Source organism: Panthera tigris, chromosome C1, assembly GCF_018350195.1.
Source record: "Panthera tigris isolate Pti1 chromosome C1, P.tigris_Pti1_mat1.1, whole genome shotgun sequence".
Classification (NCBI taxonomy): domain Eukaryota; kingdom Metazoa; phylum Chordata; class Mammalia; order Carnivora; family Felidae; genus Panthera; species Panthera tigris.
The window spans coordinates 200,590,139-200,729,705 of NC_056667.1; the positions used below are offsets into that span (position 1 = coordinate 200,590,139).

At 49.0% G+C, this 139,567-nt stretch overlaps 6 protein-coding genes across 9 annotated transcripts; 4 read left to right on the plus strand and 2 right to left on the minus strand.

Moving 5' to 3' along the window:
• Positions 1–32,297: 32,297 nt before the first annotated feature.
• Positions 32,298–61,333, plus strand: ARPC2 (actin related protein 2/3 complex subunit 2). Of its 2 annotated transcripts, XM_042995312.1 has the most exons (11): positions 32,298–32,402; positions 32,619–32,700; positions 40,420–40,454; positions 42,466–42,578; positions 46,444–46,489; positions 49,478–49,664; positions 50,564–50,657; positions 56,039–56,165; positions 57,654–57,754; positions 58,206–58,306; positions 60,873–61,333. In XM_042995312.1, the coding sequence occupies exons 2-11, from the start codon at positions 32,627–32,629 to the stop codon at positions 60,895–60,897; spliced, it is 903 nt and encodes a 300-aa protein (XP_042851246.1). In that variant the 5' UTR covers positions 32,298–32,402; positions 32,619–32,626; the 3' UTR covers positions 60,898–61,333. The 2 variants fall into 2 exon arrangements, with proteins under 2 accessions (XP_042851246.1, XP_042851247.1); XM_042995313.1 differs by lacking the exons at positions 32,298–32,402; positions 32,619–32,700 and adding an exon at positions 37,873–37,904.
• Positions 61,334–65,067: 3,734 nt separating this feature from the next.
• GPBAR1 (G protein-coupled bile acid receptor 1) lies at positions 65,068–68,502 on the plus strand. Its single transcript, XM_042995317.1, has 2 exons — positions 65,068–65,528; positions 67,204–68,502. The coding sequence occupies exon 2, from the start codon at positions 67,249–67,251 to the stop codon at positions 68,239–68,241; it is 993 nt and encodes a 330-aa protein (XP_042851251.1). The 5' UTR covers positions 65,068–65,528; positions 67,204–67,248; the 3' UTR covers positions 68,242–68,502.
• A 121-nt stretch (positions 68,503–68,623) lies between these two features.
• Positions 68,624–74,038, minus strand: LOC102954561 (angio associated migratory cell protein). Of its 2 annotated transcripts, none has more exons than XM_042995314.1 (11): positions 73,826–74,038; positions 73,209–73,367; positions 72,421–72,540; positions 71,526–71,665; positions 71,128–71,272; positions 70,771–70,854; positions 70,320–70,435; positions 70,068–70,171; positions 69,826–69,916; positions 69,541–69,695; positions 68,624–69,088 (listed from the first exon to the last, which is right to left on the minus strand). In XM_042995314.1, the coding sequence occupies exons 1-11, from the start codon at positions 73,944–73,946 to the stop codon at positions 69,013–69,015; spliced, it is 1,311 nt and encodes a 436-aa protein (XP_042851248.1). In that variant the 5' UTR covers positions 73,947–74,038; the 3' UTR covers positions 68,624–69,012. The 2 variants fall into 2 exon arrangements, with proteins under 2 accessions (XP_042851248.1, XP_007086273.2); XM_007086211.2 differs by having other exon boundaries at positions 73,209–73,364; positions 73,826–74,036.
• Positions 74,039–74,359: 321 nt separating this feature from the next.
• PNKD (PNKD metallo-beta-lactamase domain containing) lies at positions 74,360–76,860 on the plus strand. The gene is made up of 3 exons (XM_042995320.1): positions 74,360–74,460; positions 75,195–75,363; positions 76,469–76,860. The coding sequence occupies exons 1-3, from the start codon at positions 74,394–74,396 to the stop codon at positions 76,659–76,661; spliced, it is 429 nt and encodes a 142-aa protein (XP_042851254.1). The 5' UTR covers positions 74,360–74,393; the 3' UTR covers positions 76,662–76,860.
• Positions 76,861–77,593: 733 nt separating this feature from the next.
• Positions 77,594–94,245, minus strand: TMBIM1 (transmembrane BAX inhibitor motif containing 1). Of its 2 annotated transcripts, none has more exons than XM_042995318.1 (12): positions 94,144–94,245; positions 85,136–85,360; positions 83,779–83,879; positions 82,893–82,957; positions 82,636–82,689; positions 82,066–82,116; positions 81,509–81,548; positions 81,209–81,246; positions 80,936–81,023; positions 80,519–80,614; positions 79,463–79,516; positions 77,594–79,054 (listed from the first exon to the last, which is right to left on the minus strand). In XM_042995318.1, exons 2-12 carry the CDS (start codon positions 85,335–85,337, stop codon positions 78,908–78,910), a joined length of 936 nt encoding a protein of 311 aa, XP_042851252.1. In that variant the 5' UTR covers positions 85,338–85,360; positions 94,144–94,245; the 3' UTR covers positions 77,594–78,907. The 2 variants fall into 2 exon arrangements, with proteins under 2 accessions (XP_042851252.1, XP_042851253.1); XM_042995319.1 differs by lacking the exon at positions 94,144–94,245 and adding an exon at positions 88,813–89,023.
• A 19,885-nt stretch (positions 94,246–114,130) lies between these two features.
• LOC102954840 (PNKD metallo-beta-lactamase domain containing) lies at positions 114,131–133,419 on the plus strand. Its single transcript, XM_042995316.1, has 9 exons — positions 114,131–114,315; positions 128,309–128,424; positions 128,562–128,674; positions 129,295–129,353; positions 130,077–130,169; positions 130,513–130,676; positions 131,398–131,484; positions 132,425–132,540; positions 132,778–133,419. The coding sequence occupies exons 1-9, from the start codon at positions 114,155–114,157 to the stop codon at positions 132,949–132,951; spliced, it is 1,083 nt and encodes a 360-aa protein (XP_042851250.1). The 5' UTR covers positions 114,131–114,154; the 3' UTR covers positions 132,952–133,419.
• Positions 133,420–139,567: the final 6,148 nt, after the last annotated feature.

Genomic DNA, 139,567 nt, shown 5'->3' on the forward strand with positions numbered 1-139,567 from the left:
AGAGGAAGACAGAACTGAGAGAATCAGAGCCAGAGTCCTGAACAAACCACACCCAGAGGCAATCTTCCCTTGGTACTTTTCCGTTCCGTGAGCCAATAAATTCTCTTTATTGTTCAGACCAGCTCAGGCTGAGTTTTCCGTTGCTTGCAACCAAAACGATGACCAACTGAAAGAGTTCTGGAAAAGAAAAGTGATCTGGAATGAAAGGAGAGGGGAGGGATGTCAGCGAATCACAGGGTACAGGCTGTGACAGTCAGGGTAACAGAGGACTTAACAGAGGTATGACCTGGGCAGGTGCAGACCTCCTAGCCCTGCCTGCCAAACTCTGGCAGAAGTCAAAGAGGAACCTTAAAAAGTAAGCACATAAGAACCCATCTGAGAACACACTCTGGAATGAATTCAAAAATCCTCACGAACGACCCAGAAAGCTCTGCTTTGGAGTCAGACAGACCATCATTCAAATACTGGCCTTCCTTGGGGCACCCGGGTGGCTCAGTCAGTTAAGCGTCTGACTCTTGATTTCAGCTCAGGTCATGATCTCACAGTTCCTGAGTCTGAGCCCTGTGTCGGGCTCTGTGCTGACAGCTCAGAGCCTGGAGCCTGCTTCCGAGTCTGTGTCTCCCTCTCTCTCTGACCCCCCTCCACTCACATTCTATCTCTCTCTGTCTCTCAAAAATGAAAAAATGTTAACAGTGGTTATCTTTGGGTGGTGGGATTACAGATAGCTGCTTTCTTGTTTATATCTTTTGAAGTTGCCCCATTTCTACGATGAGCCTTACTTTTGCAATGAAGAAATATGTATTTAGCCATTTTCACTAAAAAAGAATATATAACACTCTAATGGTCATATCCCCTTCTCCTCACCTAGCTGGTCCAGCTAGGTTTGTGAGCAGACGTCCAGGACTCTGAGCCTCCTGTCCATTGAACTCCCAACTCCTCAAGCCCTAGGGGCACCTGAGTGGCTCAGTCGGTTAAGCATCCAACCTCAGCTCAGGCCACGATCTCACGACTCATGGGTTCGAGCCCCACATCGGGCTCTGTGCTGACAGTGCAGAGCCTGCTTGGGATTCTCTCTCTCTCCCTCTCTTTCCACCCCTCCGCCACTTGTTCTTTCTATCTAAAAAACAAACAAACAAAAACTTAAGTGCCAACTCCTCGAGCCCTAAATGCCCTGCATCCTCCTGCCCCTCCCCTTGGGGCTCCTGTGTCACCCGCCCAGGTCCTCCACTGTTGTAGTTTTCAGACTGTATTACTGTATCATTCTTAGGAGCCTGTCCCTCCCACTGGGCTGTGAACCGGCAAGGCTCTGGCACAAAGTAGGGATTCATGAAGCATCCCTTCTTTCCTGGCTCCTCCTTAAAGGCAGGAACTAGAAAGGATTCCGTTTTGCATTCTTGGTGCCCCGCAAAGTGTGTGACACATACTAGCAGATGCCAGACAGGAAGTCGGTGTATGACCCGTGCAGCCACAGGAAGCCCCGTGCTCAGAAGAACCCCGAGCTTGGGGCCTGATGCCCTGCAGTCACTGCCTTGAAATTCTTAATAACTTTATCTTGGAATCCGTGCCTTCGCATGAAGTCCGGCAGGACAGTGGAGCACACGCTGGAGCTTGGCGCTCAGCTCATGTGCAGTCCTGCCTCTTACTGCCTCCTTGGGCTCAGCCACCCACTCTCCCAGCCCACAAGCACCCCATGCTTCAGGGAGCACAGCATCAAATAGCAAATAAAAAACACGGAGTCCAGTTCAGAGAAAGATTGCAAAAGAAACAAACAAGCTTTTCTCTTGCTTTTGGAACAAGGAGCCCCACATTTTCCTTTCGACTGGGTCCTGCAGCCAGCCCTGCCACCAAATAAATATTGGTTAAATGGACGCAGTAGTGGAGAGGAGCGAAATGGCAGATTGGAATCTTTATCTTAGCTCGGTCAGTGGCAACTCCGTCCTTCCAGCAGCTCGGGCTGCCATCTGTAGACTCTTCATTGACACCTCTTTATCTCTTACACCTGACATGCGACGCTTGATCTACCAGAATATTCTGCTGACTTGACCAAAATTGATTCTAACTCCTATTTTTTCACCCCCTCTCCTGTTGGTGCCCTGACCCCTGCCACCTTCCCTTCTCACCTGGATCACCGAAGCGACAACCCAGTCCCCCTTGTGTTGCCCCTGCTCTTCTAGTCTGTTCTCATCACGCCAGCCAGGTCCTTTGAGATTCTAAGTCAGACCACAGTCATACTTTCTTACTGCCCTACAATGGCTGCAAAGAATGAATTTCACTGCTTTAATTTTTTTTATTTTTTTAGGTTTATTTTCCAGAGAGACAGACAGTGAGCAGGGGAGGGGCAAAGAGAGAGGGCAACACAGAATCCAAAGCAGGCTCCAGGCTCTGAGCTGTCAGCACAGAGCCCGACGCGGGGTTCCAACTCACAAACCGCAAGATCATGACCTGAGCCGAAGTCAGATGCTTAACCACCGACTGAGCCACCCAAGCGCCCTTCACTGCTTTGATTTTTGTAAATGCATTTTAAGCAACTTCACAATGGAGGAACCTGGAGAACACTACCTTACCCAGGTAAGGAAGGCTGGTATCACCAGGGATGCCGTGTGGGCTCCTGCATGCCCAATAGGATGTGATGAGAAGGGCATCCACATCTGTAGTGTTCTCTCCAAAAACCCATAACCCCCATCTAATCGGGAGGAAAATATCAGACAGACCCAGACTGGGGAGGCCTTCTATACCTGGTTAATACTCCTCATGACTATCAAGGTCACGAAAAACAAGGAATGACTGAGTGAAACTGCCATAGGTCACAGGAGATTGGGGAGACATGACAACCAGAGGCAATGTGACCCCTGGACTGGATCCTGCTACAGAAAACAGTGATAATGGAAAAACTGGCAAAATCCAAATAAAAGCTAGAGTTCAGTTCATAATTGTGTTTAAAGTCATCGCCTATGTGATGTTATTGACTTCATTTTTTTGTCTTAACACTGATTTTTGTTATTGAAAGATTCATTTCAATCTTATTTATGAATACAATTCCATTCTTCTATTTTTGAAAATGCTTTCTGCATACAGGTCTAGATGATTTTAATGACTTTTTAAAATTTTTCATTCCAGTGTAGTTAACACACAGCGTTATACTGAGTTTTATTTTTTAAATCAGGACTAGGTGTTGAATCTTGTCAAAGGCCTACGTAGATAGTCCTATGACTTTTTTTTTTCCTTCTTAGATATATTAGCAAGTGAATTATATTAATGGTTTTCATTTAGTTTGCATGGGGGGGGGATATATCCCACTTAATCATGAAAAAAAATGAATTTGAATAAAGCCAGAGTCCTTTAAGGCCTTCCTCCATCATTCCATGCCCCGCACCCCCCCCATCCCCATCCCTCCTCATCATCCCTGTGCCTTAGGTGTGCTAGGACCGCCACAGCAAAGTAGCACAGACCGGTGGCTTAAACAGCAGAAATGTATTGTCTTCCAGTTCTGGAGGCCGGACCTCCAGGATAAGGGCGCCCGCAGGGCTGCTTCCTCCTGAGGGAGGGTCTGCAAGGGAGAATCCGTTGCAGGCCTCTCTCATAGGGCCTGCTGGTGTGCTAGCCACCTCTGGCATTCCTTGGCTTGTAGATGCATCGCCTTGATCTCTGCCTTCATCATCACATGGTGCTCTCCTCATGGGCAGGTGTCTGTGTTCAAATGTCCCCCTTTTAAAAAAAAGATATGTATTTATTTGGGGGGGGTGGGCGGCTCAAGCAGGGGAGGGGCAAAGAGAGGGAGACCGAGGATCTGAAGCGAGCTCGAGCTCACGAGCTGAGAGATCATGACCTGAGCCCAACGGACTGAGCCACCCAGGCAGGTGTCCCCAAATTTCCCCTTTTCTTGTAAGGACACCAGTCATGTTGGATTAGGGCGCCCTCTCATGGCCTTGTCTTAACTAATTACATCTGCAACAGCCCTATTTCCAAACAGGGTCCCATTCTGACATACTTCTGGTTAGAACTCCAACACATATGAATTTGGGGAGAGGAGGACATAATTCACCGGCAGACCTCCCTCAGGGGAAACTCCCCCACCTGCTCTGAGACTTTGCTCAAATGCTCGAGGCCCGCCCTGTCCACCTATTCACAATTGCCCCTCCCCTAGCATTTCTGATGTCCCTGGCTATGCTGTATTCTAAACATTTTTCTTCTCTCACAGCACTTACCACTTCCTAACATATTGTATATCTGCTTGTTTATTACATATACCGTTGTTTATTCTCTCTCCTCTCTAAACTGTAAGCTTCAGGAAGGTAGAAATCCTTATCTATCTTGATCACCGTATCCCAAGTGCCTAAGAGACAGCTTAGTGATTAGGATGTGATAAAAAGTGGTTGAAGAAGGGGGCGCCTGGGTGGCTCCGTCGGTTAAGTGTCCAACTTTGGCTCAGGTCACGATCTCACAGTCCATGGGTTCCAGCCCACGTGGGGCTCTGTGCTGCCAGCTCAGAGCCTGGAGCCTGCTTCAGATTCTGTGTCTCCCTCGCTCTCTGACCCTCCCCCACTCGCACTCTGTCTCTCTCAAAAATAAATAAACGTTTAAAAAAAACAAAAATGGTTGAAGAAGGAAAAGAAGAAAAAAAAAAGAGAGATGGGTTTTGTTTCTGGAGACTGGGAGACCCAGAAGTAATTTGCCTCCTGTTTATCTCACCTCCAGCCTCTGGGATATAGCACTGAAGGGACAGCGGACTTCACCATGGCTGTAAGACATGACTTAGCAAAGCCTGAGACCCCTAGCTATACAGACAACAACTGAGATCAAGCAAACGACTGGGCGGGGGGCCGGGGGCGTGGGTGGGGTTCGCCCTGGGTGGCCAGGGGCTGTAGTTGCAATATCAGTCCAGCAGAGGGCAGCATTATCTTCAAATCCAAACAAACGGGGTGGGGAGGGAAAATGAAATCATCCCAGTGAAAATAACTCGGTACCCCATAGAAGTTGGGTCAGGCAGCCAGCCTCTAGAACCTAATGCCACTCTTGAAGGTTCGCAAATCCTTTCGCATGCATTCATTCTCCCCTCAAAGTCCTCCCCGAGGAGAATTTAGCACTTGCCAGAGTGTGAGCACAGCTTGGGAGGGGCCGGGAAGTTAATCACCTGTGTGCTCGTGTGCCATCCAATTATCTGTCTCCGGCTTCAAGCACGCAAGAGTCGTGTCTCTGTGGTCGTCCCTTTCGTCCAGACCAGTGGTTCTCAGTCTCTCGTGCCCTTTCAAATACAGCACAGTGGGACGCTCTCGGCAAGACAATTGAAAGGTATCTTTCAAAGCACCGAAAATCTTTTCACTGTTTTCTCAGAGCTCACTTGTTGGTCCCTGAACAGCGTCATGGGCAGCTCGGGCTGCCATCATAAAACAGCGTGGACTCGGTGGGGCCAGCCCGGTCGGGTTCTCCCTTGCTGGCTTGCAGACAGCTGCCTTCTCGCGGGGTCCGCACACGGGGGCGACAGAGAAAGAACTCTGGTCTCTTCCTCCTCTCCTAAGGACCCCGAGCCCGTCCCAGAGGCCTCACCCCCATAACTTCATCCAAACCTAATTGCCTCCCAAAGGCCCCACCTCCAAATACCATGACATGCAGGGTTAGGACTTCAACATATGAATCTTGAGGAGACACAATTGAGTCCATAGCAAGCACCCTGTCACACTGTAGGGAGAATGATTGATGTCCCGTCCTGATGGTGCTCTCTTACCTATTCGTGAGGCAAGGTTCTAGCAAGTTCTAGCAAATTTCTGTCTGGCTTTAAAGCAGCCTTCCTTATTTTCTCTTACATGCAGCCAACTGCACCAAGCTCTACCCTATGCGGCCCAACCAGCGTACTCGACATTCTGTCTGGCAGCCGTGGCTGCCAAAATAGTGTCCTTGGTGGCGGTAAAAATAAATTGCACAAATGGTTACCTGGGGGTGGAGGGGTTGAAGATGGGAACTGGGCAGATGGGAGACAGGTGGGGAAAAGACTTCTCATTAATCATTTTTAGTGTTTTTTTTTTGAAACATGGGAAGTGGTTCTTGTTACAAATTTTAATTGTAAAATGTAACCTTGAAATGGTAAAAACTAGGAACTTTAACTTGAGGGTAACAGGTAAGTGGTGCTGCTGCGAACCATCCTTGAAGCTCTGGCATCTGAGGTTGTATGTCTCGTGAATGCTATGTCTCAACCTCCACCGAGAGAGCCAAGAGGCCTCCAGCCAATTCCAGGAGGCGCCTTTCTGGGCCTGGGCTTAGAAAACTGTGCCTTCTTAGTTACCTCCACTCCAGATCCTTGACTCGGAATCAGCTCACCCTGGACTCTCTTGGTCCTCGTCTGTCTCCCTCACTGATCTGTCTAGATGCCTACGCTCTCAGTCCCCACCCCCGCTGCAACCCAGGGTATCTGTGGCCTCTCCTCATCTCCCACCCGGCCCTCTCTGCCTGTATTGTTTCTAGATACAATTCCAAATCTCTCCACAGATGGACTCCCCAGTCTCCTGGGCGCCAAAGAAACCTCAGGCCGGGGGTTTTTTATCTCACCCTGGCAGTGAATTCTCATTAACTTGCACTGACTATGGAAATCAACCTGCCTGCCCTCGGGCCATTCCCGTTTTCTTCCACTTAAAATAAGGCCTTTGATTTATAGTGAATGTATGTATATCCAGCTTCCTGTTGAAATTACCTCCCCCTAGTCCCACGGCCACAGACCCCATGAGTTTCTTGGGCTGCACGGAATCAGTTTCTTCCTTTGTTTGTGCATTGAAACTAGAACTGGTGTTCAACGTTTAAAAATTTAGACTCGTTGGGGCTCCCGGGTGGCTCAGTCGGTTGAGCATCCGGCTCAGGTCATGATCTCACGATTTGTGAGTTCGAGCCCCGCTTTGGGCTCTCTGCTGACAGCTCAGAGCCTGGAGCCTGTTTCAGATTCTGTGTCTCCCTCTCTCTCTCTGCTCCTCCCCCGCTCGTGCTCTGTCTCTCTCTCTCTCTCTCTCAAAAATAAATAATACATTAAAAAAATTAGACTCATTTACATTAAAAACAATCTGAGTTTCAGGGGCGCCTGGGTGGCTCAGTCGGTTAAGCGGCCGACTTCGGCTCAGGTCATGTTCTCACGGTCCGTCCGTGATGAGCCCCGCGTCGGGCTCTGTGCTGACAGCTCAGATCCTGGAGCCTGTTTCGGATTCTGTGTCTCCCTCTCTCTCTGCCCCTCCCCCGTTCATGCTCTGTCTCTCTCTGTCTCAAAAATAAGAATAAAAAAACGTTAAAAAAAAATTAAAAAAAAAAAAACAACAATCTGAGTTTCTAAGCTGTCCTCTAAAATTTGGGGGTCCGGCAATACTGAGCCCATGGCACAAATCAGCTGAAGCTGGTACAAGAAAGAGACCCTAGAAACAGAACCACACTCATACCATCGTTTGATTTTCAACGGAAATGCCAAAGCAGTCGAATGGGGAAAGGACAGTTTTATCAATAAGATGATGTTGGGATACTGAGGTATGGGGAAAATGCAAGCCTTTACTCCTGCATCGTACACAAACAGTATTTTGAGATGAATCACAGGCCTAAATGTGAAAGCTAAAACTGTACAGCTTCTAGAAGAAAATGTGGATGAATACCTCCATGACTCCATAAGCAAAAAGTTTCTCAGACAAGTCAAAGAATAGAATAACCATTAAAAAATGTTTTTGCTAAGTTAGGAGCGCCTGGGTGGTTTCGTGGGTTGAATGTCTGACTCTTGGTTTCAGCTCAGGTCATGATCTCACAGTTCGTGGGTTCGAGCCCCACATCGGGCTCCACGCTGACAGTGCACAGCCTGCTTGGGATTCTGTCTCTCTCCCTCTCTCTCTCTCTCCCTTTCTTTCAAAATAAATAAAATTTTTTTTAAATTATCTTAAAAATGTTTTTGCTAAGTTATACTTCATCAAAATCAAAATTTTCTGCTTATCAAAAAGATATCATTAAGAAAAGGGATAGGGGTGCCTGGGTGGCTCAGTTGGTTAAGCATCCGACTCTTGATTTGGGCTCAGGTAATGATCTCATGGCTCATGAGATCAAGCCCTGTGTCAGGCTCTGAGCTGACAGTGTGGAGCCTGCTTGGGATTCTCTCTCTGCTCCTCCCGCACTCTCTCTCTCTCTCTCCCAAAATAAATAAATAAAGTTTAAAAACTTATAAAAAATAAATAAACTTTTTAAAACAGGACTTTAGGGGTGCCTGGGTGGTTCAGTTGGTTAAGCACCTGACTCTTGGCTTCAGCTCAGCTCACGATCTTGTGGTTTTGTGGGTTCAAGCCCTGCGTTGGGCTCCACACCGATGGTATGGAGCCTGCTTGGGAGTCTCTCTCCCTCTCTCTCTGCTCCTCCCCCATTTGAGCTGCCTACGCCCCCACCCCTCTCTCTGCCTCTCAAAATTATTAAATAAACTTAAAGAAAACTTTTTTTAATGACTTTTCTGGAGAAGGGGAAGCCCAGGTACGCAAAATTAAGCATTGGTGTGAAGAGAAGTGAAATGCTATGCCTGACCCTGTAACACCATAAGGGCTGTTGTGACCAGCCACACGATTCTGTTTATAACTGTTAATATTAGGCAAACAGAGACAAATGCAGCGACAAATCAGTTATTTTGGCGGAATATTGTCCTCCTTGCTGGCACAGGTGAAGTACAGATTCCAAACTTGAGGCTGGGTTTCTTCCAGTCTGATCAAAAGCTCCTTTTCTCTTTGCTCTGAACAAAACTGAACCAGGGGTTTTTATAGAAGGTACTATTTTGGGCTTTCCCTCTTTTTGGAAAGCGATTTCTGCCTAGTTTGTTGTCTAGATTTTTTTTTTTTTTAAGTTTTAAAAAGTCGGCATTGTAAATAAAACAAGTTACAAAAAGTTTTTTGAAGTAGGAAAAAAAGAAGAAGAAGAAGAAGAAACTAATCGGGACAGCAGCTACCTTGGGGGGACGGAAGCAGAGACAAACTGGGAGGGACATGAGGGGATTTTGGGGGGGATAATGGCAATGTTTTCCATATTGATGGAGGTTGGGATGATAGAGGAGCACATATTTATCAAAACTTAGTGAATGGACACTATAGACTTATGCATTTAACTACATATAAATTTTACATCAAAAGAAAAACTCTAGGGGCACCTGGGTAGGCTCAATGGGTTAAGCGTCGGACTTTGGTTCAGGTCATGATCTCATGGCTCGTGAGTTCGATCCCTGCATCAGGCTCTGTGCTGACAGCTCAGAGCCTAGAGCCTGCTTCGGACTCTGTGTCTTCCTCTCTCTCTGCCCCTCCCCTGCTCTGTCTCAAAAATAAATAAAAGTGTCCCCATTAATCATCTGTCTCTCTGTCAAAAATAAATAAACATGAACTAATAATAATAAAAGAAAAACTATAAATATTCATCTGTAGTTAATGCTATACGGCCTAAAGTATTTAGGGAGAAGTGTCCTGCCATCTGCAATTTACTTTGAAACATATCCAAAAGGACTGGATATATAAGGATGGCTAGATGCACAGACACAGGATAAGGCCAGTCAAATATTAATGGGAGAATCTAGGTGGTAGGTATACAGGCATATACTGTAAAATTCTCTCAACATTGCTATATGTTTGAAATTTTTCACAATAAAATGTTGGGGAGGGGCCTCAGTCAGCACTCAGTCTTGGCAGGCTCTTTTAAATGGGGTGTATGTCCTCCAGTCGGCCACACTCCCTACCCTATCTTATTGCCCAAAGCCCACACCGCTTCACTCACTTATACTTCCTGCGCCCCCTGGTACAGGGATGTTTGTCCTAGACATATACTGAAGATCCTAATGGTTGTTAGAGAAATCTCTGGGAGAGGTAGAATTAGCATAGCGTCAATCTCACCACTTACCAGTTTTGTGATCTTAGGCAAATTAACTCACCTCTGAGCCTCACTTTTCCCATCTGTAAGATGGGGTAAAACGGTGAATGCAAAGTTTCTAGCACACAGTGGGCACCAGATACATGTTGACTACTACTGACTATTATTGACTATTAAACTATTAGTACGCCGACTTTGTAAATGTAAATGGATAGTGTTTTATTTTCACAGTAAGAAACTCGATAGAGTTTACGCTCGTGGGAAAGAATGGGAGCATTTTTTCCTGGAAACTGCCTTATGTGCTTTCCCTAAATTTCATCTCACGTGGGAAAAGTACCCTGTGCGCTAAACATAGTCTCTTCAATAGAGAAGTCAGTGAGACAACTACAATAATAAACATACACTTGAGTCCCAGGGATGGCAAGGAAAGCTTCAGGGAAGAAGGAACACTTGAGTGGGGTCTTGCAGGATGGATAGGAATTTTCCAGGTAGTTGTGGGGATGGAGGGCTGTCCAGGCAGAAAGAAAGGCACATGCAGAGGCATTGAGCAATGAAAAAGCAATGGGGTCCTCAGATCTGACCAACGGTTTTTGCTGTTAGAGCCCAGGGAAGGCAGGAGGTAAGACCAGAGAGGGAGGTAGTGAGGAAATCACACCCTGTTTGTTATGCTGCAGGGTTGGGTTTTGTGCCACAGACAAAGAGCTATGGGCCCATTTTAGGAGGATGGTTCTATAGCAGAGGAGGGCTAGAGTGGCAGCAGAGAGCCCTGAGGCCAGGAAACCGGCTCAGAAGAATGGATTGGGATCATTGTTAAGCACAGGGATCCCAGGGCTCCACCCCAGGCCTATTGAATCGAGTCTAGGAGAAGGGCCTGAGAATCTAGATGATTAACGAGCAGGGCACGTTTCTAACAAGCTTAGAAAACAATGAGTCCGGGAGATGATGTCCACTATCTTCCAAAAGGAGATTAAGGCCGGAACTGAGGCATTGAGGTAAGAGGAGAGGAGGCATATTAAAGTGGGATTAATCTTAAATAACATGGCAAGCACGCGGGGGTGATGACTTCCGGGCATGGCTGTGTACCACGGCTGTGCCATTTACCGAGATAGGGAATGCAGGAGAAAGGTCAAGTTTAGGGAGAGGAGATAATGACTTCTGCTTGACCAGGATGAATCACCATCTTGATAGCCGGCACTGTCTGGGGGCAGTAGAGGCTCTGGCCGGCTAAGGTCACCCAAGGAGAGACAGTGGCGTGAGAAGGGGAGCGCGATAGCTCCCAGATGTGGTTCTTTTTTCTTGTGCTTCTCATACAAATCTGTAACTTGAATAACTCACATCTTCCAACCATGTTAAACTGTGTAATCAGGACAGTAAATTACATGCGTGAAGTTTGAAAATAGACAAGCAGAAAATAAACATTCCCTGGGTTTCCAAAACCCAGACGCATGACAAGCTGCCTCCTGCCTTTTGACTTAAGCCAGGGACAGAGCTGATGGGTGACCCTGACAGGCCCCAGATGAAACTCCATCTCTCATATATTTGTCCCTCTGTGCCCTTGATGCTATTTACGGAATAAACACTCCCCCTGTAAATGATCCTTCTAAAACTACATTGATGGCATAAAGAATATATTCGTTGTCAGAAAACCTGGGCCACAGTCGCATGAAAGTGGGCAACCTCACCTCTCAGAGCCTCTTGTTCCTCTGGTGTCAAATAAGGACAATAGCAACCGCTGTAAGGAACAAATGAGGAAGCACCTAGAAAGATGTGTCACAAACTCTGCTCAGGGCTACAAGGAATAGAAACTCACTCCCACCAGCTCAAGTCAGAAGGACAGTTTTTGGAAATGATACAACGGGCAATCTCGCCAACTCACAAGAGCAGGAAATGAAGTAGAGTTTGTCACTTAGAGATTGGGGCTGAAAGCCCAACGTTATTCCTTGCTGGGCCATTCTCTCTGGGGCCATGTGGCCTCCCATCTCTGCTTCTGTCTGCAGGTCCAACCAAGCATTCCCACCTGACAGACACAGCACTTGTCCTCCCTTCCTCACTATCAGGACCCCACCTTAATGAGGATGGTTAAAGCCAATGACGGCAGTCTGTTGTCCACGTTCCCAGCCTCCTTTACACCTAGCAGTGGCCAAGTATGTGGTTCTGGCAAATGACGCTTGAGGAAAAGACTGCTGAAAACTCCAGGAAAGCTCTTACTTTTCCTGACAAAAAAGGAAAGATGCTGCTTGGTACCACGTCTTCCTTTTCTTCCTTTTGGTTGTGATAGCTAGAGCTCTAACAGCCATCAGGGGACCATGAAGAAAGGTCAGAAGAATCACGAAGAGGTGGTTCCCCCTTGGACACCATCGAACCCCTGACTCAACATTAACGGACATGATGCGTAAAATCACAAACAAAAATACCACGACGTGTTTTAGCTATTATGAGTCAGGTTCTTGTTTCTTGCAGCGGAGGGCACTCTTGACTGACTGAGAGTGATTAGATTATCATCTAATTTGGGATTTTCCAAACCTCAATCACCCTCAAACCGTCTGCAGCCGTGTGTCATGTTTACTCAAGGGCCATATTCTTCTTTAAATTGATTCACACTTGGGGTGCCTGGGTGACTCAGTCATTCGGGCGTCCAACTTCGGCTCAGGTCATGATCTCACAGCTCGTGAGTTCAAGCCCCGCGTCAGGCTCTGTGCTGACAGCTCAGAGCCTGGAGCCTGCTTCGGATGCTGTGTCTCCCTCTCTCCGACCCTCCCTGCTCGTGCTCTGTCTCTCTCTTTCTCTCTGTCAAAAATAAGTAAACATTAAAAAAATAAATTGATCCACTTTTATCAAAGTAACTTAAATACCTATGTTAGCCTTGTGACTCTCACGTGTGAGTTTTATTTTTTTCCAATACCTTTACAATAAACATGTACCAGTTGAAACGAAAACAGGTTTCCAAATTGGTAAACACATCCACCCACCACAAGGGTGGTGCACCCCAACCCCACGGAGAAGTTCCTGCCCTCAGGACCCTTCCAGACCTTGCCTGTTCACCTGGCTGTTCATTTGCATCCTTTATAATAAACTGGTAAGGGGATGCCTGGTGGCTCAGATGGTTAAGTGTCTGACTCCAGCTCAGGTCATAATCTCATGGTTCACAAGTTCCAGCCCTGCTTCGGGCCCTGTGCTGACGGCTCAGAGCCTGGAGACTACTTCAGATTCTGTGTCTCCCTCTCTCTCTGCCCCTACTGTGCTTACATCTCTGTCTCTCTCTCTCTCTCAAAAAAATAAACATTTAAAAAATAATAATAATAAACTGGTAAATGTAAGGAAAAATGATAATAATTTTAAAAGATTCTTTTTTTTAACATTTATTTATTTTTGTGAGAGAGACAGACTGCAAGTGTTAGAGGGACAGAGAGAGAGGGGGACACAGAATCCGAAGCAGGCTCCAGGCTCCAGGCTCTGAGCTGTCAGCACAGAGCCCCACGCAGGACTCGAACTCACAAACCGTGAGATCATGACCTGAGCCAAAGTCGGAGGCTTAACGACTTGAGCCACCCAGGCGTCCCGAAAATGATAATAATTTTAAATTTTTAATTAAACTAAATGAAAACGATTCACCACAGGCCACCCCAAATCACCTCATTTTTACCAGGGGAGCACTTTGCAAAAGCAAAACCAGCTTTGTGTCTGTCTCTGATACTCCTGTTCCAGATTCCCAGGAGGGAGTGGTAGGGTCTTCTCCTGGGCCACATGGCACATAAGGCCATACACACCTCAAGGAATTCAGGGAAGATGGAGATAATAGGCAGGTCTATGACAGCCTTGTAAAGGCTGATGATGATGAAGAAGGAGGAGGAAGAGGGGGAGTAGGACAAGAGGAGGAGGAGGATAAAGGAGAAAATTTTTATGAAAAAACTACAAAGAAATAGAGAAACAATAGGAGAAATTTTTTAGAATTTTGATGTGATAATCAGCTTTCTTAGGACTGTGTCAATAAAATGAAATGAAATGAAATGAAATGAAATGAAATGAAATGAAATGAAAAGAAATGAAATGAAATGAGGCAGGGGGGTCATCTGTCTAGCTCAGTCAGTAGAGCATGTGACTTTTGATCTTAGGGTTGGAAGTTCAAGCCCCACATTGGATGCGGAGCCTACTTTAAATAAAAATAAAGTAAAATGACAAAAAACAGAAAGGGAAAGATTGAGAAATTTGACATGAAAATGTAAAATCTCTATATCACAAAGCAAACCAATGGCATAACAAAATGAAAAAAATATTTGCAACATGATAGAGAAAACTATGGATGATGATGATGTAGAAATAAATAAGAGCATTACAAGCCTAATAGAAAATGAATGAAAGGCACTAAGAAACACTCCATAAGGGCACCTGAGCCTCGGTGGCTCAGTCAGTTAAGCGTCCAACTTCAGCTCAGGTCATGATCTCATGGTTTGTGGGTTCAAGCCCTGTGTCAGGCTCTGTGCTGACAGCTCAGAGCCTGGAGCCTGCTTCGGACTCTGTGTCTCCTTCTCTCTCTGTCCCTCCCCCACTCGTTCTCACTCTCTCTCTCAAAAATAAATAAACGTTAAAAAAAAGAAGCACTCCATAAAAGAAGACATGAACAGCACAGATCCCACTTGGGAGTCTCTCTCTTCCCCTCTTCCTCTCCCCATGTATGTGCACTCTCTCAAAATAAAGAAACATTTTTTAAAAAAAAAGAAAACAGGCAAATGGCCAAAACTCATGTTCAAGATGTTCTACGTCACTAATAATTACAGATGAGCAAAATAATTACAGATGAGTGAAAAATGGGACGTCATGTTTCACTTAGAATGACAAGGTTACAAAGAGTTGTAATAGCCAGCTGTTGGTGAGAGTGTGGAGAAACAGGCAGCCTTCGATTCTGCTAATGAAAGCCCAAGTTGGCATAGCCTTCGGGAGGGCAATTTAGAGATAAGTACCAACGTTTCAAATGCGCACATGTGTTTTTCTCTTATAGAAATTTATTTTAATGAAACAATGGTGCAGGTGTGCAAAGTGCTGTGGGCAAGAATGATCCTTGTATCGAAGAATCAGAAATAACCTAAATGCTTATCAAAGGGTCCTCGTTGAATAAATGTATGAGAATCAGAGGTGTTGTGGAGACCAGGCAGGTGTAATGAAAGACAAGGACGATCTTTACATATTGACACAAAGGATATAATGTTAAAGTGAGAAAAACAGCTCGCACAGTTCCACGTATTGTCTTCTGTTTAATATGTAACCCACCGGCAAGGTAGACACTCACCATTAACAATGGTTATCTTTGTGGGGTAGAGCTTCAAGGGAAATTTTCTATATTATTTAAATTTTTTACAAGGAACCTGTGTTACATGCATGATAACTAAAGTCAATAAGGATTTCATCTTGAAAAAGTAAGGAAAAAAATCACTATGTATGCTGTCTTTTAGAGGGTTTCTGCGTGTGTTCTTTCATTCAACAAGTTCTATCAGTTTATTATGTGAAAGACGGTTGTCTCGGGGACTGAGATGGACATAAAAGATAATCGGACCTGAGTTCTGGGAACCGCCCCCTACTTCCTAACACCAGATCAATACATCGCTGGGCCCACGCCTCGCCTTCCTCCTTTACTTCCGCCTTTCCTCCGCCATGGCGGAGTCGCTATGTGATCACCCCAAAGCCAATCTTGTGCCCTAGAACTCATCTCCCAGCCACTTTCTCAGAAGCCTCCCACCATTAATTATCTTTTTTGCTCTCTTTATCTTCAATCGCTCCTCCTTTCTTGCAGCCTACTTGGCAACAATGAGAACTGCTCAAGTCTCTTCCATACTAATGAAAGGAAGAAAAGAAAGCATGAGGGAGGAAGAGAGGAAGGAGGGAAGGAAGGAAGGAAGGAAGGAAGGAAGGAAGGAAGGAAGGAAGGAAGGAAGGAAGAAGGGGGAAAAATTCTGGACAGAAGTATTTGGGATGAGGGAGAAGGAAGGAAACAGGAGGAGACAAGGGGAGAGAAGAGAGGCTCTTTGAGCATATTTTCCAATCTCAAAGAACGATGGTGACCTGACCATAATAGAAACATGATAGAGAAAGCAGTATAAAAGCAAGAACGTGGGACAGGCCAAAAAGGTGCTCTGACCAAGAGCACCACCCACCTGCATGCCCTAGCCCCTGCCTTGAGGGTCCCTCTCTTGATGTTAGAACGTGGATGGTCCCAGCAGTGGATGATTCATCTCCTTCCAGTTGTTCGATCTCTCCTCCCCTACAGCCAGACTTCTAGAAAGAACTGTCTGCTTGCCCTCCCTTTCCTCACCTCCTGAACACTCCTCAGCCCATGGAGTTGGCTGCTGAGCCCCATCACTCCACCAAAACCAGCTCTCCCCAAGGACACCTCAGCCCTGTCTCAACTTCTCAGCAGCATTCAGTCCGACACTCTCGTGTCTATCTTGTCTTGGTAGCCTTTGCCAGTGTTTCCTCTCCAGCCTGACTCTTCAGTTTTGGGGCCTCTGGCACTCAGTCTTGAGATCCTTGCTCTCCCTCTATCCTCCTTCCTAGACGATTCCATCCAAGGCAGTGTGTTAATCACTGTACAAACACCAGTGACCTCCAGGAGATATTGGCCTCATCCCTGTCTCCACTAGGGTGCCTCACAGATTTCATTCATTCATTCATTCATTCATTCACTCACTCATTCTATCAAGCACCTACTCTGTGTCAGGAACTACCCTAGGTACCAGATAAAGAGGGAAGAACAAAAGGGTCATGGCTCATACCCTTGAGCAGTTTGACCTGACACATCCACAACTGAACTCAAGATCTCCCCTCAACCAACGTGCTCCCCCCATGTTCTCTATCTCTGTAAACGGCAACATCTCCACCCACCTGCTCAAGCCAGAAATCTTAACTTTATAGCAGGCACTTTGCTTTCCTTTATCCTACCTGTGAGAGACACACTCTAAGGGGATCCACCCCCCACCTCCAATGAGTCATGCTTTTATATAATTCCTTCCCCTTGAGGCAGAACCTGTGACTTGCTTCTAATCGGTAGAATATGGCCAAGGTGATGGATGTCAGCCCCTTGTTTAGGTTGTGTTCTATTGCAAGGATGACAGGATGTCACGCCCATGATTATGTTACATAAGACTCCATCTTGCAGGCTGAAGCGAGAGAGACTCCGTCGATAGCTTTAAAGAAGAAAGATGTCATGCTTGTCAAGGAACTGGGGGGGATCCCCTGACAGCCAGAGCGAAAACAGAGATCTCAGTGCTACGACTGCAAGGAGATGAATTCTGCCAACCACCTGAGGGAGTTTGGAGGTGAATCTTTTCCCAGTTGATCCTCTGGTGAGAACACAGCCCCAGTCAGCACCTGACTGAAGCCTGATAAGGGCCTGAGCAGAAGACCCAGCCAAGCTGAGTGTGGACTCCTGACCCATGGAAACCACGAAATCATAAGTGAGTGTTGTTTAGGTTGCTGAGTTTGTGGTAATTTGTTGCTCAATATAGAAAAATATTGAGCGTCTCTCCAATCCACCAGAACTTCTTGATTTCTTCACTGAAATAATTCTCGAAAACATTCAATTCTTTCCATCTCTACTACTCCACCCAGAGCAAACTGTCACCAGCTCCTATGCAGACAAATAGAAAAGCCTCCTGATCTCCCCTGTCACTTCTGCCCCCCTCATCTCCGCACTGGGCCAAGGCATGAGAACATCCCCGGCAAGCAAATAATTTGGCATTCCTTCAGCTCAGCGTTTATTCAGCAGATACGAGGAGAAATTGTCTATTAATAAAAGTGGTATGCCTCTCTTCTTATGCCAAAATGGGACATTCGATACATGTGATTTTCCAAAGCAGATTAACTCTTCAGGAGGAACATTAAACCACATAAAATTTGAATAAGATAAATCACTAATTTCCTGTAAATAGCACAACCCATTGCATTATTCATATTCAAACTTTCAACTGATTATACTTAATGACAGTTCTTGGCTGACTCATGTGAGGTTTGGAGGTTCAGTTTGTATGCGTCTACCACAAGTTTTTAATTTTTTAAAATTGTTTTTATTTATTATTTTTGAGAGAGACAAAGCACATGAACAGGGAAGGGGGAGAGAGAGAGAAATGGAGAGAGAGAGGGAGAGAGGATCTGAAGTGGGCTCTGTGCTGACAGCAGAGAGCCTGATGTGGGGTTTGAACTCATGAGCCGTGAGATCATGACCTGGGCCGAAGCCAGATGCTTAACCAGCTAAGCCACCCAGGTGCCCCCTACAAGTTTTTATTTTTTTTTTAATTTTTTTTTAATGTTTATTTATTTTTGAGACAGAGACACAGCATGAATGGGGGAGGGGCAGAGAGAGAGGGAGACACAGAATCAGAAGCAAGCTCCAGGCTCTGAGCCATCAGCCCAGAGCCTGACGCGGGGCTCGAACTCACGAACCGTGAGATCGTGACCTGAGCTGAAGTCGGACGCTTAACCGACTGAGCCACCCAGGCGCCCCCCCCTACAAGTTTTTAATTTTGAGGAACAGTTTACCAGTTTTTCCTTTTGTTACTTATGTTTTTAGTGGCAGGTCCAAGAATCCATTTTCAAATCCGAGGTAATGAAGATTTTGCCCCTAGGTTTTTTTCTTCTAATACATTTACAGTTTAAGCATTTATATTTGGGTTGTTGATCCATATTGAATTAATTTTTGTATCTGGAATGAGGTAAGGGTATAACTTCATTCTTTTCCATGCGGTTAATGAATTGTTCCAGCACAATTTGTTTAAAAGACACTCTTCTGGGGTGCCTGGGTGGCTCAGTCAGTTGAGTGTCTGACTCTTGATTTCAGCTCAGGTCATGATCTCACAGTTCATGTGTTTGAGCCCTGCATTGGGCTCTGTGCTGGCAGCTCAGAGCCTGGAACCTGCTTCGGATTCTGTGTCTCCCTCTCTCTCTGCCCCTTGCCCTCTCTCTCTCTCTCTCTCTCTCTCAAATAAATTAAAAATACACTAAAAACTATCAACTGGCCATAAATGCTGGGTTTATTGCTTGGACTCTCAATTCTATTCCATTGGTCTCCAAATGTCTGTCTTTATGCTAGTACCACACTAGTTTTATTGCTGTTGTTTTGTAGTAAGTTTGGAAATCAGGAAGGGTGAGTCCTCCGATTTTGCTTTTCTTTCTTTAAAAGTTGTTTTGGCTGTCTGGGGCCCCTTGTGTTTCCCTATAAACTTGAAGACTGGCTTTTCCATTTATAAAAAAAAAAAAAAAAAAAAAAAAGCCCACTGGAATTGTAATAGGGAGTGCACTGAAGCTGTAGATTACTTGGGGGGGGGGGGCAGGGTGGGAATACTACCATCTTAACAATATTCAGTCAAAAAAAAAAAACAACAATATCCAGTCTTCCAATTCGTAACCATGGAATCTTTCCACTGATTTGTCTTCAATTTCTTTTAACTATGTTCTGTAGTTTTTAGAGTACAAGTCTTCTATCTCCTTGGTTATACTTATTCCTAGGTGATTTATTATTTTACTTTTTTAATGTTTATTTATTTTGAGAGAGAGTGTGTGGGGCGGGGGGAGGGGCAGAGAGTGAGGGGAAAGAGGTTCCAAAGCGGGCTCTTAGAGAGCCCAATGTGAGGCTTGAACTCACAAACCTCAAGATCTTGACCCGAGCCAAAGTCAGACACTTAACCGACGAAGCCACCCAGGCACCTCCGTAATTCATTATTTTAGAGGCTACTGTAAATGGAATTGTTTTCTTCATTTCCTTTTTGGGTTTTTTGTCTGTTTTTGGCATGGGGAGGGGTAGTTGTTTTGAAAGTTTTTTGTTGTTTTTTTTTTAAGTAATCCCCACACCCATCGTGGGGCTTGAACTCACAACACCAAGATCAAGAGTCGCACGTTCCACCAACTGAACCAGACAGGTGCCCCTCTTCATTTCCTTTTTGGATTGTTCATTGCTGGTGTATAGAAACACAACTGATTTTTGTGAATTGATGTTATACCCTAAAACTTTGCTGAATTCATTTATTAGCCCTACATTTTTTTGTGTGGATTGTATGCAATTTTCATTACATGGACTCATGTTCTGCATATAGAAATAGTCTAATTCTTGATTTCCAATTTCGATGTCTTTTATTTATTTCTATTGCTTAATTGCATGGCTATGGCTTCCAGACAATGTTAAATAGCAATAATGAGAGAGATGTCTTTGTCTTGTTCCCAATCTGAAAAGGAAAGCTTTCAGTCTTTCACCATCAAGGATATTGTGGTTGTGGGTTTTTTCATAAATGTCCATTATCATGCTAGAAGTCCCTTCTATCCCTAGTATTCTGAGTATTGTTATCATGAAAGGGTGCTGAATTTTGTCAAATGCCTTTTCTGCATCTACGAGATGTTCTTTTTTCTTTTTCTTCACTCTGTTAATGTGGTTATTACATTGATTGATCTTCCTATGATGAACCATTGTCATATTTCTGGGATAAATGTCACTTGGTCATGGTATATAACCTTTTCAGTGTGCTGTTGGATTTGGTTTGCTAGTATTTTATTGAGGATCATTGTATCTATATTCATAAAAGATATCACTCTGTAGTTTGCTTTTCTTGTGGTATCTCTGTCAGGGTGATGCTGGCTTCATAGAATCTGCTAGGAAGTTTTCCTTCCTCTTCTGTTTCTTGGAAGAGTTCGAATAGAATTGGTATCAATTCTTCTTTAAATTTTTTCTGTTAGGGGCGCCTGGGGGGCTCAATTGGCTAAACATCCGACTTTGGCTCAGGCTCTCACAGTTCATTTGTGAGTTCGAACCCCACGATGGGCTCTGCAACGACAGTGCAAAGCCTGCTTCAGATTCAGTCTCCCTCTCTCTCTCTGCCCCTCCCCCTGCTTGCATGTGCATATGTGCTCCCTCTTGCTCGCTCTCTCTCTCTCTCAAAAATAAATAAATAAACATTTAAAAAATTAGCAAATTTTTCTGGTCTTTCAGAGGGGAGCTGGGCTGGGGGTGGCTGAAATAGATAAAGGACATTAAGAAGTACAAACTTCCAGTTACAAAATAAATAAGTGAGAGAGATGAAACATATGGCATAGGGAATATAGTCACTAAGATGGTAATAACATTGTTTGGTGACAGATGGTGATTACACTTACTGGGGTGAGCACTGAGTGATTGTTGAATCATTATATAGTACTCTTGAAATTAGTAATAATACTGTTTGTTAATTACACCTTAATTAATTAATGACTTTTCTTTCTGGTGAGGTTTTTTTATTACTACTTCAACATCTTGTTATAGGTCTATCAATATTTCCTACTGGTTCTTGGGTAACTTGTGTGTCTCTAAGAATTTGTTCATTTCATCTGCATTGTCTAACTTGTTGGCATACAATTATCCATAATAATCCTAAAAATACTTTTAATTTCTGGGGCGCCTGGGTGGCTCAGTCAGTTAAGCGTCCAGCTCTATTTCGGCTCAGGTCATGATCTCGCAGTTCATGAGTTCGAACCCTGCATCCGGCTCTGTGCTGACAGCTCAGAGCCTGGGGCCTGCTTTGGATTCTGTGTCTTTCTCTCTCTCTGTTCCTCCCCTGCTCATGCTCTGTCTCTGTCTCTCAAAAATAAATGTTTAAAAAAGTTTTTTAAAAATACTTTTAATTTCTGTAAGGTCCCCATTTTCATATCTAGCTTTAGTAATTTGCATCTTGTCTCTTTTTTTTCTTAGTTAAGCTAAAATGTTTGTCCATTTTATTATCTCTTCAAAGAAAACTTTTCTTTTGGTGTCATTGTTTTTCTTTATTGTCTTTCTATTCTCTATTTATCTATGCTCTAACCTTTATCATTTCCTTCCTTTTGCCAGTTTCATATTCAGTGTGCTCTTCTTGTTCCAGTTCCTTACGGTGTAAAGTTCAGGTGTTGTTTTGAGATCTTCCTTCTTAATGTCGACATTTGCAATTATAAATTTCCTGCCAAGCACTGCTTTTACCGCATCCTATCCATTTTGGTATACTGTGCTTTTGTTTTTATGCATCTCAAAGTATTTTCTAATTTCTCCAGTGATTTCTTCTTTGATGTGTTGGTTGTTAAAGAGTGTGTTGTTTAATTTCTGTGCATTTGTGATTTTTCCAGTTTTCCATCCGCTACCGATTTCTAGATCCATTCTCTAGTGGTTGGAGAAAATATTTTGTATGATATCGATCTTTTTTAATTTATTAAGATGTTTTTATGACCTGACACATGGTCTATCCTGGAGAATGTGCCATGTACAGTTGAGAAGAATGTATATTTGCTGTTGTAGAGTGGAGCGTTCTGTATATATTTGTCAAATTTAGTTGGTTTATAGTGTTCTTCAAGTCCTCTATTTCCCTATTGATCTTCTGTCCAGAGGTTCAACCCATTATTGAAAGTGGTATACTAAAATCCAACTCTATCTGTTATTGTAGAACTATTTCTCTCTTCAATTCTGTCAATATTTGTTTCAGATATTGGGGGGGAGGTCTGTTGTTTAGTGTTTATGTTTATAATTGTTACATCTTCTTTATGAATTGACCCTTCTATCTATATATAATGTCCTTCTTTTTGTCTTGTAACAACTTTTAACTTAAAATCTACTTTTCTTCCCCCCTGACAAAATCTACTTTTCTGATAGTAATATAACCACCCAGCTCTCTTTTGGTTAGTATTCACATGGAATATCTTTTTCCATCCCTTCACTCTTAGCTTCTTTGTGTCTTTGTATCTAAAATGAGTCTTTTGAAATAAAAATAAATAAATAAATAATAAGTGAGTTTATCCAATTTACATTTAAAATGATTACTGAAGGGCACTTGGGTGGCTCAGTCAGTTAAGCATCTGACTTCAGCTCAGGTCATGATCCGGCCTTTGGGAGTTCGAGCTCCACATGAGGCTCTCTGCTGTAGCACAGAGCCCACTTTGGATCCTCTCTCTCCCTCTCTTTCTGCCCCTCCCCGCTCTCTCTGTCTCTCTGTCTCTCAGAAATAAGCATTTTTTAAAAATGATTACTGCGGGAAGTTGGGGTGGGGGTGTGCCTGGCTGGCTCAGTCAGTTAAGTGCCTGACTCTTGATTTTGGCTCAGGTCACGATCTTACGGTTCATGGGTTTGAGCCTCACATCGGGCTCTATGCTGTGTCAGCGCAGATCCTACTTGGGATTCTTTCTCCCTCTCTCTCTGCCCCTACGTCATGCATGCTCTCTCTCTCAATATAAATAAATACACTTTAGGGGCGCCTGGGTGGCTTTGTCAGTTAAGCATCCAACTTCAGCTCAGGTCATGGTCTCACAGCTTGTGGGTTCAAGCCCCACACGGGGTTCTGTGCTGACAGCTCAGAGCCTGGAGCCTGCTTCAGATTCTGTGTCTCCCTCTCTCTCAGCCCCTCCCCTGCTCGTGCTCTGTCTCTCTGTCTGTCTCTGTCTTTCTCTCTCTCTCAAAAATAAATAAAGATTTAAAAATTTTTTAAATATATATATAAATAAACTTTAAAAATAAAAAAAATGTTAATGATTGCTGATAATGAAGGACTTACTTCTACTATGTGTTGTTTGTTTCCTCTATGTCTTATATCTGTTTTGGTCTTTATTTCCTCCAATACTGCCTAATTTTATGTTTGACTGATTTTTCTAGTGTACAATTTTGATTCCTTCTTCATTTCCTTTTCCATACATTTTTTCAGTTATTATCTTGGTGGTTACCATGGAGATTACAAATGACACCCTAAATTTTAAAAATCTAGTTTAAGTTAATATCAACTTACTTCAATAGCATACATTTACTCTACTTCTGTCCAGCTCTATCCCCTCTTTATTTTGTCATTGTCACAGGTGACATCTTTATTGTGTGCCTGTTAACATAGACGTATAATTATTATTTTATGCATTTGGCTTTTACATCATATAGGAAATAAATAAAGTTACATTAAATAAAAATAAATAAATAAAAATAAAAAGTTACATTAAAAAATACAGTAACAGTAGCTTTTATGTTTATCTATGTTGTTACCTTTACCAATAATCTTATCTAGGATATTTTTGTTTCAGCCTGAAAAGACTCTTGTTAGCATTCCCCGTGTGCAGGTCTACAAATAATGAATTCCATTTGTTTTTGTTTATCTGGGATTGTCTTAATTTCCTCTTCACTTTTTTTTAAGGATAGTTTTGCTGGATATGGAATTCTTGATTGGTAGTTTTTTTCTTTCAACACTTTAAAGTGTTGAAAGTCTAAAGTTTAAAGCTCTTCCACTGCCTTCTGACCCCTATGTTTTCAGATGAGAAAACAGCATTAAGTCTAATTGACAATCTCTTGTAAATGACAAGCCACTTCTCTCTTGCTACTTTCAGGATTTTCTCTGTTTTTAGCTTTCAACCATTTGTTTATAACGTATTTCAGTATGGCTCTCTGAGTTTATCCTGCTTTGAGTTCTCAGAGCTTACTGGATGGTGTATATTCATGACTTCCAACAAATTTATAAAGTTTGTCACCATTATTTCTTCAAATATTTTCCCCCTTTATCTCTTTTCCTTCTGGGATTCCCATAATGTATATGCTGATATTCTTGATGGTGTCCTATATCTCCCTTAGTCCCTGTTCATTATTCATTCTCTTTGCTTTCTGTTCCTCATAGTAGGTAATTTTAATGTGCCCTATCTTCAAGTTTACTGATTCTTTCTTCAACCTACTCAGGTCTTCTGATAAACTACTCTTATGCTTTTCAGGTCCAGAATTTCTATTTGGTTCCTGTTTATAATTGTTTATCTCTTTATTGATATTATATTCTTATTCATACATCATTCTCCTGATTTCATTTAGTTATTTGTGCATGGTTTCCTTCAGCTCTTTGAGTATATTTAAGACAGTTTAAGTATTTTTCTAGGAAGTCTAATGTCTAAGTTTCCTCAGGGATGGTTTCTATCAATTTCTCCTCTTCTTTACTATGAATAGGCCATACTTTCTGGTTTCTTTGTATACTTTGTAATTTTATATGAGAATTGGGAATTTTGAATGTTAAAGTGGTAACTATGGAAATCAGATCCTCCCCTACACAGGAATTGTTGTTATTGCTTCAGGAAGGTTGCAGTCATCTGTTTATTTAGTGCCTTTCCCAAACTATTTTTATAAAAATTATAATATTTATTTTGTGTAGTCATTGAAGCCTCATTTTTTATCTCTGTAGTCAGCCAGTGAGCTGACAAAGATTTTCTCAAATGCCTGGATCCAGAAAGGAAAGGAATGGAAAGGGAAATAAAGGAAAGGGGTGTCCTGTTTCTTTAAAACTTCTCAATTGACACAACTGGGGAAGACACTTCTGCAAGGCTTATGGGAGTTGAAATGATGAGCAGCCTCAGTGCATACCTATTAGCAAACTGCCAAGCAGATCAAACACAGAACTCTGATTTTTTTGGAGGACAAGTCGCTGTTGCCCACACTTGAATCAAGTAGCCACACCATGAATGTGGAATGATCCATCTGACTACCTGCTGTGGGTGTGGGGGGTGGTGAGCATACTCAACAAAAGCATCTTCCTTCATCAATCACTCCCTTAGATACTGCAAGTGTTCAACTAGGCTCCAAAGTTCCAAATAATTGATTCTGAGAGCTCTTGCCAGCTCAGTAGTTGTTTCAGTAAAGGCACCAATTCCTGGAGCTTCCTAACTTCACTGGATAACTTCACTTCACAGTGATATCATGGAAGTATCACTCTCCACCCCATATTAGTCTTGATCCCACAGGAAACAGATGGGAGACTTAAGACAGGATAACTCAAAGAGGGTGTATTAACAAAGGACTATTTACAAAGTGTGGATGTATGGGAACCACAAGAGAGAGTGCAGTAACCAAGGACTAACAGCAACCAAGCTGGTACCACCTCTAGGCCCTAAGGGTTGAGGAAAAGAGGTGGTTACCAGGCACTGAAGGAAGGGAAGAGTTGTGCTAAGGTGGTCACCTTGAGAGGAGGAATGACATTTGGTTGAAGGACACAGCCAGCCTGAGGAAACCTCACAAGGAGGAGAAAGCAGAGGATTAAATACCTTGATTTCTCTCTCTCCCTCTGTCTCTCCCCCCTCCACCTCTGTCTCTTTCTCTCCCTCTCTCCTTTCTCCTCCTTCTGGGCTTCCCTATTAGCCACCAAAGTCTGAGTGCAAGGGGGTCCAGCTGATGTGAGAGTAAAGAAGGTTGAAGAGTAGATCCCAAGATAGCCAGACAGGTCCCCAATCCCAGGATGAGCTCCAGTCTCTAATTTTAAGACCAAAAGCACCATATTTCTGGCTATTTTAGAACAGTCAATTTCCCTACTTTGGCCATCAGTGTTCAGCAGGATGAAGGTTCAGTCAAGAATCTGTTATCATCATTTTTAATGGAGTGTTAGGTCTAGTTTTTTTATACTTTGATTTTATCACACTTGAACTAAGATACAGAACTATACAGTTAAGCAATGGATACCAATATTACATAGTGGTCAAGAGCATGACATTTGGGGTCTATATCTCAGCACAGTGACCAGCCACATATATGACTTTGGATACCATTCTTCAGCCTCTCAGCATCTGTTTCCTTATCTAAAAAATGAGGTAATAGGAGTACCTACTTCTTAGAGTTGTCCCAGGGATTTAATGAGATAATACATGTAAAGCTCTTCAAACAGCCTACCACAGAATAAATCCTCAACTGCAATATATGTTAGCTATTATTGTGCCTCCAGCTGTTAATTACTTGGCACATGCCCCCTCCAGACCCCACAATTATTGGTCTATTTTCACTTTCTGCAAGATATCACATTCTCTTGCTTTTAGGCCTTCATACATCCCTCTCGTTCTGCCTAACTAATTCTTATTTTTAAAACAATCAGATGCTTTTTCATATCCATCCACTTCAAAGGCTGACAATACCGAGTGCTAGTGAGGGCAGGGAGCAATGAGAACCCTCATACATTGCCAGTAGAAGTATAAATCAGTACAACTACTTAGTAGCAATTTGGCAACATCTGGCAAAGTTCAAGATATCTGTAGCCTACGTATTAGCAGTTACATTCCAAGGAACATACTCTAAAGAAATTGTCACATCTATACGTAGGAAATAGGTACAAAAATGTTCAAAGCAGCATTGCTTGTAATAGCAGAAATACTGGAAAAAAACGTTAGTGTCCTTCAATAGGATAATGGATGAATACCTTTAATATCATAATGTATAATTGTACATTGGAAAGCTATCTCACAGTTAAAACACCTACATGTAACAACATAGGTAAATCTCAAAAATATATTGTTGACTAAAAGAAACAAGTTTCAAAGGAGATGTACAGTATAAAACTATTAAAAGCTTAAAATATGCAAAAATGCTATACATTGTTTATGGATACATATTTATGCAGTGAAAGTGTAAAAACATGCATGAGAAGGATAAACACCACATGCAGGGTGTGCCTTTATGGAGTGGAGGAGGAAGGAGCGAAAGGAATGAAATTGGGTGGGATTCTCAGGAAGTTTCAACTGTATTTCTTTTCATGAAGCTCTGCAGTAAGTTTAATTATAATATGTTAAGATTCAAGAAAAGTGGGTGGTAGTACAAAGATATATCTTCTATTAGTCATAAATTTAAATAAACCAAAAGCAAGATAAAGAAAATGGGAAGAAAATCTGTATCAAAAGTTTTGGAATTCTAAGTCCACTAGTAGTCAAGGGATTATACCCTTTCCCACCCCACCCACCCTCCTTCCACCCCCTCCACCACTAAAGATTTATTTTCTATAGACTCTAGCCCAGTGGAAGGCAGTGGAGAGACACAGGGCTAATAATGGGATTAAGTGGAAGTCAGCTGGAATTCAAAGCACTCTTCCCTACCCCCCATATAGTCTGGGAATGCCAAATTTATAAGCTCCCAACGCAACTTGAAGATTCTTCTCCAGAGAAAAGACCTCCCAATATTGACCTTTATGGGCCCCCAATGAAATCTAGCACATCATTGATGCACCTTATGGTGAAGCCCATTAATCCAGTGCTTCTCACAACATAATGTACATTTAAATCCCCTGGTAATTTTGTTAAAATGCATATTCTAAATCTGTAGTTTCTAATGGAGACTGAAATTGTGCATGTCCAAAAAGTTCTCAGATGAAGCCAATGCCGCTGGTCCCTCTTGAGTAGCAAGGCATCAAGGAACTCATCCTGCCCATATACTCAAGTCTCCACTCAGTTTTTTTAGTCTCATTCTTTAGCAGTCAAACAGACTGCTAAAGTGGCCAGACTTTAGAGGATGGCCATTAACATAAAAGAAAAATACCTAAATAAATTAGCATTAAAAAGGACCCAAAGAAACAGATCATAGCAGAGAGCAGAAGAAAAAATAAAAACAAACACGCTGTAGCATCCAGAGAGATAGAAGATATTCCTGTATTCCTGTCCATAAAACAAAGAGAGAATAATATGGGGTGAGGTCATTCATTAAAAAGGTCTTGGGAAATAAAGATAGGAAAACTGAAACTTAAAATGGTTGAAGATAATGACTAGGCAATATCCCAGAAAAGTAGGACAACAAAAACAAACAATGGGTAGAGAGTTTTCAGTTTTGCAAGACAAAACAAGTAATTGTATAACAATGTGAATATTTTTAATGCTACTGAACTTTACACTTAAAAATGGCTAAGATGTTGGGGCACCTGGGTAGCTCTGTTGGTTAAGTGTCCAATTTCAGCTCAGGTCATGATCTCGCAGTCTGTGGGTTCTGTGGGTTCGAGTCCTACATAGGGCTCTGTGTTGACAGCTCAGAGCCTGGAGCCTGCTTCAGATTCTGTGTCTCCCTCTCTCTCTGCCCCTCCCCTGCTCTCTCTCTCTCTCAAAAATAAAGATTAAAGAAAAATTTTTAATGGCTAAGATGTCAAATTTCATGTTATGTGTATTTTACTACTATTAAAAATAAAAGTCAATCAAACAAACAAACAAAACCCAAAGAAATAGGAAATAGAAAAGAAAATTAAAGGATCAGTCCAGAAATCAAATTTCTAAGTAACAGGCATTCCAGAAAGAGAACAAGGAAAATAGAGAAGAAATGATCAAGGAAATAATTAAAGAAAGTTTCCTCCCAAACTGAAGTACATGAGTTTCCCTTTTGTTTTAAAAAAAATTTTTTTAATGTATATTTATTTCTGAGGCAGAGAGAGACAGAGCATGAGTGGGGGAGGGTCAGAGAGAGAGGGAGACACAGAATCTGAAGCAGGCTCCAGGCTCTGAGCTGGCAGCACAGAGCCCGATGCGGGGCTCGAACTCACAAACCGTGAGATCATGACCTGGGCCGAAGTCAGTCGCTCAAACGACTGAGCCACCCAGGCACCCCTGAGTTTCCCTTTTGAATGAGTGCTCAGCACAGAAACATTAAGAGTCATAGCAAAATGCATCATTATACAATTTCCAAACAATAGCTTAAAGAGAAAATTTGAATGCTTCTAGAGATGGGGAAGATACAAAGGATCAGGAATACGAGTAGGAATCAGACTTTTTAAAAAAATTTTTTTTACATTTATTTTTTTTTTTTGAAAGAGAGAGAGAGAGAGAGAGAGCACAGCAGGGAAGGGGCAGAGAGAGAGGGAGACACAGAATCTGAAGCAGGCTCCAGGCTCTGAGCTGTCAATACAGAGCCCGATGCAGGAGTTGAACCCACAGAACCCACAGACTGCAAGATCATGACCTGAGCCGAAGTCAGACACTTAACTGACTGAGCTAGGCGCCCCAGGAATCAGACTTTGTATATAGCAGCCCTGAAAGGTCGAATAACATGAAATAATACTCCAGGCGCCCCAGGAATCAGACTTTTTATATAGCAGCCCTGAAAGGTCAAATAACATGAAATAATACTCAAAATTATGAGGAAAAATTATTTTCAAATTTGAAATCAATAACCAGCTGTTAAGAAAACAAAATTTAACCGAGTAAATTTGAAGATTTAATTGGCTTTATTAAACAATTCATGAATCAGGCAACATCCCACCCAGCAAGTAGAGGGGAGCTCTGAGGGGCTATAGAAAAGGACAGGTTTCAAAAGGCAGGACGAGGAAGCCCTGAAGAGAAAAGAGGATTATTTCAGGTGAAGTCTCACCTTCACTTGGGAACAAAAGGGTCTTAGTAGGTGCATTACCTCATCTTCCTTTAGGGGATCAAGAAGGTCCATGACACTGATAACCTGATTGGTGCTGATCAGAAAATTCCTGACTAAAGACTAAATTTCTGAGGGAGGTTGAAAGTGTAATTTGGTTTGGTATTAAGCCCTTCTTTGCAGAGTTGGCCTAAGTAACACGAGTTTGGGTTTCTTTTTTCTTTTTTTAGTTTTTTTTTTTTTAATGTTCATTTATTTTCATGAGATAGAGAGAGGCAGAGCTTGAGTGGGGGAGGGACAGAGCAAGAGGGAGACACAGAATCTGAAGCAGGCTCCAGGTTCTGAGCTGTCAGCACAGAGCCCTACGCGGGGCTCGAACTTGTGAACCGCGAGATCATGACCTGAGCCAAAGTTGGACGCTTAACCAACTGAGCCACCCAGGTGTCCCATTTTGGGGTTTCTTTTTAACACAGTCAAACTACAATTCAAGTGTTAGAACAAAGATATTTTCAAATATGGGGGCACCTGGTTGGCTAGTTGGTAGAGCATGTGACTCTTGATCTTGGGGTCCTGAGTTAGCGCTGTACTTTAGGCATAGAGATCACTTAAAAACAAAAAAAAAAAGCTATTTTCAAATATGCAAAGATTCCAACAACATAGCCCTTAATTAAGTCCCTTCCTTAGGAAGTTACTAAAGAAGGTACTTTAGCAAAACAAGGAAGTAAACCAAGAAAGAGGAAGACATGGGATCCAGGAAATGGGCAAAACAGCCCAGAACAGCAGTGAAGGAAAATCCCAGAATGACAACTGTACAGCAAGTCTGGAGAGCAGTCAATCCAGATTGAAATAAGAGACAGGAGGGCTCTGGGACAAAGACTCCAGAGAAAAAGTGGAACTTATGTATTTGAGTATATGGAAAATATTGCTAGACTTTGACAAAGTCTTGGAGTACTTACAGAGGGGATGGGCAGGCAACTGTAGATAATATGGGAAATTGACAAGAGAGAAAAAAGGCAATAGTTAACTCTAAGAAAAATGAAGGGCTGTATAAGCTAGAAGGCATGGTTGTAATGTACTTTGGAGCTCATTGGCAAATAATGTTTGCATACATAATAATTTAAATGCTGATTATTGGTTTCACCCAAAATTGTTACATAACTTTGTGGGGGCAGGGGCAGAAGTGAAAGGTCATGTTCTTATCTATCATAGCAGGAAGTCAACAGATAATGCTTAAAATTAACAAATCAAGAATAGTAAAAGCAATTGTTTCGATATATGGATGGAATCAGGATGAATATGTAAGAGTTAAAGATATTGCCTTTAAAAAGTAGGCCAGGGAACTGCTTTTTTCATTACAAGACTTTTAGTTTATGTATGTATTTTTACACTATGTATATGTAGTATTTTAATTCAATAAACATTAATGCTAAAATGTTAGCCTATAAGAAATGTTTTAAAGAGCTGTGTGGGCCTTGATGACAAGGACTAGTTTTTGTTCATTTTTTGGATTTTCCCACTCTTACCCCAAGAGTACATAACAGAAAATAAGTCAGTACAGGTAGAAGAGATTTAACTAAGTTTGTTAGATTCCCCCAGAGGATGGAAAATACAGAACAAGACACACAGACAGAAGGTGCAGATTCTGGATACAGATGAGTATGAAGGTAGGTAGGTCTCTGGAAGAGGTAGTTAGGTTAAGGGTCTCAAAGACAGAAATCCTGTTCTTGGCACCCAGGGGCAGCTCCCCAGGCACATAAACGGAGACATGACAAGACCCCGGAGAGACATATTCACCACGGTGACTTCTCATTCCTTTCCTCCATTACACGTTTAACAATTTGTAGTTCTATAATTGAGAATTTATTATGCTTCCTTTACCAGACTATAAGCTCCACGAGGGCAGGGAGTCGTATCGTTCACCACTGCGCCCCCAGCACAGAGCACAAGCCCACTAAATATTTGTTGGAGAAATGAATTCGTGAATTCGTGGTAGTGCCGCTGGACAGCCATTAGTGCGGCATGAGTAAGGGACACACAACTGAGAGCAAAGGAACCGCCTGGGAGAAGACGCCGGGGTCTTTGAAATGACAAGACCGGAAGGGTGGAGCTGGACCTCTGGGACGAGCGGTTGGGAGGCGCTGGACAGTAAAGCAGGCTTTGGGGAATGACAGCCCGCTCGGAAACAAACTCGCAAAGGCTGTAAGTGAGGGGGAACTGTGGGAAGGCGGAGGCGACCGGGGGACGGGGTGGGGGTCGCGCATGCGCCACGCCACCCCAGCCTCCGCGGCGACCCTGCGTGCGCGTGCACGAGGGGTCGAAGCGGAAATGGCGCCGCGGGGCCGCGCGTCCGGGCAGCGAGCGGAAGTGGGTGTGAGAGCGGAAGTGGCCGGCTAGAGCCGGGGGCTGGGCGGGGACCGGGCTTGTCGGTGAGGCGGCAGCGGCGGCGGCGGCGGCGGCGGCTCGGCAGGCGGGTTCAGGCTTCGGGGGCCAGGTCGGTCGGGTGGGTGGGTGTCTCCACAGCCAGTGCGTGCGCGGGCGAGCGCTCGCGTCTTCCCCTTCCCCCCACCCTGGTCCCTCTCCCCTTTTCCCCTAACCTCCTACCCCACCCAACCCCCCTCCTCAGGGGGCAGCAGGGCCGCTCCCTCCGTCCTTTTCTCCCTTACCCACCCTCACCGTCCCTTGTTTCTCCTTCCCCTGCCCGGGGCAGCCGCCGCCATGATCCTGCTGGAGGTGAACAACCGCATCATCGAGGAGACGCTCGCGCTCAAGTTCGAGAACGCGGCCGCCGGGTGAGCGCGCGCCCGGGGCCGGGGGGTGGCGGGGGAGGCAGAGTTGACCCACGCTAGTCCCTAGTATCGCTCAGTCCCCCAGTCTTGGAGGCACGAGGTGGGAGACCTGGCCGGGTGTGGGGACGGCCCCGGCGGGGTAGACGTGGGAGGCGACTGGGCGCGGTGGGGTGAGGGGCAGAGATGCGTGGGGAGAGGCTCCGTGGAGGGATGCGGAAGCGGCGAGTGGACAGGAGCGTGAGTGCCAAAGGGCAGGAGACCTGTAGGACGTGAGGACTGCCGGGCCCGGAACTCTGGCCGGGGTATCCCATTGCCTTCTGGAGCGAGCAGTGGACCCCTTCCTTCTGTAGTCCCCGTCATTGTTCTGAACCCGAAGAAAGCTCCTTTGGGATTGGATTGAAAGGAGTTTCCAGGAATTCCCAGGACTGGAGGAGGGAAGAAGATTCAGGCCCAGATCACCACCAGCCTTCTCGCTCCCCTCCCCCCCCCCCCCTTCTTCGTCTAAAGGAGCAGGAGGCAAGACTGAAAGCAGATTCAGTCTTGCAGCCCGACAAATGCGACTTCTCTGGTTTCCCTTCTTGGAACAGTGCTGTAAGACACTTTGGCCATTTTGTTACATCTTTCTCAAGCAAAGCTTATAGTCTCCCAATCCACACCCCTTCCTTATCTCTCTTCTGAGGTTCTAACTCAACTTTCCCCACCCATTTATCTTTTAAACGCTTATACAAGATCCCTGGTCTGTGATTTCTTCCGTGGTAATCCTGGCCCAGGTACACACTTAATAAGAATCCAAAGTCTATAAAGGTGATTCTTAGATCACTTTTTTTACCACTGGCCTTTTTAAAGGTGGGCTTAGCACATGTTTCCAAGGCAGTCTTCTCTGTGAAACACGGGAACCTGTAGAAAACAACCTCCTCCTCCAAAGCTGCTTTGCTTTCTAATGTTTAAAACGTGAGCCGAAGATTTGGTTTTAGCTTTGAATTTTTGGTGGCCTGTACATAGTCAGTCCCTTTGCCTCACTTCTCCATTGTGAGGATGGGGCTTCACATCTTGGTTGCACAGTTGAGGAAATAAGTGCAAACTTTCTGGTGAACTGGGAACTAGTGATGGGAAAGTAAGTGCTTGGAGATCTGCAGACGGGAGAGGATTGGTAGAGGGGAAATTCTAAGTAGTCATAATGAACTTGTGGCTTGGCATTAAAAAAAAAGACTTCTAACTCACTACTTAAATGGAACATATTGTGTCTCCTGTCCCTTTTAGTAAGGTTACAGATTTTATTTGTAAAATAAAGCATGGCTTTCCATGAAGTAACGCATACAGTAAGCAGTAGCTACTGTTTCCTGCCACGGGCTGCAGTTGCTTATATTTTAGGCCAGATTCTTTGCATTTTAAGGGTTCAAGTCAATCAGATCAGAGTCTTATTTTGGGTGATTGCTGTGTACTTTTTTGAGCAGTGTAGCACAGAGGAGGAAGTTAAATTAACTTCTGCATTTTCACAGCTGAACCTGTTAAATGCGTTTTCGAGTCCAGACTAGCAAAGAATGAGATCTGGGTGGTTATAAGCCGATTGACAAGATAAATGCCTGTTCATTTTCAAGTAGAAGCATGCCTTGTAGTGTAGAAGTACATTCATATCTGTTTGTGTATTTGTGATTCCAAATTGAAGCCCATTATCCAGAACGTCAGCTCTTTTCCTTTTAGAAAATTAACTCTTACAAATACTCTTTCAGAGGAATTAAAATAGGCACTCAAGTCTGGAAGCGTAAGTTGGAATTTCTAGGACATTTCTTAACAAAGCATATGTTCTAGCAGTGTTGCATATTAGGGCAGGGCAGCAAGTTTAGGCTTTACTATGGCCTGTCTTCCGTTTGATAAGTGACTTTAAATAGGTAGGCCCAAAACAGCACTTTGAAAATCTTTGAAAAGAGACCCTGATATCAGGCCTAGGAAGTGGGGCTTTCCTGGGATTGTAGATGTAACACCCAGCAGAAGCTGGCATCTAAGCCCACTGTGAGTTTCCAGGCATACACGGTGAGGCAGCATTGAAGTAGTTAACGTATTTATCAAGGCACATGGCTACTACTCCAGAACTTCTAGCAAAAAATGAGTAGTGTGATCATCATAAACATTTATGGGATTCTTCCAGTGCCCCAAGCAGGAACAGAGGAAGGACGCCTTTCTGAGAAAACCTATTGGCAAAAGTTATAGAGGAGCCAAAGGGTGAGATGTGTTAGGGTGGAGATGGGAGAAAGGCATTAAAGAAGGGGAGTAGCTGGGAGGAGAAACCCTGGAAATTTGAGAGGTTTTACCAGCGTGAGAACTTGCTGGGAGAGGTCAGCTTCACCCTACTTTCCTCTTCTCAGAGTACACAGAGAGCAGAGAGTGCACTTCTCAGACCAGTTGGGGAAATTATACTTCTGAGCAGCCTTTTCCAGAACGAATCTCATAGTTCTGTGATGCCCAGTACAATAGCCAGAAGCTACATGTGGCTAGTTAAGGTTAAATAAGAATTAGAGTGAAATAGAACTAAAATTAAGTTCCTCGCTCCAGCCACAGTTGTAGTGCTCAGTTGCCACATGTGGCTAGTAGCAGCCTTATTTGGACCGCACAGATGCAGAACATTTCCATCATTGCAGAAAGTTCTATTGGACAGCACTAGCACTGTTGCAGCTGCTGAAAATGCAAGCATGAGGTAGTCTTAAAATCGTTCTGTGGTGCATGCTGCAGAATACAGTTCGGCGATTTTCCTCTTCAGGTTGATTTTTTTTTTCTTTTTTCTTTAAATCATGCCTCAGGTCATCCTGCTAGATCTTCTTGCATGTGACATCCTACTAAGTGTCTCAACTTCCTTTGGGTAAAGCAGTTCTTTTATCTGAACTGTTTAACATTGGGTCGTAATCACCTTTTAATTTATTTGGAGGCAGTACTGACGAAGCCTAAGATTCATTCCAACAAATTGCTTTTTATTTTTTTCCTACCACACTCCTGTGAAAATGGCTTCTTGGAATGATTCATATGTCCTCACAAAATGATAATTATTGGTAAATTGTCTCCCTGACAGCCTACAGACTAAGAGAACATGCTGATTAAAGAGCCATGCTCAACACTGCAGGTAACCTCATACACAGGTCTTGTCAACAGCGTTGCCTTTTCATTTAGGAATTCTTACCCAGATGCCCAATTAAAGCAGAAGTAATCTGGCAGATTAATTTAATTTTTTTGTTGCTGTATATACAACCAAGAACTTTTTCAGCCTCAGAAGCTAGGCCTACCAACTTAGCTAGAGTCTGGAGGCCAGAATTGAGGAAATGCTGTCAGATGCGAATCGCTGTTGATTTTAAGTGCATGCTGGCTCCTTGCCACAGCTGTGCATGTTGCGGGGCTCTGTGGTTCTGTGAGGGGGAGTGACGCTCAGGGAGCAAGCGGTGCCAGTTGGGGTGGGCAAGGACTGTGGGAGGAGAAATTTGAGAAAGGAATAAATTAAATCTTGCTGATACCCTGTTCTCGTTCCTAAATGTGCTGCATCTGTCCTCAGAGAGACAGACTGGTTTGAAATGATTTGGAATTAGGACATTGGTTAAGCATTCAGAAGAAATGGAATGGTCTGATGGGTCTGTTAACAGGTCGTTACAGTTGCACACTGCTGCCTGACTTCTGACCTCTGTAGCAGTGCTTTGGGCGTGAAGCCCCAGAGCTACACTCCCTCAAACTGATGACTCCTTAAGGGCAGAGCCTGTCCCTGGTCATCATTCTTTCCCAGCATCCTCACTGTATATAGAGTTAGCTCAGTAAATATTTTCTTGAAGGAAGGGATGAGCCCAGATAGGATGGATCTTAGTTTCTTTAGGTGCTGATTTTATCACTTTTCTGACATTGTGTGAATCGACTTTTAGATCATCTTTGTTCTCCATATCTTGAGATACAGCTTAGTAGAGAGTAAGGACCGCATTTCTCTAGTCTTTGCTCAAATGGGATGATGGGAGCCTTCTAGGAGAATTACAGAAGAGAGATCAGAAACCTTACAGTGAGATAGCAGAAGTCAGTAATTCGTCTCATTCAGCTCAGTGAAGGGATAAGTAGAAGAGGGACATAAATGCCCAAATGGGGAATTGGATGCATTCAGGAGTAAAGGCTCCAAAATCCTTAATGAGAAAAGAGGATTGGAAAATGAAGTTGTCAGGAGTTCTTAACTGATGAATTAGTAACATTCTAGGAACTTCCTTAGAAGAAGGATAAGAGTAGGATGCCTGGGTGGCTCAGTCGGTTAAGTGTCCAATTTCACCTCAAGTCATGATCTCACAGTTGTGAGTTTGAGCCCCACATCGGGCTCTGTGCTGACAACTCAGAACCTGGAGCCTGCTTCAGAGTCTGTCTCTCTCCCCACCCCCCTCTCATATTCTGTCTCTTTCTCTCTCTCAAAAATAAATGAGTTTTTTTTTAATGGAAAAGGATAGCAATTTTTTTCTAAGGATTTTAAAAATAGTGTTTGAAACCCATCTTAATGAATTGAATATGTTTTAGTATCTTGTGCTATCTAGTCAGTAACCCTGAGGGCTTATCTAGCTGATTTGTTCCAGGATTCTGGACATTAAGCACTCTGATACTAATAGGGTTCCGTTTCTCCTGGTACTGCTGACCAATTTCTGATTCTGGGATTTAGCACAATCCCACAACTTCTCCCAACCATGGCTTCAAGGTGTGGTCTCTTCTGACTCCACCTAGAAGAAACACTAATTCATTGATTATCATCTATGAATTAGACACTTTGCTATAAGCTTTAACATAGTTTCATTTGATTTCAAAATGGGCCTGTGTGACAGCAGTTCCCATTTACAGTTGAGAAAAGTAGGGCTGATGGGAATTGTGGAGGGAGTAGACATAGGTATTATGCACATAGGTATTAACCAGCTACCTTTCACTGGTGACTTCTGACCTTGTTTATGATATGTCACAAACAGAATATGATATTCATAAGGCACGTTGGGTAAATGGCCTAGCCTAGAGATCCTTCCACTGGACTGCCCTAAGGGCTGCAAGGATCATTATTATCTCAGCAGGTCTGTAACTTAGTCACAAGACACTGGTTGGGAAACTTGCACACATGTCATCTCAATTAGTCTTCACAACAACCTTTTAATCTCCATTTTCTAGAAAAGGATCCTGAAGCTCAGCAACATTGAGTAACATCGAATGTGGTTACATAGCCAGTAAGTGACAGGACTTGTGTTGAACAGTCAACTCGGAAGGATTTGCTTTTATTGTGATTAAACTCCCCCTCAGCATCTGAAACTTTGGCAGATGGTAAAACAAAAAACAACTTACCCATTTATCTTTTGGTCTATTAAGTGGTATGCTTTCCCCCAGTAAGATAAAACATACCTTACTCCCCTCTAGCTCCTTGGTTTTAAGCCACAAAAGTAAATAACAAACACCTGGTCTTGGAATTGACACCATCCTGTTTGGTCTGTGTCACGCTTGGTATGGTCTCCTTGTTGGGGCACAGAGTTGTAACTCCCATATAACTTCTCAGGAAGACTCCTTTGGCCCAGTGTTCTCCTCTACAGCCTGTCTCCTCTACAACCTTTTGTGCAGCCATAAATAGTAAACTAAAATATTAATGGTGGTTATTTGACAGATATTCCCAAGTCAGGCAGCAAACCACTTAGGATAGCTCTTGGTAAGCAACTTCTCCCTGTGGTTAGGGAACTTCACAGTCTAGAGAAATTCAGAGTTTCAGCCTTAAAATGTTTATCGCTTAGAACCTTAATGTTTTTTATTTATACCTAATTTTTCTTGGTCTGTTGATGAAGTAGGAGAGTGGGGGGGGGGGTGGAATTCAGTCCTCCGTTGGCTGAGTTAAAGCCTAAAGATTAAAAAAAAAAAAAAAAAAAAAGACCCAACCACCTACTAAGTGATCCAATATGGACTTTTACAAGCCTCCACCCTGACTTTTTGGCACAGCCACCCTTCCCCAGGAAAATACACTTTGGTGCTTCCTCCCATTGTGCAGCTTCTTAATATTTCGTCTAAATGAGCCATAGATTAATGTTTGTGCTGCTTCTTCCTTTGTCCTTGTTTTTTAGCGATGAGGAATGGTGGTTGGCCATTCATTGCCTTTGTCTCCTGGGGTGCAGTTTCAAATGAAAGATCAGAAGCAACTTAAATTTTCATTTCTTTTTTTTTTTTTTTCCCATCATATTCTGAACTCACTGCTTCCCCATAAACACACCTGATGCTTCCATTCTTAGAGACTCCCGAAGTGTTTTTCCTGAGTCACATATGGCTTTGAAGGAGTAGGGTGGAACTTCATATGTGACCTGTATAGGTTGATTTTTCAACGGGACTAGCATATGTTTAGTAGAAGCCAGTTTCCTGGAAAGGTATTGTTTAGCATCTGTAGCAGCTTTTTAACAGTCATAAACCACACTCTATATTCCATTATTTCCCAGCAACCCTGGAGGGCAACTCAGTCTTGGTTCCCTTTACAGGTGAGGGAGCAGAGATAGTATAAAAGATATGTTCTTGATTATGAGGTCTTGAGCAAATTAGGCAAGGATAAATGTGAAAATGTGTATGTCTTGTCTTCTGGTCCATAAAACAAAGTAGAGTCATTTGAGTCATAGGTAGCTAGTGATAAAACTGTGGCGTCTTCCTTTGTTTCCTACCATTGGGCTTGGAGAAGTGGGGCTATCACGTAAGGTAGCTTTTCACAGGAGGTTAATTGGCCATTATTGTTTATAGCTAGGATGTATGTCATGCTTTCTAGGTAAGAACTCAGCAACATTTATCAAATAGAAGTTTACATACCAGGCTGAGCTGGCAGCTGCACAGAAAGTATCAGGCTGTCGTCATTACCTTCCAGGATAAGTTGTTTCGTGTCCGTTCTCTTGCTTTATCTTTAGCAGTTCTATGAGGTCAGTAGGGTCATCGTGTTCTCCCATTTTATAGGTGAATAGGTGAGAAAATAAAGGTGTGTGGATGTTAACTCGTCTGAAAAACATGGTCTTGATGAAGAGCTAAAGTTGAAAAATCGGAGTCCTGACTGTTCCCAGTGATTTCACAGTGTTACTTTGTGCTGCGCTTTCTGTGGAAATGTCACACTGTAATTTCAAAACAAAACAAAACTAGGGTAGAACCAGTCAGAGAGGACTTCATGGAGGAGAGTGGTGAGTACTTTGGTGACATAAAGGGAGAGGAAAAGATGTGTAGGAAGACTTACAAGTTGTCTTCGAACTGATACAGACTTTCTGTTTTGTTTTATGGCCTGAGATCATCCTTTCATCTTAAGTATATTAAAAACCATTCTACATTCTGTTTAGCAGTTTTCCTGCTGAGTGTACTACCTCTGTCTCCATCACTACAGTGCTGTGGAGGGAGACACTGATCAAAAGATAGCATTTTGTAGTTCACGTATGCAAAGGTGTATATCATAATGTTAAGGAATTCTAAATTGAAGTTAAGCGCCAACCACGGCAGAGATTCGACAGCAGCTGGAAAACAAAAGCAGTACCTGTCCTGCTTCCTTTTTGTATCCTCCACCTTAAGTGAGCCCAAAGGTTCAGGTACATGAGAAAATGAATTGTGTACTCAGATCAGCAGTCAGCATAAAATTGGTACTGAATGCTGTGATCTGAAGTAAAGCTCAGGAGCCTTTGCAAGGCCCCTGGAAGGCAAGCTGCAAAACAACCGTCTTAACTAAGGGACTCTTCTTTTGTTTTGCAGTAACAAACCAGAAGCAGTAGAAGTAACATTTGCAGGTAAGTGTCCTTACTTCAACCTTGTAAAGCTAATATAAAAATAGAAAAACAAAATAGCTTCTAAAATAAATTTTGACATTCGGGGTACAATCCCTTGATCGTGAAGGCTTTTTTGAGGTCATTGTTTCAGATGACTATTTTATGGATTTATTGGACTGTGTAAAGTTAACCTGCTGGTACCTTAGAAGGTTGTGTTTACTTTTGTGGTACGAACCAAAGTTTGTTTAATTTGGAAATACTAAATTATCTTCAAGTAGCCTTCCTCTCAGTTTGCCTAGCACTAGAGTAGTGGGGAAACATGGAAAATGCTAGAGACCTGTTCAGCAAGTCAGAGGTTATTGCTTTCTATTTCCTGTAAAGAATTAGATATTGATACTACTCACTTGCTGTGTGAACTTCAAGGAGTTAAACAGTCACCCTCCATAAAATGAGGGTACTTGACTAGATGGTCTTGGAACACTTCAGCTCTAGTGCTATGACAGGAGTCCGGCTACCATCCCCGTCCCCTCCTACTAACTGGCAATGCCAGGTCTCCCTAAAGTGGTGGCACTCAGCCCCTGGTTTCAGGAACTACACAGGGTGAGTTCTCTCTGTACTGCAGGAAAATAGCCAAAGAGAGGGGAGACCTATATAGAGATTAGAAGAAACTTAAGAGATAACCAAATGCAGTGTAGATCCTAATTCAAATAAGACAACAGTATTTTAAAACTGTTTTTTTGGGGGCGCCTGGGTGGCTCAGTCGGTTGGGCGTCCGACTTCGGCTCAGGTCATGATCTCACGGTCTGTGAGTTCGAGCCCTGCGTCGGGCCCTGTGCTGACAGCTCAGAGCCTGGAGCCTGTTTCAGATTCTGTGTCTCCCTCTCTCTCTGACCCTCCCCCATTCATGCTCTGTCTCTCTCTGTCTCAAAAACAAATAAACATTTAAAAAATAAAAAATAAAATAAAATAAAATAAAACTATTTTGGGGGGTTTTTTTGAGACCAAATATTTGAAGACTTGACTGGATATTTGATATTAAGTAGTTGTTTTTAAAAATATAGGCATGGCAACAGTATTGTGGCTGTGTTTTCTGAAATTTCTTCTTTATCATTTAGAGATACATTCTGAGATAATTATGAATGAAATGATGTGATGTCTCAGATTTGCTTCAGAATAAATCATTGCGAGGGGGGTATCCCAATAAGATTGGGCCGTGTTGATCATTGGTGAAGCCACATGGTGGGAACTAGGAGTTCATTATACATTATCTCGTATGCATATTTAACATACATCACAACAAAAGCTTTTTAAGAAATAACTTTCAGCACCAAGCTGTGATGAAGGTAAGAATAGCTTTGTAATTTTAGTAAAGAGCAAAGAGGGGCACCTCGGTGGCCCAGTCAGTTAAGCATCTGAAACTTGATTTTGGCTCACGTCATGATCTCACAGTTCGTAAGCTTGAGCCCTCGTGAGCCCTGTCTTGGGCTCTGCACTGACAGGGAGGAGCTTGCTTAGGATTCTCTCTCTCTTTCCCTCTGTCCCTGCCACTCCCCTGCCCCTTCTGTCTCTCTCCCGAAATAAATAAATAATTTTTTTTTCCCTTAAAAAGAGCAAAGTGGGGCATCTGGGTGGCTCAGTTGGTTAAAATGTCTGACTCTCAGTTTCAGCTTAAGTCATGATCTCACGGTTTGTGGGTTCGAGCCCCACGTCAGGCTCTGCACGGAGAGTGCTGAGGCTGCTTTAGATTCTGTCGCCTCTCTCTGCCGCTTTTCTGCCCTTGTCTCAAAAGTAAACATTTTTTTTAATTTTTTTTAAATATTTTTTTTTAAAGGGGGACAGATAAGTACTTGACAGTTCTATCTCAGTGTTTATACTTTCTGCATGGATTTAAACTTTTGCTTATCTGCACATATTTTGCTTATATGCCTACTTACAAGGGAGACCTCCTTGTGGCCTGTAACGAGGTAGCCAGGTGCCTTAAGGTCTTATTCCCCATTCCCAAGTTAAGCAGTTTTATTTGCTTTCTTCACAGATTTCGATGGAGTCCTCTATCATATTTCAAATCCTAATGGAGACAAAACAAAAGTGATGGTCAGTATTTCTTTGAAATTCTACAAGGAACTTCAGGCACATGGTGCTGATGAGGTATGTTCCACATCATTTTCCTCAGGACTCTTATTTCCTTGTCACCTTTAACTGGCAGCTTGCCACTCATAGAAGGTCCATGGCACTGACCACCCCTACCGGCACTGGCCACTTTGGACAGCTTGCCCACCTAACCAGGGGCTCTTGACTCCATTGTCCATAATGATAGAAAGGGTGTTTTTTAGAAAAGGCTTTGGCTGTTTATTACTCGGGGAAAATAAAGATGGTCCCTAACTAATGAAATGAAAACTTTTGTTCTCCAAAAAATGCACTGAAGAATATTTCTTTGACCAACATAAAAATAGCTACTGCAAGACTGAGATAGGTTCCGTTCTGTTTCTATGATATCGTGAAGCAGGTATGTAACTCTGGCCTTAAAGGTTTATGATCTTAATTTCATACTGTAGAAATTGAGGCACAAATCTACCCTTTTAGTTTTTTGGTTTAAACTTCTTTAGAGCTGGCCTCTTTAAGTATCTCTTCTTCCTTTTGACTACTGTACGGGAAATAAAAAGATGTCTATGCATTATGAAATTCTTGATGGCCATGCCTCATTCACTGGCTTCTTTCTATAGCTAAAGTAGCAGGTTTGGTTCCTGTTGAACTGTATTTGCTCTGGGGAGAGCCATTTATGGAAGAAAGAAAATGCTGTTACACCAGTGTGCACACGTTGTGGTTGGGTCTCAAAGCAGGAAGTATGACTCAGTTCCTGAATCAGTTTTCAAATATCTTTTAGTTTTAACAAGCTAGGTTCTCCTTAATCTGGTGAATGAAGATATGGCCATTTCTGTTTTCTTTGTGATTAAGGGTAGTAGTTTTTTAGTTATTTAAAATTTATGCAGTGAAAAGGCTGTTGGCAAAAAAAAAAAAAAAAAAAAAGATCAAAATCTCAATAATATTTTGGTATAAAAACTAAAATTAATGTTAACCAAATAGAATACCAAGAGCCATAGGCAGTCACTTAGATATTCATATGCAATTGATCTGTCCCAACATTTCAAGGGGAGAGCCAAAACCTTTTCTGATTTGCCTCATAAGTTCAACGGTAGAAGAAACGTTTACAGAATTTGTGTTCAGGGTTGTTTTACATGAAACAAAATCTTCAGCAAGAAGACCTAGCCTTATAAAGCATAAGAAGGATCATTCTATAAAAGCTAGTGGCCAACTCTTCCCTTTACCACATTCAGAGTAAAAAGAAACAAGTGGCTGTTAAGGTGGCCCTGCTTTTGATTAACCATAAAATAACTAGCTGTAAAGAATTGTTAAACCTTTGAACAGACAGCTCAAAATCGTGTAATCGTTTTCCCTAGACAGTCCTCTCTGTGTAAAGATGCAGGTGTGGTGATAACAATAATCCTTGGGAGGGGAAGAAAGTGTAACAGCTAGATTTCTTAAATCTCCTTTCCAGACTGCTCTCCATGCACTGGAGCTCCATAACAGCACTATTCTTGTAGCTCCCACAGGGCCAAAGAGCCAGCTCCACCCGCTCAAGTGGGTGGAGCAAGTAACATTCACAGTTCGGGAGCAGAGGGCACAGTAAATGGCTCCCTGAGTTGGTTAAACAGTGACCAGCCTGTGATAACCGGAGGCAGCTTGTTACTTTGAAAGCCTCTGCTGCTAGGGTGGGAAGGTCTGATGGTGAGCATCAGTGGGTTGCCTCCACCCATCTCCTGGTGTCAGGTTGGAAGATGGTGCTCATTGAAAAAGGGAATCATACAGGGTTAAAAGTGCAAGTGAAATAAACAGGGAGGCAACCGTTGGTTTCACCAAGGGGGAGGGAGCAGAGGAGTTGAACGTGGCTGAAATTTGGCTGTAAGAACCTCTCAGATCTCAGAATTTTAACTTTGCTTGGAATTAAACTAAGAATTAGGAGCTATGGTTTTTTTTCTCCCACATCTAACTTTCCCTTTCTCCTGGTACCCATAGTGCTCACAGTACAGAATTATAGCTCAGAGGTGGGATGCCAGTGAAAATTCTTAAGGGATGTGCCTGTTACTTCCCTACCCCCACCCCTTCACCCCATCTCCAGGACTCTTTAGGAGAAGTGGTATATAGGACACCTGAAGATCAGGTCTCCCTGTGCCACCAAAAAACTCTGTGACCTTGAACTTCTCCCTTCAGTTCCTCTTCTGTAAAAAAGATAACCTCACAGTGGCTATATGGTCACCAGATCACAACTGCATGTGGCATTACTTGTCTTTTGCCTTTGTACAAACAGATGTGATCGCTGATCCATGCTTTGAGGTCCATTCCATTATCCACATTTACAGATAGAGAATTTCTTCCAGCTGTATAAAAATGGTTACATAAATATGTGGAATCTTAAAGAATATTTAAGAACAGAAGGAAAGAACTTCACCATGTGAAAATTTTTTCAAATATGACTTAAATATATGGTTTGCTGCTGATTTTTTTTTTTAATCTCTGAAGTGTACATTGAAAGTAAGAGTCAAAGAAAACAACAGTATTCACTCAGCTCTGTTTATTGAAAGTCCCCATATGTGGGCGCGTGTGGATGCAGAGACCACAGCAGTGAGCAGGGCTGAGTGCTTGCTTGCACAGAGCTCCCCTCTAGTGCTCCTGTGTCTGCAGTCCTTTTCTTAGCTGATGGAATTCTGTTGAAGATGCATGTATAACTCCTACAATTAAAAGTTGATGGCTTTTGTTTACTTTTAATTGGTAACTTGTCAAGGATTAAGTGTCCTTTTTTTTTTTTTTGGCATCCCAGAAAATTTCAGAGGATCATTAATGTGTTTGTGGTGAGATAGTGTTAAGAAATTGACTGAATGTCAAGAGACAAAACCATGCAGCCTTTTATATTACTGTTACATACGCTGTTAAGTATACTGGCCTCAGTTTTCCCTTCTTGTGAAATAGTGGTGACACTTTCCCTCCCTAAGTATGTTTTTAATGAGGGTTAAGAATAAGTCATGTCTGTGTTTAGTCTGTTAGTCATATAAAGACTACTAAATACCAAAAAGGTTACCAAGTTCTGACGATTCTAATATTTACTTTTTTCTGTCTTCAGATAGCTGCCTTTCTACTGCTTATTGTATTCTATATAACATTTAAGTCTGAACTAGGCCTTCCAGAATAAAAGGTTTGTTTCCTAAACTGTCAGCCTAGGAGAAATTACCACCAGGTGAAACAGTCGTACTGACAGAGAAGAAATAGGAAGGTGTAAAAAGGGCTCTTGTTTTATCATTTACTCCCCAAAGCTGGAGAGTAGCCAGCAGTAAGTATTGGTTTTGGGGAAAAAACCATTTAGAGAGTACAACCTTCTGTGGGCCCTCCAGTAGAAACAACTGGCTAAGGTGCAATTATCTGTTGTCTTTTGCATAAAACTGGTGATGAACTAAATAATTTGAAAGCTTACAAGATAAGCAGGCTAACTGGAATCCGATCCCAGCAATTCTGGTTTTTCTCTCTTCACTCACCTCGTTACTGGTTTGGCCTGTACTTAGTTGATAACTGACGTAATCTGTCACTCAGGTTTGCCATTCTTCTGCATTCTTAAAAACATGATGGTGTGCAGTATATGGTCTGGAGGAGAACAGAGAACATATAAAGGATGTGACTGAATCCTGAAAGAGTAAAAGATGAGCCTTGACTGAAAAACAGATCCTAGATTAATTAACCTTTTGTATTCAGTCTCAGTTCTGTGAGTGATTTGCTTGGTAACTCAGATACATGTGCTTCTCCTTGTGTATCCAGTGTCCCATCCACCAAATGAAAGTTAAGAAATCTGGCTTAGAAGCAGCTTGGGAAATTCAGTGCTTTAAAAAAAAAAAAAAAAAAAAAAAAAAAAAAAAAAAAATGACATTATCATGACCTTTGGATTAACATTTGTTTTTGTATTTTCTAGTTACTAAAGAGGGTGTATGGGAGCTTCTTGGTAAATCCCGAATCAGGTATGTAGTCCCGTAAGCAACTGTGGAATGACCTGGAAAGAGACCTGTCCTGTTTGTACTCTGCTTTTTTTTTTTTTAAACAAAGCATTTCATTTAAATAGTTTTCATTTTACAAATATTTCTGCCTGAGCCCAGTTCCCACTTCAGTCCTCTCCACAAAAATAAAGCTGTTTCCAAAAGCTAAGGGGCTTTGCACTGTCCAGGAATGGTTCACAGTGTGGTGTGCAGAACTGCTATATGTTGTCATTTTTAACATTTTACTTGGTGGGGCCAAATGACTCTTCCTTAATCTTTCAACCAGCGGGCCATTTTTATTTGCTTGCTCATGGTGATGAAAATGTCTTCTGAGATTAAGCAAACCTTGGTTTTCACCCCAGCCCCCTATTAACACCATTTTCTGTGCTCTGCACATGTGGAGAAGGAAACACAACTGTTCTCGCATATTCAAGTAACAAAAATTTCAACCCCTTCTTTTAATCTGTTCTTCTAATAAAGAATAAATCGCCTCTTTGCAGCCGCGGGAATTGAAAAGCACCATGGCCCACCATGGCCTTCCTTAATTACAAGAGCTATGTTATACTGCTTTATAGGAGAGACAAAGCAAAAAAACTGAACAATTTTTTCCTCCTTGTGAATAGGTGGTAGTCTCAAGTTCTGAGGCGTTTAGCTGGACCCCCCGATGAGGACCAAGTAACATAGTGTTACTCAAATGTTGTTCCTGTGGTACTTTGCAAATTTTACCCGTGGTGCTTTGCAAATTGTTCTAAGAAGGAAGGTGTGTCTGTGTCTTTTAACAGCAGTTATTACTTTTGCTAGCATATTTCCTTCCCCAACCTTCGTGACATTTTTCTTTGTTTTCATGTTTATAATATGACATGCTTCACCACTCCCAGTAGAATACCTTCTCCTGTCTTCTGTATGCTACTCTGGAAACAAAAATAGCAAATACAGAAGCCTTTGGGATATAACTTGTTACTAGGAGTACTGCGCGTGGGAGCATTGACTGCAGTCCAGAAAGAATACTAAAATGTGTTCATCCCCAAATTGATGTAAAAGTGTATCGCAGAAATAAAAACCAAAAAATAAATAACATTATAGGCTTTAAGAGGAATCAAGGAATTTCAGAAAGAGAGTGAGGAAAGGGAGGGAGGAAGGGAAGAAGCAGAACTAGAACAGAAAAAAATCATATAGGAACTCTTGGGCATCCTTGTCACAGCTCAGATCAAGCAGTGTGTCGGAACCACTGGGGTGTAACACAGAGGTTAGGTTTCTGTCCCTGAGCCTTTTCTTACACTTCCCGCTAAAGCACAGGCAATGCCAGACTGCAGACCTTGTGTTCATACAAGTGCAAAATATAAAAACTTGTGGAAGTAGTGTGTCTCCTGTTTCTCTGTGAGTTTATCTAGGCAAGTTTGGGGAACTCACCAGGCCGTACTAGGTCTTTACTTTTAATCTATTCTCAGGATGTTCTCTTCATCATATCAAAGCCTTCTTTAAGTCTGACTTCAGCTGTAATTTACTTAATTTGTTTTATTTGGCTTCTTGAAACTAACAAACCTCAACTTTAAATATTTTATTTTTCTATCTAATCTTACAGTCTGTTTGCTTATCTGGTTTGTTTTCTGGTACCCAAAATGGAATGGTGGTTGATATTATTTAATATTGGAGTATCAAAAATGTGCTAAGTACAATCTAGAACAGAGATTTAGATAGCTCATGTTCTCAGGGAGGATAGATCCAACAAAAAACACAGACCTGAGGAATGCCCTTGGAAAAAGATTAAATAGTAACAAAGTATAAATGTTTAAGATATTCCTTACAGTTCTGGTAAAATTATTTCCAGCACTTACCTAGCATGTGAAGTGATACTCAAGTGATGTACAGATACTCTTACAAAACTGTCTGTATACTTTTTGGGGTGTATTCATCATTTGATCAGATAATCAGTTGTCCCCGCCTTGTTTGCTGGAACTCGTACTCGACATGCTGTAAAGAGGCAAAGTAGTGTGTGGTGGTCGCAGACTTAGCGTTGGGGCCCATTTATTGATGACCTACTGTGTTACAGCCGCTTTAAAATGCTATTTTAATTTTCCCAGGTGCCTCTCCCATCCTACCACCCTTTTTAAACAGATGCCAGAATTATAGAGGTTATGTAGTTTGTCCAAGATCACAAAGTGGCAAGGCCAGAATTTGGATCCCATTCTATTCAACTCAAAATAGAGTTGCTGACACCTCTATATCCTGCTGCATTTAGCATGGCACTTTGCTCCTTTGAACTTCCTTTTCCCTCTAAGATGAGAATAACCGTATCTGGCCTGCTTACTTCAAAGAATTTTTACAGAAATTAAATGAAGTAAGATATTTTAAAACACTTTGAAATTTTTAGTGTATACAAGGGAAAGCTATTGGAGAGGTATACACACACACACACACACACACACACACGTTATATATATAGACATACACACTCTTAAGGTTTTTCCGTACCTTCCCTCCTTCCACAAAGGGTTTGTGATGGCATGCAAGAAGTTGTATTGTGTTTTTATCAGAAAGCTCCCCAGCTGTTGACTGTGTTAGCACTTGGCAGGTTAAACCATCGAAGAAAAATATGTAACTCATTATAGCTTGATAGCTATAATGCAAGCCCCCTTCCCAACAGTGTCTAGAACACTAAATTTCTAATGAGAGTTCCTGGATTATGGGTTCTTCCTGTTCCTTATTTGTAATCTGTCATCTTTGATATTGATTCAAATTTTTGCAGAGAATTTGTTAATTAGCTGTGTATACTTACAGTGATTTTACAAGAATTGGGGTTTTATTTGCCTTACCTCATTTGCCATATGAGGCGTATGGGAATGCACAGCAATCTACCTGGCTTAAAAGGCACTGAAACAAAATAAAATGTCATTAGAACCTGCAAAGTTGTTTGGTTTTTATGTGTTGTTTTTTTTTTTTAATATAACCTCTGGGTTTTTCCCCCCCTTCCAGGATATAATGTCTCCTTGCTATATGACCTTGAAAATCTGCCTGCATCCAAGGATTCTATTGTGCATCAGGCTGGCATGTTGAAACGAAATTGTTTTGCCTCTGTCTTTGAGAAATACTTCCAGTTCCAAGAAGAAGGCAAGGAAGGAGAGAACAGGGCAGTTATCCATTATAGGGATGATGAGACCATGTGAGTATAGGACTTGGCCCTAAAGCCTGGGTGTGTCTGTTATATGCCCTTACTGAAAGACACATGGTTAGATCAGACCTTAAACTCTATTGGGTGAATATCCCTAACATGTCTTTCTCATAAAATTCTCAAAGCCAAGGTATAGATGATGGGGGGCGGAGGGGCCACTTCTGCTAGTCTCCAGATATCAAAAGTTGGCTAAAGAAGAAAAGTGAATCCACTGCTTTCCTTTAAGACACCACTGTTGAAGGTTTCCTTCAGTATAATATAGCCTAGGTAATGAAGAGGTAGAGGGTGACCATGGAGTCTGTGTTTTTGCAACTCTTGAATCATCTACATACTAGGAATCTCATAGTATATAAAGAAATAAAAGGGGCGCCTGGGTGGCTCAGTCGGTTAAGCATCCGACTTCAGCTCAGGTCGTGATCTCACGGTTCTCGTGGGTTCGAGCCCCACATCGGGCTCTGTGCTGACAGATCAGAGCTGGCGCCTGCTTCAGATTCTGTGTCTCCCTCTCTCTCTCTGCCCCTCCCCTGCTCATGCTCTGCCTCTCTCTATGTCTCAGAAATAAATAAATGTAAAAAAAAAAAAAATTTTTTTTTTAAAGATGTTTAGGAGTGAAGTTCTGAGAATCACTAACACTAGTAGATTCCACATCTTACCACGTAGACAGATTAGTACCATCTACTTTGGGTGATCTTCATCTCCTACCCCTCTCAGGGCATGTGTGCATTATATAGACTTTGCTGGTCATACATACTTAGTCTCCTTTGGCATGCCTTGTTTTATGAATTAAAAGATTTATGACTGTACCCGCCTGTTCCGCTTCGAGATCAAGTTCTTGACAAAACCCCATTCTGATTCTGTACTTACTACTTCATGGGTTGTGTTCCCCTCAGGTATGTTGAGTCTAAAAAGGACAGAGTCACAGTAGTCTTCAGCACAGTGTTTAAGGATGACGACGATGTGGTCATTGGAAAAGTGTTCATGCAGGTATGGAATGGACGTGTTTTGGGGGAGGGATGCCGCAGCGTGGCGGTTTATACTGTGAAGCATAGAAGAGGAGAGCTGGCGGCTCTGCCGATGCCAGAACTTGTTGAAGGTGTAATTAAACAGCTCCCACCCAACCCACTGCATGTAGTTGTTCCTTAGTGGTTTTAGCCTCTGCAGGACTAGACTGAAAGAGTGAATGGAGTACCAAACATACTAATGCTACGACTGAATATTAAGCACCCTTGCTGCCACTGAGTCTTTGATTTAAAGCTTGGTCGGGTTTCCTACCCTCTTGTCAAGTTTCCTGAGGTTTCTGGCAAGGTCTGCTCTTGGTTTAGTCCTAAAGTCTTTTCAGAACAGAATCCCTAGAAAATTCCTAAGTAGTAGACAGTACATTAATAGGCTAGAGTCCTTGAGTGGACCGTGAAGCAAATTGACCCGAGTTTGCCTGAGGTCACTGTAGAGCTCTTTCCTCAGAAGCAGCTCGCCTACCAAGAAGAGAGTAATGGGGCTCAGCGGGACATTGTGTAATTGGATTTCTGGTACAATTGGACTCTGGTCTGGTACAGTACCGCATTGTGGCTCTGTCATGCTGTCTGCTAACCAGTTGCTGACTCTAGGACAGGAGAGCTCGTTGGTGAAGTGGTATCCAGGCTGATTTCTTCTGAGGTGGCTCAGCATTCAAAATCTAGCTCAGTGCTTACGTTTTCAAGCACCTTTTGTGCATTCGTCCTGTCCCTGGGCAGGGTGAGGAGATTTAAGGACTCTGGACAGCAAACCTTTTTTGCTACATAAGAGTTGTGCTTAATATAGTGAGGATATTTTACGTGTAGCCTCTCTAAAGTGACTAGGGAACTATTCAAAAGTGATAGCCCGAATTTGATCCGTCTCTAGTGACTTTTTGTGTTTAGTCTAATTAATCAGAAATGCTGATTTTAGAGTTCCTAGGCGGAAAAATTGGAATATTGACACTTTGAGCATTTGAGAGTACTAAACTTTATGAGAGAGAGAGAGAAAACGAGTGTTGTGTGTGTGTGTGTGTGTGTGTGTGTGTGTGTGCGTGTGTGCGCGCGCGCGTGCACACAGCTATATAGACCTATATCGTGGGTCCTAAATGTAAGCTTCCAGACAGGCATTTCATGTGTTTTTACGCAGAATTGACAGGGGAATTAAATGCAGTAGCTTAGAAATTGGGCTGAATCCAGACTGACATACTAATTTTAAAAGCTATGAAGTATATATTTAGATTTAGCTGGTTTTTTACCAGTCTTGTTCCATTTTATTCCTGGCGACATCTTATTTTTATGCTTTAAACAGATCTTATCTTGGAGAGCTTACAGGAGATTTGTTCCTTAGGAAAATTTTGTGTATTTTTTGCACATGAATTTAAACTCCTCCCTCAAAGTACATGTGGTAGGGGCACTGGTCTAAAAGGGAAAAGAAAGTCTGCATTTTTACACTGACAGTATCTCTAGTTAGTGACTGGACTGGCACCATGCAGACCCATCTGGTGTCCAAGAATGTGAAAAGGCTGTGCTCGGGAAGCCATCTGCTCTGCCTCCCTCTCCAAAGTCAAAGGCTGGGCAATTTATTTGAATTGACCTTTAGAATCCTGGGCTTATTTTGCTGGATTTTACCCCAAGTAAATCATCTGAGAATTTTCCTGGGCCTGGTTATTTTAAATTTCTAGGAGAATGGAGAATAGCACCTGCCTAGCACAGAATGCTGTGACCAGGGACACTATTAAAAGTTCCCCCTGGTCACTGACCTGCTTGCTGCGTATCTTTGTGGGTTTCCGGATCCTGGAGTGGACCTCCAGCCTGGGCAGAACACGTTTCCTGCTTTTGTCATTCAGCAGACTCTGAGGGATGCTTAATGCCCTTGGGAAAAAGACAGAATTTCCATTGCATACTCACATGGATATTCTAGTATTTGCCTTTGGTGCATTATCTCTGTAGACGTGCAAGCTGAGCACTAAAGTCTGATATCATTTCACTGCTTATTCCATGGGAAGCATTAAGAACGATACAGAATTTTGGAGATAAGAGTATGGTGAACTAGAATATCTTTCATATTTCTAGATCTTAACGTCAGCCCAGTAACTGAGAAAAGTTAAGTGGAAACCACTGGTTTCTCTATGTTCAGGGACAAGACGCAAGCAATCTGCCTCTTAAGCAGTAGTGAAGATACTATGTTGAGGACCCTTTCTACCTGGATACCTGTGTGGTGATAGCTGTAGGATATTTTCCTGTACTGGGAGCACTGAGTCAAAGTCAGTAATTTTGGTAGATCTTGCCAACCTCCACGGAGGTTGTACCCTTTTCCCTCCCACCTACGATGCATATTTTCCCAGAGTATGTTGTCAGACTTTTGGATTTCTGCCAATCTGATCGGTTTAAAAATGGTATCTATATTCTCTTGCGAACGAGGTCCAATATCTTTTCTTCTGTTGAAGTCTGTTTTTCTTTCCTTTGAGGTGTCTCTATGCCCTTACCCATTTTTGTATTGGGTTATTAATCCCCATTTCTTTATATACTAGAGAGATTAGCCTTTTTATCTATGGTAAGAGTTACAAATATTTTTTCCAGTTTGTCATTAGAGTGTATGGGTTTTTCTTCCCTCACACAGAAGTTTATTTTCACAGAGTTAAATCTCTTCTGTGGCTTTTAGATTTTGAGTCCTTGTTAGAAACACTTTTCCTACTCTAAGATTGTAAAGTTTACCTGTATTATTTTCCTAGTATTTTTACAGTTTCATATTTTACACATGATCTTTTGATTATCTGTTTGGAGTTTCTCCTGGCATATGGTATGAAAGATGGGTCCATCTTTTTTTTCTAAATGGCCACCCACTGGTCTCAGCAGTTGTTTAAAGGCCCATGTTTATACTACCGATTTAAGATGCTGCTTTTTATCATTTACAGGACTCAATTTCTGTATATATTTGGATTTACTCTGAACTTGCTATGATAAATCATGCTTTGATGGAAGAGAGAGATGATACTGTGATATTCAAAAGACATCCTAGTTGGAGGGGGAAAAAAAGAGGCATCATTGCTGACGTGCACTTAACAAAGACCCTAATGAAAAAGGAAAGTGATTCAGTCAGTTAAGCATCTGACTCTTGATTGCGGCTCAGGTCATGATCTCATGGTGGTCAGGCTCTGCACTGACAGCCTGGAGCCTGCTTGGAATTTTCTCCTTCCCTCTCTGCCTGTCTCTTTCTCTCTCTCTCAAAATAAATAAGCATTTAGAAAAGAAAAAGGAGAACTGGGTGGGTCGGTTGATTGTTTCTTAGGTATTATTTAAGAGAGAGCACAGAGGAGCAACAAAGACACAAAGTTGGCCAAAGGGTAGTTCCCCACATGGGAGTATCCTCACCCAAATCTTGAATGTATTGCTTTACCTATACAGAACTGATGAAATGCTAATAAGTCACCGCAGGTTTACACACGCCCCATTGGGTTATGAATGCCACAGGTACCAGTGAATTGGAGCCTTCAAGAAGCTTACTGAACACAAGAAAATGCCAGCAGCTATTACCTGTTCTATTTTTTCCCCTGGAGCTAAAGAGTAAAAATAGTAGAAGTTAGAAAACCTCCCAAACCCTTTGCAGAATGAAAAGTGTTTTCTAGAGAAGGGTAACCTCAGAAGCTTTGCTTTAGGAATTACCATTTGAATGATCTTGACTCCTTCCCTACCTCTCCAAATATTTTTCCTTTGAGGAACAAAATTTACAAGAGAGTAACCTAATCTGGCTATGTTAGTTTATTTTCCACCAACCTTTAGAAGCCAAGCAGTGCCAGCTCAGGAGGCAGGGTGGTGGAACAGGCGAGATCCCAGACTGGGCATTAAAACTCCTCAGGTGTTACCCTTCTTTTGCCATTAATTTGCTGCGGGCTTCCTGTATTAGTCCCCATCTCTTCCTTTCCAGTGTGACAGCACTAAGTCAGCTAGAGTAGAAGTGCTTGCTTTTTCACTCAGCAAGCCATGTGCTGTCCAGCCTCTTTGAAGGAAGAGAAATGGGTACAGAGTAATAAAGATCCCTGGCTTGTAGAGCTTACAGCCCCTTAGGGAAGCCAGACGCATTAGTGACTAGTAAAGTGTGAGAGTCGAGGCTTAGAGAGAAGACATGGGACCTCCCAACAAGATAGCAGCCAGCTCCCCATGTGTGTTAGAGATGGCGTGTGAGAAGAGACCATATCTGAGCAGCGGTAGGAGAGTGTTGCAGACCAAACAGCTGTATAAACATGCTTTCAGTACTCCTAGAACTGTGGATTTACATAGCCCTTGGTTCCATTCTTCTGTTATCACTCTGGATTTGGATCACCCTGTTTTACTGGCATGGCTGGAAAATCTGGTTCTGTTCTTACACATCTGGGTTGAGACAGGAATGCCTTGTGTCGTTTTCCTGTGTACACGGGAATGTGTGTGTCAGAGAAGCTTGAGGTTTGGAGATTATGGAGATTAGAACATAGGGGGAATGGCCTGGTTTTTACATCCTCAGTCATTTTCCTGTCGTTTGATGAGGATGGGTACATTTTGTTAAGGGGAATAAGTCCTTATGCACAGTGGTGGTGGGCGAGTCCATAGCCATTCAAGACCAGAATTAACAATCAGGCTTTCATTTCTCATGTCGCACAGCCTCCTCCTGTCAGTATACCCTAAAACAACTCAGCTGCTTTAACTCCATTGTCTTCTGCCCCCAAAAAGGGCTTACATTTAATCTGAAGTGCTGATTTCTGGATTCTAAATAGTAACAGTCTAAGATGCCTCCATGAAATAGGACTTGTGCAAAGGCCCAGAGCCCTGAGAAAGCATGATAGTCATGAAACTGGAAGAAGTGGAGATGGGGTAAGGAGGGGTGAGAAATGGGTCAGCCCATAAGAGGCTTTCACACAGAGATGAAAGGAGTTAAGATTTCATGTTGGGTCTTAACCAAGCTAGAGCCTAGGTTCCATGCACCCTGAAATTTTAAAGATTTCCTGAAAAATATAAGCTCTTCACATTAAATCTAAAGAAACTAATATGCATTAGTCCTTAATCCTAAAATGTAATCTGGTTCTCTCATGCTTTGCAGTTCGTTGTCTGTTTAGTCTCAGATACACTTTTATCGCATATGTGGTTCCAAAACAAGAGAAAGGAAAAGGGATTAAGAATGCTCTCATCACATTTTGAAGATCCGACTTGTTAAATACTCTGCGATCTCTCCTTTTTGAGTCCAAATCGCATCGATAGCAGCCAGCACTTGTAATATTTCATATTAGGTGTTTATTTTTAGCTATCTGCCAGTCACACCCCACGGGGCCAACCTCATCGCATGAGTCGCCACTCATCTTACATCAGATTCTCTTCTGGTTGCTTTGTGCTTCTTCCCTGCAGGAGTTCAAAGAAGGACGCAGAGCCAGCCACACAGCCCCACAGGTCCTCTTTAGCCACAGGGAACCACCTCTGGAGCTGAAAGATACCGACGCTGCCGTGGGTGACAACATTGGCTATATTACCTTCGGTAAGCAGGGTGGGACTGCTGAGGTTGGGAGCCTTTGATGCATTCACACTGCAGGATGCCAAAACCCAGACGGACCTTTGTTAAAATGTAAAAGGGGCGAAAGCAGGCGTACCACGTCGTTCTTGGCCATTGCTGTGGCTGCAGGAAGGTGTACCGTAATCATTTTCTTTTCTTCCTGTTGGTGTCAAGTGTTGTGAGTTGGGACCACGCAAGCATTGCTGAGTAGCCGACTGGGAGTTCTCAGTCGTTTGGCATTTCTAAGCCAGAACTCCAGCCATGATTCACTTACTCCACTGAAGAAATTTAAGTCTTCCCTTCTTACAGTCGCTCTAGACCAGTGAGCCGGCTCATTATTGTAGCTGATAGTGCGGAATAACAGCTCATTCACTGCGCCTGATGCCACTAAAATGTTGCCTTTTATGAAGTTCAAGTCCCCTCTGTACTGAAGGTGTACCCGTTTATTGGTGATGAGCCCACTCATGTACCATATTTCATTAAAACTGAGCTCCGCTTTTTTTCATGTTACTGTCTTTGAGGTTGGGATGCAGCTTGGAGTTCATGCATGCCACACAGTTTAGTTGGCAGCCTTTCTCTTTATGGTGTATAAACTGAGGGTAGACTTAAAATTGTTGGCATCTTAGATTCTGTGGCCTGTAGTGTTACTACCTCTTGTTTTGCTATTTGTTTCTTTTCAAGGTAAATTGACACAGAGGGCCTACCCTTTCTTATGAGGCATTCCTTTGCATTCTACCAAAACCTCATACTTGGAGGATTTTATTGCTCCCAAGACCACGGAGTAGAGTAGGTGGAAGAGGTGGAGAGGATTCTGGGAAGCCAAAGGGAGGGGTGCAGAGGGCGAGGCTTCAGCTTATAGTGCCGAGGGAGGGGCTTTCCTCATCTCCTAGCCGAAACAACTTCTGCCGTGCCCATCGAGAGGGTTGAGGCCCTTAGGGCTTCGTGTCTAGTTTTCACCACAGGACCACAGAATCTTCTCTGGAAACGAGTTCCTTTGGGCTCACTGTGCCGCAGCACCCGGGGACGTAGAACAGGAAGGCTTTGTTTGCTAGTCATGATCGCTTAAGGTGAAATGTTTTCTCTAAAGTACCCCCCAGATTGCCTGTAGTATCACCTAAAGAGGCTGCCGTGCTGCAGAGGCAGGAGCCAGCAGGTGGAGACAGATGGGGACAGATTCCAGAATGCACAGCCACAGGATAGGATCCAGACCTGGAGTGATGCCTGGGACCAAGCCCTTTTCTGGGGAGCCCTAGTTTTCTACCATTGACCTCCTCCATTTTTCTTGACTTCCGGCATTTGCACTCACTGGTACCAGTCCTGGTTGTGGTATTTATCCGTTCCTCGTCTGAAGGAGGAGGATACAAGTGCATTGCACTAGGCAGGGAGAGGCTGGAGCCAGCTGTAGGCTCTGACCTTCTATCTCATTGGCCTTGCTGTTACACCCGGATGCCTTGTTTGTGCCCCCACCCACAGTGCTGTTCCCTCGCCACACCAATGCCAATGCTCGAGACAACACCATCAACCTGATCCACACGTTCCGGGACTATCTGCACTACCACATCAAGTGCTCTAAGGTGAGAAGGGACCACGGCACCTTGGCTCCTATGCACCGGGTCGTTCTCTCCACCAGAGTTAATAACATAAAAAAATCATTTCTGTGTGGGGCACACCTGGCTGGCTCAGTCGGCAGAATACGTGACTCTTGATCTTGAGGTCGTGAGTTCGAGCACCATGCTGGGTGTAGAGTTTACTTAAAAAAAAAAAAAGTCATTCCTGGAGTCCAGCCTGTTGCTATGAACCCTGATGGTTCTAGAGACTTTAAGATATCATGGCCTTTCTTCCATCTCTTCCCCATAGTAAAGAGATGAATCTCTGTCTCCAGGAAGGGTTGCCCTCCTGCTTCCCTGCATGACCTTATGTCGCTCGTAAGGCATATGTCCCCAAACCTTCCTGATAACTTCTACTGAAAGCAAAGCTGTCTTTGTAGAACACGACTGCTTCAGTATCCATTGTGTTTGTTTCCAGGCCTATATTCACACACGTATGCGGGCAAAAACATCTGACTTCCTCAAGGTGCTGAACCGTGCACGCCCAGATGCCGAGAAAAAAGAAATGAAAACAATCACGTGAGTAGGGCAGCCTCCCAGCAGGACCGCCATCCTCTCCTAATCTCACCGAGAGGGAAATGGTGTTGGAGACCTGGTGCTCCAGGTGTCTGGGCAGCAGCTACATGTGAAGCAGGCAGGATGGGGGCCTGTAGCCACCTGACTGACTAAAGATGCAGTGGACAGGTTTTCACTTCTGACGGGGCTGGGCTGCGTTCCCTTGTTTCCACATCTTTGTGAGCCAGGAGAATGGCAGCTCGGGGACGCACAGAGGGACCTTATTACTGAGATAGCTGTGTTCTCCTTGGGCAGTCTTGTCCTGTCAAGGTCTGCCTGGAGAAATGGAGAGATTTGCTTAAGGACGTTGAGTTGAGTGAATAGGTCTGGAGCCGCCCACTCAGTGTTTTGATCCCCTGGTCTGCTTCTCAGCAGGAATTTTGCATGAAGACGAAGTTGTCTCTGAGATGGAAATGTGGACTGGCGCTCCAGTGTTGGCCCTGCGTGCAGGAGAGTCAGTGTGCCCTAGAGCCTAGCTAGAGATTGAGGTCTCTGGGCAAAATGCCAGGTCTTAGTTCCCCTTCTGCTGAAGCTTAGGTGATCCTGTTCTCAAGATAAGGTAACAGGTGCTCATCTGCCAACCTTTGTGCCCGTTCAACGCAAGTCTGGAGGCGAACGAAGCTTCCGCGTACCCCTCACAGCCAGTGCATTTGCCGCCACCTGGTTCTCTTGGGGGTGACCTTTGGCAGGTGTGGTGTGCATAGGACCCCAGGTCCCCTCCCCTGACATGTGAGGCCTCTCCTGCCAGACTAGTTTCTGCTGCCACTTGACAGGATGAGAGAGGTGCCTGACTCTTGGTACCTGAGCAGAAGATTTCCAGTCTCCAATACAGGCAGTTGAAGTCACTCCTGACTTCTTTAGGCAAAGGCTTAGGGGCTGCCCGTCTCATGAAATTGGTACCAAAGGCCTCTCTTCTGTAGTAGCTCTGCACCTCCTGCCCAGAGCCTAAGGAGGGGTGTTCAACCTATAGCTGGATCCTCTGCTTCCAGAGAGGCGTCCAAATGCTCTGGTTACAAAATGGCAGCATTATGCCTTCTACCCTGCAGCTTCACGGCAGGGCCTAAAATGGGCAAAACAAATCCAGTGAGGAGGGTATGTGTCCTGGAACACACATACTCTTGCTGCCCCTCCAGAACCCTGCCTCCCTCCTGGGGTTTACAAGTTCCCCTGCCCGTTCCACCTCCCCCCCCCCCCCCTTTCCATGGGACTACTCTTCTCACCAGGCACCACTTTGGTGACCTCAAGTGTGAGGCAGCTGATTCTGTGCCGTTTTCAGGGCCAGTGGAGAGACTCAACCGGCAGCTAGGCACAGCGGAGGGGAGGCTGGGCTCTGTAACTAGTCAGTCATGGGGCTGCCTGGGCCATCTTCGGCCCAGTAACGTCTTATCTGGTCAGAAGAGCCCACCAAAGCAGCCACCGCCCAGTGTCTCCCCACAGGGCTTCTCCCCTCCCCTCCCCTCTGGCCCCACTGGCAGGTGGCCTTGCGGTTGCCACAGAGCAAGTGCACCTGTCTTGGGCTGGGGCAGGAGCAGCTCCAAGTTATCTGTGAGTCTCCTTCCTGGGAGACACGAAGAGCAGCTTTGCCTTTTTCTGTCCTGTGATCTCTGTCTAGCAGAGACGGGCCTCAGAAAGGGGAGGGGGAGGCTAACGACCGCATCCAGGCTGAAAACCGGATTGTGTTACTAAGGATGAGTAGAAGAAGCCAGGACCCTCACACACAGCAGAGAAGGAGGGTTTGCATGGAACAGGATGGCAGGCCTGGCTCAGAAGCCAACTGTACGTGTCCATGCCCCACGGTGCTCTCTGCCAGAATCGAACACTCATGAGCTTTGCACGGCGGGGGGAGACGGGGGCTGATAAAGTATGGTTTCGTTTTGGGGTAAGATGTTCAAGGCAGGAAATTTTAGCCCCCATATCTTTGCCCCAGTTTTCCATCGTTCTCAACCCCAGCTTCCAGGCTGCTTTACCAAATAATTTCTGTCTTTGGGAACCAGCCTGTTCCCAAAGCTGGCCCTTCAGAGAAATACCAAGTGGGACAGAACAGAGCACCAGGACTCAGGAGCCTAACGTCAGGCGAGTGTTCTGTAACCCTGGCGTATGGCCCCACATGGCAACACAAAGTGCCTGTACTTGGAAAGTTTGAGCATCTTGCTCCCATGGTGAAAAATGTAAGGGACTGCTGTCCGCAAGCCCGAAAAGGTACAAGCTGTGCAGGAGGAGCCTGAGCTCTCGACCAAGAAGAGGGTTGAGCCCAGTCTGAGATTCAGGTTGGTCTAGGCCGTCCAGAAATTGTGGGCAAGGGATCCTCCCATCTCACTTGGTACGTTTAATGCCCTTGTGGTCTTGGCGCAGGTGCTACCCGGGACCCCAGAGTATTCAGCACGAGGAGCTGACGAAACTCTCTGAGCTGGGTCTTGTTCCGGGCCTAGAGGTCCTACGTCCTCTCTCTGGGATGTCATCCCTAGTCCAGGAGTGTGGGGTGGCAGGAAAGGGGACCCAGAAACCCTCACACTTTTCTCTGCTTTTGAAGGGGGAAGACGTTTTCATCCCGCTAACTCTTGGGAACGGGAAGAGGAGGCGGCTGGCAACTGAAGGCTGGAACACTTGCTACTGGATAATCGTAGCTTTTACCGTTGCACCTCTTCAGGTTCTTAAGGGATTCTCCGTTTTGGTTCCATTTTGTACACGTTTGGAAAATAATCTGCAGAAACGAGCTGTGCTTGCAAGGACTTCATAGTTCTCAAGAATTAAAAAAAGAAAAAAAAAAGAATTCCACTTGATCAACTTAATTCCTTTTCTTTATCTTCCCTCCCTCACTCTCCTTGCCTTCCCCCCTGTTTTCCAAGCTGTTTCGCTTTGCAATATGTTACTGGTAATGAGTTGCAGGATAATGCAATCTTAACTTGTTTTCTCCTAAGTATTTGAGTTCAAAACTCCTGTATCTAAAGAAATACGGTTGGGGTCATTAATAAAGAAAATCTTTCTATCTTATGTGAGAATTTGCTGGGTTTCTAGACTGAGTCCAAAAGAGAGAGGAGGGTACACGTGGCACTACCCTTGAGCCTACAAACCCAATCTGGAAAACCTTACTTTCAGGAGTGCCTCGGCCCGCCTTAGAGGAGAGAGAGAATGGCTGGCTAGTGAGCTCTTGGTTGGTGTTTCTGAATAAACTTGAACCTGTTTCCTGTAAGCTTTGTTACTAAGTCTGTCTGGCTGTGGCCAAGAAGCTACTGGGCCAGGGACAGTTACATTAAAGTGTTTCTGGCTTACTCTTATCATGAGTAATGCACAGCATTCCCAGAATGTGTTCCATGGCCTGTGTTCTTCTGCAGGACACTGATGGGCATCAAGGTGTGGACCTAATGCAGACCAACTGGCCACCGTTTCTCTTCTCACACAACAACCCAAAAGACGGGCCCTCCACAAAATTCACTTTGGGAGATGCTCACCTAACAGTAGAGAGCCTAGCAAAGTATGCTGATCCCCAAAATAAAATCAGTTCAGAAAGCTTGCTTGGTAAAGAATTATCAGGAGAATTTTCTGAGTACCTGAAATGATCTGAGGGCCAGCCAAATGGTTTCTAGCTTTTTGCTTTCCCTTCTAACTTGTCTCCACCTAGTGCGGTACGTTCCAAACTGGTTTGAGACCCATTAATGAATTGTGAACTCCTGACTTTTTTATTTCCTAGACGGGTTTGAGATCATTGTAGGTTCATACGCAGTTACAAGAAGCAATACAGAAATCCTGTATACACTTCACCCAGCTCCCCCTAGTGGCAACATCTCGTAGGACTGTAGCACGGTGTCACCACCAGGACGAGGTCATAGACACAGTCCCGGCCATTCTCATGCACATGCACACGTGTGTATATGTGTGCCTTGTGTGTTTCTGTGTGTGCCTCTCATGTGTGTAACTTCATCACCAGCGTTTTTAATGGGATGGCATGGATCGGAGTGCACGACATTTCTTAAGGGTAAGTACTGACTTTGGGTTGTGTTTTAGTTGTATACATGAAAAACGTCCTCTTAACTGTGGTCACAGTCAAGAAATCTGAAAGCTACGTGTCATTCAGTCATCTGGACTTCACTGAATCAGGACTCTTAGCTCAGGACGTAGCTAAGTGCCCATCCCAACAAATGTGGGCCCTGCGGAGTGCTGGCCCTGGTGGGACTGGGCCCTTGTCACCTGTTTCTGGTGGGCGGAACACCTATTGACTGCAGCAGCAGCCCTCTTACAGGGAACTGGCACTTAGTTGCCATTTCAGTTCCCTTTGGTCTCATTGGAAGTTAAGACCGTCTCAACAGTGAGGCTAAAGACCCAAGCCTGGGTCTGCTCTGGGGGCTGTTTTGAGTTCAAGCAATGCTACCCCCTTCTGGAGATCACCTAAAATCACCAGTGTCTGTGGCTTTTAGGGAGCCATGGAGAATCTGGTTTAACCCTAACAGGAAGGACCAGGGTTTCTTCTGCCCGTAGACCTGACTTAGGGTTTTCTGAGGCCAAGATCCTGGCCAGGATTATGCCCGGTGGCTCCCAAGGGCTCGTCTGCTCTTTATCTACAGGGAGTGGAGTTTTGACAGTGGCTTCTGGAGGCCAGCCAGGGTCCAGGAAACCCCAGTGCCCTGTCACTTCCATTCATCCAGTTAGTGAGTACCCCCAGCCCTCGCATACCGCATCCACCCAGTCCCAGGCACCGAGGGTCAGCAAAGAGCTTCAAATATCCCAAGGGTTAGAGTGAACGGAGGAGGCCCAGGAGGATTCCCTGGTGGAATTTGGCCCCTTGACCTAGGCTCTACCTGAGGAAAAGAATGAGGACCACGAAGAGGGCTCTCCAGCCTGCAGCTGGAATGAAGCATCTGGAAACCACCTGTACCAGAGCCCTCCTGTGGGCCTAGGGGAGGCTGGAGATGAGTCCGGGCCAGAGATTGACGGGGAAGCAGAGAAGGACTGGATGGTCCAGTAAGGAAGAGAGAGGGCTGAGGGGACAGAACCCAGGCTTCCCAGCTCCCATGGCCTAAGATGTCCCCTTCATACGTCATCCCACACACAATGTTTAGACAAAGCAGCAGAGAAGAAACACAGACATCCTGGATCTCGTAGGGAGGAGGCCATGGCTGGGAACAGAAAGACGTCTGTTTATTCCTGGCAATCCAGTATTTGAGGGGCCCCACACCCACTGCTGCCCAGGCCCCAGGCTGAACTCTCCCAGAGCCTCTGACTTCTGCGCGACCAGATAGCGTGGGTCTGAGGGCCAGCTGCTGTAAGCCAGTCTCTGGCAGCCAGCTCCCTTGAGGATGGGTTTGAGGCTGGATGCTTTCCTCCTCCCACTTTTTGTCCCAACAGAAGTTCTGCTCCCCAGGTCGCCCCAACCGCTGTGCAGGATTGGCAGAGCTAGACCCCTCGGCCCCCAGCCTTCAGCCCAGGTCTACCCCACCACCACCCCCACCGAGGGCACAGAAGTCCCCTGGCTCAGTCTACCTGTGCTCTTGAGCAGGGAAGTCTTTGTCCTCATGGCTCATCTCCAGCTTTCTCGCAGTTTCATCCTGCTCCCTCCCACTTCAGGCCTCAAGGGGGTGTAACTGGCCTCTCTCCAGCACCCCAAGACCTCACCTGATACAAGTGAAAATTGGAGCATCATGCCTCTTGTCTTCCTAGCCTTGAACTTGCCCTTCCTCTCCTGTACCTGGTTTCCCCAGTGTCTCTCTGGAGCAAAAGCACCCTTCCCCTCTTGCTTTTTGCGAGCTGTCTTTCTGCCTTTCTCTACAGAGTTCTTTCTTAGAGGATACAGGTGGCTGGAGGAAGGGACATGCAGAGAAGGGCAGAAATCCTAAGATGTTAATAGCAGCTGCTTTTCATTGTGTGCTCGTGTGCCTAGCGCTTCGTCCTCATCACACATTATCTCCGTTAGTCTCACAATAGGTGAGCACAATATATTCTACAGATGAGGAAACTAAGACAAAAGAGCTTTAGTACTTTGCCCAAGCTCACACAAATTAAGGAAAAAAAAAAAAAAAGGATCCCAGCCAGGATTCTGGGATTCAAACCCAGGCTTTCTGATGCCAACACTAGCTCATGCCTCTTAATCATCGTGGAAGTGGAAGGAAATGAATCATTTGTTGAGACCCCCACCCCCACCCCACATTAAGTGTCAGGCACTGTAATATATGCAGCCACACATGTTGCTCTGTGATATTCCTCACAGCAGCCCAGAGAGGTGGTTTTACTTTGTTCCCATTTTACAGATGGGAAAATTGAGGCCCCAGGGTAGGTCACACCCCCAGAGCCATTTTTACCTCATAGCCCAGAACTTGACTCAAAGTAGTTAAGAAAAGTGTAGACTGACCCCAGGTTCTAGAAGGCAAGGCTGGCTTTTATAAGCTGAAAGGGATCGGATGAGAGCAAAGTTCCAAACACCCTTGCCACTGCCACCATCAGACATGGAGCTGGAAGTGCTGTCAGCCGGATGGCCACTCCAGGGGGTTAAAAATGTAAATGTATTGGGGCTCCTGGGTGGCTCGGTTGGTTAAGTGTCCAGCTCCAGTTCAGGTCATGATCTCACAGTTCGTGAGTTCGAACCCCGCGTTGGGCTCTGTGCTGACAGCTCAGAGCCTGGAGCCTGCTTCGGCTTCTGTGTCTCCCTCCCTCTCTGCCCCTCCCCCACTCACGTTCTTTCTCCACAAATACACGTCTAAAAAATAAAATAAAAATGTAAATGTATTAGCTGGGACAGGAAGTGGGGGATGGACAAAGCCATTTTTATTCATTAACTGGGATGCATTTCTCAGATTAGCCAGGCTAGCGGATGATGGCTCCAAGTTGGGTGACCTGAGGTAGAAGATGGCTGGCGGCTGGAGAGGGGGCATGCTGGCACAGGACAGGGAGAGGGCACTGGACTCAGAGGGGAAGGCCTCGCAGTCAGCAGCTCTGGGTGTGCCGGGTCCCACCCCCAGGGGCGGGGCCGGGCTGAGCCCCACCAGCCCCGGCTCCATCCCTCCAGAACCCAGGCAGGGGCAGAGCCTGGGCAGCAGAGAGCCGGGGGCCCTGCTGTACCCGGGTTGTGGAGGCACCATGCCCTCACCGGCCGGGACACCAGACAGCGACAGAAGCCCTGCGGGCCTGCCTGCAGCAGCTCCCTGACACTCTGAGGAAAGCCCAGACCGGGCCAGCAACACCTGTCCCCAACAGCCATGTGAGTAGCTGCTCCCCTCCCCTCCCCCTGCCCCTACCCAGCACCCAGCCTCTTCTGGACACCTCAGCCCCCGATCCTCAGAGGCCATTGCACTTGGCCAAAGCCACCAGAGCCTCCAGGGGGTGCAAGTCACGGGGCCAGCACTCTGCTGGGAAGGTGGCCCTGGGGCTGTCCCTGCCTTTCTCGCTGCACTGGTGGAGGAGGGGTGGGGACTCACGCCAGGGGAGTCCTTGGGAGCTGGAGCTCCAGAGTCCAGCTTGGAAGGACCGGACCCTGAGGTCTTGTGGAGTTTCATAGAGTTGGTGGCGTGGGGACAAAGGGAACAGAAACCAAAGGGCCTGCTAGAGAGGGAAGGATGTCCTGGGTAGAGAAAGGGGGTAGGGGTGGGGGAGGTTGAGGAAGAGGAAACAGGCTGAAGGGAGGGGAAAGGGGCAGCAGCCTGGTGGGGCTTGGCAGGCCTAGGGGGACTGGGAAGAGGAGTAAGGCAGCATCTCCTGAGCTCAAGGTGGTGGTGGTGCCCTCGGTTCCTATGACCTGGGGGTGGGGGCAGCTGGGAATCCTTTCCGTGTTGACTTAATCCTAGCAACAGCAGCTGCTCCCCGGTTGACAGCAGCAGGAGCTCCCCCGGGGCCAGGACCCTTCTTCCTCCCCACGATATGGCCCCAGCAGGCGGGGTGTCGGAGGGGGGCCGAGAACACAGAGCCAAGAAAGGGAAGGAGAGGGACAGATCAGAGTCACAGAACGGCCAGGCCCTGCCCCGCGGCTCCCCCTGCCCCTCCTCTGGGCTCAGCTTCAGCTCCCCAAGGCGTGGCGGGGTGTCCTCCTTGCTGCTGGCATCTTCACTCTCCCTCCTCTCCTCCTCCAGTTCCAGGAAGGGCCCTGTTGCTAGTGTGGTGCAGATGAGTCAAGTTTATGGGCTGGAAGTCCTACCCGGAGGCCGCTCATTGAGCTGTAACCAGCTACAAAGATGGCCGAGGGGCAGGGCAGGCGATGCAAGGGACAGAGCACCCCGCTTGCTGCTGCCACCCGTGGCCCTGGCCTGTCACTAACTCCAGCGTTCAGCGAGCCCTGCCTTTGCCTCCGCCTCTGCCTCACTCCTGCCCCCGCCCCGCAACCCTCAGCAACCCACCCTCTCCTAATACTCTGGTGCCAACCAGGCTGTGAGCATCTAGGGACGGGGACCCCTCTCCTTTATCTTAGCACCCACCCCTAGCACTGGCCCCAGCCCAGCCTGAAAGGGGCTCTCAACTGTTGGCCGGCCAGAAGACCACTACACGCCAGCCAGACCTCCCTGTTGGCTGATTTAGAGGTCTTGCCTTGTGGATCCAGAGATGCTTCGGGGCTCTGGGGCTGGGTGGGTTGGCTTTTCAGTCTAACCGGAGGCATAGACACAGCTGCCCCGAGGGGGTCAGACAGAAAGTAGCCATGGCCAACACGGCAGGATGGGGAGCTGGTCAGCTCCAGCTGGTGCTACCCTGCAGGACATACTTGTTGCTGGACAGGACTTTTGAAGAGAAGCCAGAAGTAAGAATTTTTATGTAACTTTTTAATCAGCCACTGATGGAAAAAAAAAAAATGTGTATCAGCAAACAAGATAAGGCCCGCAGTCTGTGGGTGTGCAACCTCTGGTTGCATGTGCAGCGCCCCCTAATTTTGGCTGCCGTCTTCCATCCAGGCATGCTGGCGGCTGCTCCAGGCCTCCCCCGTCCCCAGGCCCAAGATGACACCCAACAGCACCAGGGAGGTGCCCAGCCCCATCCCCGTGGGGGCCCTGGGGCTCTCCCTGGCCCTGGCAAGCCTCATCGTCGCTGCTAACCTGCTCCTGGCCTTGGGCATCGCCAGGGACCGGCACCTGCGCAGCCCACCCTCTGGCTGCTTCTTCCTGAGCCTGCTGCTGGCCGGGCTGCTCACCGGGCTGGCGCTGCCCGCGCTGCCCGGCCTCTGGAGCCAGAGCCGCCGGGGCTACTGGTCGTGCCTCTTCCTCTACTTGGCGCCCAACTTCTCCTTCCTCTCCCTGCTCGCCAACCTCCTGCTGGTGCACGGCGAACGCTACATGGCGGTGCTGCGGCCCCTGCGGCCCCGTGGGAGCACGCGGCTGGCCCTGCTCCTCACCTGGGCTGGCCCCCTGCTCTTTGCCAGCCTGCCTGCTCTGGGCTGGAACCACTGGGCCCCCGGCGCCAACTGCAGCTCCCAGGCTGTCTTCCCAGCCCCCTACCTCTACCTCGAAGTCTACGGGCTCCTGCTGCCTGCCGTGGGGGCTGCCGCCCTTCTCTGCGCCCGCGTGTTGGCCACCGCCCACCGCCAGCTGCAGGACATCCGCCGCCTGGAGCGGGCAGTGTGCCGCGGCGCGCCCTCAGCCCTGGCCCGGGCCCTTACCTGGAGGCAGGCGAGGGCGCAGGCCGGGGCCACGCTGCTCTTCGGGCTGTGCTGGGGGCCCTACGTGGCCACCCTGCTCCTCTCGGTCCTGGCCTATGAGCAGCGCCCGCCACTGGGGCCCGGAACTCTGTTGTCCCTCATCTCGCTGGGCAGCGCCAGTGCGGCGGCCGTGCCTGTGGCCATGGGGCTGGGTGACCAGCGCTACACGGCCCCCTGGAGGGCGGCCGCCCAGAGGTGGCTTCGGGTGCTGCGGGGCAGAGCCTCCCAGGGCAGCCCCGGCCCCGGCACTGCCTACCACACCAGCAGCCAAAGCAGCGTGGACCTTGACTTGAACTAGGGGAAGGGCCTCTGCTCGCTCCTACGAGAAGCAGCCGTCCATCTCGGCCACCGCACCTATCTCTTCTCATCTCCTCTCTGTCCCCACGCCTCTGGATCTGACCCCACCCTGATGGAATAAAGCTCCTTCCACCCGGTTTATGGTTATCTCATTCCACATCTCAGAAAAGGAGGCAGGTGGGACAGCAGCAGAAAAACTGAAGACATACGTGCATCGAGGGAGACTGCAACCGAGTCACCCGGAGGGGAGGACGTGCCACCGCCTGAGAGGCTGGGCTGAGATACCTCGAAATCTAGCAGATTGTGCAGCGAATCTCACCCTGACAGGCCCCCGACTGGTTCCTCATTTCCAGGCGCCACAAAATCCACACACACACGCCATCTCTGGGAAGTATATTTTATTTACATTTTTAAAATCTGTAACTAATATCTCTTCCTCCTTTCCACCCCCCGAGACTTGGGAAGGGAAAGAACGGGGACCTCAGAGACCTACTCCCCACGTCCAAACACACACCCCCGTGGCTCACACCAGCAAATGAAAGTGAAAGAGAAAGAGGCCTGACCCCCCTCTGAAGGGTCCGCAGGTCTGGGCGAGGGTAGGGGGGGCCAAGGGGTGGGTCTCTTAAGAGAGGGGACAGGGGGGCAAATCAGTTTGAAGGGGTTGGAAAGTAGTCCGAGGCCCCCCCCCCTCTTCCCTCGTACCCTACCACCTCTGCTGGTGGGGTTCTCCCTTCACCCCTCAACACCAGACACAGAGCAGAGGCTGCAGCCATTAGCGGTCAGGTCTCTGGACGCAAAATACTTTTGCTTTGTGGTCTCCTGACGTAGTCACCACCAGAGAGGCATCTCTGTAGACAGAAAGCACAGGTCGATGGGACGGAATGACCTGGGGCCCGGCCCCAAGCCCGCTACCCAGAGGCCCTCGGCTGGTCTCCTCCAGCGCATCCTCAATTCCAGATCAGTAGTGCCTGGCGCCGGGTTGCTGGGCCCACACTGACTGAACACACTTGGATCAGCCATCAGTAAGGGGATCAGAAAAGAGCCGCAGCAGCGAGGGAGACGATCCCCGCCCCTCAGCCCCTGAACCGAGACGTGAGGCCCCGGGTACGTCACTGTCAACCCGAAGTGACAACTCCCTCAGGCTGCCCAGCACTTCTGCCTCACAAGCCACCACCAGGCCTTGGCTCCCAGCTTCCCTCAGGAATCCCCTCCCGCACCCCAAGGACCCTATGGCCCCCCGTGTGCTATTCCCACCTTCCGAGTACACAAGGAGACTCTAGCCCTTGCCCAATTCACTTACTTGCTGAGGGCAAAGTCCAGGATCTCGGCCGTGTGGCCCCGGTAGTCAGTAAGCAAGCGGCCGGTCCGAGCGTCCCAGAGGCGCACGATGCCGTCCAGGCTGCAAGTGTAAACCACGGCGGTGCCTGCCTCCCACAGCAGTTGCACGATGCCCGACTACGCCAGGGTACGACAGAGACACAGCGGAAGTCAGGGGCGGGACAGCTGACAGGCGTGTGCCCCCACCCGCCTCACGGAGGGAGGAGGGGAGGAGAGAGCCACAGCCATAGCTGCGGGCAGCCTGTACCTGGTGCTGACACTGGTGCCTGAGAGTCTGTGTAGACAAGTCATAGATGGCCAAGGTCCCGTCCAGGTAGCCAACAGCTGCAAGAGGCATCCTGGGCAGAGAAGAGAACCACGAAGGCTCGCAGAGGGACCTGGACTCGCGCACTCTTCACTCCTCCCGGTTCCCCGGCCCAGGCACCTCTCGCCAAGCCCCCTTCTCCCCAGCTGCCTTTGGCTCCAGGCCGAGGCCTTTCTCTCACTCACACGCTGCAGAAGCCCAAGGACTCCACGGAATTGGACTCGCTCTCCTCCCCTTCTCCCACGCTGGGCTGGGAGGCCACGGTTTCAGGTCTGAAAACACCCACTACCTGTAAACCACGGGAGAGAATCAGAGGATCGGAGGAAGGCTGACTGGAAGGCGGAAAGGCAACGGGAAAGGGGGCGAGAGAATAATCAGAGAGGAAGAGGAAGACACAGAAAGCAGAGCCTAACAGCCAGGCTCCAGGTCGCGCTCACCTTGCCGGTGGTGGCACTGACCAGCTTGGCCTGGCAGTCCACAGAGCCAGTTAGGATCAGGCTGCCGTCCTGGTTGGTGGCGACACAGGTCAGAGGGCCCTGGTGACCCTCAGTCCCTAGGATGGAGCAGACGGCTAAGTCAGGCTTCCTCCCGGCCCCTGAGTCCTGCCCCAGGCCTTCTCCACAGAGGCCCAGTTAACCCTTCCCCTGCCTCGGATGCTTTTATTTACTTATTTATTTTAATATTTATTCATTTTTGAGAGCGACAGAGACAGCGCAAGTGGAAGGAGGGGCAGAGAGAGAGGGAGACACAGAATCCGAAGCAGGCTCCAGGCTCTGAGCTGTCTGCATAGAGCCCGACGTGCAGCTCGAGCTCACAGACCGTGAGATCGTGACCTGAGACAAAGCTGGACGCTTAACCGACTGAGCCACCCAGGCGCCCCTTGGATACCTTTTAATACATGGATTGGGCTTCCCTGCTTCAGGTCCCAGATCCTGATGGTGCCATCCTCATAGCCGACCACAGCTCTCTTCCCTGGAGGGCCACAGGCACAGACGGAGAGAGAAAGCACCCTCAGGCACACCCAGCAAAGGCGGGGGCGGGGAGATGAGAAAGTAAGGGAACAGACGCTGCCCCAGGGACTAGTGGAGAAAACCGAGTTCGGGGTAGGAAAAGGGAAGCGGTCCTGCTCTGGGGCCTGGGTCCCTGCTCCAGACAGCAGGCCTTGGAGTCTGCAGGCCACGGCTTGGGAGGGAGCCCAGGAAGGTGAGTAAACCTGGATCCCACCTCTCCGCACCCAAGACTCACCATCAGGGAGGACTCGGCCACAGGTAGCTGGGCAGTTGGGACCTTGGAAGGTCTTGCAGTCACCGTTTGGGACCTTCCACATCCAGGCGTTGCCATCAGCCGTGCCCGCCAGTAGGACAGGTGCCCGAGGGTGCCATTCCATCCACTGGACAGAGAGGAAATCACCCTGTCGCCCCATCCCACCCAGGAGCCTGTCCTATAAGCTCCACCCAAGCTGCCCCTGCTTCCAAGGTCAGCACGGACGGCACAGGGAACAGACACAGACGCCCTTGCTCAAGGCACCCTGGGAGCGCACTGGCTTATAGCTGGCTTGGTCTGGTAAAGGCCAGACCGGATCCCCAAGTTCTCACTCTCTACCCGAGGCCCCACGTAGCTGAACACCACTCTGATGATCTCACCTCCAGATCTCCTGCTTCAAAGGACCAGACCTCCTCCTTGGTGTCCACCTGCCACACTTTCAAGAGGCCACTCATGTCCCCTGTGGCCACTAGGGTAGAGTCGTGGCTGAAACCAGCACAAGTAACCGAGTCTTTATGGCCTGCAAGGGAAAGTAGGCAGAAAGAGAGGAAAACATCAGGGTTCCCAGGTGTCTCGCCCCCAGAAAGGACCAGCTCGGTAGAAAAGAAGAGTGAGTCTCACCACCCCACCATAACGGGTGATCAAACTCACTGCCACTCCAGGAGTCGATACCCCCAGATCTCCTCAGGGGCGAATGCTGGCTTCCTACTCAACCATGCCTAGCCCGGCCTATGTCCTGCCCACACTGTCCACTCCACACCTCTGCCCAAAATACCCACTCCTCCTCTCTGCCTAACTATTCTCACACCAGGGCGCCTGGGTGGCTCAGTCGGTTGAGCGTCTGATTCTTGGTTTCAGCTCAGGTCATGATCTCACAGTTTTGTGGGTTCGAGCCCCGTGTCTGACTCTGCGCAGGCAGCACAGAGCCTGCTCAGGATTCTCTCTCTCCCAATCTCTCTGTCCCTCTGCTGTGCACACTGTCTCTGTCTCTCTCTTAAAATAAATATATAAAAAAGTTCTTAAATAAAACAGATAAAGAAATAAATATTCCCACACCAGTGCTACCTCCTCCCAGACCTTTCCCACCCTCCTCTGACCAACAGTGGCTCCCTCCCCAGTGCCCAAGACAGACAAAGTTACTCTGCTTTGAGAGCCTCAGGCCCAGCACAGAGCTGGCACAAAGTGGGACTCACTAAATAGCTACTGGGTGCACAACCACTGCAGGCTAGCCCCCTAAGACCGCTACAGGAACACGACCTCACGCGCGCCCCTCACCTGCACACTCAAAGAGAAGCTCCCCATCACTGAGCCTCCACACGAAAGCTTTGTCATCTTCACCCCCTGTCACCGCCAAGGTGTTGGTCTTGGGGTCCAGGCTCACGCAAAACACAGATGCTGTCCCAAGAGATATTCCGTAAATGGACAGGGCTCCCCGCTAAGGTTCTGTCCTTCAGAACCTTCAGGAAGCCCACCCCGTTCCACCCAAAGCAGCATGTATTTCCTCCTGGAAATGAAGGGCGCATCCAAGTGCTTCGAAGTTTCAAACATCAGGTTGTTGGAGAAATCCCTCCAAAAGCTTGCCAAGCCCCAAGTCCCTCCCCAGGCCTGACCCCTTCACTACCCCAGACTCGTGCATAGACAAGAGGAGTGTACACGTGCAAGGCTTCCAGTTCTCTGCACGGGCTGCCACCAGGCTGAGCACAGAGTGGGACAGCACCGTGTGACTTACCTTATTAAGAGCTAATATTGGAAAAGATTATATAAAATGCGCTCAAAAAGGTACTATCATCCCTAATTTACAACAGGGTAATTTTCTGAAAAGAAACTAAGACCCAGAGAGATTAATAAAGATCGTAAGTCAGTAAGCAGCCACAGGAGGATGGGAACCCAGGTGTCTCGGCTGGCTCAGGAGCCACGCTCTGTCCCACTCCATCACAGTGTGAGCTCCAGGCCCGTCTGTTTCCCCATCTCCACGTCCCTTCTAATGCTCCGTACACAGCAGGTGTCTGATGTTCCAATGCCCACCTGCACTGAGTTTCTGACGGAACTCCTCAGAGACCTACCTGAGTGCAATGCAAAGGTGACTTCGCTATCATCTGGGCCCTCCATGCTGCCGACCACCCCTTCCTGGGGTTCCAGAACCCAGCCCTCCTCATTGCCCTCTTCCTCTTCTTCCTCTTCTTCAAAGTCCACATCTTCCATCTCTTGGGCCAGATCATCTGCTTCGGGGAGAGGGTTAAAAGATGGGGCTCGGCAGGCAGTACGAAAGAGGGCAGGGGAGAGGTGTGGGGAGGCCTGACGCTGGCGTGCAGCAAGAGGGTCGGCTGAGGTCAGGCAGCCAGGGTGAAGCGGGGGCGAGAAGCGGCAGGGAGGAGGGGGCATCTGGGACGGAAGACAGGAGAGGTCTGAGGACCTGGGGTTGGCCAGAGACAGTGTAAGAAGGGAGGACCGAGGGGATGATGGGAAGGGGGTGTGTGAGGGGAAGGGCCAGAGGAGGCGTCAGGGGAACCCCCACCCCTGCCAGGCCTGAGAACTAAGTGTGGGGGTAGGGCAGGGGGGAAGGGCGAAGGAGGTCGGTAGGAATGACCGGTGGGGAGGGGAAGGGAGAGGGGGGAAGCAGGGGTCAGAGGCCAGGGGTGAGCGCCTCCTGTCCCACGGCCTGAGGAGCGGCAGTTCTCACCTGGGTCCGGCGGACCAGGATCCAGTTCTACCACCTCGATAATCTCCTCATCACCATGGAAGCTTAGGGTCTCCAGTGGAGGGGTGTCAGCAGCGGCCCCGCTCTCGGATTCGGACTCCATGCGGCGCAAGCGGCCGATCCACTTCTTTGGGCCCAAACGCCTCCCAGAGTCAGCTCTGCGCGACGACGCGGAACTCGAGCCCCTCCTCCCGGGAGGAAGTAGGCGTAAGCGACTCTCCGGCAGGAAGAGCGGCGGCCGTTCGGCCAATAGCGAAGGGGGCTGACTGGCTGACTCACCAATCACAGGGCAGAGTTGGGAGACGGGGACGGGGCGTGGCAGGGAGAATCCAAACTCCGCCCGGCCTGGCTCCGCCTCCAACAGGAGGGAAACAAGCGAGCGTGCGCGCCTCCGGGGTCTCCTGGGAAGAGTAGTTCTCCTGGGTCCCCTCGTGGGCTTCTGGGAGTTGTAGTTTCTGGTCTGTAGGCAGGACGGAAGGAGCGGGGGAGGCCCCTTACGCAAACTACAATTCCCGGCGGGGAGCGCGGTGAAGGGGGGTGGGATCTGAACATGGCGGCGGTGGTAGCTGCTACGGCGCTGAAGGGCCGGGGGGCGAGAAATGCCCGCGTCCTCCGGGGTAAGGAGAGGGACCCCGGGGAGGGCAGGACTGCAGGGGGTCCCCCTTTTTATACATCCCGACCAACGATAGCAGGAGGTCATGGCTGTCGGTTCCTGCCCGCACCCCTCTGCAGGATCATAAAGAGTCTGGGGGCTAAAAGATGCTCTCTAGAGGTCACCCAGTCCATCCCCCTGCCTTCAAGTTACACGACACCTCTAGGGTCATGCTGCGAGAGGGAGCTCCGAGGAAGCCTTTTAGACTCCCGCGCTCCAGGTGTTTCACACTCACCGCAGTGCAGAGGAAAGAGCCCTGGAATTCAGGAGGCTTGGGTTCTAGCCCCGGATAATTAGCAGTTTGACCTTGGGCGAAGCAGTTCATCTTTCGGGGCTTCGGTTTCCTCTTCTATAAAATGAGGGGATGGAGTAGACTACCTTTAAGCTCCCAGTGCTAACATTCTGCAGTTTGAAAACCTTTTTCTCGGATTTCCTTCATACGTCTTATGTGAGTCCCACTGCAGTCCTTCACATCCTGTCGTCTGAGCAGATGAAGAACAACGAAGCTCGTTCTCCTGGCACCAGGGTGATGAGCCCGCAGTGACGTGGAAGTGGCTTCCAAAGGTGCCACCTCGATGGCAATTTTCCCATTTCCCTTTGGATTCTCCCTGGCACTTGTTACTCCAGACTGCAGTCACTCCCCTTCCTCCCGCGGGCTTTCTTCTCATACTCTCTTACTGACCTTTCTTCCATCCACAGGGATCCTCTCAGGAGCCACAGCTAACAAGGCGTCCCAGAACAGGACCCGGGCGCTGCAAAGCCACAGCTCCCCAGAGTGCAAGGAGGAGCCTGAGCCCCTATCCCCTGAGCTGGAATACATTCCCAGAAAGAGGGGCAAGAACCCCATGAAAGCTGTGGGACTAGCCTGGTGAGTTTCAGTTAACTCTTTGCCCACCAATGGGGAGTGGCACAGGGGAGGGCGGGACCCAGAAACTTCTCTTAAGTTTCAGGTGGTGAGTTGAATCCAAGGTTGTGGGGACAGAATTGCTTGGTGTGAGGACCGGAATCTCAGAGGAATGGGGCAGGGGAGTTGGGAAAGTATGTGGAATTGGAGAGACAGTGGGCTTTCTGTGTAGTAAGCTGAGCTAATCTGATGTGAATTTGGGCCCCTGGCCTCATTCTCTTTTTTGGGAGCTTGGGGTGAAACCCAGTTGAGATCTTTCATTGAGATCGTGTGAGATTACATTAGGTGTATAAGTAGCATCTACAAGGTGTTCAATACATCATTATTTGGATCTGACTCTGGCCTTAATATGTGTTGTTGGTCAATATTAAAAAGAAAGGAGAGGGAAATTAACATATTTTTTTTCCACACCTCAGGTGTGCCGGTACTTTACAGTGTAACGTTTTAGCTTTTCTGAGATAAATAGTACATCCCCTAAGTACAAAAAACAAAAAGCATTACAAAAATTACGTCTCGTTTCACAGGAGGGAACTGAGGCTCAGAGGTGGGATTCTCACCAGGTCTTGTGACTCCATGCCCTTTCCCCCACACCAAAGTGCCTCCCAAGTAGTGGTTACTGAGATTAAGAGGGGGAGCCTGGGAGGGGATGTGGGGCAGTTAAGGTAGAGGGAAACTTTGCCAACACTTGGAGAAGGAAAGAGGATGGGCTGTCTGGAGAACCTTGCAGAGTCAGTATGGCAGGATTGCGGGACTCGTGTTGAGGAGTGTCAAGCTAGAGGGGAGAGGAATGGAAAGGTGGACAGAGACCCAACCACACTGGGCTTTTGGTGCTGTGCCTAGGAGTTTGGATTTGGCCAGAAAGTGACGGAGCGCTGTTACAGAGTCTTAAGCAGTGCAGCAGCAGGCTCTGATTTGCTTGGGACCCTCCAGCAGCCGGTGCAGAGGCTGCATAGACACAAGAGGTATTGCAGTGTGCGTGTCATCGATGAAGCTGGAATGAGATTCCCCCAGCTCCACTGGCTCAGGCCTGGCCCCTCCCCAAACCCCATGCACATCTCCCCACCCCTAGGGCCATCGGCTTCCCCTGTGGTGTCCTCCTCTTCATCCTCACCAAGCGGGAAGTGGACAAGGACCGTTTGAAGCAGATGAAGGCTCGGCAGAACATGCGGGCATCCAACACGGGCGAGTATGAGAGCCAGAGGTTCAGGGCCTCCTCCCAACATGCCCCGTCTCCTGAAGCCGGGTCGGGGGTGCAAGCCTGAGGAACACTGCAACCCTCCCCTAGACCGTATTGACTGTGGCCTCCAGAGCGCAGTCCTTTGGGTTTGGCCGTGATTCTGGTCCTTGCCTGTGAGGTCCACCAGAGGGCGCCTGATGCCCAGGCTGCTGCCAGCCCCTACCCCACCCCTCCGGAGAAGCCAGCCAAAGGCAAATAAAGTTACTAAGTGTTTTGAGCCGAAAGGAACCAGGACTGGGCTTGTGATTCCCTTGGGATGGGAGGGGCAGAGGGAGGGCTTGGTTACTCACATATGCTCCCTCTCACAGAAGCACTCAGTGTTCCCGGCTGGCTGGTTGGGGAAACCACAGAGACTTAAGTACAACAAGCCTAGGCTCAGGCCCTGGGGACCAGGCCCTCAGAGCTGTTGGCCCGGAGGGTGGAGTCCTACTGAGCCTCTAACAAAAAATAAAGAGAATCAAAAAGGGCATTCAGGGTGTGGGGGAAAAAACACGACTCCTCTTGGTCTAGTCCAAGTGACTCAGCCTCTCTGGGCCTCAGTTTCCTTGTTTGTGAGAGGGTTTGGACTAGTGGTTTCTAAGACATGAGTTCTAAACTTGAACCTGTGGTGCATCTCCCCCCATCAGTGTGAAAATCACGTGTACACATACAGCTTTGTGAGTAAGAGAGTTCCTAGCTCTCGTGTGCTTTTGTGAAGGGTCCATGATGCAGAAAAGGTCACGTTACCACTCTCATTCAGAGAGAGACCATTCGTCCGCGCCAGACCCGGTATTGCTAAGGTTGAACCTTTATCGATCTACTGCGTCCATCACCAGGAAGCACTGGGGCAAAATATGTTTTGTGATCTTAGACAAGGTAGAGGAAACCAAACCAAAATGCAGAGGTAGGAAGTGGACGGTTTGGGCAGAGCCAGACCAGCCAGAGTGGACACCTTAAAGAAACCAGAGCCAAGTAGGGTTTTAACTCCGAAACACAAAACTTTATTACGTTTCTACTTATGTCCTTTTGTGTGATATATTTAGGACCAAGTACTTAAGAGAAGTCCTAAGTATACCCTTGGGCTGATTTGGTTTCTACCCCCACTGACAGAAGGACTCTTGTCCTCCTTCCCCATTCCAGCTTGAGGCACTTGGTGTCACGAAGAAAGTGGCAGCTGGCTGGAGAGATGAGGCTCAAGTCTAAAATCCCCCAGCACAAGTTAAGAACAAACTGAGAGGGGAAGTCTCCTTTTGCTCAGGATCCTTCCCAGGTTAGCACAAGGAAAGAACACAGAAATTTCCATGGACACCACAGTAGGCTTTCATACCCCTCAGATCAGGGAGAGGACCCCAGAGCATTTTCCTGCCCCCACCCTGGCCTTTCTTCACCCTGGTACTTCCTGGCCCCACTTATAATCCTACAAACCACCCCATCTCCTGAGCTTTGCTCCTCACTTTCTTCTCTGAGCAGCTTGAGCACAGGAAGCAAGAGGTCTCTCTGACCAGAGATCTCAGAAGCTCCCAAGGAGGCCCCAGGGAGCTTTGGAGAATGGGGACCAGATGGCTGTGGACAGGCCTGCCCTCTCCACCACCACAAGCCATGAGGAAGCCCAGAGTAGATGCTGTTCTGTCTTGGCCCGTCCTTGGCTTTGCTTACTCTCCTCGTCCTCCCCTATTCCAAATGAACAGTATGTACATGCCATCGAAAGAAGAGGGACTGAAGCAGGGGAGACCCATGGGCACAGATCTCCTCTACCTTTGTGAGCCGGAAGGCACTAAGGGTTGTCAGAGGAGTACAGGATAATGGCCAGTGAGTCCAGGAGGCTGGGGACAAAGCTCTCTGGCTTTGTTGGGGGTTGAGGGAGGAAACAGCTTCAGCTACCAAGCCCAGAAGCCTATGGCAGAGGTGGGAGGGGACACCTCATCACCCCAAAGTTACTTCTACTTTTCATATTCCCTTTTGGCTGTAGAATAGGCTTTTTCTGTCCTCCCTGCAACCCCAGCAGTCGAGAAGAATTTGGTGCCATGGAGTGGGTGGAGGGAGGAGGCACGTCTTCTGCCTGGTCCCTGCCGAGTCTACCAGAGGCAAGAGTTAGTCCCCGGTTCCTCCAGCCCCGCCAGGTCCCTGCACATCCACCGCCACAGAGGCCACCCGTCCCAGGACAGAAAGGAAACTGGGCATATTACTGGAGGGGAAGGAAGGGGGTCTGAGGTCCGGACTCCAGTCACAGGGCCCAGCCCTCTAGGGAAGGGAGAGCCCACAGTGGGCGCACAGTGGGGTGGAAGGTGCTCCTTAATTGCGGTCCCCCACCAGCTGCAGCACAAAGGTGAAAATGTAGATGATGTCAGTGTAGATCTGCAGGGCGCCAGTGATGTAGTCCTCCGGGCTGATGGTGTGCTTTCGGTTTCCCAGGACCAGCTGCGTGTCATAAGCCAGGAACTGCAGGAACAGGGAAGGCTCGAGTGAGGGCTCAGGGGCCAGAGGTCCTGTCTGGTTCTTGTTTCATAAGCACATCTGTCCTAGGAGCCTCCATGCCATGCAGTGTACTTAGGGACTCTTTAATGACCAGAACAACCCATGGTCTCTCCCCTCAAATGGTTCAGTCTAGGAAGGCAGAAAGACACGCCATCATCTATAATACAGCCTGCTGGGTATTCACAGCAGGCGAATGAACGAGCGATGGCAGGAATGCCCAGGAAATCGGTCACCTCTTGACCGTGGAAAGAGGAAAGGGCAGCTGTGGCCCCACTCCCTGGCTCCCAAGCAGCCTAAACTCCTGCTCCACCTGTATAGTTCCTCTTCTCCAGCTCCCACTCCCCTTCCTAGAGACAGCAGGGCCTTACTCACCAAGGTGAAGCAAATGGCCCCCAGAGCAGCATAGACCATGTGGAGCCAGTAAATCTGGGGAGAGGGGACAGGGACAGTGTTAGAGATCTTAGCAAAGCACAGACCCAGGCAGTCCCTCAGGGCCATTTCCCCCAGAATTCTGGCATCTGAGTGGGGAGACCCAGGAAGGTAGCTATGTGAAAGGACTACTTCTGCCTTCCACATCCTGAAAGAAATTAGGAATAGTAACATATTTGGGGTGCCTGGCTGGCTCATCTGGTAGAGCTTGTGAGTGTTGACTTCAGGGTTGTGAGTTCGAGCCCCACGTTGGGTAGAGATTACTTAAAAAAAAGAACAGTAACATTTGGCAGAGAAAACAGAGGCCATCCTCCAGGGATCATATAAAACCAATCTCCAAAGTTAGTTAGGTTACAGAAGTGTCCACTGTACTTCTGGAAAAAAGCAGGTGGTTGAGCTATAGCTCTGGGAGGGGCAGGAGCCAGGCAGGTACAGCTTGAAGAGCCCTAGACATAGTCAGCATTCAGTAGAGTGGTTCCTGCAGCCTGGTGTGGGAGGGAAGCCCCACTACCACCCTGACGACTGTCAGAATCATGGACCCCCAGGGCAGCCTGCTCAACAGCCCTCCAGGTGCCTGTCCACAGAAGGGTAGGGCCAGCCATGGTCAAGTAGGCAGGTGGCCCTCCTGATTGTACGCCTCCCTTCCCAGCACCACACTCCCCTCCTCGGGGGTCCCCTCCATCGAAGCCCATCTGCCATCTCCCTCCTCGAACCTGACTTCAGCTGCCAGACACATCTCACCCACTGTTTCCCATAGGAATTCCGTAATGTCATCCAGGGCTTCAGGTTCTACGGTGCCCAGGGCCTTCCATCTCCTAACAGAGACGACCCTAACCAAAGGATGGTGCTCCAGCATTGGTGCCTTTTCTAGCCAGCTGAGAGCTTCCAGAAGTCAGAGCCTGCCCGGATGCCTGGGGCGTGGGCGTGCTGCAACACTTCACACGGAAAGTCTCCTGTGAATGTTAGGTTTGCGGACCGCAGCTCTCCCAGGACACTCACATATTTGAAGGACAGCACAATGGCGGTGACAATCCCAGTCACCATCATCACAATTCCCAGGACACAGAAGAGGCCTGTGCACGAGGTGAAGTCCACCTGCCAGGAAGGGAGGAGGAAGCACCTGTCAGACAAGTGTCACAACTAGCAGCCCAGCTAGACTGCCCTGCCTCCCCCCCCAGGGAGTCCCAGTGCTGCTTCTTGGAAGGCCTGGGCGTAACCATGACGTTCTAAGGACAGACACAAGAAGCAGTTTTATAGCTGCAGACAGGAGGGGAAGGGGACTAGACTCTCCAAGGGAAATCCCTGGTGTAGAGGAGTCTGGGCCCTCACAGGCCTGCTCAACTGCCAAGCCTGGAGGGCCAGGTTTATAGAAGAAAGGAGGTGGGGTGGCCAGGGAAGGGCCCTCCATACCCTCACCTTGGTCTGGAAGCAGAAGATGGTGACCGAAATGGACACCACGGCAGTGATGATCATTGCAATGATGACGGCTTTGGTTTCATACACACTGAGGAGAAGGAGTTCAGAGAGGCCAAAGGGATAGATAAGTCATGTATGAATGCCTTCAAAACCATCCCTTCTAGAAGGATCTTGCCCAGCATCCACCCACGCAGATGACTGCCAGCCCAGGGATGCCCCGCTCCCACATAACAGACACTTCACAAGAGTGCGGTGGTTTGTCCTGGAATATACCTGGAAATGGTGCCCGTCATGAAGCCCATGGCAAGAGTCTGAGGGAAGGACAGAGACAAGAGTGAAACACATGAGAAAGGTGGCATGGAGGCATGGCCACAGTAGATTGCCAGAGCTGGGGGGGCAAATGTGACTGAGTAGGAAAGAGGCAGTGATGAGACCAATGCCATGGGTCAGGTTAGGGTCGGGGAGAGAGCCAGGGACATCTTCCACAGTGGTGTCCCCAGCCCCTTCCCTGGGACCAACTCTCTCTCTCTCTCACACCATCTCCACACCCTCCCTCAACCCTTCTAGACTTACAAAGAGGGTCAGCAGGATGATATTCCATGGGAAACGGCGTCTGAAGGGAAAGAGACCGTGTGTGATTAAGCGACTTGGGTCTAGCCCGGTATCAGAGGCTCCTTTAGCAGAAGGAAGTTCTTGGCTCAGGTGCGTAGAGAATTAGGCCTTGACTTGGGGGTGGGGAGGCGGGCATGGCCTTTGGTACCTGCTCGGGGGTTCTATGCAGGGACAACATGGGGCAGTGGGACAGACCTGGGCAATGGAGCCACAAACACCTGGGTCCAGTTGCAGTTCTTACAATGACTGCGTGACCGTGAGAAAGTTACTCAACCTCTGAGCCTTTGGTTTTCCATATGTGTTAAATGGTTAAAACGTTACATACCTTGCAGATGTACTGTAAAAATTACAGCCGCGTGGCTGAATAGATCCCACCCACCCAGGGGACTTTGTACGCACCTCAACTTCAACTGCGCCCATGACCACGCAGCTGCTCTAGGGATCCCCTTGCTTCCCCAAACACTTGCCCCTCCCTCGGGCCCCCCACCATCCCTTCTCATCGTCTGTCCAGGACTCACCTGGGTCCCTGGCAGCAGGCGAGGGTCAGATAGGTGCCCAGGAAGACAGCACTGGGGAGAGAGAGATGAGGAAATGGACGACAGGCCCAGCCTGCCCCTCAGCCCCATCTGGGCCCCGCCTGGTGGCACTCACCAGGCCGGCAGGCTGGGAGCCGTTGGGAAGTCTGAGGGGAAGCCGCCCAGGACAAGTACCCCCGCCAAGGACACCAAGAACCTCTGAGACAGGGGGCTTGGCCAGGAAGGAGGCTGAAGGAGACCGTGGCAGACAGACTAGGAGAATCCGGGGACCATTTGGCAGTGTGCATGCAGCCACCAGCCCCCCACCCCCTGCTCCCAGGAGCTCTGCGGTGCTGTTACTCCTCACTTGGTGGCTCACACACACCCACCCTTGCCAGCACAGCCGGCAGCCTGGAGGGCCCCTCAAAAAGCATTTTGATCGCTGCCCTGAGAAAAGCTGGTCAGTTGTCTCCCGCTCATCTCGCTGCCCCACCCCCAACACACACACACACACACACACACACACACACACACACACACACACACACACAGCAGACAGGCGCAGAGACTCACTAGGACACATAGTAGACAAACAGGTTTCTCCTCACGAAATCGCCAACTGGTTTCCTGTGGAGCAGGGGAGGACAAGGGAGGGGAGTCACACACCTCACACTCCGTCACACCTCAGCCCGGCTGCCTCCCTGCCCAGGCCCTCCCAGCAGCCTGCGTTCCCGCCGCCCACCCTGGCCACCGCATGCAAACTCCCCTTCCAGTGCATCTGAGCACAGGGCCCGGCGCCACCCGCAGGGCCCCCGAGTCCTCAGACTCACACAAAGGTGAAGATAGCGATGATGGCCACCGTGATGAGCAGCTGGATGGAGATGATGCTGTAAACCTGGAACACAGGCCAGGGTGGGGGCAGCATGTGTCACCATCCCCCGTGTCCCCCCGGGAAGCAGCCAGTCCCCCCCCAAGAGCCCCAAAGACCCTACTACCCTGCCCACGTCTTTTACGGGGGGCGAGGGGGCCCCTTCTTAATGGTGAAGGATCTCCTTCTTACTTCATTTCCACTAGGGCCCTCCTCGGCTGCAGCCTGGCCCGAAGGCCCCCCACCCTTGAGGAGTCTGGCTCAGATACTAGACGCACCCTCAGAGCTGACCCCCACCTCCAGCTGCTCCCTGACATCTCCCCCACCCCCTGTCCAACACCTAGCCTCAGTTCCCCACTTACTCCCCCTGCCTCGCTGCACTACCGGGTGTGGCCTCCACACTTCTGGGAGTTCAGTGTGACGTCTGTCAGGTATCTACCTCCTCGGGTATCCACCTACTCGGAGCAGGGCACCGTGCAGATGTGAGATGGGGGAGGGATGGAGTATAAAAGAGTTTGATCATTCTGACTTCAAGTTGCTCACAGTCTAACAGGAGAAAGACGTTTGGGGAGGACAGAACACTTTGGCGAAGCCCGCCTAGATTTTCCCAGATTGAATCTGTCCCCCACCACAAGGTCAAGGAAGAGAAGAGTGAAAGGCGGGGAACGTGGGTCAGCGGAGCTGGGGGCCCCTCTGAGGGCAGGGCAGGACTAAAGAGAATTCGGAAGGCAACAGCGTATCTGCATGGGAACGAGTGCCCCGGAACTAATAGTGTCTGGCCATCTCCACCCCCGGCCCCACCCCATTCCCACAGCCTACGTACAGTGGCCTCCCCGCCCATATCTCACCTTTCGGATGAAGGTGTGTCGGACTTTCCTGTCATCCCATTCTCCAGGCCCGAAGCTTTCACTCACTGCTCTCTCCTCCGCATCATAGCCCTGGCCTGGGCCTGGGAACAGATCAAATATGACCAACTGGGGGCCTGGGACATGTGGCCTCAATCCCAAAGCCTGCATGACATTATCTCAGAGTCTCAGGGATCTCCAGCCGAAAGACAAGGGTATAACTCAGGAACTCCTCACCCAAATCAGGTCCTCTGGATGCTCTCAGAGTAACCCAGGGATGGCCTGGGCACCATGCGGAGCCGAGCGTCCCTGTCACAAGGGGACTTTGGTGTAAGCCATCCCATCGGTGTGCATTCACTGATGGCTCCTGTATGGGGGTGCCCGGCCCACACCTGAGTGCTCTGGGGGATGAACACTCATGATCTTCAACTAGGGGTCATGATCTAGTGAGGAAGCCAGGCAGGGGCAGGGCTTGGGGCATCAGCCAGAGGAGCTGGCAGGGCTGGAGCAGGGGCGTCACGGATGGAAGGAGGAAGAGGAAGATAGAAACATAGCGCATGTGTGGAGGGTGGAGAACAGAGTGAGGAGCATAATCTGCATCCGGCAAACATCAGCACTCGGGGATGCCAGCGGCCTGCGTGCACAGGACAAAGCATGACTGTGACCGTGACTGATGTGCTAGTATTCCCAACAGAACACAGATGGCCAGCTGAGAGCTGGCCGTGCCCCAGAATTCCAGAGGCTACAGGACTCAAAACATTCCTTCAATGCTTCCTTGGACACTGCTTTCAAAATCCGCATGTGAGCCATTCAGGAAAAATCCCTGCATTCTAATCTCTCATTTCTGACCAAACAGAGCATTTACCTGCCATGACATTTATCAGACATCCAAATGACTTCTGGATGTCTGTAAGACTCAGATGTTACCTTAAAGGATGAGGACTTGTCAGCATCGAGAATATTTAAGGGAAAAAAAAAAAAGTGCCTCAGGTACCAAAGGCAGTTACTAGAAGAGAGGAGTCCAGGGGGTGGCAACTGTCTAGCTAGGACACGGAAATGGCCTCCAGGAACCAGTTGCCTTACCCCGCCACTTTCTCATCTGATATGGAAGTTCTGGTGTGTGTCTATGGACTCAGTCTCCTTGCTGAATAAAGGGGCTAGTGGGTGGCTCAGGGCCAGGTACTAAGGGGACGGGGTGGGTGGGGGCAGGTAACAAAGATGGTGAAACAGGAGAGATCTAAGGAGAAGATGAAAAAAGGGATGGGACAGGAAGCTGAGATGGAAGGAAAAGAGGTGGCCTCATGTGGTACAAGTGCTGCCTCGTCCCCCCCCCCCCGCCAGCTGCCCCTCGGGGACTCACCGTAGTTCATGGGCATCGGGTGGATGGGGGGCATAGGCTGTGGATAGCCAGCAGGGTGACCGTAGCCAGGCTGTGGGTAGGCCGGGTAGGCCGGGTAGCCACCAGGCAGGACAGACGGCTGCCCGTAGCCCCCCTGGGGCGGAGGGCCAGGGTACAGAGGGTTGCGGTCCTCATACGGAGGGGGGGCACTGGGGCTGGACATGGCCGCTCAAGGGCTGAGGGCACCTGAAATGGAGATGAGAAAATCAGTCAGGAGTGCCCGGACCCAGCTCACGGGGCCCTAGTCCAGGCTGCCTCTATAGAGAGGGGACCCTCACATTTTCTCTCTTGATCGTGATCACAGTGTCATCCTCTGCCCACAGGCCATCCTCCCCATCCCCACCAGCTCAGCCCCTGTCCCTCTGCCTTCATGCCAGCTTTCTGTCTACGGCCCTCCCTCCTGTGCCGCTTCGTGCCCCCAGGAAAGCAGAAGGGGGGATTTGTGCAGGAGCCCAGAGCAGTCACTGGGCATCAGTGGTGTGAGAGACAAGGGACGGAAGCCCGGGAACTCCCCTGTGCTCATTTAAGAAAAGTTTTCAGTGACCACAGAAGAAGCTTGATGGCCCCAGCCAAGCCTGGGGGTGAGTCACGGGGCCAGCCGGGACCCATTGAAGGAGTCAGCCCAGCCCCCACAGCAGCTGGCAGGAGCCTCAGGCCTGAAAGGCAGAGCTGGGGAGGAGCCAGGGCTCTAAGTGGAGGGGGAGGACAAGCTAGCCCCAGGGCCGAGCCACCAGGCCCAAGTGGGAGGGCAGGGGGCCCGTGGCCAGTGGCTCCGTGGCCAGTGGCTGAGTCAGGGGACGCCTGAGAGGCCTGGGCGAGTAGCTGCCTGGGGCTGGCCACTCAGGGCTGGGGAGCTGCACAAAAAAGGTGAGGCCAGAGACAGGACTTTCTGGTTCCTTCAAATAACAGCTAAGGTGCATCCGACGGGTGTCGCAGCATATGGCTGCTACTGTTCTCTTCACAGCCTTGCCAGGTAGTAGATAGTGCGTACAGGGCCCCGAAACCCCCTGGGAGGGAGAGACCCATGTTTTGGGCTCTGGAGCCTCTGGTATCCCCGTGATTCCTGCCTGTTCCCCAGCAGGAGCTGTGGCTAAGTGGGGAGGAGAATGCACTGATGAGTCATGCCTCAAGACCCAGCAGGTGTCTTCTCCGTGGCAGGAGGAGTCCCACGGCCAGGGGAGGGCTGAGGAACGAGGAGGGAACCCCAAAAACACAGCTGAGAGGGACCTCCAGGTCTTATGGCCCCAAATGCTCAATTTAGAGAAGAGGAACAAGGCGCAGAACAGTGAAGCGACTCTTGACTCCCCAGGGCCACAGAACGAGCAGGTTAATGGTACAACCGGAACTGAGGCCTTCAGGGTCCTGGGTCTGCATCCTCTATATTAGGCTGTGTTCTTTCTGCCTCTTAGGCCAAATAAATGTCCTCCAGGCCTGGTGTTCCCCTCTGAGATGGCAAAGATGGGGGCTTGGGAGAAGCTAAGAAGGGGGTCCCTGAAAAGCCTTGACAGGGCCATGACCTCCTCCTACAGCATCTCCCAAGGGGCAGACCTTTAGGACCCCCCAGGGAGGAAGCACCCCCGGATCCAGGCAGGCAGACGTGCTCAGAACCTCTGCTGGAAGGAAGAGAGAACCGGCTTCTCTTTTTAGGGCACCCCGCACAGTCCAGGGATCAGATAAAGAATTGTCTTATCTCTTCTCTCTTAGGAGAACTGGGATAATTCAGAGAGGAAAGTGGTGGGGAGGGGCAGGGAGGAGGGATCGGATATCAGGCCAGGGCTCTAAATGGGTTACTTTGAGGAAAGCTGTTCTCCATCTTCCCAGAGTAGATGGGCCAGCACAACAAGAATGTGTCAGGTCAGAAATAAGAAAGACCTTTCTGACAGTGAGGGTGTGACAGCAAACCAAGGCTTCAAAAGCAGGGTCATGGTGAAGGTCCTGCACAGTGGAGCAGGGCGACCTGAGGAAATAAGGAGTGAAAGAGAACGAGAGAAGACCAAACACGGAGTGTTGTGAGCATAAGAAACAGATATTAACTGCTTTGGAAATGTCCCGGTCTTCCGTAAGGATAGGGTAATAAGTATAAATATGTGAATCTTAATAGATTTTGAAAAAGGAAGAAACATGAACTGGCTCTCCTCCCCTGAGGCAAAAGGCTCCTTCTCCTTACACCCCTCTGCCCGTCCCTCTCCAAGAATCCCCTTTTAACTCCACCAAGAGAATGGCATCCTGTCTATAGGAAGAGGTGCAAACAGGTCACTTTGGAGTAGGGCTATATCTAAAACTTATTAAAAAAAGAAAGGGGTGCCTGGCGGGCTCAGTCAGTGGAGCATACAACTCTTGATCTCAGGGTTGTAAGTTCAAGCCCCATGTTGGGTGTAGGGATTACATAAAAAAAAAACAAAATATTAAAAAAAAAAAAAAACTTACTATGGAGTAGGGCTATGTGTTATTATTACAGCCATCTCAGCCCGGGGTTCCTGTGATGCCCACCCATCTGGGTGATGGCACACAGATGAATAGGCTGAGCATGGCCCAAGAGGCACTGGCAGAAAAGGCCCTGTGGTTTGAAGCCCCAGCTGGGCCACCACAGGTGATGACACCATGACCTGGCCCTGTCTCCTGCTGGGGGTGCTCCTCTATAAAATGAGGTGTTATGGGTCAGATGATCTGTGAGCTCATTTCCTGCTCTAACAGATTGTGAACTATCTGAGGCACCCAGCGACATGGGGCTTCCCCTTTGCCTGGCCAGCAGTGACCCCTCCCTCCTCCCTCTAAGCCAAGCTGGGCAAACAGGCTCCTTTCCAGACCACAGGGGCTGTGGCCCCAGGGTAAATCATGGAGAGGAAGGTCAGCCTCGGATTGGCCACCAGGTCTCCAGGGGCCTGGTCCAGCTCAGGAGGCCGCTGACTCACGAGGACTCCCTCTGCACGTTCTCACCCCTCCCTTTGACTCTTCTGAGGAATTCACCAGTAGACCCGCCTGCTGGAGACGCAGCAGCTCACAGTCCAGTTCTCCAAAGGCTCAGCCACCAGCCCATGCTCACCAGAGACTGGCACTGACCATGTCACCTCACTATGACTCACTGTCTCCACCTGGAGAATGGGTTTAACACTCTTAACAATACCGTTCTCAGAGTTGTAAAAATATGCATAAAGCACTTAGAAGGGTACCTGACCCCTGATAAAAACAGTAAATGCTGGCTTTTTATAGTTATTATTTTATTAGTCCTTACAGTAGTCCAACAGGGTGGATGATGTTATCCCTATTTACAAATGAAGAAATAGAGGCTTAGAAGAATTAAGTCACTTGCCCAAAGTTACTTAGCTAGGGTGTGATGAAGTCAACACCTGAGCGCCAAGACGGACTGCAGAGCCCCATGCTCTCATCTCTCATTTTGATGCCCCATCTATCTAAGCCTCTCGTCACCACTCACGGCTACCCGTTTAAGACCCTCTAATGACAACAGAAGGCTCACATAGCAAAGGACATGGAACCACTCAGGCCCCTCCGTAATTCCCCATCTCCCGGTTCCCAAACACCGCCAGGAGGTTAAGAGGGTGTTCAGAGCTAGAGATTCTTAAATGACAGAGCTAAAAGCAAACTCTCTCATCTAAGGTGAGCCAGCCCACTCGCTTTACCAGCCAGACGGGGAAGTCGAGTGACCTCTCCATGGTCAGGGTCATGTTGCTGGACCTGAGGCGGGGCCTACATCCCCGCTCTCTGATGTGCAGTCCTGGGCACAGGAGAAGGGGAGAGCATTCAGGCGAGTCAGAGGAGTGGCAGAACACAGCCACACCCACCTCTGAGCAGTGCCAGGCGGGCAGGAGCCTTGGCCCACAGCCTGGCCTGCCCCCTGACAGCTGCCCAGCCTACATGAGGGCCCTGGTCACTCTGTGTCATGGAGACCTCGGAGAAGGATGAGGTTTGGGGCCCGCCTCTGCCTAGGCAGTAGGGAAAGGGGGAAGTGGTCAGTGTTTACTTTCAGAGCTGTGAGGAATGGTAGGCGCTGGAGAATGTGGAGTTGAAAGAGAAGGAGGGGAAAGAGGAGGGAGACGATCCAGAGATGGGGAGGATGACTGATGCCCAAAGACTAGAAACCAGGAGTCAGGTCATCTGGGTTCTGCCAGTAGCTAGTAGAGGAGCTCACAGTCTCCCTGGGCTAAAGGGACCTTGAAGGGTCCCCACTGGAAGCACGAATTTTCCTAAAACACAGTAGGCATTCAGTTTCTCCTGAACACACTCCAACAACAGGGAGCAAGGCTGTGCCACTTGCAGGCAGCCTGAATCATTAGAACATTCTTCCCCACCATGCCTGTTATCAAGACGTTCTACCTGCCCCATCCTTGCCATGTTACAGATCTAAGTCTGCTCCCCCATCGTCAAGACCCCAATCCCCCACCAGAAGGAGCCAGAAGCTCTCCTTTCTCCTCCAGACCCAGCTGTCCCAGCAGCAGCAGTGGGCGGGCTCAAACACAGGACTTGTTGGCTGTCGAGGTTTTCAGGTACAGCCTTGGGGAAACAGCCCCTTCCCCCGGAGCCACCTCGGTGTGGCCACCACAGCTCTGGCCAGCTGAGGCCCAGGCTCAGGCTCCCCTGGGCGCACCTGAAGGGTTAAGGCTCTGGAATCTGCAGAGAGGAGGCCTGAGCTACTGAAGTCACAGCAAGCAAGCAAGCAAGCAAGCAAGCAAGCGGGTGTGTGTTGGAGGGAGGGGCGGAAAGGAGCAGCTGACTGGTCCAGGCAGCCTGCCCTCCTCACTGCCAGGAACCGATGCCCAGAGTCAGAATGGAAAGAATAGCTCAGAGTGTGCATCTCAGGAAACCCCACCCGGCAGGCACAGGAACACAGCCCCTGGCCTCGTAGGACGGTCTCCTTCCCTCCCTTTTCCTCTACCTACCCCAACTCCTGCAGCTCTCCCCAACCCCCAAGAACCACACCCCCACCCCCAGCACAGAGCCACCAGGGCAGAGGACTAAAAAAGATACACCCAGGAGTGTCTGGGCAGTCACCAGGCCTGCTGCTGCACACGGACCAAGAGGCCCAGAATCAACTTATCCTTCAGTCTGCCTGGCTTCTGGGAATAACAGGATGACTCTGAGGGGATCTAAAACCTGACGTAAGAGACGGAGTGGCCTTTAGAAATCATCCGGTTATCTAACAGACAAGGAAACCCCAATGCCAAGAAAGTTCCTGTCCCAGCCCACAAAAGGGCCTCTTGGTCATGGGTTTGGAACTTCCATCCCCAGCCCTGCCCAGTGAGGCGGGGCCAGAACAAGATACCCTTTCCCCCTTATCCTCGCCCCCCGCCCCCATCATGCCTTCCTGCTCAGAAGTAGATAAGACTGCCAACCCATGACTTCTGTCCCAGCCCCAGCCCCGAGCCAGGGTGGCCTCTCTCAGATCTGAGGCTAAGAGGGGTGAGGAAGATGCCCTGGAGAGCAGAAGTAAGCCAGGCCCCACAGCTTCAGCCCCCGTCAGTGGGTGATAGAATTGTGCCGGCAGTGTGGGTGAGCTCAGCGACCCCAGCCACATCTATGGTCCCAAAGGCCGGGCCATGCAGATGAGGGAGGAGAATTCAGAGACACAGCCCCTATCCACCTCCTCCTTTGGTTTCCTCTCTGCCTCTCAGTTGGACTTCAAGACTAGGAGGGAGCAGAGGCAGGCAGAATTAACAACCCACCATGCAGAAAGGAACGAACCCTTCCCTGTGATAGGCAGGGAAGGAAGAGAACCGCTCACAGCAGTAAGTAACGTATCTGTCATTGGCTACTCAGGCAGGTCTGAGCCTCACAACGGCCCTCTGGGGTGCATGTTCTTACCCTCACTCTACAGATAAAACTGAAATTCAGACAAAAACAGATCTAGGGTCCCACAGCAGGCAAACAGCAGAGATGTGTTTGAACCCAGATTTGAGGTCTGATTTTACAGTTCATGCCCTTTGCTTTGACACCTGCTTGGAACAGAAGCCCCTGAGGCACGCCCACCAGCCACCTGTGTGCCCAGGCCAGCACCTGGGGCGGGCTGAGGTAGCAAAGACCTTTTCCCTTGCACAAAGTCAGTCCAACGCCAGAGCCCTGGGTTAGAAGGCAGGGAGCAGAGTTCTCGTCCTGGTCTTAACCCCACTGTGAGTCATGGTGGGCCACTCCACATCTCTGGACTCACTTTTCTCCTCCATAAAACAAGTACATGGAACCAAAAGATCAAGTCCATTCTGACTCCAAGAGTCTCTGCTTCTGAATGAGCAGCGGGTTTCAGGGCAGAATGACCCACGGGTTTCAGGGCAGAGTGACACATTTCCTAAGGAATCTACGCTGGGGTCACTACTGATGTAAAATGTCCGCAGAGGCAGAGGCACCTGACACATTCCGGGTTTGGGACTGGCCCTAATGCCCTCTCCTCCCAAACTGCCCCATACTGCCCTCTGGACCCTGCAGCCAGCATTTCCTGGGTGCTCACTTACCCCAGAGTCTGCAAAGAAAGAACGTGACACCGTAGACAAGAAAGATTACCAGGCAGGAAGGCGAGAGACCCGGGCTCAAAAGTTCTAACCCTGCCACCAGGCAAATGCCCTCCCTCGGCTTCCTTTTCCCCCAAATCAGCCCCCATGGGGGCAAAGGGGAGGGACTCATTACCCAGAACCATGGCATTGAAAGCTAAATTCATCCAGCCAGGCATTTCCCAGACTGCTCTAAAGAACACTACCCCGGGAGATGTTAACAAATGAGCTCTGAAACAGATAAGTTTGAAAAACAATCCATACCCCTTTTGGAAATTCCCAAGGCACAAGGGCATTTTTAGCTTCTGAGCAGCCCTGCCGTGAGCAAAAGCTGTTCAACTTTGTTTCACCCAGTTTTCCTCCAAACTTGCTCAAGCCTGAAACATTTTTATCAGAGCACACCTAATTAATATCCTGTGGGATCCTGACCAGGCCACCTTTGTTTTACAGATAGACCCAACCCTGAGAATGATTCATGTCCCAACTCCTCATATCTTAAAATCCCTGTCCTTCTACCCAGCCCTCAGAGCAGTCACATGAAGTACAGGCATGCCCCCTCACTCTGAGTCAGTTCACTGCCAGCCAGCGTCCACGGCAAGGGTCCCTCTCCTCTCTACCCCCCACCTCCCAGACAGCTGCTATTATATTCTCCACGGTGGAATTTACTGATCTACTGCCAAGGGCTGGGGGGACATCTTCAACTAGCATAGAACCAGGAGACTGGCATCGCCTACCATCCCCTTGCTGTCATGGGAAAAAATACAAATCATTAAACACAAGAAAAAGGACTCATTCTTATCTTCCTCCCTGACCAGTGTATGGAGTACCCTCAGTACCGGCACTGTGGCCTGTAGACTTCTGAATATCATCTCTACTTCAAAACAAGACCCAAGTTTTGGCTCAGAATCTCAACTCTTAGGGTTGGAGGTCAAGGCCCTCCCCTGTACAGCAGTCCCAACAGAATGCTCAAGAAAGCCCACATCAGCATTAACCGTGTTGTTAGCGGAGACCTTCTTCCCAGAGCTGTCTCGGCTTCCCCTCTCTGACCCTGCCCCTGCAGCCCTCCGAAGACACAAGTGTATGTCCCTTCTCTGGGGCCTCTGTGCTTTCTGAAGGACCCTGGGTGAGAAGTTTGGGGGGTGGATGGAAGTGCTCTGAGGTAGACAGCTTCCAGCTGAGGCCCCTGTTCCCATGGGAGGAGTCTGAGCTGAGGTGGCTATTACCCCAGCTCATGACATGAAGCTCTCCCCACACTTATGGTGTAACCCATCATTACGTCTCTGACGTGCCCATTTTTACAAGCGAGGCCCTGAGGTCATGGCACCAGAAGACAGAAGAAGTCAATGCCCTTGACATTTGTGTGGTCCCGCCACTTCTTTCTAAGTTACAAACTGGGTCCTCTGTTTGGGTCCCGTGGCTAGAGAGGCAGGGACAGCAGGCAGGTGAGGAGAAAGTAAGGCTGCCCCTCGGCCCCCGACAAAGCAGCCCCAAGGCAGCACCTGGCTCCCCCTGCCACCACTGGCCAGGCCAAAGGCGCCAGCTTTGAAACCAAAGCTCACTGGTGAGATGAATATTTCAGAGCCCCAGAGAACTGGACACCTGAAGGACCTGCCATGACATCTGGCCCTGACCCTGGTTCCCTGACCCCCACTTAATCCCATGTCCAGGTTCCTCAGGTAGAATGCCACCCCCTGGATACCACACCCAGGCCACAGTGGGGTGAGAGGGGATGGACACCCTGGAGGACAAGCTGATGCAGGACCCACAGATCAGGGCCAAGCCTCCCAGCAGCCTTCCCCTGCTGGCACTCCCACTGGCTCCTGGCTCCTTCCCCAGCTCCACTTGTTTTCCCCTTTCCCATGTTCCCGTTGGGTTTTTATGCTGACCCAAAGAGGCCACGAGGAGGACAGTACTTCCTTGTAGCTTTCTGAATCCAGCCTGGGCACAGTGGCTGGAAGCAGGCAGGCTGAGGCAAAGTCACGGTGACAGGGGTGGCACTTCCCCACGGCAAGCATAGAGGGCTGCTGACCCCTCCCCCCACTCACTCACAGACTCATTCACCTGTCTACACCGAGGCTGGCACCAGGCTCCCCGGCCGCTCCCCTCCCCCTCCCACCAGCCGAGGGACCTGACAGCCTCATCCCACGCGCAACTGGCCACTCTGGGGGCTCGTACGGGGGACACGCCCTGCGACGCACGCGCCAGAAAGAGGGGGACGCGACACCCACAGACCCTGGCCCGCTCGCTGGTGCCCACCACCCACTGCTCGGCTCCCAACGCCAAACAGGCGCCACCCGGCCTCCCGGGGAGCAGCGGGAAAGCGAAACTCCAAGGGCGAAGGCAACAGATTCCCATTCCGGCACCGCCTCCCCGGGCCGAGCACTCGGAAAAAGTTTGGGGCGTCGTCCCAGCTCTGGCTCCGTCCCCGCCGACACGGGGTCCCCAACTCCCGCCGGCCCCGGTCCCCTGGCTTGCCTGACCGCTCCGACGGTGCGCTCCCGGCCTCCCTCCCGGCGCGGCGAGTCCGGCACCGAGCGCGCTGACCAGGCCTGGGCTGGGCTGGGGCTCCGCGCCCCGCCCCGTCGTCCCAACCCCGTGGGGCGGGGCCTCGGGGCGCCGCCAGGGGGCGCTGGGGTCCGCCCGGGGTCTCGCCCGCGTCCGCCAGCTGCGCGCGCGTGCGCGCGGCTGCCGAGGCCCCGACGTGATTCTAGTGTTCTCACATTTAAAGGCAATACGTGATCACTGATGGAAACTGACAAAACACAAAAATAGAGGAGGAAAATCACGTCTTTCCACGCCTCCCGACTCCCTTCGGAAAGCGCTTGCGTTTGTGCTTCTTTGCCTTATACGTCCATGTGTTTCACTTGTCTTTCTGGAGTGAGGTCATATTATATGATGTTTTAAATATTGCTTTTATTTTACTTAACATTTTATCAAGAACATTTTTTCTTGACACTAGATAATTCTTCAAAAGCGTAATTTTAATGCCGCAAAGTATTCTATCACATAGCTGTGATTATTTATTAAATCAGTTTCCTGCTGGAGGACATTTAAACTGTTTCCTATTTTTCATTATTAGACATAAATCCCTGAACACCCTTGACAATTCTCTTCTTTTAAGCCGAACGCCCTTTGCAAGTTTAAAACTTCAAACGTCCAAATGTAGAGGGAACTGGGAATCTCTGACCCTGGGAACTGAGACATTCCCCGATTGAAGTTACTTCAACCAGGAAAGCAGGTGTTTGAGAGTCAGAAGGCCTGACTTGGGATGTAGGTTACTAGTATTAGTGTGCCTGTCGTGTCAACCCTCCCGGTCACTAATGCAAGGATGCCCTCCTCGTACCATTTCCCAAACCAGGAAGTGAGTTCTGGCAAGTTTTGAAACATTGCCCGGGTTTGTATTGTTGCAAAGTCCATGTTTTTTCCATTACGCCAAAGCTGCCGGTAGAGGAACAGCCTTATTTCAGGTGTTTATCTAGTGCTTATCTAGTGCTAATAAGCTACAGATCAACGTACTGCTGAATGTCTTTCACAGCCCATGGGCGCTAACTTTCTGAATGGCGGGGGTGAGGCAGGTAAACTTGACAAAACACAGCTAGAAATGAATGCAGGTAGACCACCAAGACCACCTGAAGCCCTCCTGATTCCAAACGCATCACTAAGCAGTTTTCTTTACATGATTATCTCTGGTGGTCTGTCCAGCTCTGTCATAGAGCAGACTTAGGAAGGAGGGGCCCATGGACTTATCTGGAAGCTTATATACATACCAAACATAAGTGAAAACAGTGTACTTACTAGTAAGCATAGTAAGCAAAATTGCCACATAGATTATATATTTCAAACCAATTAAAATACAGATGTTTTTAAAATTACACCCCCCCCCCCACACACACATACTATGTATATTCGTATAGCTACCATTTAAAAAGGAGTTACTTAGGGGGACTGGTAGACATTATGGCAGGCTAACTCCCCCAGCCACCCCAACTCCCAATGTAAATTCAGTTCTTAGGGGGCCACAGACCTCATTTTAAGAAGTCCCCTCCCAAAGCGTGAGCTCACCGGAGCAAGTCCCCTGATATCAGAATAGAGCCGTAGGTGAGATGCAAAGCCTTGCAGAATCTGGAAAGATCTCCAGACACCCCTTCATGTTCTCTACCCTTGGGCCCGTTCCCCAGAAAGTACCTCTCTACTTTCTGGGAACTGCCAGAACAGTCTCCAAGGAGATTTGTTTCCCAGCCAGCAGTCACATCTGCCCCATGGGCAAGTGGAATGTGGGGACACACACCACCAAGCCCCATGCAAGCCTTGCTGCTTGCTTTTTCCTGGGCCAATTTGCTGATCATGGAATCAAGATTATAATCCTAAAAGAATCTGAAACGAAGCATCTAGCCCAGGGCACACCAGAGGCATTCAGTACCCTTCTCTTGACCCCTTTTTATCCCTGGATAAAAGGGATAAACGTGTTATTCATAAGACTCTTAGCAGATCATTAATTAAGCCCCTATTGTCTGTCAAGCAGACAGCAATTTCTGGTTCTGGAGGTGACAAAACTGAAGGACGTAGCCCCTGTCCTCAAGAAACTCACAGTCTAGGGGAGATGGTTAAAGACCACCTAATTATAATTTTGACAGTTTGGCAAGTGCTGGGATGAAGAAATGCTTATTTGGGAACAGCATCTTATCTTAAGCATGGGGTTTAGGGCCCCCTGGTCCCAGCAATCTAGGATTGGGCGGATAGAGTGGGGTAGGAGTGGCAAGAAGTTGGGCTGAGCTCGGAGACAGGGAGTCAGAATTGAGATTTTACCTCCAGGGCAATGGGAGGCATGTGACTATCAGCAGCCACCTAGAAGGAGGTTGGGAAGGTCGCGGGAGGCCCGCTGGCGCCCCTAGAGTAAAGTCGCTGGCTTCAGCAAATAAAGATGCAGGATGACCAGTTTTATTTGAACTTCAGACATACAACAAATAATTTTTCCCCTAAGTATGTGTCATTGCCCCATATAATATTTGGAAATACTTACACTAAAAACTATTCCTTGCTTATCTGAAGTTCAAATTTAACTGGGCGTCTTGTATCTTTCTGTCAACCCTGCCCTGGGAGGAAAGTCAAGTCAAGTTCAGTCAAGTCAGAGGCAGCTGGAGGCAGCGTAGAGGGAATGAAAGGAATCAGGCTGCTGTTTGTTTTAGGGACGAGGTAGCCAAAGCTTAGTGATTGATGAGAGGAGAGGCAAAGGGAGGTCCGGGAGGAGTGGACCCCTGGGTGGTGTCCCGGGAGCCCAGGTGGAACCAGAAGGGAGTGGGCAGGGAAAGTTCAGCTTTGCACCTAGCCCCAGGGCTCCAATCATCTGTCCTACAAATTCCTCCTGCAGTGTGCCTGATTACTTAGAGTTTATGCATTACTCCACCCAAGAAAGGTCTTTTCATTTATCACTTTCTCCAAAAAGCTGCCGGTCCCCCCCTTTTTTTTCCAGAGGACTCTGTGTTTACTGACTCAAGGCATTTAACCCAGCCTGGGGTAAATATGCCTCTTTCTCCCCACTGGAGGGCTAGGACAAAGTCTCATTCATCCCTAGCTTCAGACAGCCCTGCCCCATCATCTGTTGAATTAAAGGGATTCTAACATTAAAAAATTAGAACTCTTTCCCCTAAAAATTAGTCTTATTATCCATAAACATTAAGTCAGCACTTTCTTCTTCTTTTTTTTAAGTTTATTTATATATTTTGAGAGAGAGATTGAGAGAGTGTTCACGAGTGGGGGAGGGGCAGAGACAGGAAGAGACAGAATCCCAAGCAGGCTCTGCGCCATCAGGATAGAGCCCCATGCAGGGCTTGAATCCACAAACCGGTGAGATCATGACCTGAGCTGATTGAGCCACTCAGGTAGGTGCCCCTAGTCAGCACTGTCATAAAGAAATTGGGAGTAGAAAGAAGGGTGGATGTGGATGTCCCAGAAACAAGAAGTTTGTCCTAGCTTTGCCCCTGAATGGCTGTCAGGCCTGGGGCCCATCTCTTTACTTATGAATGAGTCTAATCATATTGTTTTTTCCTACCTCCTGCACTTTTGAGGCCTCAGATGAAATCATCTACGTGAAAAGCACTGAAAATGGCACGCACGTGGCACTGTTGCTAGCGATCTTAGCAGCTCAATAGAACTGGAGACAGGTTGGGTAAGAGCTCCTTCCCTGGATGCGTCACCTTGTGACAAAGGCTGGGCCACAGAACCCGCCTGGCATCCACTGTGCTGCAGCCAGGGCACCGGGCAATGCTTTCCAATCTTCCCTGACTATCAGAATCACCTAAGGGGCTTGTGAAAATAGGTCAGTTCCCTTGGGGATACCTCTTCCTAGACTCAGAAATGTGAATCAGCATCTTAGTGGAGGCTGAAACGAAGGCCCCCTGGTGAATCCGAATATCAGCCAGCTTTGGTGCTAGACAGACTTGGGCTCTGTTCAGATCACTTTAGTGGCTGTGTGACATTGGGCATATTACTTAACTTCTCTGAGCCTTGATATCCTTATCTATAAAAAAGGGAGATTAGGGGGTGCCTGGGCGGCTCAGTCGGTTAAGCATCCAACTTCGGCTCAGGTCATGATCTCAGGGTTCATGAGTTTGAACCCTGTGTCGGGCTCTATGCTGACAGCTTGGAGCCTGGCACCTGCTTTGAATTCTGTGTCTCCCTCTCTCTCTGCCCCTCCCCCACTCATGCTCTGTCTCTGTCTCTCTCAAATATAAATAAACATTAAAAAAAAATTTTTAAGGGAGGTAACAATAGGGTATAAGGATTAAAAATGGCAGTTTTCAAATACTTGGAGCCTAGCAAACTCTGTGAATTGCTGTGGTCAGTTGAAAGAGAAGCCCAGTGACTCAGTCGGCCAGCGGCGTGATGGCGTGATTGCATTCAGGAAGACTTAACAGGACGTGATAGGTGAATTCGCCTTTGTGTAGCTCAATCCTGCCCTCACACGCTGCCCTCCACGGCTGCGGACCTTGATCTCCTCTGTCACCCTGACCCGTTGGGGATTCCCAGCTTCTGCAGGTCTCTCGTGGGCGGAAAGGCCTTCCTCATTTGCCTAAACAACTGCGCGCTCCAAAAAGCCAACAGCCATTTCCTCTTCTCTTATTCCCAGCCCAAGATAATAGCTGCCCTGCAACCTCTCGTTACCCGTAACTGCACCCCCTCTATCATCTCAATTTCAAGTGCCCACGCCCTGACCATCATCTGTCTCTCCAGCTCAACAACCCCAACTGCCATTGTGACCACACCAGGACTGACAACTCATGCGTCTCCCATCCTCCTCCTGTCCCTCCCCGCTTCTCTCCCCTCCTTAACCAGCTTCCATCCCTGGTCCCTCGTGAGAATCACCACACTGCTCTGCCCCTCTCTGCCTGGGGGAACTCAGCGGGCAGATACTGCCCTGCATGCACACGGCTGAAGGGGAGAAGGAAGGTGCTGGCTGATCTCACAGAGTTCATGAAGACTTGGGTTTTTTTCTCGTCATTCATCTTGACATCCCCCACCCTAGATGATTCCTCCACATTTCCCTCAATCTCTTCAGCGCTCCAACACCTTCTCCAAAGCCTCACTCTCAGCCTTGGCCTTGCTTCCTATGTCCCTGAGGAAAGAAATGCAGAGAACTGCCCCCTGTATCTCCACTTGGCTCTCCCAAACTTTGATGTGCAAACAAGTGATGTGGGGATCTTGTCTAAATGCAGATTCTGCTTCTCAGCGTGGGACCTGAGAATCTGCATTGCTAAGGAGCTCCAGGCAAGTCACTGCTGCCTGGTGGACCACACTCTTCTAGACGAGGCCATAGGCATCCCAACCTTAATTTGGCCAATGTTTAACTCCTTTTTAAAAATTAATTAATTAATTTTGAGAGAGAGAGAGAGAGAGAGAGAGAGCGAGCACAGGTGGAAAAGGGGCAGAGAGAGAGAGACAGAGAGAGAGAGAGAGAGAGAATCCCAAGCAGTCTCCTCACTGCCAGCGTGGAGCCCGATTTGGGGCTCAAACTCATGAACCACAAGATCATGACCCAAGCCAAAGTTGGACACTTACCCGACTGACCCACCCAGGTGCCCCTGGCCAACACTTAATTCCTAATCCCTGTTCCCATCCCTACCCAGTCTGATTGAGGATTCTAGCATCTTCCTTCACCTCCATCAAAGATGCAAGATACACAAGAGGGGCTGGAAGGAGAGATGTCAGAAGAACTCCAGCCTTGAGAGTGTTATTCATTAGAAATATGATTTAAGCCACATAAGTAGTTAAAAATTTTCCATTAGGCCCATTTAAAAAGTAAAAATAGGGGCGCCTGGGTGACTCAGTCAGTTGGGCATCTGACTCTTGGTTTCAGCTCAGGTCATGATTGTAAGTTCGAGCCCCACATCAGTCTCTGCACTGGTGGTATGGAGCCTACTTAGGATTCTGTCTCTTTCCCCCTCTCTCTGCCTCTCCCCTGTTCACTCTCTCTCTCAAAATGAATAAATAAAATTTAAAAATGAAGTAAAAAGTAAAAGTAAACACGTGAAATGAATTTTAATTATTTATTTATTTAACCCAACATATCCAAAAACATTATTCCAACATTTAACCAAGTATAAAAAATTAAATTGGCAGGATTTTTTCCATGCTAGGACTTTGAAATCTCGTTTACATTTATAGCACATCTCAATTTGGACGTTAAATTTTCATCAGAAATATTGACTCTTCATCTAGATGTTATAAAAAACGTACAGTTGAAAAAGTATTGTTCCATACATTTTTGAGTAACTGAAATAAGTGTTGATTTTTATATTTAAGTTTAAATGAATTGAAATCAGACAAAATTAAAATTCAATTTCTCAGTTGCACTAGACATAGTTCAAGTATTCAATAGCCACATGGGGCTGGTGGCTACCATATTGGCCAGAACAGATCTATAGCAGTTATGCTGGTCATCAACTGGAGGAAGACTCGGGGTCAAGGTCTATGCTGTAATTCATCTCAGACACACACCCCCCCCCGGCTTCTCCCCAGATGCCTTGCATAGGTCCTGAACTCGGCACTTTTTACTGAAATGAATGTATTTACTGAAAAAATTGACCTCTAGGAAGACAAGCTCAGTTCCAAACATGACCACTAGGGGGCAGGATCTGACTATCATTGTTTGGCAAGAATTTTTCTAGATAGGTGGAAGATCATCCAGTGCGGTGTCCTTTTATTGCTGATCATGACCCATTAGTGAATTCAATTAAGTGGGTCATACCGACAGTGAAAAAATAGACCAGAAAACAATGAGGATACAAGCACTATTATTACGTGTAACTTTGCTTTAGTTTTGTTGACTCGTCTAGTGTGTATGAGTCTTCATGAAAAATGTCCTTATTGTGAGTCATGGTCAAAAAAAGGTTGAAGATCACCCTAATCTTCCTTACCTATGGATAAAGAAACCAAACCCACAAGTTGACCAGTGTTGAAGTTAGAAAACGGGGATAGGAGAGCGCCTTCTACTATTTTCTCTTTCGTTTAGTGGCTCTAAATTCTCCATAAGTCAATTTGAAAAGGAACTGAGCTCAGAGCAGTAGAACACACACGCGGGCTCACGGTGGCGGTGGCGAGGAGCTGCGGAGTCAGGCCTGACGCCCGGTCCTGTTGTACTAACTCGGCAAGTGCTGCTGGGGGGCTGAGGGGTGAACCGTGCCCTCAGCCCTGCACTAGGGGGCGGCTAGACGGGAGGGAAACCGTAAATACAGCTCCCGCCCTCTTGGAACCTCCAGTGGGGAAGACAGACAGGAGCAAGCGCTCTCACTGGTGAATATATCACGACAAACAGTAACACCTACGCCGAAGAGAAATGGGCGTGGTGCCCTAAGAGAGCAGTACATGGGACCTCGTGGCAACTGGAGAGGCCAAGGCAGCTGCCCGACAGGGTGGCTTTGAAGAATTGAAGAGTAGCCTGAGTCAGATGGGCCGTGTGTGTGTGTGTGTGTGTGTGTGTGTGCGCGCGCGTGGCGTACGGTGTGTGGTATGTGTATCTGTGTGTATGTACATGCTATGCGATGTGTGTGGGGTGTGTGGATGTGTGTGTGCGCTCGTGTGTGGGGCGGTGGCAGGCATGGTGTGGTCATTCTCCACCGAAGGAACAAGCTGTGAGGAGGCGGTGGAGGCTACCCGGAAGCCGATAGTGCGGGGGAGTGGGGGGGGGGGGGTCCTCGGGGAACTTTGAGGTGAGGGTGAGCCCTGGGGCGTGGCCTAAGAGGAGACTGGGAAGTGGGCGGGGCCCAGATCTACAGGACCTCTTGGTCCTCCTTAAAGATTTTGAATTTTACTTCAAAGAGAAGTCACTGAATGGTTCCGAGCTGGGGAGAGGCATGATTTGGTTCGTATTTTAAGACCATGCCCTGGCTCCGAGCGAGAATGGGCTGGGGGCGGGGGAGGGGAGGGGAGGGGAGGGCGGAGCGTGAGAGCAGGGAGGCTAGTTAGGAGCGGTTCTCCGCACGGGTCCAAGGCGGTGGTGGGCCTCCACCTCTGAAGAATCAGTGCACTTCCGTCACAGACCCCCCAAACCCACAGATCTTCTTGCGCCTCATTTGGCCGGCCGTCTTCCATGTGCCCCCACATTCATCTCTACCCTGCTCGGCTGTGCGCAGAGCTGGCCCGTGCGGACACGTAGGTGGGACTTCAGTCCTCCAGCTTCGGTTGGGTTTGGCCAATGGAGAGAGGGGAGGCAAGGAGCGAGCAAAGTCAGGGTATTTGTTCTCCTTCCCCCTCCTGAAGGGTCACCACAGACTGGCTCAGTCCTCAACCAAAGTTCCCAGTATCCCTCAACCCAAGGTCAGGTGCCCCTGTCCACACATCTCTGTCCCTCCAGGTTCCATTCCTGCTCCATCCCCTCGCCTGTCGGGCCTAGAGGTGGTGCCAGGGCCTCCCTGTCACTAGCCCTAGGGAGTTGCACTATCCCTTGTGTTTCCTACACCACGCTTCGCCTTGTAAACCGTTCACAAAGCTCTCCTCGAGTCGTTAGTTGGCGTGTTTCCTGGAAGACTCTGACCGAACCATCTTCTACCCCGGCGGGCAACACAGTGTCAGGGGGATGAGCCTGGGATTTGGGGTCACACAAAACTAGGACTGAATTCTGGCTCTGTCACTTACTAGCTCTGGGATGGGGTGTGTCACTTAGCCTACCCGAGCCTCAGTTTGTCCATCTCTAACGTGAGGACGTCATCACCAGCCTTATACAATTGTTAGGATGATGAAATAACACACACAAGGCACGGCCCATGCCTAGTGCAGACTAGAGCATCGCTCACCTTAGTTCTGGTCTTCCTTTCCCTGCACCGAGCACACACGTATCACTCTGCACTGACTCCAGCACCGTGCTAGGTGCTGGGATGAGGGAGGAGACAGGGGAGGCCATGGTCCTGGAAACCACATACAGTGGCTCCCCCAGTGGACCCCTCCCCCGACAGTTCAAGGTCAGAAATATTGAGGGTTACGTTTCAAACTATTCATTTCATTTCCTTTTGACAACTATGCGGCATGCATTTTACTAGAGTCTGGAGATAGAGTAGTGACCAGTTATGATCAGAAGGGGCTTTGGAAAGGAGGTTGCATTTACTTTCAGTTTTAAAGGAGCTGTATACGGGGCACCTGGGTGACTCAGTCAGTTAAGGGTCAGACTTCAGCTCAGGTCATGATCTCATAGTTCGTGAGTTCAAGCCCCGCATCGGGCTCAGTGCTGACAGCCCAGGGCCAGGAGCCTGCTTCGGATTCTGTGTCTTCCTCTCTCTGCCCGCCCCCCCCCTCCCCCCGCATGAGCTCTGTCTCTCTGTCTCTCTGTCTCTCTCTCAAAAATAAAATAAAATAAAATAAAATAAAATAAAATAAAATAGCTGTACTCCCAGAGAAGACATACCAGTCTCCCTGGGGACTGCCCTCACACTCCTCCCTTCCTCCCTGTGGGAGAGCCTTCAGAACTCCCTGAACTGAGAATCGGCCTTAATTAATTACAGCTATTTCTGGGAGTGTATTAGATTGCCTAGGCTGTGCGGAGGCAGAAGTGTGCCTCAGAGGATTTCTCCAGGTGTGGTGGGGCAGATGTAGGGGGCAAAAACCCCAGGACAGTGACCAGGGCAGGCTGACTGGAGGGGTGGGGGGCACGTGGAAGGGAGCAGTGGGAGCATAAAATGCTGGAAAACTGGGTTGAGGCCATATTGCTAAGTCAAGCAATGTGAATTTAATGGTGTAGACACTGGCTTTGAGCAGGGGGTCAGACCTGATTGAGAGCTGGGCTTCCAAAGGCTTTGTCTGATAGTCCGCGTAAGCCAGGCGGGGGCTACAGGTGTCTGCGGTGGACTGGGTGTTAGGACTCCAGGGCCCAAATTTGGGTGATGGCAGTGGGGAATGGAGGGGGAAGGATCACACCCTTTGTTTGCATCCATTCATTAAAATGTGTATTTGAGCACATATGAGGACCAGACGTTGATGCTGCAAGAATGATACAAGATTCAATAACATCATTGAAAGAACACCTCCGATGAGCCAGGCACCATGTACGTTCCCTGGGTAATCACAGTTAATCATCAGAATAGCTCTGTATGGATCCTCGGTCCCTTTTGCCACGAAATAGACTGAGGCCCCTCTACACCTGCTCTGCCACACCTGGAGATGACCGGAAAGAGGATGGGCATTTCGATTTGGAACTCGAGAGGGAAGCCAAGGTGTACTTTCCTCTTTGGGAGTGATGCGTTCCACGTCAGACTGAGGCAGGGAAAGAAAGCAGCGAACATGGCTCTGGAAATTTAAGGGCTACGTCATGAACTCTGGGGAACTGGACACGTGAGTGGCAGCAGCAGAACGGGATGCGTATGGGAGAACAGTCGGAAGAGACCATGACAGGAAGGCAAAGCAAAAAGAAGGCTCTGCCCAGAGGTTAGGTGACCAGGACTGAACAGTGACAAAGGGGGTTGACGTTGTAGGAGTCAAGAGCCAAATCAGGATGGACCGGTGGGGGCAGAAGCTCAGCTGAGTGGCCTGAGAATGAGTGGGGAGTGAGAAAGAAAGGCAGGAAGGAGGAGTGCTTTATTTATTTTAATAAAACAATATAAAAAAAATTTTTAAGTAAACCCTATCCCCATCGTGGGGCTTGAACTCATGTCCCTGAGATCGGGAGTCGCATGCTCTACTGACTGAGCCATCCAGGCACCCCTAAAATAATCTTTTTGGTTAAAATAATAATACAATCTCATTCTAGAAGGGCAGAAAATATTTTTAAAATATAAAAAAAGAAAACAAGGGGTACCCCATAAGTTCATCAGTCAACAGTCATCACTGGTAGCATCTTAGAGGTTTTTCCATGCATTTTTGTTAACAGAAATCATATCAATTATATAAAATATATATACTTTGGCATCATGTTTCCCCCCTTTATATTGAAATGGAAATTCTACCCACAGTACTTGAGTGTTTGGGGCTGCAAGTATCAAAAAATAGAAACAAAAACAACAGCTAAAAGTGGCTTAAACAATGAGGACAATTTTTCTTTCACATAATGAGAAGTCCAAGGGCAAGGTAATCCAGACTGGTTAATACAGGGACTTGGTTATGTCTTAAGGACGCTGGTTCCATCCTCACTTGTGCTCTGCCATCTCCAGTGTATTGCAATACCCTCTTAGGCTCCTTCCTCAAAGTCCTAAAATTGGCAGCTGCCGTTCCAGGCATCACAGGCAGATGACAGCATCCTGGAGCAAAAGAAGCGCACAGTCCTATTGTATCCCTTTTCGATCACAAGGAAAACCTCCCCTAGAAGGCCTGCAGCCTATTTCCTGCCCCACCTCACAGCTGTGCAACGTGGAGCAATTGACTTGATCTCTCGGTGCCTCGATGTTCTTATCTGTGCAATGGGAATTATAGCTATTTGACTTATAGGGCTGTCGTGGGAGCTGAGAGTTTTCTGCATAAAGGCACTTAGAACAGTGCCTGGCATGTGATTTGTGTTATATAAATATTTGCTATTATTATCTAATGGCAAGAATTGCATCACATTCCTGGGTCTAACCAATTACATGGCGGGGCAGTGAGTGCACCAAGTGGCTTGGACCAATCAAGATCCACCCACCGGGGCTGGGAAGGGGCTCACTTGGAGGCTATGGCAGTTCATAAGAGAGCTAGCAAAATAGGGGTTAGCAAGGGAAATGGGGTGGGGGATGGAGAATGGGTATTAATCAACCAGCAGGATCTGCCACACATGTATTGATAAACAACAACAACAACAACAACACACATATGAATGGGAATTGCTTTCTAGAAAATTGTACCAATTAATAATCATCACAAGCAGCATATGAATACCCATCTTCCCATAGTCTGTAAAACCTTAGTCTTCATTTTATTAGTCTTATTCTTTTCCATTTTGATAGATGAAAACCATATCTCTTCATTTAGCTGACATTTTCTGGATTTTTTTAATTTAAGAAATTTAATTTCACTATAGATGTTAAGAGTTTAAAATTTTTTCATGTATATTAGCCATTTATCCCTTTGTTAATTGGGCTCTTCAGGTTTTCGCATTTATTAGAGTCCTTATACTTGAAACATCCTTATTTGGGCACCTGGGTGTCTCAGTCAGTTAAGCCTCTGACTTTTGGCTTTGGCTCTGGTCATGATCTCAGGGTTCATGGGATCAAGCCCTGTGTCGAGCTCCCTGCTGACAGTGTGGAGCCTGCTTGGGATTCTCTCTCTCTCTCTCTCTCTCTCTGCGCCTCCCCTGCTCATGTCCTCTCTCTCAAAAAAAAAATAAATAAACTTTCAAAAAAATATTAAAAAAATTTTTTTTCTTAACATTTATTTATTTTTGAGACAGAGAGAGAGAGAGCATGAATGGGGGAGGGTCAGAGAGAGAAGGAGACACAGAATCTGAAACAGGCTCCAGGCTCTGAGCTGTCAGCACAGAGCCCGACGTGGGGCTCAAACTCACGGACCACAAGATCATGACCTGAGCCGAAGTCAGACGCTTAACCGACTGAGCCACCCAGTCACCCCCCAAAAAAATATTTTTTAAAAAAGGTCTTTATTTATTTACTAAGTAGATTAACTCTGACAAATTTGGGGCAAATATTTTCTACATTTTTTGTTTTTGGCTTTTTCTCTTGTTTGTGTGTATGTGCATGTTTTCTTTTAATATACAAAAGGTTTAAAAATTTTTAAGTAGCTGAAAGGGTAATTGTTTCCCTTGTTAGGTCTCTAGTTGCTTTTTCTCTGAGTTTAATGGTAATATATGCCTATTAAAAAATTAGAAAAATGCTTTTATTGCTTTTAGCCCTAGAAAGTCTTCCACTATCCAGAGGTTGAACATGCATTTAATTTTCTTCTAATTTTGTATGTTTTATTTTAATGTTTATTTATTTTTGAGAGAGAGAGCACGAGAGCTAGTGGGAGAGGGACAGAGAGAGAAGGAGACAGAAGATCTGAAGCAGGCTCTGTGCTGATGGCAGAGAGCCCAATGCGGGCTTGAACACATGGACCATGAAATTATGACTTGAGCCAAAGGTGGCCGCTTAACTGACTGGACCACCCAGGCACCCCTAATTTTGTATGGTTTAATTTTATGTCTTTAACACTTTAATTCACTTGGAATTTATTTCGGTATACTCTGCCAGGCACAGGTCTAAAGTGCTCTTTTCCGAATAGCTAATCAGTTGTCCAAGCATCGTTTCCAGCACCATTAATAGCTAAACATTTTTGCTTCCCCCGTCTCCATCAGCGATTGTTGCAATAATGCTGCATAACAAGCAAATCTGAAACTGAGATGTATACAACAATAAGCATTATTCTCTCAGGCATCTGTGGGCAGGCTGAGTTTCAGCTGATCTAGGCTGAACTCTGCAGGGTTGGGCTGGCTTCTAAGCTGGAGTGGGGTCAAGTTGGCTTCATGTTTTTCATCCTCCTTAGACCAGCAAAGACCCGAGGGATGTTCTTACAGCAAAAGGCATGTACATGTATCCATATACAGAGACCGGGTTCAACCACAATTGCATGTTTAAGACCTCTGCTTATATCATGTCTGCTAACATTCCACTGACCAAAACAAATCACAAAACCAAGCCCAACATCAATGGCATGGGGGAGTCTATTTTGCCTTTATGGAAATGTGCATAGTCATATAACAAAGGATGTGTTTACGGGGAGAGATGAAGAATTTCAGAACTGAAGGAAAACAAAAAAAAGAAAGAAAGAATTGAGAACTGAAATACAATCTACCAAACCCATGGAGACTAACTTTCAGGAAAGTTGAGATAAAGGCAGAATAGAATCTAGAAAGGGACCCACAGTCAAGGGACGTTTGTAAGGCAGTGAGATACTCAACTTTGCTCGTAGGGTGAGGAAAAGCAGCGGCCAGGAGGAACACCAGTTGAAGATATGAACAAGGCTAACAGCATTTCCTCTAAAAATTCACATGAAAGAAGCAAAGTTTGTAGATGGTGGGTGGGCACAGACCTTATCTCCTCTAAGGATATTGGCTGAAAGTAAAGGAAGTGGAGGTGTGCCTGAGGTCTCCAATAGCAACTGGAGGTAATGAGAGGGCATCTCGGCAAAGTCAAAGCACTGTCAAGTATAGGTGTTAGGGGTCCCAGAGGGGTGTCGGGGGTCCCTGAATTGTAGAGGCTCTAATTCACATTGGATGGCCATCTTCTCCAGCTTTGTCCATGAGGTTTGAAAAGGTGAGTGACTGTCAGGTTGGTACAGGTAGGTCTCTGGAGATTGGTAGGCTAACGATGGAGGGACAAGGTGGGTGAGGAAGCTGACAGGTGGTGAGTGGTTCAAGGGACTGAATCCAAGTTCTCACTGGGAGGGAAGAAATGTGGGCAGGAGGGGCTGAGGGGCTGGGAGAAAGCACATGGTTTTAGGGATTGGAGATAAAGGAGTACAGGTCGTGGGGCTGACGACGTGGGGCTCCCCAAGTAGTTCTTAGATTCCCTAAAGTTTGAGAACTGCTGAGCTGCAAGTTTCAATGAGCCATGATTGTTGCAATTCCCCGATGGCAGGAAGTAGACAGGAAGACCAAAACAGGTGTCTAACTCCTCAGAGTCTGGGCTGGGTCAGTGGTCGGACTGATGAGGAAGAGTGGAGAGAAGCTTTCAAATGAGGCAGGAGGAACAATGATCTTGACCTGGAACGGCACATGACAAATGTGGGAGGCTGAAGGTTTCTCCTCCAGAAGGCAGGGCAGCAGGAGGGAGGAAGGGAATAGAAGAGAGGGGTCATGGTCCGTCAGGACAGGGCAGGCTGTGAGGAGGCAGAAGATGTCAGAGGCATTGTTGCTATGCAAACCAGGGTTGCAGGGTGTATGGCACACGCCTTGGAGGGAGGTCCACAATGGGAAGGTGAGCTCGGCGTGGGGGCAGCAGATGAGGGTACAGACTGATGTGAATGGGGCTGGGCTGTGTGGGGGCCAGATTATGCTAGCCACCATTGCTGCATCTGGCTAATTTTTCTACACTGAACTCACTGTTCCACCCTGGTCCAACAAGATGTCTCTTTTCTCTAATATTCAAACAGTTCTTCCATATCAGCTCCTTCATGATCGCTCATTGTCACTGGCATTGCCATCATCATCATCATCATCACCATCAATACCATGATCTCCTGAATGCCAGCCAAGCACCCGGCATTAAGCCTGAGCCATGATACGAGATGAAGGCAGGCTCTCGATCCTAATGGAAGGTCCCAGGCCAGTTGGGAAGACAGGATTCAGACACCCTGGACAGACGACCTGAGATGGCAAGTGGATAAGGGGCAGATTCCAGAACCCCTGGCCCACCCCAGGAACCTGGAAGGAGGCTTACTCTTTGGGAATTGAGCTCTAAAACCATCACATCACAGGCCAGAATGGCACGGCTTCCAGCCACCTGACTCAGGTCATTAAGTGAGTCTCTCCTAGGATAGTCACAGAAGCAAACCTTAGCCTTGCCAGCGCACCCCAGGCTGCTCAAGGGAGGAGGTCATGGGAAAAGAGGAGTTCCTCAGACTTGGCTCTTCTGCAGCCTGCCCTAATGGTATGAAACATGGGCAGTCACCAGGCTGGGTCTGACTCCCCGTTCACCAGCTTTCCTCCTGCGTAGGGCATGGCTTCTGCACAGCCGTCCTGCACGGACGGAACCTATGCTCAGAACTCCAGTCTTGCAACAGTCACGGCACTCAGTGGCAATAACCAAATTATCATTCATTCATTCTTTGTTTCTATCATTCGCTCATTCGTTCAACAGACACTGAACTGGACACCTGCTCTGAGCCACGCATTGTGCACATCGCCGGGAATACAGTGGTGCAAAGACAGACAGATCCTTCCCTGACTTCATGGGCCTTACATTCCATGTAGCAGGAATGGAATGTAGCAGGGTGGCAGACAAGAATCACAAAATCATGTCATGTTGTGCAAAGTGTGACAAAGGAGGTGAGCAGAGCAGTATTATCGAGAGTGATGGGGTGGGCAACGAAGGCCTCTCAGAGGGTAATGTTTTTTCTTTAATTTGACATATAACCTAAATATGGTAAATGCACGCATTTTTAGGGCACGGTCTGGTGAATTTTTCACATTTGCATATGCAAGGATTTCTCAATGTCTGTACTATTGACATTTGGGGCTGGATAAATCTTTGTTGTGGGAGCTGTCCTGTTCATCACAGGATGTTTTAGCAGTATCCCTGGCCCCTACTTACCAGATGGCAGTAGCATGCCTCCCTCTCCCTTTTGTGACAATCAGAAATGTCTCCAGACTTTGCTAAATGTCTTCCGGGAGGCAATTTCACCCCTCTGGGGAGCTCCTGGTATAAGCCATGCAGTCACCAGTCAGCTCAAGATACAGGCTATTTCCATCCCAGAGGGGTTGGCATTTGAGCTGCGACCCAATGGATGAGAAGCTGCTACCTATTCAAAGAACTGAGGGAAGAGTGTTCCAAGAGGGAGCATGAGCAAAGGCCCTGCGGTGAGGATGACCTTGCACATTTGAGGAACAGTGTGCCTGGTCCATAGAAACAAGGGTAAGAATGGCATCTGAGAAGGTGGAAGACACAGGCTTGGTCCCATCAAGCAGGAGCCTTGGAGTTGGCCATTTCACTTGACCTTAGCCAAAAGGCCGAGAAGCGATGGAGTCGGCCATTTCAAAGAACATTTGTGTGAGGCACCTGGGTGGCTCAGTCTGTGAAGCATCCAACTCTTATTTTGACTCAGGTCATGATCCCACGGTTGTGGGATTGAGCCCTCCATTCTGGGAGTGGAGCCCTCTGCCCCTCCCCCACTTGCTCGTGGTCTCTCTCTCTCTCTCTCTTTCGGTCTCCAAAAGAACATTTGTGAGTATTTGCTATGTGTCTGGTACCACCCCAGACACTGGAGATTCACATCAAAGATGAATAAATTAAACCTTAGTCCCTACTCTTCAGGAAGACAGTAAAGTCTTCAAGACTCTAGAGTCTGAGATAGACAGACACGTACAAAAAAATATACAGCATGAGGTATTGCATTGAAAGATAGAATTGTGTACAAGACCTAGTGGCACAAGGGGGGACATGCATAAGCCCATGCTGGAGTGAGAGGGTTCGAGAAGAGCTTTCTTTTTCTTTTTTTTTTTTTTTAATGTATACTTATTTATTTTGAGAAAGAGCCAGCGCGTGTGCAAGCAGGGGAGGGGCAGAGAGAGAGAGAGGGAGACAAAGAATCCCAAGCAGGTTCCTTGCTGTCAGTACAGAGCCCGACTCAGGACTGGAACACACAAACCGTGAGATCATGACCTGAGTCGAAATCAAGAGTCGGACGCTCAACCAACCCAGCTACCCCCCAGGTGCCCTGAGAAAAGCTTTCTTGAAGAGAGCGCATCTGACCTGAGTCTTTGGGGAACGAAGGATGAACGACGCTCCAGGCAGAAGGCACAGCATGTACAAAGTCACAAGGGTGTGAAGCAATGTGATGGGTTCAGGGACACACAAGCAGTTGGGTATCATAAGGTACAAAGTGCAGGAGGGGGTAATGAGGCATCAGTCTGGCTGGGACAGAAGATTCTCATGGGAGACGAGATGAAACTAAAGCAGATTCTGGGGTACCTGGCTGGCTCAGTCAGTGGAGCATGAGACGCTTGATCTTGGGGTCATACATTCGAGCTCCACGTTGTGTGCAGAGATTACTTAAAAAATAAAATCTTTAAAGCAGACTTGGAGCAGATGTTGGAAGTCTTCCAGAGCAGTCTAGGGAAGGAGAAGAGGGCTTCCTGAGCCTACGTGAGTCCCCTAAAACACCCACTCTCACTCCTTATCCCTACCCGTCCTGGCTTCATGTATTTCATAAAATGCATCTTGGATGATTATCTGTCATCTTGTCAATGTGTGTGTGGCTGAAGATTTAGGACTCAATCATTCATGCCCTGAGCCTGCATTTCCTGTTTCAGATGACAGAGACTGTGTTTTGATTTCTCAATGTAATGCCTGGCACAGCCCTACCAGCAGAAAGGTGTGTTCATGATGGCTTTTGATGAGGTTTCGTAATTCTTCCCTTTACATGTAGAGACACAGATTTAGAGACACACAAAGTCCCTTGGCCTAGAAGGGCTTTCTGCAAAGTAGCCTGTCAGTCTTCTCTCCCCTCTGCCTCCAGCATGGCACTCATAGGTGGGAAGCTAACGGCAGAGGCTTAATTCCATTCTATCTCATATATATATATATATATATATATATATATATATATATATACACACACACACACACACACACATATATATGTATAGTACGTATATATACATATATATGTATATATACGTGTATATATACGTACGTATATATGTGTGTGTCTGTGTGTGTGTATATATATATATATATACATATATATATATACATTTTTTTTTTTCTGACAGCCCTTGGTGTGCCAGGCATGGAGAAGGAGCTGAATTGCTGGGCAAGGGGACAGGGAGGGAGCAGGCCATAGGCTCTGTTCCTCAAGATGCATCCACATAAGAGAAAGTCCATGTCTGGGGTTTCTGAATGAAACCAGGATTAGGCGTTGGGATTACACTCCAGTCTGGGGATAAATCAACCCATCTCTTGGCTTTTTTCAAGGGTGGGGATGAGGCCTCCGACTCATTGTCCGTATTGATCCTACACTTCCATGCTCTCCACACTGGGGCCCCAGCCTTTAGATCCAGCTGTCTAATCAGAGTCCGTGAGAAGGAGAGTACATGGGTCAGTTTATCTAGCCTCTGAGGCCAGAGCACAGGCAGCAGGGAAGAAAACAGGAGCACTGCCTCTCCTGCTACCCTCCCCAACCATCTCCCAGCAGGACAGAGAGCTTACTGGACTGTTGACAGCATTTCCTTCCCTTGTTCTGGGCCAGGGCCAGGGCTGGAGCCAGAAGGTTTGCCCAAATTTGTAGGTGTCACCACGCCTGCCCTCTACTTCCCTCCCACCGACCTCAACAACTTCTGGAACCCATCAGGAAGGCAGCAGTGCAGGGAGTGGGAGGCAGGGGGTGGGGGGAATGATGTGGAAATCCCACTGGACTGGGGGGGCAGGATACCAGGGTCCTAGTCCTGTCTCTGCCACCCATTGTTGCATAATCCTGGTTGAGTCACACCCTCTGAGCCTCTGCGACCTTTTATCCTTCAGGGCATGGTTTACATGTCACCTGCTTAGGGAGGCCCTCTGCCATCTAAATTGGTCCTCTCTGTCCTTCATATCATTGCCCCCTCTGCTCACTCCCTTTCTAACAGCACACTTTGTAATCACACACAAGTATGTGTGTATGTATGTATGTGTGTGTGTGTATATAAACATAAATAAATGCATGTGCAATTATATTTATCTGCTTATTTGGTTTGTTTCCTTGCCGGCAGATTCTAGGTTGTAGGCTCCGGGAACGTAGAGGCTGTGTGTCTTTGACCCTTGCACTCTCAGAGTCCAGCATAGTGCTTGGCACATAGGAGGCCAGAGAATGCTAATTGAATGAATGAATAAATGAATGCATGGCAGTTGGCCCAAGTGATCTTCCAGGTTCCTTCCAGCTGAAAAAGTTTGTCTAAGGTTTCTCGCCAAGAGGACCATTCCAGGGACTCTCCCAGAGTCCCCTGTTGGGGGAAGGTGGGAGGAAAGCCGGGCGGGGGAGGGGGGCGGGGGGACCTTCGAGCTTCGGTCCCCTCCCAGGCCACTGGAGATCTTGGACCCGGATTAGCTCAGGTCCGAAGCCCACACCGGCCCCGCCTCCCGGTCGGCCAGAGGGGGCGGGGCCAGGCCGCCTCCAGCCCGGTGGCATTCGGGGCGTGCGCCCGGCCGACGGTGGCGAGGGGGCGGGTTCGAACGCGAGTCGCCGGGCGGGGCGGGGCCAGAATGCCCCCCACGCCCCCCAGCCCGGCAGTGCAGGGGGCGGGGCCCCATCCCAGAAGGGTTCCCTGCCAAGGGGCCAGGGCAGAGCCGTCGCCTAGCAACGCCCCGCCCCGCCCGCCCCCGATCCGCCGCGGGCGCCTGCCCCCAGCATGGCCTGGCCGGGCTGGTCCGCGCCGTGGCTGTGGGTCGCCGGCTGCGGGCTGCTGCTCCTCGTCCTGGTCCTGCTCGCGAGCCCCCGCAGCTGCCGAGCGCGGCGGACCCTCCGCGGCCTGCTCATGGCGCGCAGCAAGCGGCTGCTCTTCCGAATCGGGTTAGTGTCGGGCTCCGGCGGGATGCGGGGCTCGGGAAGGCGGGCGCGGGGGGAAAGGGGACTGAGAGGCGGGGGCCGGGGGAAGGACTTGAGGGTTCGGGTGGGGAGGGGGCTGGGGGATCCAGAGCCAGAGAAGAGCGATCGAAGAGGCGGGCTAGAGAAACCTCTGATTTAGGGGGACTGAGGAAGAGAAGGAGTTGAGGGGGGCTGGAAAAATGGGATGCGTTGGGGAAGGATTGGAGCGGCAGACTAGGATGGCCAGGGAAAGGAGGCATGAGAGGACAGCTGAAGAAAAGAGCCAGATGAGGGGCTGGCGACAAGGGAACTGGAAAAAGAGGGCAGGTGCAGAACAGAAGGAATGCCTCAGACCATCAGAGTGTCACCGGGAACGGCGGGCTCCTTCCATGTGTCCCTGTCCTTCTCCCCATCACCCAGCTCCCCACCACACAGTGTAAGCGCTTCTGTCTCAAGCTAGAGTCCCAGCTGTGTAGGGACTCTGTCTCTTTCCTTCTATTCCCCGACCCTGGCCCGTGTCCAAAACCCGACTCTACTCACTCAGATCTATCAAGGTTCACTGACCTCCAATGACTTTTTCCTGTCAGACCCCCTTTCCTGAGTCCTCACTCTTTCCTTCCCCCTACTTTTACCCTTTCTTGGGCCAGACCAGGGCGGTAACCACCTCTGATCTGCCACGGAGACACTAAGAGCCTGGGAAAAAACCACAAGAAGCCTTCCTAGGGCCCCAAGAAGGCTTCTTAGGGCCCCTAATCCGTACCCACAGCCAGCAGGGCAAGGGGGCAGGACCTCAAGCTTGAGGGCAGCTCTGATGGGGACAGGAACTGTGGGAGCCCTGGCCACTGGCCAGGTTTGGGGGAGGGTGCAAGCCCGGGAATTTCCTGAGCTTCAGAGAGGACATTGTATGATTATCCCTCCTCCCCAGACCACCCCAGGTCTTCCAAAAAGCTTCAGCCCTAGGATTCTACTCAAACTCAGTCTAAGGAGTAGAGATCTAAAGGCCTGGTGGGGGGAAAACCAGAAAAACATGGAGGGAGAGAGAATCATGGGTGCCTTTGGGGCATTCACATCTCTAATGGCCCAAACATTGGTCGTATTCTTTTTTTTTTTTTTTCTTTTTAAAGCTATTTATTTATTTATTTATTTATTTATTTATTTATTTATTTTTGAGTAATCTCTAAACCCAACATGGAGCTCGGGGCTCAAACTCACAGCCCCAAGATCAAGAGTCACATGCTCTAACACTGAGCCAGCCAGGCACCCAACATTGGTCACATTCTTGACCATGCTCCAACCGAGTCACCATTGCTCTGCAAATAGTGTTAAAATAATGAGCTTTACAAGCATTTAAATAATTTCATATCTGGGACCCACAAAATTTCTAGGAATTGTACAGCTCTATTTGGGGAAGGATTTTTAAAATTTACTTCTGGCTTTCAAAATCAGTAATGCTGAAGTCATACAAACAGCCTGAGGAAGTGAAAAATAGATGTTTCCACAAAGAACTGGAAATCAGAAGTCCTGAAATAAGAATTCCCAAGATTGCTGTCCCAGAATCCTGAGGTCTTGGATATTCATAGAACTTAGGACCTGGGAGTTTCCAAATCCCAGAACTTGGAATTCTCGGAGAACTTCTTTGGAATTCAGTATTCCTGTTGGGCTTTCCTGTGTCTGGATTTCACCATTGCCTTGGAATCACCTCCCAAAATTTGCAGGGCAGAAGGGCGTGCCTGGAATCAGAATTCCAGACCCTGCCCCTCCATGGTCTGGGAAACAATTAGTCCAGTCCCTTGGGGGAGAGGCCGCTTGCTGCTGGGAGGGACAGGGGGTGTTAGCAGGAAATGGTCTGGGGGAAATGGGCAGGTGTTGCTGCTGTGGGGTTGCCTCCAGGAAGGATGGAGGGGGGGTGACGGGACAGGCCATGATGGGAAGGGGCAGAGTTCACGGGCACACTCCACCCTAAATGTGTGGCTGAGAGGAACACAAATAGAAGGTTCCATTGGGGGCTGGAAAGCAAGTGATGGAAATACTAAGAGGAGAGTAATTATTATCATTAATAACAGTAATCACTGGTGTTTGACAATTTTATAAAGGGGTTTCCTCAAACATAACCACAGCTGCCTTGGGATGGGGATGACTGGGTACCGGAGTACCCAGTACTCCGGAGGGTAGATCCAGGCTAACCTGAGATAGACACACACATTCGAGACTCTGCAGGGCATGGGAGACAGTGAAGCACATGGCATGCGGGTTCAACAAATCTGCTTTTGAATCCTAGGTTTGTTGCTTAGTAACCATGGGGCCCTGGACAGATAACTCAGCCTCTCTATGCCTCAGTTGTTGGCGTCTGTAAAATGCTCCTGGTGATAGTACCTACTTCGTGGGGATCCTTTGAGGATCAAATGAAATTTGCATATTAAGTGCAAAAGGTCTGGCTCATAGTAAGTGCTTGGGAAATGTTAGCAATCGCTCATTCTGTAGCATGGAGAATGGATGCGAAGGTGGCACCAGCTAGGATCTTTCTGGAGCTTTCTTCCTTACTTCTCCTGTTTTCCAAGCCTATCCTGTCCACCCACCCCTCAGGAAATCCCACATCCCTTTATTCATTCATTGAAATCCTAACTCTTCTGGGTTGGGATTGTGGGATCACAGATAGGAACAGAGTCTGGTTGCTGCTTTCCAGGAAGAGGGGAAAGGAACATGTGAAAGGGACCCAATCTGGGGCGGGAGACAGGGCATGACAAGTCCCCCAGGGAGTGGCAGGGTATGCCTACGGAGGCTGGGGTCAAGGGTGTGGGACTCTCCCATGTGTGCCACCTACTTCGTGCCTCAGTTTCCCTTTTGCCCCTTTGCCTTCTCAGTGGTAGTTGAGGGGGTGTTGCAGAATGGGGCCCTGAGCAGAGCCTCAGGGGGCAGGGGTGAATGGGGAGCAAGGCTGGGCTCATCCAGGGCTGGGAATGTCTCACAGAACTGAGAAAGTAGATGTTAGCCAGCCTTTGGGGCTAGACAGTCCTAGGTGGCAAAGCCCTTCTACCCTCCCTGACCAAACCCCCTCTTCATTCCTAGGCATAGAGGGTCTTTCTTGATTCTCCCAACCTAAGTAAGACCAACTGGCCCTGGGACAAACCTTGCTTGCTCCACTTCTGCAAGAGGAACGCCCTCCTCTGGGGCCAGTAAGGTCCACTGACTTGATTTCAAGGAGTGGCAAGAATCCTGGGCTGATGATTCTTTTTTTTTTTTAATTTTTTTTTTTTAACGTTTATTTATTTTTGAGACAGAGAGAGACAGAGCATGAACAGGAGAGGGGTAGAGAGAGAGGGAGACACAGAATCTGAAACTGGCTCCAGGCTCTGAGCTGTCAGCACAGGGCCCGACGCGGGGCTCGAACTCACGGACGGCGAGATCGTGACCTGAGCCGAAGTCGGCCGCTTAACCGACTGAGCCACCCAGGCGCCCCTGGGCTGATGATTCTTGAGTAAATGACCCACCTGCTTGTGACCTGAACGAAGGCTGGGGTAGAGGCAGTGGGCTGGGCCAGCCCCTGCATGAGGGGAGCAGAGGGTCCTTTTCCTTTCTGCAGGCCTCTGGGACCCTGGAGAGCTACAGCTCCAGCATCCACAGTGGCCTCTTTGCTGCAGGGTAGTTTCCAAAGCATGGCCCTGAGCGAGTGTTTCCTTCCCCAAGCCACAATGCCTCCAGAATGGAGTCCACACCCCTCACCCAGGCCTTTGGGACCCTGGTACACCCCCTCCACACCTGGCCCAGTGCCATCTTCCCCAAGCCCTGAGCTCTTTCTATACTTCTGTCTGGGCCTGTCAGACCTTCCTTCCTCCCTACATCTCTACCTGTCGAGTTTTGTTGCATCCTCAAAGCTCACCGTTAAAATGTACCCAGGGGTGCCTGGCTGGCTCCGTCAGTAGAGCATATGACTCTTGATCTTGGGGTCTTGAGTTCAAGCCCCATGTTGAGTGTAGAGTTTAGCTTAAAAAAAAATAAAAGAAAAAATATATCCAAACTCTGAAAACACTTATCCCCACTTCCACTGTTAACACCCTGGGCCAACCCACAGTCTCTTCCCAGGCCTCCTCAATTGACTCCTTCCTTTGGCATCTGTACCCCCAAAGTATTCTCAGCACAGCAATTGGGACAAAACCGTTAAGATTTACGTTAGAAATGTGCCGCTTCTCTGCTCAGATCCCTCCAGAATGGCTTAAAGGCCCTCTGAGAGCAGCCCATCCCCCACCTCACCTGGTATGCTGTTCACCTTGCTCATTCTGCCCAGTCGGCCACTTCACTCTTCCCGGAACATTCCAAGACAGGGTTACCTCTGTGCCCTGCCACTGCTGTTCTTTCTCACTAGAACCTTCTTCCCCCTGATGGCCACATGGTTTGCTGCCCCACTCCCTTCAGCTCTCTGCCCAAACTTCACCTTACTGGGGAGTCCTGCCCTGACCACCCCCTGTAAAAATAGCAGCACTCACACCCCTGTACTCTATCCCCTCTGCCCTGCTTTATTGTTCTCCATAGTACGTATCACCATACGACATCCTATATATTGACATGTCTATATGTTTATTGGTTTTCTCCCCCAACCAGAATATGAGCCACACGAGGGAAGAATCTCCTTTCACTCCTGTATCTCAGCTCCCAGAACAGTGCCTGGCACAGAGGTGGCCCTTGTTACAAGTTTTTGGAATGAATGAAAAGCTTGGCCCCGGTGCCATCTTTTCCATGAAGCCTGCCCTTGCTCCCCAGTCAAAATTCATCTCTGCCTCTGTCGTGATCCTTGGCACTGGCATCCCCCTTAGAGCTTTCATTACACACTCTTGCTTGTTCTTGCATTAGGTGTTCCCAGATCTGATTCCCCCACTGGACTCCAAGCCCAGGGAGCAGGACTGAATCAAGAGGGCCTGGCATTGGGATGAGGTCTCCCTCATCCAGCAGGGGAAAGCTGAAACAGACCAGAATCCAAATTACACAAAACCCAGGGTTCTTGGCAGGGATTATAGGCAGGGAGACATGGCCAAGAGGCCTCCAGCAATGGCTGTGCCTCTGGTCCTCCCTGAGAGCCCTCAGCAGTGACTTCTCCTCCCTCTGGGGGGATGGATGGAGTCCTGAGAGGGCTGTGAAGGCTGCAGAAGCCCAACCCGGGACAGGCATAGAGACTGGAGATAGGCCCCGTGGTCTCCCAGGCAGGCTTGTTTTTTGTTTGTTTGTTTGTTTGTTTTAAATTTTTTTTAACGTTTATTTATTTTTGAGACAGAGACACAGCATGAATGGGGGAGGGGCAGAGAGAGAGGGAGACACAGAATCAGAAGCAAGCTCCAGGCTCTGAGCCATCAGCCCAGAGCCCGATGCGGGGCTCGAACTCGTGGACCGCGAGATCGTGACCTGAGCTGAAGTCGGACGCTTAACCGACTGAGCCACCCAGGCGCCCCATTGTTTGTTTGTTTTTTTAAGTTTATGTATTTATTATTGAAAGAGAGAGTGCACAAGGTGGGGAAAGGCAGAGAGAGAGAGAGAGAGAGAGAGACAGAATCCAAAGCAGGCTCCAGGCTCTGAGCTGTCAGCACAGAGCCCGATGCGGGGCTCGAACCCGTAAACTGTGAGATCACGACCTGAGCCCGTCAAACGCTTAACTGACTAGCCACCCAGGCACCCCAGGGCAGGCCTGTTTTGACCACGTGCAGGTACTGCCCCTCTCCTGGGCATGGAGAACTCTCCCCCCCCCCCCCCCCCCCACCAGGCATGCTGGCAGCTTCAGGAAACTCACTCTCTAGGGCCATTTTAGCTGTCTCATTAACTTCAGTTTCCTCAGTTTTGAGAAAGCGTAAAACATTGAGCCTCTTTCTGTTCCTAAGGGCCTGTTCCAGCACAGCTCTGTGCCCTGGTCGCCTTCCAGGCCCCTCGGCCCTCAGACAGCGTTTCTGGGTTTGGTTTCATAAAGAGCGTCAGGTCAGACGCAAAGCCTGGGGCAAGCTGGGTCCTGGGGGATCGGAGGGCAGATGCCCAAAGGACCTCTTGACCAGAGGCCTCAGCCACCTGGGCTTGCCCATCGGGTCCCAGTGGAGTCTGGGGCCCAGGCTAGATGGGAGAGCCCTCAGGCCTCTCTCGCCAGGGATAGGGAGACTGCCCGAGGGAGGAGGGGAAGAAGAACTCCACTGTGTGTTCTCCCTGGGTGTCTGAGGGAGGGGGGGAAGGGGTTGTGTCTCAGTCCCCAGCTGAGGCCCCATGGGGCCTCCCAAGGGGCTGGAAGTGCAGACTCAGAAGCCGGAGAAGCCACACTCTGTTCAGTGCGGCTGGGAGTGAAAGGTGTGCCAGTGAGCCCTCACTGGGGTGGCTGTTGCTGTGTCCCAGCCCTGACCCCCCTGACCCCTCAGGGCAACTGCAGGGAATCACCTGAGGCAGGCTGTCCCCCTCTCCCCTCTCCCCCTTCCCCCTCCCCCCTCCCCAATCTGCACAGCGGTTTTTCTAAGTCCCAGAGGACCAATTAAGGAACTTTCTTTTCTTTTTTTTTTAATTTTTTTTTTTTTACGTTTATTTATTTTTGAGACAGAGAGAGACAGAGCATGAATGGGGGAGAGCAGAGAGAGAGGGAGACACAGAATCCAAAGCAGGCTCCAGGCTCTGAGCCATCAGCCCAGAGCCCGACGGCCCGGCCCGACGTGGGGCTCGAAATCACGGACCGGACCGTGAGATCGTAACCTGAGCTGAAGTCGGACGCCCAACCGACTGAGCCACCCAGGCGCCCCAGGAACTTTCTTTTCTTTTTGGTGAGGTGACAGTGAGTAGTTCTGGGCCCCAGAACTGCTGGATGAGAATCTGGGTGGGGGTGGGGGTGGGGGTGCAGGCAGAAGAGGAAAAGGTAAGAATCTTCTTGTTTAACCAGCAACCCCAGATCACTCTGATGCAGCTGCCCCAGGCACGCATACATCCCAGCTTCCTGACAATGCCTGGGAACCCCATGGCAGAGAATTTGAATCCCACATTGGCCCTGGGGTGTCTACATCATCTTGTAAATCATGTGACATCATGTGACCTTTCGGGGCTGAGCTGCTCTTTCAAGGAGGAGGAGCACCCGGTTTCACTGAGAAGGAAACTGAGGCTTGGGGAGTGAGTTCCTGCTTCTTGCCTCTGGCAACAGAAGAAAGGAAGCTGTAGGGGCCCATTATATGGGGCAGTGACTTCCGGCTAGGTGGGAGGCTAGGAGATAGGACTGGTTCTTCCCAGTAAGTGCTTCACATTTCCTGGCCAGGGTCTGTTCTGCCTTCCCACTCTTCTGCATCTGGTGCATGATGCTACCCATGGAACCATCAACCCAGTCATACATCCAGGATTGGGAATCAGTCAAGATTTGAAAGGGGCCTTCAGGATTCTCCAGTTTAGGGTGTCTTACCCTGAGGCCTATGGGGTCTCGGACCCTCTGCATTCATCGGTAAAATGCCACACATGTAATAAGTTCGGCCCAAGTCTGAGTCTCAAAAATGCTAAAACCAGGGATCCAAGAGGTTCCAGTGGCCAGATCCTGGGTTGTGTGTCTGGGTCACTGAAAGTGACCCCAACATGGCATTTTTTGTCAGCAGAGGCCCTCAGAGGCGTTGGGTCTGCCCCAAAATAGTTCAGGCCCACTCATGTCATTCTTCCCCCTGATTTGGGTTTGGGGGGGGGGGGTTGCGGATTCTAGCAGTCAAGGGTGTGTACTCCAGGATCAGGCTGCCGGGGATGAATCTGTGCCCCACCGCTGGCCTTGGTGTGATCATGGGCGGCCCCCTCCCCACCTTTCCGGGCTTCAGTGTCCCTGTCTATGAAATGGAAGATTGGTAGCAGCTGCCTCCAGGTCACTTGGAGGCCGACTGGAGGCGATTGATGGGAGGCACCTCGCTCAGCCTGGGCTGCCCTGAGGTGACGTTGGGGAAGAATGGACCAGTGAGCTCCAGAGCTCAAACACACATAGTTAAACTGACAGACACACTGTGAGGAAAACAGATGATCTGACAATAGTTAACCTGCCTGTGCAGACCCCCATCCAGTGCTTCCTCCAGCTCCTCCATTCAGGGGCCCTGGGTCCAGACCCCAGGGTCTGGGCAGCTGGGATTTTGTGCCTTGTAACACAGCCCACCCATGTCTTTGAGTCTAGTGACCTGCTTCTCAGAGCACCTTGCTTGGCCAGGTGCGTGGGTGCAGCAGGGGGGCGGGGGGGGACTTGAGAGGCAGGTGGGGGAGCGGGGGAGGGGCAGAGGTGGTTGAAACTTGGGCCCCACAAGCCCCCACTGGGCTTCACAGGGTCCACAGCCAGGCCTGGGGCCCACTGAGCTGAAGGAACACCTTCCATTCCAGTCACTTTAACACCTGGATGTTTGCCCCCCCCCCCCCCCGCCCCAGCCTTTCCTGGGCATTCAGCCAGCATTTTCTGAGTGCCAGTTCTGTGCTCTACTAGTGCAGGGGGCCTCCCAGGGGGGTCCGGAGGAGCCACGAGGAGCAGGCTGGGTCACCAGCCAAGTCTGCCTCCCCCATGCATGGCACTCACTGATTAGACACCGGATAGAAGTCGATAAGTTCCCTGCCACTGAGGGGCTCAGCTCCTGCCACCCCCAGGGGTGGGGGTGGGGTGATGGGGGGTGAAGCTGAATGTTCTAGATGGAGCAGAGGAAAGTGGCTTTCTGCTGGGGTAATCAGGGTGGGTTTGAGCAGAGTCCTGAAGGATACTTAGGATTCCAGTAAGAGGAGAAGGCCTGGAGGGTATTCGAGGCCAGAGACCTGCAGGAGCTGAGGCAGGAAGGTAGCTTGAAAATTTAATGAGTTATTTCAGGCATTCAAAAGAAGATGGATAATATAACAACCTCCACCCCCACCGCCCAGCTTAAGGAACAAAATATTACTGACACTGTGAAGTCCCTGTGGCCACCCCCGCAGCCTACTTCCTTCCTGCCTCCGAAGGAAGCCTGCTAACCTGCACGTTGACCATACGCTCAGATGCCTTTATTCTCTGACTACATACATCTGTATCCCCAAACAGTACAGATAATGGTTTGGTGTGCTTTGGCATTTTTAATAACTATTGTCAGATTGTCTGTTTTCCCTACAGTTTGCCTGTTAGTTTAATGCTGTGTGTTTGAGCTTTGTGCACGTTGAGTGAGACCTGGTGCTCTGGATGATCGTGTGGTGACACTCTCCTGTCACCAGTGGGGAGCCAGCGAAGGCTTTTGAGCAGGAGCAGGACTCATTCAAAGGTGGCGTTTTAGGAACTTACATTTTTCCAGTGGTTTACGGTTTGGTTCAGAGGCAGAGAGCTGAGGAAAGGAGGCTTTCGTACGGGCCTCGTGAAGAGCTTCTGGGGCCTCTTCCCTGGGGCAGCCCGTCTTGGGGTTGGGGGGAGCAAAACTGAGAGGGTTCTGTTTTGGTAGCATGTGGCAGGGACAGGGTGAAATGGTGGCCTAAGCTGTGCCACTGGGAGGATGACGGGGCCTTTCCCAGAGAGAGAAGACATGGTGGGAGGGGCTGACGAGCATGGTTTCGGACCCCAGTGATCATGACACCCAGCCAGCACAGGAGGCAGATGAAGAAGAAGCCACAGCTCTGGGACTGGAGAGAGTCACGTGGGGGTCACTGTCAGGGGAAGAGCAGGCCTGAGGACAGGATCCCAGCAGTCACTAGGTCCTTGCCCCCACCCCAGGTCCTTCCCCTGCTCTGGACAGTGATCTAGACTCAGGCCCATAAGGGCCACCTTGTCCCTCTCTCCCACAGCCAAGCAGGGCACAGATCTCAGGCCTGGCGTCCATTCCCAACTTTCTCCATCTCCCCACTCCTCCACCCTGCTCCCTTAAACGGCTCCCTCCAACACTGCAGGCCGGCAAGCTCCCAGAAAGGGAAGTCAGAGTGTGTGCCTCCCCGCTTTAAGAACCACCAGCAATTGGGGTACCTGGGTGGCTCAATCGGTTAAGCGTCCAACTCTTGATTTCGGTTCAGGTCATGATCTCACAGTTTGTGGGTTCGAGCTCTGCATAGGCCTCCCTGCTGATGGTGCAGAGCCCTCCCCCCTCAGCACCCCCCCCCCCCCCGGTTTGGGATTCTGTCTCCCTCTCTCTCTGCCCCTCTCCCCACTCGCTGTCTCTCAAAATAAATAAATAAACATTAAAAAAAATAAAAACCACCAGCAGTTTCCTGCCCCCTTCCACTGCCTGGCCCTGCCCACCCCTCTGACCCCTCCCCTGGCACTCTCCATCCCTCTGGCCCTGCCTAGAGACTCCCGAGACCTCCTGGCAACTCCCAGAACATGCCCCACTCCTGCTTGCTTCGGGGCCTTAGTGCTGCTGCATCGCCCAGACAGTCCGCACTCCCTCTCTGATTTCCATTCCCAGCTCATTTGTGACCCTCAGAGAAGAGACAGGCCTTCCCTGAGCACCCTGTCTCCAGTAAGACGGGCTCCCCTCTGCTGCCCTCTTCCACCACCAGCTGCAGTTAGCTCGCTTGCTTGCGATTGATTTGTTTCCTGGGTTGGTGTCAGTTGGCCACTCCCCTCTCTATGTTGGCAGGGCCCTGCCTTGCTCTCCGCTGTCTGCACCATGTCCAGCACGTGCAGGAAATAGTTGCTGAAAAGAGTAAATGAAAGAAAGCGGCCTTGTTCACGGCAGCCTCTCAGGGCACAGTCCCTCCCTTTGTGGATCTTGACCTTCGCTGGGAAATCAAGCACATATAATAAGCATCCAATAAGGAAGACAAGGGAACATTTATCAGGTCCCTCCCAAATGTGGACAACCACGTTCTAACAGCTGTGAGGGGTGCCTGGCTGAATTCGGGAAGGAAGCGACAGTTGCTGAGCCTTCCCCCCACCAGGCCCTCAACTGACTGTTAACATTTGTTATCTTGTCTTATGTCACTGAATTTTCACGCAGGCCCGCAGAACTAAATAAGTCATGGTATCACCACTTTATAGATGAGGAGCCCAATCTAAGAGACCAATAACTTGCCCAAGGACACTGGGCTGGGGGAGCCAAGCCATGACTGGAACCCAGGGCCCCCACGCTTTCCATAAGCCTTAGTAGGAAGAAATGAAGTCAGGAACAGAACTCCAAGCACAGATGCGAGGTGGTGTCGGGGCACAGAGGAAAGGGTGATTTTATTCCCTGATTTATTATTTTGTAAGTTTTCACTTGGAAATAATTTCAGACTTGCAAAAATAGCTCACGGGATTCCTGTACACCTCTCACCCTGCTCCCCTGAATGTGACGTCTTCCATAACCACAGACAATTAGCGGAACCAAGAAATTGACACCCATAGAAACTCTTTAACTACCCTCCAGACCTTACTGAAATCTTTCCAGTTGTCTCACTGACATTCTTTTTCTATTTACGTTGTCCCAACCAATCCTGTCTCGTTGGGCACAGAGAATCAGCAGCCCCTGCCAGCTGGCTCCCTTCCTCCCTCTGGGGACTTTTACACTTCTGGTCTGTCCAGTTCTGGGTGAGCCTTCCCCACATTCTGACACAGCATGCTCCCTCACTTCTTGGAAACGTTACCCTCCAGAGAGGCCTTCCCTTGATGTCATCATTCTCTGCTCTGTTGCCCGGTTTTATTTTGTCACTTTGACTTGACATGTCTTTATTCTCCTGTCTGTCCCACTAGAATATAAGCTGCTAGAGGGCGGTGACTCTGCCTTACTCACTGTGCGCCCAAAGCAGGCTAAGAGCAAAGGCCTCACTAAACATGGTTAAATGCATAAAAGTGTGAGGCGGCTGGAGCTGATTTGAAAGCACAACGGAGGGGGGCCTATGAAAACTGCACATCCAGACACAGAAAGCATGACCAGACCCCCCCGTGGTGTATCCAAATCCCAACCTGCACACGTGTGTGGGTACCCAGAGCAGGGATCGCAATGATCAAACTCTGGCAAAATCGAGGAAACCTGCTTGGTTTTTGAAGCACGTGTATGCAAATCAGCCAGCTCTTCCCAAAGGGGGGCCTGAAGAGCGGCTGCCCCTGCCCCCACCACCCCAACAGAAACACAGCAAATCTCTGTAGAGATTTAGGGTGCATTATCGACCCCCCACCCTGTACCTCGAACTCTCTGTCCCAGGCTTAATCAGCCAGAATCTCTGCCCCTCTTCTGACTTGCTGTACAACCCTAAACATTGGCACAGAGGCTTTTGGAAGCCCCCACCCGCCCTCCCAGCACCTGACCACCCCAGCCTACTTCCATTTTCCCTTCAGAGAGGCCAGCATGTGGGACAGCTCCAGGTGGCTCGATCTGAGCCAGCTGGGCTGCTCACATTATTTGCAGGGCCTGATGTAAAATGGAATTTGGAGCCTTTTGTTCAAAGAGCAGGAAAAAGGTGCCATGAAAGGTACTAAAATATAATAAGCTTTTCCTTTCTTCTACAATTTCTCTTTTGACCTGTCCTCATATTTTTAGTTTGCTACTTAATGTCATTCTAAGTAAAGAAAAATTAAAAATCTGAGTCATTAACATGAATTTTGACTTTTGCCTTAGTCTTAAATGACATTTAAGTCACATATGAAATCATTGAAACTACGTAATTCACATTTCTTAGCGTGTACGCAGATAATGTGTTTTGTTCTTACCTGAGCAGTGGAAAATGCCGCACAAAACGAAGTTACCTGTTTCTATCCCTTTTGACACACACGCATTCTGCCAGCTCTGTCGGCTTTCAGCTCACTCAGGAGCGAGGGAGGACAGAAAAGATGGGACAGATAGGTTACCCTCTTTCCTTTTCCCTCTGTAGCATCTTTTACAGCGTAAGTGATCGGATCATACAGGGTAATAACACGAGTGAGAAAGGATGGACAGGGTTTCTTGGTCATTGGTGTTTCTTAGAATGCCACTAACTTCCTTCTGCATTTAAAGCCAATTCTGGTTTGGGCTAAGGTGTGGCCTCTCGGGCCAGCCGGTGTGCCCCTTAGTCATAGGTGTGTACTCACCTTGTAACCACTTGGAGTCTGAATGCCCACCATGACGGATGCACCAGAAGCCCCGGCTGTGGGCACCGCGCACGCGGTATGGGTGCGGGGCAGTCGGGACAGAGCGCACACGTGCTCTGTCATCTCCTCCACCCACCGCCTGTTCCCTTGTCAGGCTTCACTTGCAGGACACAAGTTCTAAGAAAAAATCATGAAGAGCTTCAAGATGGTGACCACGGAGCGCTAAGCCGAGCTCAGGGGCCTTAGGTGACCGCACTGGTCACACGCCCGTGAAGCTTGCCCTGCCTGCCCGTTTCCTGTGTTTGGAGGCCTCTGTCACTCACAAGTCCCCTCTGTTGTTTGTGCTGACTTGTCGCCTTTTCCTTTCTCTGTGCAGCGCGTGGGATGGCCTGAAATCGTGGCGGGAGGGGGGAGGGAGTGTGGTCAGACCGTCCAGCCTACCTCTCCCTGCTTCCTCCACCAGACAGCCAGACAGAACTTTCTATAGTTCCGCAAAGGAGAGCGCGCTGCTGTCTGCCGCCTCTGGGCCTGGCCTGTTGTTTCCTCCACCCCAGTGGCTCTCAAAGTTTGGTCCCTGGACCAGCAGCAACAAGCATCACCTGGAGCTCGTTAGAAATGCAAATTCCCAGGCCCCGCCCCAGACCTGCTGAGGCTGGGGATGGGGCAAAGAATCTGTTTTAACTCCCAGGCGTGAATTGTGATGCATCACTCCTCTCCGGAAACACTTTTTACACCTCATTTCAGCTTCCTAACGCGTCCACCCTTCTCGTGGAATAACCCCCTCCCCTCTGAGTCCCCTCTGAGTCCCCTCTGTGAATCCCTCAGCTCACATCCGCCCTGATGGGCCTGGGGCTCGGGGTGTGTCCATCACGGCAGTGTACTGAGCAGGGCAAACAGTAGGCACACGATAATGGTAGCGGTGCGCTGACGGGGGAGGGGGGGGGCGTGGCCAAGGGAGTGGACACGTGGGACCTGGGCATCTCCGAGGGCCCCACGCCCACGTGCAGGGGCGGGGCTGAGCACAGACATCCCGCCCTGCAGGTACAGCCTGTACACCCGCACCTGGCTCGGGTACCTCTTCTACCGCCAGCAGCTGCGCAGGGCTCGGAATCGCTACCCCAAAGGCCACTCTAGAACCCAGCCCCGTCTCTTCAACGGTGAGCTCTGGCTGCCCCGGGGCCACCATCGCCCCAGGCTGTGCCCACCCACCCTCCCTGCCTATGCCCCATCACACGCCCCTGGCTGCTGGGCTCCCTACGCGTCACCCTGTCCACAGCCCATCTCTGTCCCCCAGGAGTGAAGGTGCTTCCCATCCCCGTCCTCTCAGACAACTACAGCTACCTCATCATCGACACCCAGGCCCGGCTGGCTGTGGTTGTGGACCCCTCTGACCCTCAGGCTGTACAGGTGAGGGGAGGGGCGGGGGGGGGGGCAGGGGTACCTGGTATCACCAGAGAGGGGCTGACCCTGATCCCTCTGCCAGTGGAATGTGTCCCCTTGCACATGCCCTCACACATAGACCCCCACAACCACAGCGGGGTTAAGGGCCAGTGTCCAGGGCATGGCTGGGATGGGGGGAGGACAGCCGTGGGGGATCTGAGCCACAGGGAGAGGGATGCTGACTCAGGACCATGGTCTGAGGTTTCTTCTGTCTCTCACTCTCTGTGGCCCCTTTCTGACCGTCTTTCTTCTCTCCTCATCTGTGTCTGTCAGTCTCTGGATCTCTCCATCTTTCCTTCCCATTTCTGATTTCGCTGTATGTGGCTCTATCTGTGTGTTTACGCACCTCGGGTCTCCACCTCCCCACCCTCCCCCCATTGCCCTTGCTCAGTCTCAGCTTCCCCCCTCCCCCCTAGCTCCATCCTCTAGCTCTCTCATCCTCTAGCTCCTCTCATCCTCTCATCCTCTAGCTCCATCACCTCCCTGTCCCTCATCCTCCCTGCTGCCCCCTCTGCAGCCAGCACCTGCACCCCTGTCCCTCTCTGCACACCACTCCTCAGTCTCAGTACCTCCTCTCTCTCCCCCAGGCTTCCATTGAAAAGGAGGGCGTTGATTTGGTTGCCATCCTCTGCACTCACAAGCACTGGTAAGGGACTGGGGTGGCATCTGGGTATGGATGACCTTCCTTGGCCGACCCTGGCCCCGGCGGGCTTGTTGGGACTGGACCTAGGGAGGACAGGCTGGGCTGGGGGGCCGGGAGTCAGGATGAGCGGGCACCCACCTTCTTCCTAAAGCCACCAGGGCATCAGCAGAGAAGGAGGGAAGGGGCGGGTCTCCCACCCTGCACTTATCAGACTCCTAAAGCCCTAGAGGAGGGCAGGGCAGGCATTTATCTCTCATTCCGTGGGCATGTAGTAGATGCCTGCTGTGCTTGGGACGTGGGCAGACCTCGTGAGTTCTTTCCTCAAGGAGATTATAGTCCAGTGGGGGAGACAGCCCCGCATGACAGTGTACAACGATGACAAACATTTAGGTGGCACTTGGCACAAGGTGCAGGAGGTGGGGGGCATTTGGTGAAGTGTGACCAGGTCCACTTGGAGAGACTAGAGGCTGATGACCCTGGAGCTGAGAGAGGCCAGAAAGATTGGTTGGCATTGGCTGGGTGACAGAAGGGAGGGGTGGCAAGTCGCGGGGATGACCTTCTGAGCAGGGGAACAGCTTGAGCAAAGGCCTAGAGGTGTGGACAGCTTGGCTCGCTTCAGAAGCCTGGGGCTCAGTGCCCAAAGGCCTGGAGATCTGGAAAGAGGAAGGCAAGGAGGCCTAGTACCATTGCCCCTCAGAGTCCCTGCCTGTCTCTGCCATCCCACAGGGACCACAGTGGAGGGAACCGTGACCTCAGCCGGCGGCACCAGGACTGTCGGGTGTATGGGAGCCCTCAGGACGGCATCCCCTACCTCACCCAGTAAGTCCCTGACCCCAGGGTGGATGGTCCTTCCGTGGGCCCTTTCCCGCACCCCACCCTTCAGTCAAGGATCGCAGGATTGCCAGCAGTTGGGTCTTTGCTGATGCCCTTCCTGACCCTTAGAGGGCAGATCAGAGCCCATCTGAAGACTGGCACTACTCACCCCCCAACTCATCCAGCCATGGTCCCCAAAAGAGGAAGAGGCGAGGGTTTGGATCTGAAGCCCTGGGCATCGTGGGTGCCTTCCCTCTTTGGTGTGGAAGCTCCTTGGGCTTAGGGTGGGACAAGGAGCAGCACATCCCAAGCTCTAGTACTTTCTCTCCGCTATTGCCTTGCTTCTCAGTCCCCTGTGTCATCAAGATGTAGTTAGCGTGGGACGGCTCCAGATCCGGGCCCTGGCCACCCCTGGCCACACGCAAGGCCATCTGGTCTACCTGCTGGATGGGGAGCCCTACAAGGGTCCCTCCTGCCTCTTCTCAGGGGACCTGCTCTTCCTCTCTGGCTGTGGTGAGTTCCCCCAAAAGGGAAGCAGGAGGAGGGGCCAGAAAGGAGGGGGAGAGGTCAGGACAGGGACCCAAGGACAGCCACAGTCCCATGCAGTGCATTAAAACTTTGGTTTTAGCACAGATATTGCCTTGACAGTTACTCCCATCTGTATTAGCCCCCCCCTTTTTTTTAATACCTTCACAACTTCCCACAGGGGATGGACAGAATGAGACAACACCCGTAACTGAGTACAGACCTCACAGGGTATTTGTTTCCACCGTGAAGCCTAGTTCTCTGATACAGTCACTGGAGAGACTGGTTACAAAAAGTGGAGAACCTCCAAATGAGAGGGTAAACCATGGGTGGGGGAGGACCACAGTCCCAGGTTGCACGGAGTCTCAAAGGGCAGCACTGGCAAAGAAAAAAGTGCTCCGTGGAAAAGAGCAACCCCACACCAGCTGTGCTTGGGGTCCTTAGAACTCAGCCTGAAGGTTCTGTACCCCCTCCCACCCACATGTCAGTATATGCAACAGAGGCTTCAAACAGGTCTGGTTGGGGAGTGAATATGTGGGCTCAGCATCCAGTGGGAAGGACGGCACGGAAGCCTGGGGGAGTGGGTATGGCAGGGGCAAGGCTAAGGCTGCTGGCCAGTCCCAGCTCTGCAAGCTGGTCCCCACCCCTCTTCCTTATGCCAAGCTGTGTTCTCCTTGTATCTTGTAACATACCCGCCGACCCTCACCAGGACGGACCTTTGAGGGCACTGCAGAGACCATGCTGAGCTCCCTGGACACGGTGCTGGGGCTGGGGGATGACACTCTGCTGTGGCCCGGTGAGGTGCCCCTCCACTCCTCCCTCACTCCCCCTAGAGTCCCAGCCCACCCAGCTTCGGGCCCGGAGGTGACGCAACTCCACCTCTGATGGCTCCGGGGAGCCAATTCTAGCAGTCAGGGCAGAGCGCCCTTCATTTTGGAGCACTGGCTCTGAATGCCTCTGCTTCTCACACTAAATGCCCCTGACAGCCAGCCCTCTGCCTCCTGGGAGCCCTGTAGGCCCTGGTGCATCTCAGAGACATGGCTGATATTTTATAGCTAGAGCCTAGAACAGAAAATAGCCTTTGCTTATCAGAGAAGTCAGTGAATCTACTCTGCACGCATCCAGATCTATACTCCCCATGCATGTACGTTGAATGTCCATTTGTCCATCCATACAGACACCGCATGTCCCTACACACACACACACACACACACACACACACACACACACATCGGATATCCATAGTTTCTAAAACACATCACTAACATGTCAATTAATCCTCAAACCATATATTTATCCATCCATTCATTTGACAAGTGCTTTATTGAACACCTAACATGTGCCAGGCTCTGTTCTAGGCACCGGGGACACATCTGTGTTCTAGTAGCACTATAGTTTGTTTTCTCCACTTGCCAAATGAGAAAATTGTGGCTCAGAGAGGTGCCACGATTTGGCTGAGGTTGCACAGCTGGGCAGGGGCAGAGTCAGGGCTAGGATGCAGGTCCCCCGGCTCCAGGTCTGGTGGTTTTCCCCCCTGAACTGCTTCTGCCCCTTCACTCATGGCTGACCTGTGCCCACATTCAGAGAAGCAGCTCTGTGTGGCTGGGGCTTTCCTGGAAGGGCCACCCCTCCCCCTGGTTGTCAGGTACCCAGAGGCCGGTGGGTAGGGAGGACATTCTCTGACCCCACCACCAATCTCTGTGTGTCCTGCTCTCTGCCCCCGTGGTGGTCCTCAGGTCACGAGTACGCGGAGGAGAACCTGGGCTTTGCGGGTGTGGTCGAGCCCGAGAACCTGGCCCGGGAGAGGAAGATGCAGTGGGTGCAGAGGCAGCGGATGGAGCGCAAGAGCACGGTGGGGGCTTGGGTCCAGGAGGGGCCCGAGGGCACTCCCCAGCAGGAGCCTCTCTCTGCTGAGCTGGGGCCTGCAGGCCCCTCCCCAGAGCTCTGACGGGGGAGGGGGGGGCTCCGTTCACAGGCCTTCAAGCGAGGCCTCCTGGACCCTGAGACAGGGTAGGGGGTGGGGAGGCTTCCCTGACTGGGTCTATTTTCCAGATTCTCTCCGCTCAACCTGGTGCCTCTCGTCCCACAGTGCCCGTCCACCCTGGGAGAAGAGCGCTCCTACAACCCATTCCTGAGGACCCACTGCCTGGTGCTGCAGGAGGCCCTGGGGCCAGGCCCGGGCCCCACTGGGGACGACAGCTACTCCCGGGCCGAGCTCCTGGAGAAGCTCCGCCGGCTGAAGGACCTGCACAAGAGCAAGTGACAGCCCCCACCCCATCCCAGCCCTCCCCCCCGCGGCGGGGAGGCCACCCGTCGCCCGCACCACACCATCCCTCTCATCGCTACCACCCGCCACCTCCACCGGCGCCCACGGCGGGCATCAGTCCCAGCACTGTCAGGGGAGGAGGGTCGAGGTGATGAGGACGTGAGACCGAGGAGGAGGAGGCTGGTGGAAGGCTTGGAGACCCCACCGGGTGAGGCTGAGTTATCCAGGGCGAGAGGAAAGGCGGAGCCTTGGGACATCTCCAGAGCCAGCTGCGAGGGTGCCTCCTCTCCTGCCCTGTTCCTGCCCGGGCAGTGAGGGGTCATCTTCCCCCTTCTCCCATCCAGGGTTGGGAAAGATGGTCCCCCAAAGTGGCCTGAGGTGTGGTGCCTTGGAAAAGCGGTCACTCAGAGGGGGAGCTGGGCTCTGGTGTCCTGAGACACTGGCCCTCCTCCCCAAGCCTCCCCCCACCCCACCCCTCCTCCCCCTCCCCCCCCCCCCCCACTCCACAAAAGCATTTTTCTAACAGCCATTTCTGGGAAAGATGAAAGGGCTGGAAGTCTGGCTGTCTGGACAATCTCGGCCTCAGTGACTCCCCTACAGCCTGGAAAAGGGAGGGTCCTGGTTGCCACGGAAACTGGAAACTGCGACCTCAGGCTGAGGAGACACAGGAAGCTGGGATTGCAGCCCCACAGTCTCCTCTGCAGCAGGCCTCCGCCCCTGCCTGGGGCCCAAAGGACTCCCCTTTCCAGGGGAGAGAAAGCCATCTTCCGCCCCGGCCACGGCAGTTTTCTCCTGACGGTCCTTATTCTTAGGAACTTCTGCCTTGCTCTAACTCCTTCTTTATCCTCTCAGTCCCGCTCTGCTTTTAGTTATAAAGACATTATTCATCTGGCCCTCTGCAGTTTGCCAAGAACACCCCCATGTCATTTCTCATTTGATCCTTGGTCCCACCCTGGCTGGGGGTGGGGGGTCTGCGCAGCAGAGCGCAGAAGTCAGAAGTCCGGGAGCAGACTGCTGTCAGAGTGGCGGCTTCCAGGACCCCAGGCCTGGGCCTTTCTCCCAGCTCAGCCTCTCCTCTGGTCTCTAGTCCAAGTCCTTCTGGAGCCAAAGAGAGGAACCATAAGGTCCTCGAGCGGGCATACCTCGGGTCAACCAGGAGCCTTGGCTTCCTGTGTGCAAGCCTTCCCTCGGGCTCCACTCACCTCTGCTGAGACTCGGAGACGACCCCTCCCTTCAGCTTCCCCTCATCGTCCCGCCTCTGCCTCCCTCTCCAGCCACAGCCTCTGGTACCAACTCTAGCAATACCACCAGAATAGAGTTCCCTGTCCCCCACGACATGCAGTTTCATGCCTCTGTGCCTTCGCTCATGCTCTTTCTTCAGACTGGAATGCCTTTCCCCTGCCCCTCCGGCCTTGTCTGCCTGGCAAACACCCATTCATCTCTCACAATCCCCCTCAAAGGCCCCCTCCTCCGGGAAGACATCCCCCATGCCCCTCGCCCTCCAGGCTACCTCGCTCTTTGTAAATGCTTCTCTTGTGGCAGTTATCACACTGTATTTTACTTGTTTACATGTTTGTCTCCCCTTCTAGACTGTGAACCTTTCAGGGCATGGACTGTATCTTAATGCATCTCTGTATTTCTGCGCCTAGCACGGTGCCTAGCACACAGTAGGCGCTCAATAAATCTTGAATGAATGAATAATTTAACCGGGGCTTGGTCACTCAGTGAGATCGTCTTTAGGGCTGGTCCCACTTTCCCGTCTCCGTCACAGGTCTGCTAACTTGGAGTTACTGCTCTCCAAGAGCCTTGGCCGGAAACAGTGCTATAAATACATGCTCCCGTGGCTCGTGTGCACTTGTTCGGGATTACAGTGTGCTTCCCTTAGCGTTTTCCAGAGCTTGAGAGGCACAGGTGCACCACTGGCAGCGAGGGAGAGGAATAGCACTGAGGGGCAAGGCCTTGGTGCCGGCCCCTCTTGACGCGTTCTAGCAGAGTCAGACTCCAGGTCAGCACCGTCCGTCAACCATCTTGAGTTAAACGTTAACACCATGGTTGTGTTTTCATCGTATTTACCTTTGAGGCCAATGTTTTTGGTAAGTGATAGCAGTTTTCTTTTCTTTTCTTTTTTTAATTTCTTTTATTTTTTTTCCACAAAGTGACCACAGTTTTCAACTCACGAAAGAGGAACAAAGTCCAGGTGGCATTGTGGGCATGGCAGAACTCTGCGAGGTGGCCCTGACATGCCTGACGACTGGGAAGTACCAGCTTAGTTCCACATTTCCTCGGGGCCGGACCAAGGCATGGTTTTCCCACACCTGGCCACAATTCGGCCTCCCCTCTTAGGCGCCCCTCACCCCAAGCTAGGGACTTTGGCACTGGCCTCCCTATCCTGGACCAGGGCTGCGCTTAGGGTGGGCAGGGAGGAAGGGGCCATGGTCCTCACCTTCCTGAAGAAGGGAAGTTCTCTGTGTTCTGTGGTTGTCTCTGGATCACTCCTGTCTTGAACGGGCAAGCCCCCAGGGCCAGGTCTCTTTGGGGAAGCCCAGCTTCAGGGGCACTTGGCGACAGTTCTCTGGGGCTGGCAAAACATTTCTGTAGAGCCTTGGGTGACCCTCCCACTGGGGCATCACCCCGAATGACAGATGGCACGTGCTTTTCAAGGTGCTGGAACTGACCAGCAACAACCATGCTGCCTGCCCTTTGCTTGCAAGAGAGCGGGTGCCACCAGCCTTAGGGACTCCGGCTCCATTCCCAGTTCTGTCATTCAACATCCAAGTGACCTTGGGCAAATTTCCCTTCCATGACCTCGGTTTCTCCACTTTCCATAGAGATGACAACCTTGAAGAAGTCAGAATCCTTTCAGGTGCAAGGGACATACTGAACACTTAGGAGCTTAAAACTAAGAGGAAAATTTATCAGCTGGTGAAATTAAGAAGTGTGGGATTATGTCACGGTGACTTCAGGCACGGCTGGATCCACAGAGTCAGAGGGCAGTTTTATCATTCAGCTCAGTTTTCTTCTGTATTGGTACCCTTCTCTGCCAGGCTTTCTCCCTGCAGTGGAAAGATCATCTCTAAGTGCTAGGCTTCCAGGCCACTAGTTCATCAAACTTAGCAGAACCTCCAGTAATCCCAGAGACCGAGTTTCATTGGTTCAGCTTGAGTCATGTGCCCGACCCTGAACCAATCATAGGAGTCAGGGGAAAGGGCCCCTCTCACTGCCAGGTTAGGTCACATGACCACACTGGGAAGGGCAGTGTCAGACCCAACTGAAAGGTGCCCTGTGTGGAAAATGTCCCCCAAAGTAATAGGGACTCTGGTACCAGAAATGAGGCAAGGCAGCAAAATCATAAATCTTCACCGACAATCCCACTTACTAGAGGCTATTAGGAGAGTCAGATGAGAAAAGGTATATGAAGTCACTTTGGAAAATGGTACATCAGATTCCTGGTGCGATAATTACTTGTAAAGAAGAGCATAGGTATGTGGCCACAAAGGTATTTGAATATGTAGTTTTAAAAATAACCAGCAAGTTAGGGCACCTGGATGGCTCAGTAAGTGTCTGACTCTCTGTTTCAGTTCAGGTCATGATCTCACGGTTCAGCAGTTCAGGCCCCACATTAAGCTCTGTGCTGACAATGCAGAGCCTGCTTGGGATTCTCTCTCTCCCTCTCTCTCTGTCCCTCCCCTGTGCTCTCTCTCTCTCAAAATAAATAAATAAACTTTAAAAAATACTGAAAAAAATATGGGCCGCCTGGGTGGCTCAGTCGGTTGAGCGTCCAACTTCGGCTCAGGTCATGATCTCGTGGTTTGTGAGTTCGAGCCCCGCATCAGGCTCCGTGCTGACATTGAAGAGCCTGGAGCCTACTTCGGATTCTGTGTCTCCCTCTCTCTGCCCCTCCCCGGCTCATGTTGTGTCTCTCTCTGTCAAAAATAAATTAACATTTAAAAAAATTTTTTTAACGTGTATTCATTTTTGAAAGACAGAGAGAGACAGAACACAAGCCAGGGTGGGGTGAGAGGGAGGGGGACACAGAATCCGAAGCACACTCCAGGCTCTGAGCTGTCAGCACGGAGCCCGACGCGGGGCTTGAACTCACAAACCACGAGATCATGACCTGAGCCGAAGTTGGACGCTCAACCGACTGAACCACCCAGGCTCTGCCCCCCAAATTTTTTTTTAATAAATAAAAAATAAAAACATAAAAAATACTGAAAAAATAAAAATAGCATGTTTTCCTGAATCACAGGCTGTCTCTAGGGGCAGAAAAGGAAAAAGAGAGGGAACACCAAATGGGCAGACTTAGGGGTTCGAGGGAAGAACGGAGACCAAGGAAGCTGTCGATATGATCATGAAAAGTTGGGCATACCTGGGTGAGACAGGCATCTCATGTCACCGAGCCTCATTCTGGAGCCGCTGGAAAACTAAATGACATGAATGGTGTTCAGTGAACAGCCTCTCTCTCCTCTTACTGTTATTAATAAACTTAGGGCCAGTCCATCGGGTACAGTAGGACAAACTGATTAAGAACCCAGACTCTGGAGACAGCCCATCCGGATCGGGGTCCACGTTCTCGATTTATTAACTGGGTGACCTTGGGCAAGTTACTTAGCTTTTCTGGGCCTCTGCTTGTCATACGTCCAATGAGGATGCGGCTTGGAAGCTGATTGTGAGGATTAAACGGGTTAACACCTGCAGGGCTGAGCACAGAGTGAGCCCTCTCTCTGTTACCGGCTGTTAACAGAGCCCATCCCAGCGGCTGGAGGACACAGGCTGTCCCTGTCACAGGTTCAGAGCGGCCAACTGTCCAACACGGCTACACAGCTGGTGTGTCAACCTGGAACCATGTGGCCTTCCACTGGCCTAGCAGGCCCTAAGGGGGGATGGTAACAAGGGCCTGTAGCACATCTCTTCCAGAGGTTTAAAAATAAGATGAACAGCGCACCTGGGTGGCTCAGCTGTGAAGCATCTGACTTCGCCTCAGGTCATGATCTCACGGTTTGTGAGCTCAAGCCCCACTTCGGGTAAACCCGAGTCCTGCTTCGGGGGAGCCCCACTTCTCTCTCTCTGCCCCTCACTCACTCGTGCCCTCTCTCTCCCTCTCAAAAAATTAGATTAACAAACTGGATGTTGATCCTTCCGTGAACCACTTTGTCAAATTTCTTTCTCTCCTAGCAGCTGGCAGGAAACAGCCAGCACCAGTGGGGAGGGATTTGGGGGGGGGGGTGAGAGAGAACCTGGGCTCCCAGGAGCGGGAGCCTTTGCGGACAGGCAGGCGGGAGTCCTGGGCAGCTAGAGGGGCCTGACCAAGGAGAGGCGAGGGGGTAGGGGGAAAACTCCAGAAAGGGTAGAGGGCTCTGGGAGGAAATCTCTCCTCCGGTCAGGAGTTGAGGGAGGTGAAGTGCAGTAAGGAGGGGAACTGCCTGGGCACCCCTCCTCCAAGAGCCTGGAGACCACAATCTGCTTCTTTTTTTTCCTCTTTGTCCTAATAATCAAACTTTGTGTAATTTACATATGAAAGCAATAGGGTTCGCCTTTTTTTGGATTTTATTTAAATCTTCTATTTTTTACCAACAACTTTATTGAGATATAATTTACATACCACAAAATCCATCCTTTCAAAGAGTACAATTCAGCGGCTTTGTGTTCACTGTTTTGTGACCATCACCATCTAATTTTAGAACATTTTCATTCGTCCCCTAAAGAAACCGTGTGCCTGTTTGATGTCACTCCGTGCCTCCCCGCACCCACACTCGGCAACCACCGATCTACTTTGTGTCTCCACAGAGTTGCCTCTTCTGGACGGTTCACATAAATAGGATCAGACACTTTGTGGTCTCTTGTGACTTGCTCCTCTCACGTGGCATTTCCTCAAGGCTCATGTTGCAGCACGCATCACAACTTGACTCTTTTAATGGCTGAATAATACTGCATTGTGTATATATGCACCATGTTTTGTTTATCCACCTGTCAGTTGACAGACAGTTGACTCGTTTCCACTTTTTGCCTGTTATGAATCTCGATGCTATGAACATCTGGGGTACAGGTTTTTTGCGTAGACAGATGTTTTCAGTTCTCTCGGGTATAGACCTAGGAGTGTAATTGCTAAGTCATACGGTAACTCTACATTTAACTTTTTGAGGAACTAACAAACTACTTCCTAAAGTAGTTGTGTGTTCTCTTAATGCCCTGGCAGTCTCCATGTGCAGAGAAACGCTTATTCAGAATTCACTCAAAATAAAATTAAAAAAATAATAAAATTAGAGGCACCTGGCTAGTTCAGTTGGTAGAGCAGGCAACTCTTTTTTTTTTTTTAAGTTTATTTATTTATTGTTGAGGGACAGAGAGAGAATGAGAGCTGCTTAACTGACTGAGCCACCCAGGCACCCAGAAGCATGCAACTCTTGACCTCAGGGTCGTGAGTTCAAGCCCCACATTGGGCATGGAGCTTACTTAAAAAATAATAATAATAAATAAAATTTTAAAAGATACTCAATTTCTTAAATTGCAAAATTTTAAACATAAGCATTTTTAAAACTTTTAAGTTCAACTTATCAGCCATATTTTAATTATACATCCAGTAAATGTTAATAATAACTTTTAAGGGGGGCTT

Excerpts from the sequence above, each read along its gene's own strand:
- ARPC2 (XM_042995312.1), top strand. The coding sequence starts at position 32,627 with ATGATCCTGCTGGAGGTGAACAACCGCATCATCGAGGAGACGCTCGCG. Across the intron at positions 40,455-42,465 it reads AGTAGAAGTAACATTTGCAG|ATTTCGATGGAGTCCTCTAT; the intron begins GTAAGTGTCCTT and ends CTTTCTTCACAG. Across the intron at positions 46,490-49,477 it reads CTTGGTAAATCCCGAATCAG|GATATAATGTCTCCTTGCTA; the intron begins GTATGTAGTCCC and ends CCCCCCTTCCAG.
- GPBAR1 (XM_042995317.1), top strand. The coding sequence starts at position 67,249 with ATGACACCCAACAGCACCAGGGAGGTGCCCAGCCCCATCCCCGTGGGG.
- LOC102954561 (XM_042995314.1), bottom strand. The coding sequence starts at position 73,946 with ATGGAGTCCGAATCCGAGAGCGGGGCCGCTGCTGACACCCCTCCACTG. Across the intron at positions 73,368-73,825 it reads TCCTGGTCCGCCGGACCCAG|CAGATGATCTGGCCCAAGAG; the intron begins GTGAGAACTGCC and ends CTCTCCCCGAAG. Across the intron at positions 69,917-70,067 it reads TCCTTGGGCTTCTGCAGCGT|GATGCCTCTTGCAGCTGTTG; the intron begins GTGAGTGAGAGA and ends TTCTCTGCCCAG.
- PNKD (XM_042995320.1), top strand. The coding sequence starts at position 74,394 with ATGGCGGCGGTGGTAGCTGCTACGGCGCTGAAGGGCCGGGGGGCGAGA. Across the intron at positions 74,461-75,194 it reads AAATGCCCGCGTCCTCCGGG|GGATCCTCTCAGGAGCCACA; the intron begins GTAAGGAGAGGG and ends TTCCATCCACAG. Across the intron at positions 75,364-76,468 it reads AAAGCTGTGGGACTAGCCTG|GGCCATCGGCTTCCCCTGTG; the intron begins GTGAGTTTCAGT and ends CCCCACCCCTAG.
- TMBIM1 (XM_042995318.1), bottom strand. The coding sequence starts at position 85,337 with ATGTCCAGCCCCAGTGCCCCCCCTCCGTATGAGGACCGCAACCCTCTG. Across the intron at positions 82,958-83,778 it reads GACACACCTTCATCCGAAAG|GTTTACAGCATCATCTCCAT; the intron begins GTGAGATATGGG and ends CCTGTGTTCCAG. Across the intron at positions 82,117-82,635 it reads TTTGTCTACTATGTGTCCTA|TGCTGTCTTCCTGGGCACCT; the intron begins GTGAGTCTCTGC and ends CTCTCTCCCCAG.
- LOC102954840 (XM_042995316.1), top strand. The coding sequence starts at position 114,155 with ATGGCCTGGCCGGGCTGGTCCGCGCCGTGGCTGTGGGTCGCCGGCTGC. Across the intron at positions 130,170-130,512 it reads GGCATCCCCTACCTCACCCA|TCCCCTGTGTCATCAAGATG; the intron begins GTAAGTCCCTGA and ends CTTGCTTCTCAG. Across the intron at positions 132,541-132,777 it reads GGATGGAGCGCAAGAGCACG|TGCCCGTCCACCCTGGGAGA; the intron begins GTGGGGGCTTGG and ends CTCGTCCCACAG.